General features: G+C 36.7%; 6 protein-coding genes, 1 long non-coding RNA gene and 1 pseudogene across 8 annotated transcripts; 3 read left to right on the plus strand and 5 right to left on the minus strand.

Moving 5' to 3' along the window:
• Nucleotides 1-15,120: 15,120 nt before the first annotated feature.
• On the minus strand, nucleotides 15,121-24,222 carry LOC114535536 (ADP-ribosylation factor-like protein 13B). Its single transcript, XM_028556836.1, has 11 exons — nucleotides 24,025-24,222; nucleotides 23,528-23,598; nucleotides 22,814-22,947; nucleotides 22,576-22,691; nucleotides 21,555-21,660; nucleotides 19,825-19,882; nucleotides 17,897-17,976; nucleotides 16,865-16,938; nucleotides 15,781-15,862; nucleotides 15,543-15,665; nucleotides 15,121-15,459 (listed from the first exon to the last, which is right to left on the minus strand). Exons 1-11 carry the CDS (start codon nucleotides 24,075-24,077, stop codon nucleotides 15,121-15,123), a joined length of 1,236 nt encoding a protein of 411 aa, XP_028412637.1. The 5' UTR covers nucleotides 24,078-24,222.
• Nucleotides 24,223-30,234: 6,012 nt separating this feature from the next.
• Nucleotides 30,235-34,794, minus strand: LOC114535516. Of its 2 annotated transcripts, XM_028556817.1 has the most exons (6): nucleotides 34,667-34,794; nucleotides 34,317-34,453; nucleotides 33,265-33,393; nucleotides 31,766-31,889; nucleotides 31,376-31,605; nucleotides 30,235-30,842 (listed from the first exon to the last, which is right to left on the minus strand). In XM_028556817.1, exons 3-6 carry the CDS (start codon nucleotides 33,337-33,339, stop codon nucleotides 30,471-30,473), a joined length of 801 nt encoding a protein of 266 aa, XP_028412618.1. In that variant the 5' UTR covers nucleotides 33,340-33,393; nucleotides 34,317-34,453; nucleotides 34,667-34,794; the 3' UTR covers nucleotides 30,235-30,470. The 2 variants fall into 2 exon arrangements, with proteins under 2 accessions (XP_028412618.1, XP_028412617.1); XM_028556816.1 differs by lacking the exon at nucleotides 34,317-34,453.
• Nucleotides 34,795-40,342: 5,548 nt separating this feature from the next.
• On the minus strand, nucleotides 40,343-42,091 carry LOC114535537. The gene is made up of 4 exons (XM_028556837.1): nucleotides 42,085-42,091; nucleotides 41,677-41,781; nucleotides 41,299-41,528; nucleotides 40,343-40,714 (listed from the first exon to the last, which is right to left on the minus strand). The coding sequence occupies exons 1-4, from the start codon at nucleotides 42,089-42,091 to the stop codon at nucleotides 40,343-40,345; spliced, it is 714 nt and encodes a 237-aa protein (XP_028412638.1).
• Nucleotides 42,092-49,620: 7,529 nt separating this feature from the next.
• LOC114535554 lies at nucleotides 49,621-55,320 on the plus strand (annotated as a pseudogene).
• A 14,145-nt stretch (nucleotides 55,321-69,465) lies between these two features.
• LOC114535521 (probable caffeoyl-CoA O-methyltransferase 2) lies at nucleotides 69,466-77,034 on the minus strand. Its single transcript, XM_028556821.1, is given in 7 exon segments — nucleotides 69,466-69,908; nucleotides 70,793-70,926; nucleotides 71,480-71,534; nucleotides 72,471-72,562; nucleotides 72,565-72,588; nucleotides 74,758-74,866; nucleotides 76,795-77,034. Coding segments are annotated over 7 exon segments (726 nt in total). The 5' UTR covers nucleotides 76,957-77,034; the 3' UTR covers nucleotides 69,466-69,758.
• Nucleotides 77,035-79,795: 2,761 nt separating this feature from the next.
• LOC114535515 (ADP-ribosylation factor-like protein 1) lies at nucleotides 79,796-86,968 on the plus strand. The gene is made up of 10 exons (XM_028556815.1): nucleotides 79,796-79,884; nucleotides 80,104-80,206; nucleotides 80,623-80,657; nucleotides 80,843-80,893; nucleotides 81,142-81,156; nucleotides 81,541-81,556; nucleotides 82,209-82,320; nucleotides 83,580-83,627; nucleotides 84,232-84,362; nucleotides 85,616-86,968. Exons 1-10 carry the CDS (start codon nucleotides 79,881-79,883, stop codon nucleotides 85,644-85,646), a joined length of 546 nt encoding a protein of 181 aa, XP_028412616.1. The 5' UTR covers nucleotides 79,796-79,880; the 3' UTR covers nucleotides 85,647-86,968.
• A 4,789-nt stretch (nucleotides 86,969-91,757) lies between these two features.
• Nucleotides 91,758-93,272, minus strand: LOC114535553. The gene is made up of 3 exons (XR_003688315.1): nucleotides 93,217-93,272; nucleotides 92,958-93,064; nucleotides 91,758-92,769 (listed from the first exon to the last, which is right to left on the minus strand). It is a non-coding gene; the product is annotated as an uncharacterized LOC114535553 (long non-coding RNA).
• A 15,297-nt stretch (nucleotides 93,273-108,569) lies between these two features.
• Nucleotides 108,570-110,720, plus strand: LOC114535538. Its single transcript, XM_028556838.1, has 3 exons — nucleotides 108,570-108,699; nucleotides 110,152-110,184; nucleotides 110,557-110,720. The coding sequence occupies exons 1-3, from the start codon at nucleotides 108,570-108,572 to the stop codon at nucleotides 110,718-110,720; spliced, it is 327 nt and encodes a 108-aa protein (XP_028412639.1).
• The last annotated feature ends 33,459 nt before the right edge of the window (nucleotides 110,721-144,179 follow it).

The following is a 144,179-nucleotide window of genomic DNA, read 5'->3' on the forward strand; positions in this document are numbered from 1 at the left end:
TTTTCGCGCGAAGCGACTTTATTCCTTTGTATTTGAGCAATTTGTTCCAGATGGTTGCAATTGAGAGCTCAGAAACAATAGTAAAATGTCGCTTCGGGCGAAAAATATCACTAGTAGAAAACCGGCATAAAATAACCGAACTATTTTGTCGTTGGCAGCAGAATAGAAAACTTAGTAACGTTAAACCGATTTTCCACTGGCGATAATTTTCGCGCGAAGCGATATTTTATTTTTGTTCCAGAGCTCTCATCTGCAATCACCCGGAAAAAATTGCTCAAATACAAAGAAATAAAGTCGCTTCGCGCGAAAAATAGGGATTTAATCATCTAGGCCAGACGGGAACACGACGACGGCAGCTATCAATACAATGCGTCATTGAAAGGAAATTAATTATTAAATACCTATGGGAGTTTTAGACGTGATTTACGTTCTGTTTACAACGGCAAAACGTTGTTTATTACGTTCTTTGTGGAACGCCTGCATTTCAGGACCCAGTGAGCGCTACCTCGAATTAGGCTCTATAGAATTGTCCCTAAACGTAAACACAATGTTTTCAACGTCTTCTATCCCATTAAATTGGTACAGTTGATAATATACAGCAACGTTTTACCATAACGTTTATTTAAAGGAGTATTCCAACCACGTCATCGTCATGTTGCCGTCCTACATGCTTAAGGTCCCTAATACCTCCAGGGGAAAACCGGCTTTATTAACGCAACTGACTACGCCGTTCACGTTAGTTGTGGAGAATTGTTTTGGTAGGAAACGATGAAATCGTAAAGGATTGAAACTTACAAAACACAAGGTGACCTGGTGTAATATCACCCGGAGTGATGCTGCTGCTGATAATTTGCTGTGTTTTCTTCCACGTTTTTAAGCTTTTACGTGCGTGTTCGTACGTGGAAAAACGCGACACTGGAAAGCAGACGTTTAGACCTCTTCTTTTCACAATTTCTCTCCTATAAGAAAACGTTGATTGTGTCTGATGTTTTAAAAAGTCGAGCACAATTGCTCTTTATTGCCGTTAAGCCAATTAATAGCCTGGAAGTATGCTGTTACGCGTTACACAATCAAATAACTTGAGGCTTACACGGTTTATTTGAAATTTTAAGATTTGCGTTTACGAAACGTTCACGAATTATGCAAGCAAGCGACAAACCGCTGACGAACCGCTGTGTTTGTATTACACACTCTCATAAAGCCTGGTTTCTAAATTACCCCGACTTCGGCAAAGTATCAATGTCGCTGATTATTGAAGAGTAAAATCTTTTGTCTTTCTGAAATCATTTTTCGTTCGTGAGCCTTTATGAGATAGCTTTCAGACTGATCTGTGTGTGTTTGTTGTGGGACCTTTTGGGCAGCGTAGTAAACATATGTGTTGTGAGCCTAAAATCTGAGCCGTAAGACTGGAACACGACAGAAAGTTTTACAAATTCTCCGTTTTTACAATATCGTAAAGGCAGTTTCCCATTTGAGATAAATCTTTTAACATCAATCTGCTCTTTTGTTGCCAGAAACAATCAACAACGTTGGTTTGGAAAGAGCTCTTACTGTGAGGACAAAGAAAATTTTAACAATGTCGCAAAATTCTAAAATCAAACTCGGTGAATCGACAAGCCTTCTTGCAGGTTTTAAGACGGATATCTATTCCGTACCCTTCACCACCTCAAGCAAACCCGCCCTTTTCGAGAAGGAAGCGGTGATTAAGAATCCTGATAACGCAAAATGGTCGTATCCAGTCATCACCCTGCACGAGAACGCTGAAGATCTTCTTTCTGCCGTACTTCAAGTGAAACTACGACCAATGAGGAACGAAGATCAACCGAGCGAAGGAGGGTCACCATCTTCCTGGCCATCTGGGGCTTTAATGCTTGCAGGATTGGACAATACCACTCGTCAGAAAGCCCTTAAACGTCTGTCTATCCAACTCGGTGTCGACCTTTCCACAGAAGGTTGGTCCTACGCTTTGGCTCGATGTACTCGCAAGGTTGGCATGGCAACTCACCTGTGCTACGAGAGAGGAATCTTTGGGAATCCAGATCCTGACAACACGATCAGACCAGACACAATCGAAGCTCTCAAAAAACTGGAGAAATTGCAAAAGACGTCGACGGATGTCACTATGGACGGCGCCAAACGATACTTGAATTTCTACGAAACCTATGGTACACACTTTGTGTCAAGCATCACTGCTGGTGATCCATCTTTCAGGTGTTCGCTTATGGTGCCTCCGCTTTCCAGGAAGTTCAGATAGCATACAAAAAAGATCCAGCATCCTTCAGTGGCTCACTTTCCTACTCCTTCACAATCTTCACCGTTCCACGAAGTGATGATGGAAAGTTTGGTTACGTTGCTGCAGCTGGGAAAATTTGTATCGCAAGTGAAGATGAAGAAATGGCAAAATCTCTGCGGGATGGACTTTGGCGCGACGAAAGTTATTCTGGAACGAACTGTATCTTGGCTCCGTACTTTTATTCTCGTTCAAATGACTTGAACAAAACTTTCAAGAAAGTTGTTTCAATCTCAATGGAGATGTCTTCCCTCAGCATTTTCGCCGAGTATTATCGGATGTTGATTTGGCATCGAGTCTTCAAAGGAGTCATGTTTACAAAATATGCCAATGGCTCTTGCGTAGCGCCGTACTTCAGTAACAACTGCCCGTATGATCTAAAAACGATTTTCAAAGATTCAGACCCGATCGATGGTGATGGCCTTCTCTCAACGCTTTCAACACCTTCTGTTAACATGATGAAAGAGAAGATTGATCTCGACGCCTTCGTTGTCAGGTTTCCTGAAGTGGTCAGAGAATTCGCAGTTTTTGCAAATGCAATTCAGGTGAGGGCCTTCAGAATATCTTCGGTCATTATGGAATTGTGCATATTTATGTATTTTCCTTCGGTCTGAATAATAGTTCTGGTTTACGACTACCATTGTCGCTTTAAAATAACTACCACAAATCCCGATAACAAGAAAATATTGGAAAATTGACTACGCAGATATGTACCAACACAATTGTACAACCCATAAAGTTATAATCCTTAGTATAACACATCATTGGAACTAGACAGCCTGATTTCTTTAATAAATTTTGCATTCTATCATTTTGAAGACAAAGCAATCAAACTACAAAACAGTCCACATGAGTCCAAATGGTTTACCGACCAATCAAAAAAGCAGAAATGACCACCCGATTCTGTGAGATTTTTTGCGTTTTACCGTTGCTCTGGATAAAAGAATATTATTTCTCTGAAACTGAACCCTTTAAACTGGATTGTGATTGTAATTCTTATTATAATCTTGAAGGAGGTTGATTATTCATAATTAAAGATAAATTTGAATATTTAATTGTCATTTCACTGCCAAAAAAACTTAAGTCGCGTGACTGACTGGACTTACCCTAGATCTGCCCCTGATCTCACTCTAGATCTGCCGGTCCAGTTCATAATGTAACAAAAGCCTTATTTACCCATACGAATTTGAGCACACACGTAAGTTTACCATCAAATTCTTTTTGAATGCAATATATATATAACAATTTAATCTCTATAGATACGAGGCTCACACGACAAGAGGCAAAAGACATCCATCAATGTTCCTGGTTCCTCTCACGTCACTTTCCTTGGTCACGTCATTTCCTGCGGTAGAAACAGCCCTTTACCAGGAAATATCCAAATCACAGCTTCAGCTTTTGAAGAAATCGAGAGTCGCCTCTTTTGTGGTGAGTTTTATGGTGGTCTTCGTATTAGTAATTCAGATAATAGCAAGTTTTGTGTTGTTATGAATGGTTTGATGATGAAATATAATGATGGAAAAGTGACCATAGTTCGTGATGTCAGAGAATCTCCATCGTCAACGGTTGTGATGGAAAGACTCACCGATATTCAGTTTTCCCTGGTTGTCGCTGAAGCTCGCCTCAACTTTCTCTTCGCCAACCCCACGAATCACGAGAAGAGTATCGAGTTAATGAAGCGTTTCCTCGTGTGGCTTGCTGACGTAACAGGAAGTGAAGACCAACTGCTGGATTTGAAAGCCAGAGCAATGTACCTTGCAAAGGTCGCTGCAAGCCCTCAACAATCTGGAATCCCTGTTCCATTACTCCGCTACGAGGCTTACAAAGATGTCGTGAAGAATGTCCAGGATGTCATCAAGACAGCTTCAGATAAGTTGACGAACTTTCAGAGCCAAATCAGAGCAAGAATAGCAGAGGAACGAGAGATCAAACGAGAACAAGCCCTGAACGAAAATATCTTCAAGTCTGGTAAATTGTTACAGGAATACATTTCCTTCCAAGCAGATTACCAAGAAAGCTTGGAAAGTATGTTTCAGAGCGTCTTCAAAGATAAAGAAGACGAAATGAACAATGTTGTTAAAGAAACAAAGAAGTTGGAATCAGGTTTAAACAAACAAAGGACAGTCGTAGATCAAACGGTCAAGGATTACCAAGGCGCTGTCGCAGACTGGAAGCAGCACGAAACGTTAAAAGCAGCCATGGACATCGCCTCTAGTCTCTTCTCCCTCGGTTTCGCCTTCGTGACTCCATCATCGTCCTTCACAGAACTCCAGTCACTTTGTAAAGCGGTGCAGAAAATTCAAAAGATGGCTGAAGTCTTCGATGCTGTCATTAACGTTTATAAGAGCTTCAAAAATCTGCCCAAAGATCCCCAAAAAGTTGTCAAAGCCTTGAAAGACTTGGGACCGGAAGGTTTGGTGACGTTATCCAAACTTGAATGGGATGAGATGCACGTTAACTTCAAAGCTGTTCTTTCCACCGGACCAGATATTTCAGCAAAGACAAAGCTTTCTGCTGCTTTTGAGATCCTCGTCCTTCGTGGCAAAGCGTTGTTGGAATCACAGAGTTCAATTCAGAAAATCGCAGCATATTTGTCTGCAGTTCAGCAACGAATAAAGCTTCATCAAGATCAGAAGAAGCGCCTGGACGAGTTGAAAATTAATCTTGATAAAAAACCTCAGAATCTTGATCTTGAAAAGATTGATTTGATTGGTCTCTCCGGTCAGTTGTTGTTCTTTCAACGTCAGATGCTGATGATATTGGCCTCCACTGTCGTCATACAAGACAGAGCTTTGCAATACAAGTATCTTCGTCAACCCACTCCGATCGGGTCCTTCACGATGATGGGTTTACAGTTGGCCATCTTGAGACAGTCGCAAAGCATCAACCAGGGTCTGACAGTTCAACCACTCCCTCAGAAACAAAAATACCCGATCATCTACGAGATTAATGGTGTTCGACCAGAAACCATCACAAACAACCATCGCTTCGCTTTTAACATCGATATCAACAAACGCGAGTTTGCATCATTCAACTACGTTCGTGTGGAAAGCGTGGTGGTCGAGATTGATGGCATAGCCTTCACCGATAGTGGAAAGTATTACACAGAGCTCGTGTTTGATGGTGATCCATTTTATGATCGAGGCTTCGATGGCGAAATGTTGACATTTCGAACGACATCTCGAATATTTACCGGGCTCCAAAAAGTCAACTCCTCAAGTCAGGATCACGAGTCAAGTGTACTCAAGGATTTCCAAGCGTACGAGTCGACAACCGGTCAAGATCCTTTTGATGGAAAGATTTCCAAAATCACTCCGTTCTCCAAGTGGTACGTCTCTTTGCCTCAAGTTCAATCTAATCAGAGAATAAAGTTTGGAGATCGTGTCAACGTACGCCTGATCTTCCATATTTACGCTCAATTGAAGGAAACTGAGAAGTCGGAGACATGCGTCGACGGGCCAGCACCGTCAGGTCCAACAGAATTTGTATCCAAAGACACAGTTCTCGCTATGATGAAGGACAAATCCATTTGTGAAGGATGGGATGTTGTTTTTTCTATGACAGCTGAACAAGTCAACGAGCAGTTGAAAGCCCAGTACAAAGACAGAAAAGGAAATCCTAAGTTTCTACGAGAAACGGGGAAACATGAAGAGGAGGGGACCACAGACACCGGGGTGAAATACAAACAAACCTTTGAATTTGATTTCAATGCTCCTGAGCTGCAGTTTCTCTTGAACAATAAAAACAGCGCTGAAATCACTTTGCCCATTATTTCTGGTTATTGGACGTATAGCCTTCTGATAAATGGAAAGTGGGTGCCAGTTAACGACTACAAAGTCAAAGAAAGTGACGGTGCATCTGTCCTTGGAAATGTAGACCTTGCAATATTGTCTGGTTGTGTGTCCAGTTATCATAACGTGGTCGTGAAGCTGAAAGGTGGTAGTTTTCAACCGCAAGGTTTTAAGGTTAGTGGTGTGCAGACTGTTGTTGCCATGGCCTTGAGTGAATATTTTTCCAAATTGAAAGATGGTTATGATGTATACAAATTTGGAACTCTCGATTTCAATGGAATATCCGTCCTAAAATCTCTAAAACCATCCAACTTCCTCTTCAGTGTTTACCAAACCCCGAGCAACCGAAATCTGCTTCAGTTATTCATCGCAACAACAGGAAAACTGCAAAGTTCCGCCCACTGCAGTTTGCAGGAGCCAATTCCGTCAGATTATCAGTGTTCATTGATCGTCAACACGAAGATTTTCTTCCAGGATGTCTTGCCTGCAAGTCTTGGAAACACAAAAGGCCTAATCCTGAAAAGCGATCCTCCGGCTTCCGATCCTAACAAAGACAAAACGTGGTCTTCTAAAGTGACAGCTGGGTCAGTGTCCTGTTCATTCCAGCAAACACTGGTGGCCAGCAACACCCTGGTGACACCAGTCCACAATGTCATCAAAAAAGAAGAATACGTGACTGTCGAAGGTGACAAAGTTGTTGTAGACCTCAAAGGTATGACGTTCAAACCTGGCGACGAAACATCAAGTTGGGATGTCAAGATGGCTTACAACATCACTAGGAGCTATCCTTTTCAATATGGAACCCGTTCTTGCACGTTGTCAAAGTCTAACCAAGGCGATTGGACTGACAATCAGTCAGGTTTGGATGTCAAGATCGCTTATGACATCAACAAGAACTGCTGTTTTCAATATGGAACCCGTTCCTCAAGTTTTGGTGGCCAATGGACTCCATTACACTGCAAAAACTACTCATTGCCAGTGACGGTCAACTTGAATACAAGCTTGCCACTTGATGTTACTGGTTCTGGACAGAATCAGATGGTTAGGATTCACACGACTTCAACAAAGGTCCAACTCGACGGTCACATTTCACCACCTGCTGGACTATGCAAAACCAGTGATCGAGAACTCCAAGATAAATACTTTAGCCAAATGAAGCAAGACGTTCCTCCGCAGTTGGTTCAGATTTTCAACAAAGACTTCACGTCAGTGTCCCTCTTCGCCTTGAAGAACCTGTTGTTCCCGGCCAAAAACCTGTTCGATATGAAGGAAGCGTGTGTACCTGGTGATATGGTGGTGTTTGGCAACTTTACAAAACCTGATATTCCAGGTTAGGCTCCAGAACAAGAATTCCACAACGTATTTCAGGACTTTTTACAATTTTGAAAAGTTCATTTTAAGCTGAAATTGACAATTTTGGTAATTATTTTGATCTTAGACATGGACGCCGGAACTTACGCAGGGCAGCCACGCCTTTATAATTTACCAGAAGGGGCAAGAGGGGGGAGCCCTTTGGCAATTACGAAACTTTTATGCTTATTACACGCCATGTACGTTTCTTACACTAACATTTTTGAAGACTCAATTTTGCACTAAATTACATCTCCTAAAGGTAGGATTGCATTGCAAGTTGCAAGAAAAATTGCACCGTTATAACATGGCCTTAAGTTCGACTGCTAATGTTTTTTAAACCCACTTTAGTATCCGTCATTTCCAAAGCAACTTTTCACAAATGCTGTATTTGCGTTTTCATTGTTTCGGCGTTCTTCGAAATAAATAGCATAAGAATTCACTTGAGAATATCACAGAGATTGCTTAGAATATATTAAAACTTATTTTTAAATCAAGTCAACGTACCACGTTTAATAGATTTTTTAGAAGTTATTATAGATTAATGTACTTCGATATTTTCGAACTTTAGTGAATTGTTTGGAACATTTCGAACATTTTTGATAATTTTGAACATTAATTCTAGAAGGACATATCCTATAGCTAGATTTTGTAGAACATTATATAGACGTATCACTTTATACTTTTTCATTATGGATTCATGTAGGATATATTATTTAGGCTTATTATAGTAGATTCCCAACATCGTTTAAAATTATACGTTTAAAACGTTCAGTAGAAGTAGATTGTTTTTTGATATGGAACTATATAATGAGCATTATAAGAAAATATGTCGAACTAATAAAACTCATTGTTTCATTTCAGCATTGCAAAACATTAATTTTTTCATTACAAGCGAGAAATTTTAACTCTCTACGCCGATATATCAGTATTATGAAAAGCTTTTTAAAAGTAAATGCAAATATCTTGAAGGACTGTTTTTAAAAACAACGTTGCTGAATTCTGCGGTATTTTGCAGCAAACATCGTTTTAGATAAATTGTTGTACAGTTGTGAAGAAAATTGATTACGACTGTAAGAAATGTTTTGCTCATAACAGCTTCAAAGCATAATCTTAGACTTAGTAATTATACTAAAAGTCTAAAACAACTATACCCGTATGAGATCAGGGATTATTTATCATTTATAGACCCGAGTACGAGGGGGATTCGGCAAAATATTACCCGAAGTGATGATATTGTCAGTAATATAACATTCAGTACAAACATCTATTTTTTACAAATTAGCAGTGGGCGGAATCGTAGCCTTTCCTGCAATCTGATTGGCTGTAGTAGCGGGCGGAATTTTACGATATCTGACCACGGTCCAGAATCCTATATTTTATGCTCGAACGAATTAAAGGGTATTTGTTTTGTTTTTCTAATGATTTATTCGCAAATTTTGCCCATTTTATTTTAAAATATATGGTCCGAATGATCACCACGATAAATTGAAGTGAATTTTACTAAATTAAACAAATGAGGTTTTGATTGTTTATGTTTTGTCGCCATTGCTGAGTCTGACTACACATGCAATGGTAATACGACCAAACGCCAGTTTTTGTAAAAATATAAATACGTTATTTACCGTTTTGGCCGGTCCGGATAGAAACATTTCCCTTCAATCTCAGAAACATTTTTGAAACCTCGGGAAAATATTTTTCTATTCGGACCTCGCACCCGTAAATAAGATATATTTATCATGGCAAACGTCACTTCGGGTGAAGTGGAGCTCGGTGATTAGCTGAGAAGAATTTTCAGCGGTCCATTACTTTTCCGTAATGGACTTTCCCCTAATGGACCGCGTTACCGGCGATCCATTAAAAAAAATGAAAAACAGAGGAATTCTCTATGAAAAAGGCACAAATAAATGCTCAAGAGAAAATATAATCGCTTTTGAAATTAATAAGACGTCTCTAGGCAGTATGGGTAAACTGAATAATTCAATTTTTTTTTATCAAATGCGTACCAGGCTACTAATACGAATTCATGCATCTCTTGTTTGTTTTAAGTGCAAATACATGCCTTATGCCATATAATAAACTTTTTATTAACCTTGCTTGCTCGGTCTTTACCGAGAAATAACCAACCTCGATCTTTTTCTACAAACCTCGCTCTTCGAGCTCGGTCTGTACAAAAAGACCTCGGTCCGATATTTCTCGGTAAAGACCTCGCGTTCGGTTAACAAGAAGTTAGTATCACATATATAAAGTAACTATATACGTTATAACCTTGGTAAAAATATAATTGCAAGTATGAGTCGGTAAATACTGGAACCAAGCGTGAATAAATCGTATTTAAACATTGTTTCAACTTTTTGTGTTTTCTTTGTGTCTTTGTGTCTTCAACTTTTTGTTGGGAATACGGATCATTTCCTCATCAAAACTGACCATTTCTTGATTTCAAACAAACAACAATGTTCCCGCCATTTTTTAGCCTCGCGTGTGGTCTCGCGCGATGTTTGCGAATCATCTTTTACACATTAACAAATTACCGTTGCATCAAATACGGACATCTTATTGGATAATTTAAAACTGAACTCTAATACCTCTGTATAGCGATATTGCCTTGCTATTTAGAAAATAAGTTTAAAAATATGACGGTTGCACATTTTAAACAACTTTTGCCTGCATGCATTCTGTGCCAAACATGTTTTTTAAACTTACTCGAAAAAATCTTACTTGCGTTTGGACCCTGTATTTGTTCGCCAGGCTTGAGTAGAATTTACTTGAAAATCGGCAACTGATTGGTTCAGATTTTCAACAAAAACTTCACGTCAGTTTCCCTCTTCGCCCTGAAGAACCTGCTGTTCCTGGCCAAAAACCTGTTTGACATGAAAGAAGCGTTTGTACCTGGTGATGTTGGCAACTTTACAAAACCCGATACCCAACCGGCAGGAATCTGGAAAAGTTGGGGGAAATTTTATCCAAGTGGCTTTTACACGTGTCCAGTTAGCCGAGATTCAATTTCCCGGTTTTTTGCCGGTTGGTAATTGTTTTTGGAAATTGGAAATTTCTACACCAAATATAACTTTTCAATAGCTTTAATTTGACACACAACCCAACGTCTAGCGTCAAGTATTCCGTCTCAAACTCAGAAAAACTACTTTGCCTTCAAGCTGAATAGGAATGTTTGTCAGGAGTTATCGTTCCAGTTGTATAGAGTTCACTGGTACCGACGGACGCCGCGTTTAAGCGACCAATATGCCAAAACTGGGGCGTGTAACAACACCAAAAAGTACACCCCTGTTAACATTCGCAACACGCCTAATCGCCTACAATGACAATGTTGCTTAACTTGTTAACTGTAAAAACCATGACCAGCCGACAATTTAAGAAAGTAAAGTAAAAAGCAAATTCCGAACCAACATATATATATATATATATATTTGTTATATATTGATGATAGTCAAATCAAAATCATCAAATCTTTCATGTCTTGGAATGGTTATCCTAATAATGTTATATACTCTATACCCTAAATAAACTCAAAACTAAGTATTTTCCAAATTCCACTCCTGTTGTCAATACGGTTATTCATGAAGCGGATGATAATCTATTGCCCAAAATTTGGATCCGTATACCTTATCTCGGAAATCGGGGCGAATTTCTGCTTAAATCATGTCTCAATAAAATACAAAGATTTCTTTCCAAACCGGTGAAATTCGTCACTATTTACGACACTAAAAGGTTTATTAAAGGTCTATTATATTATGTGTATTAAAGGTCTTATTTTGTTTCCAACAAAGACAAACTTCCTTCTTTATCTTGTAGCAATTTAGTATACGAAGTCGCTTGCCCTGGCTGCGGGAAAACCTATATTGGCATGACGCAAAGGTGCCTTTCTGTACGTTTGAAAGAGCATTCTACTAGGCTCTCTTCTAGTGCAGTAGGCCAACATTTCTCTGAGTGTGAGCATGCTCAATTCTTAGCCACACTACAAAACCAGTTCTCACTGCTCAACGATATACCATTATCTTTGAATAACCCTTCTCCTATTGAGAACTTAGTTTTCAATAACTATAGAATTCTACACATAACTAAATCGAATAACTATCATATTCTCGCCTTTCTTGAAGCACTTTTAATCAAACACAACAAACCTTTCCTTAACACTGGACTTTATAATAAAGCCAGCAAAGAACTACAACTGTTCACTTAATCTCTCTATATTTTAATTGTCGGGTCTTTCTTTCCTTAAATTAATCTATCTAACATATTGTTGTAGATATAGCATACATATTTAGTTTTATTCACAACCTTATCATGTTTCGCTCTGCTTGGTTTACCGGCCTTCCGCCTACATGCTGGATTGACACGTGCGCTCTCTCTCTGTGTTGTATATATATGCGTTGTAAAGTATTGTATTTCATTCTGTCTGAAGATGACTTTGTAATAAAGTCGAAAATTTACAGTCTCAATCTGTGTCTTGTTTGAATTATATTTTGATTCTCAAGATGTCTTGTTTGTTAACTGTTATAAGCAGAAGATATGCGCAGCATGACTTTACATAATCTTAAGGTCTGATTTACTTCTGAGGCCGGGAATGTAGTCTGGTATTGATAAAGCGCTGCCCTGGCTTTTGGTAAACGCTGCACATATACGTAAGTCAACAAACTATAAAACATCCATCAAAAGTCGAATTGGGGAGAACAAAATTGGGTCGTACCACTCGTATGAATAGGCGCTCCTTAAATACTTCTATTGATTCGGCAGCAAATAAATAGAAAAAATAATAAATATTATTGAGTATCAACATTTCTATGATCATTTCCACTTAGAATTTCTATTTTTAAATTTGAATGATAAAATGGCGACGAAATATTGGCGAAATGTTTATCAAACTTTGGCAAATTTAAGACACACTCATACGAACTTCATTGCCAACAATATATTTAGAACAAGACGCCCATTCTGGCGGTTACTGCGTCGCGCCAATCGTTGCATGCAACTGTGCCCCATTTCCTGTCAATATTTATTCCTTTAGAAAAATGTTTCTTTCTTAGGTTTTCTAGTAAATAGAGCACTTCGTACAGAATATAGGGGTAAAACTGCATTATTGGTGCTAGGCATATGTAGCTAACGATACGTGAATAAGGCTGAGTTTGGAATCATGTACTCTGGGAATCAGTTTGTACTGAAATTCAATAGGATTGGTCTGGCCGTTTTTACCCTTGAAAAGAAAGTGCAGTTTGATTGAAAAATGGCATAGAATGGCATACAAGGCTTTCATAGCATACAAGGCTTTCATGACATACAAGGCTTTCTTGATTCATGTGATCGTTGTCTGTAAACCCGTTTTAGTGTAGGTTTACCATGATCAGTGTGTGCTGGTGTATGCAGAGTGAGCATATTAAACAAGACAAGTCAAGAATCCAGCATTATGATTACCTGTACGTATTTTCTCGAACGACAAACGTCTAGATTTCCTGCGCTATCGGCCATGCACAGCGACTCGTGTACGTGTTATTTTATATGACGTGTATCGTGCATGCAGTTTCCTGCTTTTGGTTCGCACGACCCGAGTTCGAATCCCGGCGACAACAAACTTTTTCAATTTTTTTTATTTTTTCAGTAAAATATTTCTTTTGTGGGGGTTACTAGGCTTAGATTACTATTTGAAGTGTGTTTAGCACGAAAATATTTCGATACGAAATCAAACGAGTTCAAAATACGAGTATCTTAGTTGGCGTGCGCGGCCAGGTAGACCGGGTCGAAAACGTAAAAAACACACAAAAAAAACAAACAAAAAAAACACCGACGGCAATTTAAGACTGCGTTCGCGCAGTGCGCGACGCAGTAATAACATGATAGACGACCAGTTAATATTAAACTACAAACTAAATAATAAAGTGTTCCTAAGAACTCACCACAAAATAAAACGATTTCTTGGGCAGCAAGCGCTGGAATCTTGCGTGTTGCAACATTTTAGAACTGTTGTGATGCAAACATACTTTAATACCAAGGTATTTCTGAATATTTCTGCCATAATCCCAGGTAAATGTCGCTAAATAAGAAGAAATCAGCCTTTGACTGAAGGTTTTGTTAAAACAAGAAACATGATACTAGGTCAAAATATTAAACGATTTCTGTTGTATCATAAATATATGTCCGCTCAATGGCAATGGAATAACATGTGGGTGAACATTTGCAAATAATAATAAATTTGCATAAAATTTACCATGATATAATGATATTTACCATTCGCCAAAAGGCTTTCCTTCGTCAAACATTAAGGCCCGTTTACACTTGCAATTTTTGCAGCGATTTATTTTATGTGCGATTTTCTTCTTTTGATAGATGTGAATGAGTAATTTAGTTACCGAGTTTAAATAAGAGCTTTTATACATGCATCAGAGCATTCGTAGCTAATTACTCGTTTACATCCATGAAAAGAAGAAAATCGCATATAAAATCGCAGCAAAAATTGCAAATGCGAAGATATGTGTTGTTAGAAACAAGACACAATATTCAAGATGATACTTTGACTCTATTTCAAAGTTATAATAAAGCCTGAAGTTCCCAATGTTCACAGCATTTAACAGAATATTTCTTTTCTAAAATTGTCGCTTGGTTCAGCAATGTCATTTTATTTACTAAAAGTGCATGCTTTTAAATTGAATAAATAAAATACCATTTGACTGTCATGTGAATATAAATCACATGAAAACATTATTTATTCATTGCGTATTTCATAAAACAGAGTTAAGGCTGCCTACATGATGCAATTTAAATACAATATATTCACATATTGTATATAACCCAATTACATGCAAATATATATTATATACATTTTATATCTACAAATAATTAGATAAAGAATTGCCCTAATAAATATCATTGATTCTAACTATAAAATTCCCATTTGAAATTGCTGTGATTTTCCACTGCTCTAAGATGTCACTAAATTCGACATAAAAGCTCGCCTTGCTATGGAAACTTCCTCATAGTGGCGTCACCATGACGTAACCGAAGCCGCCCCAAGTCGTGAAGACATCAAGTGTTGAGAAAGGATTATTTTAATAATTTATGATGATGACGTCATCGTGATATTGACAACGATGACGTCATAACATGACGTCACAATCTTCTTCATTCGGTCGTGGTCGAAACGAACGACTATGACCATTACAGAACTATAAGCAATAGAGAAGGTATATTATGAATGGTGGAGCAAAACACTATATCCTAAAATTCCTGTTCTGGCAACGCCTTCACCATACACCACTTCACATTCACAAAACGGTTTAATATATATCAATCACCTGTTCCAATTGATTATCTTTATCAAAAACTGGACTTGTTGTAGGCGATGGCGAACAAAGATCTATAACAAAATTAACTCAATCTTCAGACAAACATGGAAGATTATCCCCCATTGATTTGGTGTTACTACAGGAGGAAACATAAACTAAAGTAACTTTATTGATAATGAAGAGCTCAATCAGTTCTAAACTGTTCTTCCTTGAGGTCCAGTAAGGATTATCTCTTATTGATCCAGTGTTACTACAGAAGGAAACCTAAACTAAACTCACTTTATTTATACTGGATAGCTCTATCAGTTCTAAACTGTTCTTCCTAGAGGTCCAGTAAGGATCATTTCTTATTGATCCAGTGTTACTACAGGAGGAAACCTAAACGTAACTAGGATGATCACAAAGGATCATCACTTTTTGATCCAGTGTTAAAGCACACAATCAAAGAATTTTCAAACTCACTGTTGTGTAGCGGAGCCCTGATTGGCTCCAATTTCCTGCCATTGCCAGGGAAACCGTTTAATGGGGTCGATGAACCTCTCCAAGCAATCGGTTTCAAAACGATTCCAGCGTCGCTATTCTCTCCATCGTCACTCGGAACAGTTTGATTACGTTTCGCTTTCTTCTTCTTTTTTCGTTTCTTCTTAGTTACTGCTTGGTTTTCACTCTCGTTTAGTTGATGAATATTTTCTGACAGAGGTTCTTCGGTTATATCTTCGGTATTCCATTCATTAACCTAATTACCAGACATATTATTAGTTTAGAACTGATAGAGCTATCCAATATAACTAAAGATAGTTTAGTTAAAGCACAACTCACCACGTTTTGTGACTCAGGTTGTTCCACGTTTTCGTCAACATTTTCCACATTCTCTTCCTCAAATTCTATTTTTTTTGTTCTGTTTCCCTTCGTTTTCGAGAGATCCTTTACCCTTGGTAACACCTAAACAACAAGTTGTTTTCAAAAGTGTTACTTTTTTGGTAATCGACGAGTGTTTGAAATCGTATTTCAAGAAAAAAGCTTCAATTTTCTGAATCATTGTAAAAATTGAACTTACATTTCCAAAAACAACGGCTTCGTCATCAGAATCGACAGTCTCTTTATTTTTAGCGGCTTCCTTTTCTCGTTCGGCGCGTTCTCTGAAATATGAAATGAAAGCGTGAAATAGCCGAAAGTCAACAGAATACATAGGCAGGGTAGTTATGGACATAGATATAGAAGAAAGGTGGAAAGGTGATGTAAAATCGGTATGATGTAGGGACATATGTACAAAATTTGATTGCGCGGGGATGGATATTTGGATACAACTAAAGGTGTATATATATATATATATATATAATTATTATTCCAAATCGTCCAGCTTTTTCTAGTTCATAAACACAGTTTAATAATTGAGCGGTGTTGTTTTTTTTATCAAGAAGCCCGAGTTTCATGCATTATATAAATATGTATTAAATTGAAATTTGTCTATTAAAAACACTTAGTGATGCATCGGAAATGACGCGTGATATATTCGACTCATATTGAATTTGACACTGTCAGAATAAAAACGAATGTAGCTTGAAATATATATGTATATAGGTCAATAATAATAATATAATTTAATCATTTAACACTTGTATAGCCCTATTTACGATGACAGATCAATAGCGCTTAACACGTTATGTTCAATACGAAATCTTACAACTAGTACATGCAACATAAATTACAAATCTAAGATAAGAACAGAGTAGGTCTATACATTACTTCTATGTTCACTTCACTTCACTTCACTTCACTTCACTTCACTTCACTTCACTTCACTTTAGTGTTAATGTGTATTTTAAGGCGGTAATGCCGAGTATAGGTGAGCTAGGGTAATCAATTACGATTTTTTGGCAGTTCACTCGATGTAGGTAAATTTTAAAGGTTTTAATTTCGAGTGGAATCATACACAACATTAAAACAACGCATTCTGTTATTCAATGAATAAACTTTCTCCTTCGCAAAACGCCACAAAGGAAACTCCTAATTTCCACAGCGAAACACAAGCAATATCGTTTTGCGATAGTTTTTCAGTCGTATGAAATAGATGAGAGGGTTTATGGCGAAATTCAGACACAACAGTTTGTTTACAATGCATATATCCGTAGATGACAAACTTTTCACTAACCTTTCTTCGATTTTTTCTAACCCTTTCCAAGCGCTCAGCCCTCGTCTTCTTCTCAGCCTCTTTCTAAATTAAAAACAAGCAATGTTCTATGAAAAACACATTCTTTCTGCCCATAACAATTTACAGAAAACATAGTCTTAATCAAAGCAAAATTTTTATTTTGCGCCGAATTGTTAGACACTGATCTCTACTAAACACAGCAAAGATCAACTGGACCTGTCACTCACTAATGTCAAGTAGTATTTTTGCCCAAATGAATATAACAAATCTTACATTCTGATTGGTCAAATTTGACGTATTATGCTGTTATATTCACCTTCAGGTATATATAACAAAACCGAAATTTTAAAATGGCGGCTAGCCGTTTTGTGGACGTTTTTCACAAAGAGATAAGCGAACAAATGCAGTTCTTCTGTCAATTCACTTGTCCAAAAATACTAAATACACTGAATAACAACTCGCTGATCTCAAACCAAACGATATGTGGACAGCTCACTGATCTCACTGGCACGGAATAGGGTGGACTGATCTCAAAATCAGAACTGGATGAGTGATGAACAAACTGTTGCGAGAAAACGCTGACACAAAATCGATCACAAATACACCTGAATAGATAACTGACTGATCTCAAATGTATGTTTGTAGGGTCACACGCTGATTTTGAAAGGATAGCTCGCTCACTGATCTCAAATGCAAACACTGATTGGCAACTGGCAATGAACAGGGTGAAACTGAACTAAAAATCCAATCTGGATGGATCAAATCAAAGATGGCGGATACTGAAGCCTTTCTTGTAGGTATGATCCAGGCCTCCACGCGGAAATTTGGTAGGTAAAATGGCGGCAATTATAATTTTACCTTTGAAATTTCCGCGCCAGTGGCCTGGATCATACCTACAAGAAAGACTTCATGTTCCGCCATCTTGGCTTCACTCTGAGGGAAAGTCAGAGAGTGAGCGTTCACTCACAAAAAGGCTGACACACACAAAATCAATTGCGATGGCAACTTCAGACCAACATACCTGAATCTCAACATCTTTCTCAACTCGCTCCTTCAAAGATGCAAAATCCTCATTCATAGTTTGTAACAACCACCGTAAACCTTAAAATTAGATATTAAAGCTTTCAAACATAACAGTTGCATGTGTATCATGTGTATCAAAATCCAACAACCGTATGTAAAGAAACAAGCCTTGGCCAGCCTCGTACCCAGGCGCTTTAATAGTAAAATCATGGTGAAAAATATAACATTGCATTCAGTTATTATATAGAGGTCAGTTGAAAGAAGGCGAGCGCGCGGTGGTGCTTGGGCTTGGCTATAACCATTCAAATAAATAGGATATATGTTGAAGGCCTGTATTGAAGGAATGTACTCTGTATCTGTTTTGGATCTTTTTTCAAGTATTTTGTCAATTGCTTTGGCTATCCGATATCACCAAGAAGGAAGACAGTGTGAACCTGGCACATATTACCTAGACTTGTCCTAAACCTGGTCCAGGTCAAGCCTAGGCCTGAAGTATAAACGCGGCTTTAGAGCGTAAATTGTTGTAAATCACAGAGTGTGCAATTTTGGACCAGCGTAGCGGAAAATCACACTTGTTTCAAGATTTTCAACATCCCCCACCTAACGATTTCCACTGTGCGCTGTCGTTCAGCCTCTTGCAGACGAGCAAGTTTTCTATGACAAGGTTGGGTGTACAGAAGAACAATTAAAATTTGTCATATAAAAACTTGTCATAGAAAACTTGCTCGTCTCATACAAAACTTGCTCGTCTGTAAGAGGCTTAAGTCGCCTACGGTAGTCAGTGAAACAATTTTCAGTTTTGGAATTAACCAGACAATTGTGGTGCAAAGGCCGGCGCACACTAGAGCCATATGCCAGTTTCTCTTGTGTGCAGGCGACTTTTCCGGCGACTTTGGCCATTCGTGACACTTACGGCAAACAATCTAGCATTTAAAGGGTCTTAATTTCGAGTGGAATTATACACACTTCAAATTCAAGCCAGGAACAGTTGACGGAAAAATGAGTCAACTATAAGTCCTTCGGCAGGAATCAAACCTACGACCCTTTAAACCTCTAGGGTTTACCTGCATCGAGTGAAGTGCCAAATATCATAACTGATTTACCTTCACCTATATTTGCGGCATTACCATCATATACACATTAACCACGCTTGCTCTTGTCAGCTACCTCTGTAGCTCAGTGGCAAGAGCATTGCACAGGCATCGCAAAAGCGTACAGTAGGTTCGATTCCTGCAGGAGGACCTATAGTTGACTCATTTTTCCATCAACTGTTCCTGGCTTGAATTTGAAGTGTGTATAATTCCACTGGAAATTAAGACCATTTAAACCTCTAAAATTTACCTGAATCGAGTGAAGTGCCAAAAATCATAACTGATTTACCCTCAAATATCTAGCATATTTGATAATTTCTGCCTCGTGTGCCAAAATCTTTCCGTGCGCGGCTAAATGAAAGCTATCTGCTTACGGATTGTCTTAACAGCGCATGCGTAGTATATGGTCTCAGCCACCAATTCATTTTGCACCGCCATCTTGAATGTTTACTTTTTTATACTACGCATGCGCTGTTAAGACAATCCGTAAGCAGATAGCTTTCATTTTAAAATAGCCGCACACAGAAGGATTTCGGCACGCAAGGCAGAAATTATCAAACATGCTAGATATTTGTCGTAAAGGTTCCGAATGACCAAAGTCGCCCGCACACGAGAGAAACTGGCTTGCACGACAATGGCCACGAATGACTTTTTGCTAAGCACATAGCCCTAGTGTGCGGCGACCTTAAGGTCTACCGTTTAACCATTTACAATGACGTAACCAGCCTGACAATTTCGTCACGATATCCAAATTTCAAGTTTTTATATTCATATATATTTCACATTTATATATCATGGTCTGCAGTGTTTTGTTCTACAAATTCTAAAAACAAACCTTTCTTTAGCTGACTGTCAATTTTTCGACCCTCATTGAGTAAAGCTGTGCACTGGAACTGAAAAAATATTTCAGTTAATTCATTTTACAATTAAGATTTAGATATTAAGGCAGGAGACAGTTTCATAGAGTTATATTTCAGCATAAATTAATATCAATAAGAGATTACCCTTACTGGACCTCTAGGAAGAATAGTTTAGAACTGGTAGATCTATCCAGTATAAATAAAGTGAGTTTAGTTTAGGTTTCCTCCTGTAGCAACACTGGGTCCAATAAGAGATGATCCTTACTAGACCTCTAGGAAGAACAGTTTAGAACTGATAGAGCTATCCAGTATAAATAAAGTTAGTTTAGTTTAGGTTTCCTCCTGTAGTAACACTGGATCAATAAGAGATGATCCTTACTGGACCTCTAGGAAGAACAGTTTAGAACTGATAGAGCTATCCAGTATAAATAAAGTTAGTTTAGTTTAGGTTTCCTCCTGTAGTAACACTGGATCAATAAGAGATGATCCTTACTGGACCTCTAGGAAGAACAGTTTAGAACTGATAAATCTATGCAGTATAAATAAAGTTAGTTTAGTTTAGGTTTCCTCTTGAAGTGACACGCACTGGATCAATAAGAGATGAGCATTACTGGACCTAGCTAGCTCTACTAAAGGCCGGCGCACACTAGAGCTATGTGTTTAGCAAAAAGTCATTCGTGGCCATTGGCGTAAGGCAATTGCTCTCGTGTGCGGGCGACTTTTTTGACGACTTTGGTCATTCGTGCCACTTACGGCAAATATCTAACATGTTTGATAATTTCTGGCTCGCGCGCCAAAATTTTTCCGTGTGCGGCAAAATAAAAGCTATCTGCTTATGGATTGTCTTAGCAGCGCATGCGTAATATAAGAAAGTAAACATCCAAGATGGCGAACAGATTGCAAAAACAAAATTATGGCTGAAAGTGAAGACGAAGAGGTGTTGTTATTTTTGTTGCTGTTGCGTCGGACTAGCCTAGAATTCCGCTTTATTAAACACCGTTGTCCAAGGGTTATTAATTATATTACCTGTTTGAGAAAGCTTACTATAGCTATTTCTGCAATAGCGCATTCCCGTTTCTCTAAAATCTGTAGAAATCACATCGTATAAACACCTGTATTCTGGCCAAAGATCAACCAGTTTTGTCTTTCAATATGGTCTCAGCCACCAAATTCGTTTTGCTTTGTTTGCACCGCTATCTTGGATGTTTACTTTGGTATATTACGCATCCGTGTTAAGACAATTCATAAGCAGATAGCTTTCAGTTTGCCGCACACGGAAAGATTTTGGCGCGCGAGGCAGAAATTATCAAACATGTTAGATATTTGCCGTAAGTGGCACGAATGACCAAAGTCGTCGGAAAAGTCGCCCGCACACGAGAGCAACTGGCTTACGCCAATGGCCACGAATGACTTTTTGCTAAGCACATAGCTCTAGTGTGCGCCGGCCTTAAGGAAGAACAGTTTAGAACTGATCAGTTCTATCCAGTATAAATAAAGCTATCCAGTATAAATAAGGTTAGTTTAGTTTAGGTTTCCTTCTGTATAGTAACACTGCATGGGTCAATAAAAGATGTTCCTCACTGGACCTCTAGGAAGAACAGTTTAGAACTGACAGAGCTATCCAGTATAAATAAAGTTAGTTTAGTTTAGGTTTCTGCATGTAATCAATAGGACATGAACAGTAGAATTTAGTTACTTTACTTACAACTTTATAACGACTTTCACATTTCTTTGCCAACTGCTCTAACTCAAATTCCATATCAATATCTTGTTCAGACATTGCTCCATCAATGTCTTGTTTATTTGCAAACCTGTATATTAAAACATAAAGGTATGTTTATATATATTATACTAACTCAGTATCGGATCAGGAAGGTATGTTTATATATATTATACTAACTCAGTATCGGATCAGGAATAGATTTACTGAGGGCCATGGGGCAGGCCTCCTGCCAGGGGCATACCTCTATATCCTAGCCTGGAGGGATGAACTTTGAGTGTAAATTTGAGTATGAAGTAATTATTAGGGAATTATGAAAGGCAATTAATCAGCATCAAATTATATTTATTTCAGTCGGTAACTTAAGAGTTGGGAATTTTTAATGCATGTCTCTGATAATCCAAGCAGCACCATCTCATTATCAAAATATTTTCAAACAAACATACCAAAAACAAACTATTAATACAGTAGGTACTCATACCCAAGTGGGGGCTAGCTCTGCACACCCCTTGGCCTCACAGGGGATGGTCCACACCCCTGACAAAACCACCCCAGGTTTCTGACCGTGCTGGACAAACCACAGTTAATAGAATATACATGGTTTGGAGACCACATAAAACTACAGTACAACTCATTAACTATGTTGAGGTAGATTTAGGCGAAAAATTGTTCCTTTCTCATCACATGTCTATTGTATTTTGCACAGATAAACCAATAGCAATCTTATAATAAACATCTTTTTCAAGTCAAGGTTCACAAGCTTTACAGCAAGACGAATGCCATTGGTAATTTTGGCTAAAATACAATAAATATATGTGACGAGAAGGAACCATTTTTTGTATATAAACCAGGGCAATATAACATGTTAATGAGTTGTATTGTGCTTTTATTTAATCTCCAAACATGTATTATCTATTAACTGTGGACAAACCGACTATCATAGCCAAAGATTGCAAACTTCAGGTAAGGAACTAAGTCATTCAAAATGGATAACTTCTATACTCACACAACAAAAGGTTTCCCAGAGAGTCTTGAGTCTGATAATGCTTCACTTAAAACTGTTCTGGAATCTGCTATTCTCTCACGGTCACTTGCGTCTACAACATAAACAACGCCAAATATCTGAAAAAGAACACAATGCCATTTATTCAGCAATTGTTGACCAAATTGAAATGACCTAGAATTGGACCGGAAAGAATACTAAAGCACTAAGAACCTCTGTGCTTGTATATGTGTATATGTACCTCCGCATAATAATCTTTCCATATTCCTCGGATACGAGGTCCACCACCAACATCATAAGCTGTCACTTTAAAACTCAATAACTTGAACTCCGCACTGGAAAAACCAATTGTTGGAACTGTTGACTCTTTGGGTTCTAAAGGCCAAAATGAATATATTTTGTTAACAACTATCTTGCATTAGACAGAGTAGCAAGCTAATGGGTTAAATAAGGACACTGACAGATAGTTTTGTAAACTTATATTAACTGACAGCTAGTATACTCTCCCACTGATGAGTAAAATCATCTGGTATTAGACAGTGGAATAAAATACTATTTAAAGTAGGCCACATCTGGGTGCATTGCAAACTAATGGGTTAAGAAGAAACACTAAAAGATAGTTTTGTTAATGCATTAACTGACAGTACTCTTCCACTGATGAGTAAAATCATCTGGCATTAGACAGAGTAAAATACTAAAATTGGCCATACCTGGGTGCAATTTGCTAGCTAATGGATTAACAAGAGACACTGACAGATAGTTGCATTAACTGACAGTACTCTTCCACTGATGAGTAAAATAATTTGACATTAGACAGAGTAAAATACTAATATACTGGTATCAATATCTGCCTATATTTTAAAACATGTCAAACTTTTCATCATACTATGATTCAAACTCTCATCAGTAAGAAGATATTAAATTCGTAAAAAGGCTCTAAATAATAATTTAATACCTCCTTTCAAATCATTGATAATAGTTGATTTACCAGCGTTATCAATTCCTAACATAAGAAGTTTGACATCTCTACAAAACAAAAATTTTAAAAAATAACTGTCACAATTAAATACCACCTAAAACTAGATAGATCGTTGTTAAAGAAGGTAAATCGTATTCAATCGGCTTTGATCGCCGAAAGAAAAAAATTTAATTCTCTAAACAAATAAACAAAACAAAACGAAGCAGTTTTGTATCAAAATTTGTCGCAAATCTATACACAATTGAAATTCGATTCTTTCATAAAATGATTTTCTGTCCTTTTAAGTCGAGTGTAACCGATCTGAATTATTCAGCAATCTACTGTGCCATGAAGCTGTTTTCACGCACAGCAAAATGAGTGAACAAGACCGGAAAGATATCCGAGATTTTGGCTTAAATCAGGGGCGAAGCTTTGACAAATGTTGCTCAAATACAATGTACAATGTATTATAAAATATAACACAATATACAAACCTCGAATCCCGCTTGGATATGCTAGAAAAACATTTGGAAATGTAATTGAACATACTTCGGTGTCTAGCACGGTATAAAGTAGCCTTTCTTTAGTAAAATCATCGTCGATTTAACGCACTCTTGCTCGATAAACCAGGGTGAAAACACAAGAGATTTGCTTCAGTTCTCGACATTGTGCTTGCAGCGTTGAATGTTCCCCCACCGGCCACCGGGTTCTTTTTGAATTTTGATTAGCTGCCATGGCAACCACTGAGCTTGGGGAAAAACTGGAGTAAGGCACGGCAGGTCACGTGCACTCTGCTATATAGAAATCTTGGATGGCTCATTTGTATATCATTTTCTCTATTTCTCTATTGTTGAACTATAAATAAAGTTAGTTCAGTAACTTTAGTTTAAGTTTTCACCTGTAGTAACACTGGATTAATAAGAGATGTTCCTTACTGGACCTCTAGGAAGAACAGTTTAGAACTGATAGTGCTACCAGTATAAATAAAGTTAGTTTAGTTTAAGTTTCCTCCTGTAGTGACGTTGGATCAATAAGAGATTACCCTTACTGGATTTTTAGGAAGAACAGTTTAGAACTGATAAAGCTATCCAGTATAAATAAAGTTAGTTTAGTTTAGGTTTCCTCCTGTAGTAACACTGGATCAACAAGAGATGATCCTTACTGAACCTCTAGGAAGAACAGTTTAGAACTGATAGAGCTATCCAGTGTAAATAAAGATTAGTTTAGTTTAACTTTCCTCCTGTAGTGACACTGGATTAATAAGAGATTACCCTTACTGGACCTCTAGGAAGAACAGTTTAGAACTGATAGATCTATCCAGTGTAAATAAAGTGAGTTTAGTTTAGGTTTCCTCCTGTAGCAACACTGGGTCCAATAAGAGATGATCCTTACTAGACCTCTAGGAAGAACAGTTTAGAACTGATAGAGCTATCCAGTATAAATAAAGTTAGTTTAGTTTAGGTTTCCTCCTGTAGTAACACTGGATCAATAAGAGATGATCCTTACTGGACCTCTAGGAAGAACAGTTTAGAACTGATAGAGCTATCCAGTATAAATAAAGTTAGTTTAGTTTAGGTTTCCTCCTGTAGTAACGCTGGATCAATAAGAGATGATCCTTACTGGACCTCTAGAAAGAACAGTTTAGAACTGATAGAGCTATCCAGTATAAATAAAGTTAGTTTAGTTTAGGTTTCCTCCTGTAGTAACACTGGATCAATAAGAGATGATCCTTACTGGACCTCTAGGAAGAACACTTTAGAACTGATAGAGCTATCCAGTATATATAAAGTTAATTTAGTAACTTTAATTTAAGTTTTCACCTGTAGTAACACTGGATCAATAAGAGATTAGGAGAGAAGGATCTAGGACTCTGGATCGCGAGTGATCTAACCTGGTCGAAACATGTTTCAGAACGATGTGCCCGAGCTAACAAAATTCTCGGACTTGTAGAGCGATATTCTGGAAAAATAAGCAACGTGAGGATCGCCGGAATCTGTATCTGTCCTTGGTCCGCTCAGTTTTTGGCTACTCAAGCCAGTTTTGGTCGCCTCAAACCGTTGCCCTCATCCAACGTGTGGAGTGGGTCCAAAAGAGGGCGACGAAGTACATTTTAAATCTTCCGTACATGTGCAGGGAGAACTATCAGGGACGACCAGCCAGTTTGGACCTCTTACCACTATCTCACTGGCATGAATACTTGGAGTCATATGAAGTATTGAAGTCATATCTCAAACCAAACGACCAGATCTCGCAGACTTCCTGCGGCAACCAAATCTCCTTTCGGCCAGCCAAATGGAAAACCACTACCTCTAACGCTCCTTCTTTATTCGTGTAACTAGAACCTGGAATTCCTTACCAACCACAATAAAATCTCCTGGTAATAATATTAAGCAATTCAAATCCGCTTTACTAAATTATTACCTGAGATCCCTGATTGAATGCTTCAATGAAGAAGATCCGAGGACATGGCAGACTATTTGTCTGAAGTGCAACACTATAGCCGTCTCTTACATTCTAAATTAACTTGTTGTTTTTTGACTCCTGTCATATTGTATATGTTAATTGTGTGTATTTTTGTTCAAAGGGCCCACAGTAATTGGTTTTCACTGTTGTGGTGTCCCTGCAATTCTTGTCCTTGTTTTGTTCAGACGCCTGTTCGACGTCCTGTCATTTCTATTGGCAAAGTTAAATAAATAAAGGGATAAATAATAAAATACTGGACCTATAAGAAGAACAGTTTAGAACTGATAGTGCTATCCAGTATAAATAAGGATAGTTTAGCTTAGGCTCCATCCATACGTACCCGGTTGTTTTTAAAAACGGAGGGTTTTTTATCCGTTTTGTCCTTGCGTCCAAACGTAACCGGCGTTTTCGGCAACAAAAGACGGAGGTCAGTTTCAAAAACGCTCTCCAGAGTGGAGATTTTCAAAAACGCCGGTTAGTTGTTTACGTGTGGACGGACGAAAACGGAGGATTTCGAATTCGATGACGTTTATAATCGGATCCAGTCTATAACAGGCCATTAACCGCGCGTTTTTTGTACCTCTTCAAGATGGTGAACTAAAATTGCTTGGCTGTTTTACTTTGGCCAATTTCATAATTTCAAGTCTAATAACATGTATTCAGCTTCATGCTACTCTGCTAAACCTCCACGGAGAGTGTTTAAAAAAGCGAAAGAATATGATGAAATTGCTTCCCGTCTCGATCAAAACTCTCTCCCGTCTCGATCTGAGGTAAAATGAACGTGCCCTTTTCTAAAACTCTGCTCCCGCGCCCTAAACTGCTTCCGGCGCCCTGTTCGTCCCATGCTTGATTTCTTGCAATTGTTTCTGTGAGATTTCAGCAGCGTGTACAATGACAATGCATTTTTGTTTAGTCAGATCTGGCTCTCGAAGTAGCCTACTTCGCACTAATTTGTCGTCTCGAATTCCTACTACTAATTTGTTGCGAATTAGGTCATCTTGAAGGCTACCATAAGCACATTTCTTAGCTTCTCATTTTTTTGAAAACTGATCGGCGTTCATATTAATCCCACCGCTGCCACAATGTAGTTTGACTTGTAGTTTATTAAGTAAAGGATAATGACCTCCAAATACATGAGAACTAATATAGTGTCCCAAAAAAATCCCCCCCCCCTATAGCATAGTTATTAGGTTGAGGCATTCAAATAAAACGTCTTGCTTTCAATTGGGTTTATCATAATATTAAGGCAATCAGATTCTAGATTGCGAGGCATTTTTTTGGGACACCCTGTATATGCATATACCTATCATAAGCTCATTAATCATATGAAATGTCAAAAATATGTTCAATAAACTTGAATATTTCAACACAAAAGATTTGTTCAGCTAAACGGCTTTTGAGCAACCGACCCCCGAAGTGAAAATATGCTATTCTTACTAACAATTTGTTTCAGCCTCGTATTTGCTAATTTTATGTCCGTTTCGTATTGAAGATGTTACGCAAGGCTTTATTGTGTTTAGATATATATAGGCAAAAGACATATAAAGACATTGTCATTCAATAGAAACCTGATCTCTCATAATGTGTAAAAATTTCACCTACAATATCCTGTTGAAGTTGGATTACGTTTTTTTTATACACCCTGGGTATAGGTAAAAATCTATTCAATTTATTCATAACAATTCTTATCTCATTTGACATAAAATTCAGAACATGGCGTGCGCCTGGTTCGCGTATTAATATTGCTATGACTAATTGTCGACACAGATCGGACGCGATTTGGCAACGCAACGCTAATTTTCAGTTTTCACAAGCACATAAATTATTTCTCGAGGCAAAAGTTGGAATCTATGGACGCCAGAGTAGTCAAAATGTATTCTCGTTAAGTAATCTACAAGTATATAATAATAGTTTAAATTTTATTAGCTTTTGGAAAATGAAAAACTTTTAAAAATCGCAGGGTTGCCAAATCGCGTCCGGTATGTTTGGACCTTAAAACGAGATAAATGTGATATTTTACTTTGAAATTTGGTTATTACAGCGCAGATTAGGCTTTCTATAGCAAACTCCTAAAATATTCATTTCGGCCGTTAATCAGGTCCATTATTATCTGATATTCATAAGCATTATAGTTCAACTGGACATTACGTTATAAATCCCATATCTCTCACATGCAGGCTCAATCCAAATATATTTAGCACTGTTAAATCATCAGCTACAAATTTGTTGTAGCAGACGCTTTCAATTTTCCCGCAAATCATTTTAATCGAAACTTTGAAACAGTCAGAGCTCTTGTGTTGAATATTAAGGGGTGTTTGTAAAAAAATTTTTAGTAGCTTTTAATAAGATGGTTAGATGCCGTTTAGTGAAATAGTTATATAAACTGACATTTTAGACAGGGGAATTAGGCGTCACCTAAATTGCATGTATCTATCAGGCAACAAATCTAGAGTTAAAACCTTTTCAGAACTCGTGTCTAGCAGTGTTCCTTTGGCAACAGGGATTGATTACCAACTGTAATTGGCGGTAAAAAAGACCAAAAACAAGGAAAGACTTTGATGGATGCTTGATCGATGATTAGAATTTCATGCCATAAACAAAACAGTTTGACATGCATACGATCTTCGATCAAATTATCAATCTTTTGAAATTCCCGAACTAAGGCCAGTTTCAGACATCGAACGTTTCATGTGCTAAATCGAATGCAAATGAACTTCAACAAAGCCTTTAGTTCATTTGCATTAGGTTCGGTGCATGAAAAGTTCGACGTCTGCCGAAAACTGGCCTAATGCATTATAGTCAATTTATATTGATTATTGTAGTATAGCCTCAGTTTATATTACCAATTAAAACCCCGTTGTGGGTTTTTATTTACAATTGTATTCGTTGACTACATATGGAATATAAGCTTATTGATTAAAGAAAATGAGGCGCCGCTTCCATGCAGAAGAGGAATAATTGTTGTTATTATACGACAGGTGAAAACTGCTCGTAAGTTTCTTTCTAAACTTGTTGTTAATATCTTTAATTTATCATTTTTGTTTTGCCCGTTTAGTTAGTAGCCCAAAAGTTCTCCATTAGTGAAACGTGAGGATAGCTAGGGTGCCATTCAGGGGGCCCACCGTTATACAATAGCCCACTCTGAGTAATATCAAGCATGCAACCAGATTAATGGACTTATATTAATTTTCTGTTTTGCAATTTAAATACTCCACTTGTACACAGGACACTTCGCAAGGCCAGAATGCGTATCATCTGCATAGGGCTAAAATAACAAATACTATAAACCTGTGTTACCTGAGTTTGATAATATTTATAAAATCTAAAAGCACGTCTTTTCCTCTCATCGCAAAATCCAGCAACGCGCAAGCTCGCTGCGAGTGTTTGCATCTAATTGAAATAAACTGTCAAGCATTGTGATTGGACGAAATTACACACAGCGAGCTTGCGAGTTGGTTTTTGCAATGAGTGGGTGAGATGATGTACGTGATCCCTTTTCGTTTTTGCAAAAAGCCCGTTTTTACTGCGTGAATTTGTAAATGATTTTTATATAATATATTAGAGTGAACATTCGTAAAAAGTAATAAGCGATCGCACTTTCTAGCGAGAAATTACTTTGCTTACCTATCACATCATTGCCTTCACCAAATTTAAGTTTCTCCCTTCTCTTCGCGCGAATAAATTTGCCTAGTGGAGAACGGCCTTCAACTCACATAAGATAAACTTTTATTCTCATTATTTAAATTAAAATTGCACTAAAAAATTGTCGTTGAAGGCAACAAGATTTCAGTTATTTCAAAGTAAATGGAATTAATGAGATGCATAATTCATGTAACAGTCAATTTCATCACAGTAACGATGGCTTTGTTGACAAATTTTCAATGTTTTAGTGCATTTTTATCCCAAATAAATTATTCGCCATTGGGCTGTCTATGGACAGATCATTCAAGATTAGTTGTGAAAACAGCTCAAAACGCGGATAAAGGAATGGATATCAAGGAGGTTCATGAAAAACGTTTAACCAGAAAATCGTTGCAGACTTTGGCGTATATAGTTAACACGGCTAAGGTGACGGTATATAGTTAACACACTAAAGTGATAAATAAAGTGATGATGATGATGACACAACAATTCATTAGCAGTTTGGCGTTTAAAGTAACTGCCAATCTCATACGGTCTCTATTAATGCCAAGCGCTGCATGTGCTCAACTCATGTAAAGCAAAATTGTTTTCACGTGATGTATATTGTAATATTTATTCGAGAAAAACCTAACAAAAATGACATTTATTAACGTTAGTATACCGATTTCAATTATACAAAGACAAAAGTAAAAATGTTGAAAACACAAAACATTAAGTCAACCGAGTTTCTTAAAATAACTCAGTTCACAAATTTACACTACAAATTGCATCAGGTAATTAAGCTTATTAAATTCAAATTTAATTCGGTTTCAATTTGTTCGGTCGAATTATCATGTTAACGAATGCCTGCACTGATGAGGCGGTTTGGCAGCGGTTTGTGACCATTCTGGTTGAAAGCAACACCTTTGTAAGCTTTGTTTGAGACAGCCGATGTGCGGAAGTAGGCAGAGGTTGTGTCACCACACCAGTGATTGCACTTTTTGTAACAGTTTTTGGTGAACCCGGAGACGTGCAGTCCCTTGTAGAACGTTGTGTCACATATCAACAATTGGAATTTGTACTGCGTTGTGGCTACACCTTGCGCCGTCCACAAGCCATAAGCATTTGCCTGCTTATCGTAATTTCCAGTGAATGTCACAGGTGGACCACTCTTTTTAAAGGCTGCTTTTTGCTTGGATTTCTCATCAACAAATATCGCTTCAGTGAACTGAAAATAGAAAGAAATTACTTTTACATTAACTATTTTATTAATTATTATTTAAATTCAAATATATTAATTACTTATGAAATTTTCATATCTGTTATACTTCCGCAGACCGCAGAACAGTATCACGTGCGCAAGTGTGCGCGAGGATGAATTTTGAAAACAAAGTTTTTGTGTAAAGAATATTACGTTTGGCAGTAAAATGCAGAGGAATTGACGAATTGTATGCAGAAGCGTAAACATTATCCGAAAAGAAGTTGGTAATCATGCGATGGCGAGTACAATTCGTGATTAATACGACCGGTGATTAATGGAACAACTTTACTCCTCTCGACCAATCAGCAACCAGAATTTTTAGTACGCTAATAATGAATTTTTACCGCAAAATGAGGAGGTATTTGAGCTTCGAAAAAGTGCCATTGGAGCAATAATTTACAAATACTTCTCATTTGACCACATTTTATTTCAAAGGTATGTCATAGGACAATTTCGACATGATACAATTCGACCGTTTTATTGGAGTAAAGTCAATTTACCGGTATGTTATTACAATCTGCACGATAGCCAAGGGCAGGTGTGGTGACAAGTTCAGTTTTGATATTAACATGACTGTCCGTCGTGTAACACATTGTCCATCCTCCACCAAACGAGGTCATATCACAGTATACTTGAAATGGTTTACCAGCGCCATCTCCGTCTGGATCAATCAAATATTCTCCATCTCCGACACTCAACCCTCTCTTTTTTATATCAAGACAACTCGTACCTTGAAAAATTGGTAAAAATTATTTTCTATAGTCTTAATTTTCTATGATCTATAGCCTTTATGGCATGACAGAATTATATATTAATTAGTGAATAGCGAGAAAAAATCGCCATGCTGCGATAGGTCTATATGCATGGCATACTTAATTTGGAAGTGATACCTGATTGAGGAGAGCAATTTCGTTTCTTAGAACGCCAGTACTTGCCATCGCAAAACTGCAGAGCAACTCGGTACGTTCCTTCTTGATTTTCTGAACATTTCTGGACTAAGGAAGATTGAAGAGTCTGCAAATACAAGAGAGACAGAGATATAGACACAGATATATATTAATGTAAGAATTGGAACTGCAAAATCTCTGTGAATACAAAATGGGGACACAAATAATTATATCAAACTTTCATATAATAATTATTCATTTTGAGCCTGATTTCTGTTCAGCAGCGCCTTCCTCTTGTAAGAAGCTTTCAATGAAAGATTATAGTTCTGATTTTAGTCCAATAAGTATCCAAATATTACTATATAGAAGTCACCGAAACAACAATATAGCAACATGTATCAGTTTTGCTAGTCATATAATTATAAACAATTTATACAATTGGTATATATAGTTACTTCATAGTTATTTAGTTTATTTATACAACACAATTCCAAATTTTCTGCCATGTTTCATCTTTATCTCCAGTTTCTACGGATATTTCCAATTTTGACCATAATATAAGACTATAATATTCACTACATTCTTTTCGAGCAACACTGGTGATTTAACAATTATACTCCTTCCTGCCAATTGAAGCGCATTTAACATGACTTTCATTGTATCACGTTGTATTGACATTATATTCTGTCTCATTTAATTCATACTTTTCAAATGTCATATAATGTGGACTATAAAGGATAATCGTATCAGCAATGCATGGTATTCAGATGGTGGATCCAGCAATAGTGCACTAATTTGCATGAAACAAGAAAACTGCTAAAAATAACAACTTTGTTTTGTAATGCAAATTAGTGCACTAGCGCTGGATCCACCCCTGATGGTATTGGTATGGATTACCTCGTTTGGTGCTATAAATCTTACTAATAACATTCTAAAAATGTTACTAATAACATTCATGTTACTAATAACATTCACTTGTTATATATTGTTGGCACTAATTATATGTAAAAGGTCGTCACATGAATGTGTACGTTAATGTGTAAGTAAAGCCAGTTTTCCACTAGCGATATTTTTCACGCGAAGCGAATTTATTTGCGCTTTGTATTTGAACAATAGACCTAATCAGCTTCCATGCAAATTAGCCCATTTCAGATGTTGTGACCATGGAACAGCCAATAAAACTTAACCATTTCAGACCATGTGAGCTCTTTGCTTAAAGTCCCTAACCTGCTTGCCCCAAGCAATACAAGTACGCTTAGCGTACCTATTTTTATTCAGTGATATTCCACTCGTCTTGGTGAATAATTGTTAAATAATAATTATTTGGCTAGTATAAAGAACGGTAAAAAGTTCATTGCCATGCATGAGAAACTTATATCCAGCTTTCGCGAATAGAAATATGAGAAACGAATTTCATCACGGGACAGATGGGTTCTCTTTATCGAAATTTGAATATAAAGGTCACACTTGAGCGGTGATTAACAGACCCGCGGTTTACTTACTTTAGATCTACCCTCAGCCCCATTTAAAGAAACCAGAGTTATACAAGCAAAGACACCAATCTTCAAGCAAATCATCTTTGTATAATATACAATATTGCCAACTCAAGGAGACTCTTCAGTTACCTAAAGCTGAAGTGGAAAAGTTTAAGTGTATGTTAATCTGCCCCATTATTTATAATCAGGGCCATAAATAGATGCTGCAATTGACCTTTCGCACAATAGACCAACTTTTGATTTAGGCAACGAAAAGAGAATTTCCCAAACCTGCATGCTAAACTTAGGGGCTGTTTACATGAGCCCTATATAGGGAGGGGTCCTACCAAGCGAGATGGTGCGTGCTACTATGAATCCATAGGGCTGAACTTTACAATACATTTCTGTTTCAACCAATAGCATAGCTTCGTTCTTTAGAAAGCATTATCCAATTGGGCGAAAGCTATCGAGCACTGCGACATGTCCCTCAGCAATTACACCATTTGACGGTTCCTTCGTTAATTTTCCAAAGCAATAACAGAGTACATTGTTGAAAAAACATTAGGAAAAGTTAAGATACTTTAAATGAAATTGTGAAAATAACAGTTTTGTGTTTTTTGCCAGCCATTTTTTTGGCGCCTATACGGGTTGCCCAGACTCGGCCCTAAACCTGGTGCTAGAATTTTACATGTAAACATGGAAGGGAAAACAGCGCTACAGGTTAATTGGGGTTATGTTATGATGTAAAGCCTTAAATAGTTGGGTACGTCTTCGCAAAACGACATACCAAGCCCGTTTCAGCCGTCGAACTTTTCATGTGGCGAATCAAGTGCAAAATGTAAACTGTTTCTGCTTCGGTGTATTCAGTATTGTTTAAATTACGAATAAATTTGAAAGTTGTTTTTATCCAGCGCTTGTGTATGTTAAAAAAGTTATTTTGCTCAATCTCATCGTATAGTGACTAATATAGCTAACTCGGCGCTGGACGCCTCGTCGATTATCAGCAAAATAACTGTTAAACATATAAATCTCAATTAATATACAAATATATAAATATCCCTTGCAAATATCACTCTTACTGAAGGAGGTTTGAACCAAATGATGTTGCGTAGCCTGTTCCTGCCAGAGTCCAGCGGATTTGTAGCGGTAAACATGCACCACATGCAGCACCCCAGCGCGTTCACGTTTTCCTTTGTCGTCAATCTCTATATAGTAGCTGAATGCAACCAGTATATATAACATTTGTTTTCCAAACTTAAAGCGCCGTGGTACGATTCTGGCCTAGCGAGCTCGCGTGTTAATTTCGCGTTTAATTATTGCGGTGAGCTTTCTTAAAACGCCAAGACGAATGATACGCGCTGAATCTTCGTCGCTAGTGCATTAGCTTTGCTTTAATATTTATTGGTGATGTATTTTTTAGAATTTATACCTGCTTTTATCACGTTAGGAATAGAATAATTGTGATCCACCAAAGAGACGGTTTACATCAGCCCGGTTACCCGAGATTCAGCAAAGTGTGAGAAGACTCTGAGGTGTTGACTCAACAAACAAGCACATGCTATTGACAGCCAAATCATTAGTGCATGCTACCTATATATCAAGAAAACAAAGAAAACAAAAGTCCAAGGCAAAAAAAGGGAAAAAACACAAGTTGAAAACAAACAAAACAAAGAGAACAAAAGTCCAATACAAGTAAAACAAAGAAAACAAAGAACTAGTGTGATGTTTCTTGGTCTCGCATATATGCAGCTATCTACCAGCCCTATGTCTGGTGATTACACGACTGCCAAGATCATGTTCTATGCTCATTTCAATACTTAAAGTCATATCCAGCTTCGTTCTCGGTTAAAACACCTAAATCACCAGTAACCTCCCTGCATTAAAATTCAGTAGATCGTGTTTGACCGTTCAGGTAATGTAAAAGATATTAAGTGTCTATATTTTAGTCATTTCATTTTTTAAAGTAGAATTATTTCTAATATAACATTTATAGTACGCGGCTACGCGCGTCAATGTACGCGTAATTTCCTAATTGATCAATCTGTTTATTTTTCATACAAAAATGGATCAAACTTTGAGCTTCTGAGTAAAATACTTTCGTGCTGTATGAAAAGAAAATAGAAAAAACTATTTCCTTCAAACTTATGGTGAAAATTGCGTATACTTAGTTCAGCTTATAAAACAATTAATCATGATTTCGAACTGTGTCTATCACATCTGACGTAAATGGGAGGAGCTAAACTGACACCTTGCGAAATTTCTTTATGATCCACGGGGTGTCCGAATATGAGATAAAGGTTTCATTTCGGTTTCCCGAAACCGAGTAACTCATAATATGCATGGGCATGCTAAAGTAAATATATATGTACAATTTTCTATTAATCCGCTCTGCAGTCTAATGTGTAGTAATTTAATTATTTGTCATTTACAAACCCCTTGAATACAGTTTGATGTATATATTGCTAAATATAAATATATTGAGAACTAAACTCTTTTACGCTTTACGGAACCTCGTAATATCGCTCTTCCTGTTTACTTCAATTTTAATTTCGAACAGCACGTAGTAGAGCAGGAAAGGCGCTAGAGCTAGTTATTCTGCATTCGACGGCTGAAAACTCTTTAAACTGACCCAGGCGTCGTACTTCTGCCTTGTAAATTCCGTCAATATAATAATTTGAATAGTTTTTCATATTACATCAAGAAAACAAAGAAAATAAAAGGCTAAAACGCAGAAAACAAAGAGCCATTGTGACAGAGTTTGGAGTGGCCTCCGAAGTTCACAAATCTGGCAACCCTGCATTAAACAAAGATTTATTATATTTGGTCATGAAATTGGGAACAAATAGTCAACCTAGACCGGAAAAATATCGCCCACAAATACTCTTTCACTTGTTTGTTTTTTCGTTGTGCATAATTATACAGGGGTTGGACAAAAAAAGTAGCCCTCGACGAAATGTTGCACACTTATACCATTTCACTATAAATGAAGGTAGAGCCAATAAACTGATGTTTTGTGTTTGTGCGTATTTCTTTTCTTTCACAAACCAGTTCAAATAAATTGTGATAATTAAACTCCACATGAAGAGAATAAAATTCATTTGTACCACTGATATGGATGGTATGAAATTGTTTGTCAAATAAGTGTCTGCCTTATGACCCTAAAAGACACAATACAGCCCCTCTGAATTACCGATGTTTGTATGCTCATGGAAATGTACCAAAAAACACCCCTCTCTAAAAACTTATACGCTTTACTTATACCTTAAATCTACGACATACGTACAATTAATTACATTTTAAACCTATACACCTGTGGGCTATGCATGTTTGAACGCAAATGTTGTGTCCCAGACCGACAGTGTTTGTATATCAAGCATTGTTTTCGGCGACCGGCCATGTTATAAAAAATTACTACCACGAATCTCCGGATCAGACAAAATCCCAATTTTTGGGGAATTATATTGGTATGTTGTACAATTTAATGGTGCATGAAACAGCTTGGTAATGATTAGTACTTAATCAATGAACAGAAACCTCAAGAAAGACGTATTGTAATGATGTAAAACGCAAGTGAAAGTAAATTGAAAGACAACGATAGAAGAATAAAACTTCTGCGTGAGGAAGAGGAACTTAGCACGGTACCTAGCTTCCATACCAATTGGTGTCTAACAGAGATTTGTGTATAATGGCATGCATGCCCACAATGTTCTTGAACAGTCTATTACATAATTATGCGGTCAATCGTGCGTTTGATAAGATGGGAGAATACACAATATAATTTCATGTATTTTCATATCTAAGCACACTATATCAGTATAACATTTGTTTCCCAAACCTAAAGCGCCGGGGTACGATGCTGGTCTAGCGAGCTCGCGTGTTAATTTCGCGTTTAATTATTGTGGTATAAGCTTTCTTAAAACGCCAAGACGAATGATTCGCGCTGAATCTTAGTCGCAAGTGCATTAGCTTTGCTTTAAATTTTATTGGTGATCTATCTTTTTTAGAATTAATTATATATTATATATATAATATATATATATATATATATATATATATATATATATATATATATATATACACCCGTTTGCAAAAACGTTGGCCGCAGATAGATAGATAGATAGATACCCGAAATCTAATTAGAATTGCATATGTTGTGTAATATTATAGAAAGCCCATGCAAATGTATTCATATATGTATTTTTGCAAATGGGTGTATATATATATATATATATATATATATATATATATATATATGCAAATGTATTCATATGCAATTCTAATTAGACTTCGAGTATCTATCTATCTATCTATCTGCGGCCAACATTTTTGCAAATGGGTGTGTATATAATATAATATATTATATATATATATATATATATATATTATATATATTATATATATATATAATATATATAATATATATATATATATATATACACACCCCATTTGCAAAAACGTTGGCCGCAGATAGATAGATAGATAGATACTCGAAGTCTAATTAGAATTGCATATGAATACATTTGCATGGGATTTCAATCATATTACACAACATATGCAATTCTAATTAGATTTCGGGTATCTATCTATATATCTATCTGCGGCCAACGTTTTTGCCAACGGGTGTATATATATATATATATATATATATATATATATATATATATATATATATATATATATACAGGGTGTCTCAAAAAAAACGAAAACTATTGAAATCATCCATAACAATGTAATTGTTAGTGTTTGAATGCCAAAGCACTCTGTTGGGACCCATTTATTTAGCATTTTTATGCATTATGTAGTAAAATTTGTTTGTACGCAAAAATATTTATTAACAATATTTACAATTAGTCATTTGTCGACCTTTGTCGAAAAGCGTTTCGCACTTCCGTTGTACTTTGGGTACGCGTATAATTTATCGCAATAAACACTCGTTGTTCAGTGGTCAGCTGTACCATTTTCTTTCGAAGCAATAACAAGGCTAATTTAAATTTAATCATATTCAAAATTTTTCTTATTTACCCTTTAATAAGTTGCATTACATCCCCACAGGCTGAAATTCGTTCAAATTTTAACAATGAGTGAATTTTAACAAGAATTTCAATAGTTTTCGTTTTTTGAGACACCCTGTATACCTTGAGGACTAAATTCTTTCACGCTTTACGGAACTTCATATTTACATTCAATTTTATTTACTTCCTATTTACTTCAATTTTAATGACGAACGGCTCGTAGTAAAGCAGGAAAGGCGCTATAGCTGGATATACTGCACTCGACGGCTCGAGTGCACTGACCCAGGCGTTGTACTTCTGTTATAATTTGAATAGTTTTTCATTTCACAACAAGAAAACAAAGAAAACAAAAGGCCAAAACAAAGAAAACAAAGAAAACAAAGAGCCATTGTGATAGAGTTTAGCCTCCAAAGCGCACAAATCTGGAAAACCGACAATGAAATAAAGACTTACTATAAAATTATTTGATCATGTAATTGGGAAAAATATCAACTTAGGCCGGAAAAATATCGATCACAAAATACTCGTTTGTTTCTTCGTTATGTATAATTACACAGTAGGTGGATAAAAAAAAGTAGCTCTCGACGAAATGTGACACACTTATATCGTTTCACAATATAATATTATGCATTAAGGTAGAGCGAATTAATGTTTTGTGTTTGCGCGCGTATTTCTTTTGTTTAATTCGGAACCGGGTCATAAAAATGAATTTTCTGTTTTGCAATTTGAATACTCTGCTTGTACGTAGTACACTTCACAAGGGTAGAATACGTACCATCTGCACATAGGGCTATAACTAATGCTATAAACCAGTGTTACCTGAGTTTTACGTATATATACTAAAACTTATAGAATCAAAAAGCGTCTTTTTCTCTCATCAAAGACTCTTCTCCTCTAATCGCAAAATCAACTGACTCGCAAGCTCGCTGCAGCGAGTGTTTGCTTCTAATACGAAATAAACTGTCAAGCATTGTGATTGGACGAAATTACTCGCAGTGAGCCTGCGAATTGGTTTTTGCGATGAGTGGGTGAGATGATGTACGTGATCCCTTTTCGTGAAGCCCATTTTTACTGGGTGAATTTATAAATATACAATATATTAGAGTGAACTGACTTTCATAAAGAGTAGGAAGCGATCACACTTTCTAGCGAGGAATTGCTTCGCCTACCAGGCTACCAATCAGATCATTGCCCTCACCAAATTTAAGTATTTCGCTTCACTTCCCGCGAATAAAATTAATTTGCCTAGTGGAGAACGGTCTTTAAAGAAAAGAAATCGCATAAGATAAATTTTTATTTTCATTATTTAAATTAAAAATGCACTAAAAATTGTCGTCGAAGGCAACAAGATTTCAGTTATTTAAAAGTAAATAAATGACATGCATATGTCTCAATTTCATCAGAGTAACGATGTCTTAATTGTTAACAAATTTTAAATGTTTTAGTGCATTTCTATCTTAAATAAACTATTCGCCATTTCGTGTAGTCTATGGACTGATCATGCAAGATTAGTTGTTGTGAAACAGCTCAAAACGCGGATAACTGCATTGATACCACGAGATAAATGCATGAATATCACGAGGTAAATGCATGGATATCACGACATAAATACATAGATATCACGAGATAAATGCATGGATATCACGACATAAATGCATAGATATCACGAGATAAATGCATGGATATCACGAGGTGAATGCATGGATATCACGAGGTTCATGAAAAACGTTTAACTTGAAAATCATTGCAGACTTTAGTGTATAATTATAGTTAAAACACAACAATTCGTTAGCAGTTTGGCGTTTAAAGTAACCGCCAATCTAATAAGGTCTCTAGTTATCCCAAGCGCTGTGCACAACTATTGTAAAACAAAATTGTTTTCACGTGATGTTCTTCGAGAAAAACGGTCAGTTACTATACCGCATTTAATACAAAGACAAAAGTACAAAAAATGTTCAAAACACAAAACAAGTCAACCGATCGAGGTTATTCAAATAACTCAGTTCACAAATTTACACTACAAATTACATCACGTAATTAACTTATTAAATTCAAATTTAATTCGGTTTCAAATAGTCCGTCGAATTTTCATGTTAACGAATTCCTGCACTGATGAGGCGATTTGGCAACGGTTTGTGACCATTCTCGTTGAATGCAGCACCGTTGCAACCTTGGCTTGAGAAACAACTGGTGCGGAAGTAGACAGGGGTATTGTCACCACACCAGTAATTGCACCGTTTGTAGCAGTTTTTGGTGAACCCGGAGAAGTGCAGCCCCTTGTAGAACGCTGAGTCACATATCAACATTTGGTATTTGTACTGCGTTGTGGCCACACCTTGCGCCGTCCACAAGCCATAAGCATTTGCCTGCTTATTGTAATTTCCATTGAATGTCACAGGTGAACCACTTTTTTTAAAGGCTGCTTTTTGTTTGGATTTTTCATCAACAAATATCACTTCAGTGAACTGAAAACAGAAAGAAATTGCTTTACATTAACTATATTTGAATTAATAAAATTAATTACCATTTAAATTTATATAATTATATTACCTATAAATTTGATATGAAATTTTCATATTTGTTATACTCCCGCAGACCGCAGAACAGTATCACGTGCGCAAGTGTGCGCGAGGATGAATTTTAAAAACAAAATTTCTGCGCAAAGAATATTACGTTTGGCAGTAAAATGCAGAGGAATTGACGAATTGTATGCAGAAGTGTAAACATTATCCAAACAGAAGTTGTGCTACTAGTATAGCTATTGGTAACCATGCGATGGCGAGTACAATTCGTGATTGTACGAGTGATGTTCGATTAATGAAAAAACTGTAATCCTTTCGACCAATAAGCAACCAGAATTATTAGCCCGCTAATAATGTTTTTGTTACCGCCAAATAGGAGGTATTTGAACTTCGAAAAATTGCTATTGGAGCAATAATGTATAAACACTCCTCATTTGTCCACATTTTACTTTAAAGGTATGTCCTAGGACAATTTCAACATGCATTATATACAATTCGACCGATTTACTCGAGAAAAGTCAATTTACCGGTATGTTATTACAATCTGCACGATAGCCAAGAGAAGGTGTGGTGACAAGTTCAGTTTTGATATTAACATGACTGTCTGTCGTGTAACACATTGTCCATCCTCCACCAAACGAGGTCATATCACAGTATACTTGAAATGGTTTACCAGCGCCATCTCCGTCCGGGTCAATCAAATATTCTCCATCTCCGCGACTCAACCCTTTCTTTTTTATATCAACACAACTCGTACCTTGAAAAACAATTGGTGGAAATTATTTTTATAGTCTTAATTTTTCATAATCTGTAGCCTTAATTGCATGTCAGAAATTATTAAAATAGTGAGTAGCGGGAAAAATTGGAAGGCTGCGTTAGGCCTATATGACATATGCAAGAAATACCTGTTTGAGCTGTGTCATTTGGTTTCTTAGAAATCCAGTACTTGCCATCGCAAAACTGCAGAGCAACTCGGTATGTTCTTTCTTGATTTGCTGAACATTTTTCGACTAAGGATTGAAGTATCTGCAAATACAATAGAGACACAGATATAGACACAGATGTATATATCAATGTAAGAATTGAATGATCTGCAAAAATCTCTGTGAATACAAAATCGAGAGACAAATAGTTATATTAAACTTTCATATAATATTCATTTTGAGCCTGATTTCAACAGAGCTGCGCTTTCATTTTGTATACGGAAATTTTTTTGGAAATCATCTCTCGTTTTCGGTGTCTACAAATTTGTTACATCTCTTTTAGTTAAAAACAATGCCATGCATACTTGGAAAAGTTCTTTGCTTTTGTACGATCCATTGTTTTACATGTGGTTATATGTAGCTTATAAACGGAACCATATTATATGAATTTCTTTCACCCGAAGTAAGACTCTATTCTAACGTCTGCCCTGTTAACTTATCATTACTTTAAAAAATAATTTACTTTGCCGTCATTTCATTTGCATGAGCTGCAATAAAAATCTCATGCATGCACCTGCGGCCTGTTGTGCAAAACTAGATTTTGAGTAGTTAAATCGTAGTTAATCCAAAATACATGACTTCTGACTGGCCAATTCTCCCAATAACTATTGTAAAAAGTCATAAATATACCTTTCTATATGCAACCGCTCTTGCACTTAATATTTTTGTTCTAAATACTGCAGTACAAGTTGCTGGCAACTACAGCTGTACACGCACAAAGACTCAAATAATTACATATGAATCACTGATTATATTATAATAATTATTATTTAGCAAATATACAAAATGGTTCATTGAAAGTTCATATGGCCATGCATGAGATGCATAATTATATGCAACTTCGTTGATAGAAATATGAGAAACAAATTTCATCACGGGACCGATGGCTTTGCCATATTGCATGAAATTGAGTATTATGAAAGCCAACAAACTCGCGGCGGTTTACTTACTTCACATCCACCTTCAGCCTCATTTAACAAAACCTGAATCAGTATACAAGCAAAGACACCAATCTTCAAACAATTCATGTTTGTACTGAATAAACAATGTAGCCAATGCAAGTAAGATTCTTCAGTCACCAAAAGCTGAAGTGGAAAAGTTATTTAAGTGCATGTTAATCTGCCTCGCTCAGTATGGCTATGCGCTAGTGGTCCGTAGCTCACAAGTCACAAAGTGAATATATTTGAATGTTAAAATTAGTATTGCCTTTTTAAGACACCCTCAAGAATTGTTCGCTCTGATAAGTTGTGTATTCTTTTCTCTAAAATTCTTACGTTATCTTTCATCATATTATGCCCCGTGTGCTTTCTGCATGATCTTTACTTACAGATTGGATTTTCGGTATAACACCTGGTTTTGTGTTCTGTCCGACGGGATTTTCTTGATCCTTTGCTCTCCACAACATATTTAAATGCACATGCAGTCCGGGCATTTGAACTTATAAACAATACCTTTTATTTCTTCAGACTTTTGACACTGTTCTATATAGCACCGGCTGACCGGCGTAGAAGAGTCGTTCGATGTAGTATCTCCATATCTAAACCTGCTTGTGTTTACCACATTTGGTTTTTATACCACCTGTCCCACTATGTTGGTGGAATAGGGTATGTTTATGATTCAGGCTCTTGCATACGTAAGTGTGCCATAGAGCAATTTCATGCCCATTTGAACTCGATTCATATAAAATTTAATATGTTATGTTATATTATAAAATGGCTTAAGTACAATAGGTTTCCAAAGAAATCAGTCGGGAATAAGAGGAATATACTAGAAGTACATGCATACAAAATTAATTTTAATTGTATGAAGCTGTTCATAAAACGATCAGTCCGACATTTATAAGTTTATATGTTATTTAATCATGCAATAAAATAATAGCTATGTTCGTTCAAACGGTTCAATCTGAATTGGATTATACAGGTCAACAGAAGTAATGGTTATACTGGCATATTTGAGCTGAAACTAGCTTGATTTCTGGAGAAATTATATTAAAGTAAACATACATTGCAACAACAATTTTCAGACGGAACATCATAAAGAGTCTAGGATCACTGACGACAACCAGTGTGAACAATTTAGCTCAGTATATTCGTAAACACATTACACACTCTTGAACTTCTATAGTTTTTAAAGTACGATGTGTTGTCTGAATCTCGAACAACATTTGGGTTCGCCACACTTCTAAATTGATATGAACTATAGTGTTTATGCACGCATGTTCAGAAGCTTTATAACTTGAAAAGACTGGCACACGCGCCGGAGTTAACGCCGAGGCAGCTAGGCGTCTTAACCCGCGGTCTATGGATAAATCTGCCCTATGCATGCATGCATGTCTCTTGACGCTATTACACTGACATATCAAATTATGAAACCATGCAACCCAAAGTTTTAGTGAAACAGATCTAAACTTATTTTTTACCTCATCCTACCAGTAAACTTCTAAGGCTTATATAAGAGGGACAATTTGGGGCGGCACAAATATAGTTAAGCCAATATAAAAGTAGTTCATAGAACTTTGACTTTGCAGAGATATTCTCCAGAAGACTCTAGAAGGAACTGTTTAAAGTTATTTGTACAATGTAAAAACTTACCCTTTTATAACTTCAGATTTTGTCAAATATTCTTTCTATCAATACACGCCAGTACAAAATGAGGAACTCTGTTGATCAGGCCTCACTATATAATATCTATACCTACACTTGTGCATGACGCAATTTCCTGTCGTGACCTCTATCGATTCAGTATATTTCCAGGTATTGTTTTCACTCACTTCCTTCAGTTGCTAGCTTAACTGGAATTTTTCTGAATATTATATATCCCTTGTGGTATTTTAACCCAAATAGCTAAGTCCTTTTAAAGCAAATACATCAAGAGTAAAAAAACGAACTTTGAGCAAGAGCATAACTTCGCTATTTTAATAATCATGAACCAACCATTTGATTTTGCGATAAAAATTTTTATCGACTATCGGCTTCAGCTTTAAACCCGGTAATGTGTTCAGTTGTAAGTTGTAACTGTAGTTATATGTTTCCCATAAGCAGATACTTTGAATTTCCAATCTTTTATAGCTATTTATGTTCGTGCTGTTAGACTCGTAAACTCTGAAACATGATTATCAATTATCCATACAACTGTATTTTTTTTGCCATATAAGATCAATACGTTGTCTCACTTTCAAAGTTCCAGTAGCGAACAATGTATAGTTGAAACAAACCTTCGAGAAGCTATGCTGTCAGCTGATTTCACCATGTTGGTCGTTAGATATTATCAATATTTATACAGAACATGGCTACCGACACATCACCATAGGAGGCCAACTCGCTTGCTAGATCAGATGCTTGCATAATTATTTCATCAGAACTTCAAGCAATTTATCAAGTGTCAAAATGATCATTTGAGAGACAGCTTCTTATGATTGCTTATGTAGTGAATGGAGAGACCTAATTCTCAGGTGAACAAATCAAACAATATTATCTCCTCATAACTGTCTCCACCGTCAGACATATGTGTTAATTGGAACGTGTGTTGACAGCAAATGACACCACCAGCGTTTTAACTGGTTTATATTATACACATTTTTTCCGTACTTCAAAGACATAGCTAGTACAGTTCTACTATTGAAATTAGGGAGGTTAAGATCTACTTCAACTATACCAGTACCGATAAGAAAATACATGACGTATTACAGTTTAGCAGCGCGGAAATTTTAAAGCGTTAAGATTGTGACTTTCGTAAGAAGTAAATAAACATGGCGGAGTATAGCGGCTATATTCACATCAAAAACTCTAATCACAATCCCTAAGTCTCACCAAACAATGCAGAAACATTATACAACTAAAACCTAAATAATATTATTAGAAAACTACTGCAGAAAATGACAATAATACAGTAAATATAATTCGGTACTTCGCCTACCTATACACTTCCATTTTCAGTCCTAAAACCGTACTCGCGACTTCAAGTGTTGTCACATTTTGGACGATTGTTACGTCTGCGTATGCGCGTGACTGATTATTGGTATCGGTACTCGTAGCGGAAGTCGATCTTAACCTCCCTATTAGGAATAGTCCTGCACAACCGCATTGTTCAACACAAATGATGTGGATAGAACCACAAGTTGGAAGTTGGAATTATGTTATTGACATTGTTTTATGTATAAATGATATACATTTTAGGCGTATACATAAAAATTATTATAATTTATTCTCTTCTACCAAATATTTCCATTCACACGTGTCTTCCAATATCATCCTGGCAAAAAGTATATCTGCGTACAAGACTTTTGTTGTGAAAGAAACCCGACACTTGGCCCGCCTCTTACCTATCATGACCCTCAATTGTGCACTTTGGTATCAAAATAATTATATTTATAATACTGACATATTTGAGCTGAAACTAGCTTGATTTGTGCATAAATTATATTAAAGTAAACATTCATTAGAACAATAATTATCAGACAGATCAAATATCACAAAGAGTGTAGATATTACTGACGCCTGCGAGAACCTTTTGAACCTAATTTTATCTAATAATATAACCATATTTTTAAATGAAATTTGGTCAGTAATTGTTGACTGTTATGCCACAGGCAAACGGAACATGTCTCACAAATCAACGTTACGCGCATTGAAAACGTCTATCTATTAAATCTGCTACAAATCACTCTATATATATATATATATATATATATATATATATATATATATATATATATATATATATATATATATATATATATATATATATATAATATATATATAATATATAAATATATATATATACCAAACCTATAGCTTTTCAGAATTGGAAACAACAGTCTCCGCATTAAGAAATACCAACCCTTATAATTTAGGGAAATGCATGGTTGTTGCAGGCTGTTATTAATATTTTTCTGGATAGTCCTCAACCTTTTGTTCAACACCAAAAATACGAATAGAACAACAAGAGCGGTTATATCACAGAAACTGCTTGTGAAAGTGATTGAAAAAATTGTTGTTTCGGGAGTTGTAATTGATTATTAGCATCGTTTTATTTGTACATCAAAATCCAGCATGCATAAAACGGATAATCAAGCTTTCAACAACTCATTTGCATATGACTGTCTTCATGGGGGGATAATAATGACTAAAGAGAGAGAAAAAACACTTTTGAAAACAATCTATAATAAAAATTATACCCCTTATATATTGACCCTCCTCTCCTTTGTGGTTGTTGTTTTGAAGGAAACTTCCTTCAATTATGGAAACCTAAAAAAAGTGCCGTGCAATAATATCATGATTCCTACGATCTGTCGCCAGGTAACCAGAAACCACGTGATTGATTTTGACCAATTGCGTGAGTAGATTATTCAAAAGTGATAGCCTGCAACGAAGCTTGGATCTTCAATGCAGCAATCAATGAACTCAGATTGTATAGTAAAAGTGTTAGAGACTTTATGTTCGTGTTTTGTTTACAAATAAACGCATGCGCGCTGACCATACTCGACCTACGGCCTCGTGCAATAATGAAATTTCTCGTTCATTATATGGCCAGCGCGTGCGTTTATTTGTCAACAAAACATTGACAACAGTCTCTAACCCTTAAATACTCAATCTTTTGAGTTCGACTATAGAAAGCGACTAAAGTGAATATTCCTGAATATTAAGTGGTTGCAGTTTTTTATACACCCTGTATGTCTTCGAGGTGAGAACAAACTAGTTAAAACTATAGCGGTGTCCTTACACTGAGAACTACAGTATCCAGTCAATATCGCACCACTTTTAAGTGTTGTTATCCATGGCAACCATGCATTTTCCTAAATAATTAAGGGAGGTATTTATTTCTACTCACAAGAGTGCTGAGACTCAATAGTCTTACGAATTGGTGGCTGGTGCAAAAACAGTTTAAAGAAAACTCCTCACGAAAAAAACCCTAACAATTAATGTCTGCGTTTAGTAAGTATTTAAAGTACTAGTTTATCGTAACTTATAATATAAGAATAAAATACACCAGATGCACCAGACCATTGTTTATATTTCTTAAGGTACATTGATTTTGAACTGAAATTATTCTTATAACCAAATTTAGGCGAAATTGATTAGTGGCACAAAAATCTACATGTATTTCACGGTGCTCTGCAAAAAGAAGTCGACCAGTGATCACAACTTTTAATTTCTTTCATTATTTTAAAATTAACTTGGGTTAATAATTATTGACTGTTATGCACCAGGAAAGGAGAACACGCGCGTGTCTTAAATCAATCGTCGAAAATTACAAAATTTTCAAAGATTGGAAACAAACACGATTTATAAAACAAAACCCTACATAGCTGTAAACATATTTTAGGCCATAGTTCAGAGCGAGATTGTGAATTCTCAAATACTGGAAGTGTTCAAGCTATATATAGTTATATTATGTAGAATAATTTATTTAAACAATTGAGGCACAAATCAGTGCAATCATGTTTTCGCTGGCAGTAAGTGACAGTAATATCGAGCTCTTTCTAATGTTGTAACTTTTATCTGAAAATTATTGTCGTAATCCATAATTCCTTTGATATAATGTATAATGTATGCACAAATCAAGCTAGTTTCAGCCCAAATGTGCATGTCAGTATTTTGAAAAGTGAGGCGCACAATCACTCGCAACAATTCCTGTCCCCCCCCCCCTTTGGTACGGAAGCGATTTTAGTTCTATTTTATAAACAAATTTTACGTCGTTCAAGGGGAACTCTTAATACCAGGGTGGGGAAAAGATGCGAACTAGATATTTATTTCACATCGAATATTTCGATCGTAGAGTAAGAATTTTTTTTTAAAATATGGTAAACTTTGGGACGCAATTAATCATTCGTCGACGTCGTCTATTCGTAGGAGACGTGTTCCAACATTCACCCTAGACTCGCATATATATAATAGGTACCTCAGGTACGTATGTATGTGTTCATATTCATATATATTCTGCTATATATATCGACAGCCTAAACTTAAAAGATAATTAACAAATTAACAAACCCCTATGGTGGGATATTCGCAGAATTTGTTGTATAATAATATTAAGATTACTGATTACAGGCCTGTTTTATGTAGATGTCAGTGTGTTTATACTAAACTTAATATGGTTATTTTTATAATATTTTTCGTCAGATATTTATATCAACCCAGGACGCTTTTGTCCTGTCGTGCATGGGCCAGACTTCGCTTTTGAGAAATTGGGATGACTTTGGGGAGGTTTTTTTTCATATAAAACTCCATCCCACTTGAAATGGGACAATAATACGCTGACGTTGTATGATTTGATCAAAATTAGGCGTCATCATTTGATCTGTTCTTGATCACATTTCTGCCCCTTATGATAAACATCCGAGGTATTTCCTAGTGTAAACATGCCGTAGCAAACAATAATAAGGACCTTAAGCTTGTACGACGGGAACACGACGACGTCGGTTACTAAATGCTATCTAAATAATTAAAGACCAGGGGTCAGTTGTATAAAAGTCTAGTTAATTTTTATCCTGCTCTTGTTAATTTTTAGCCCGGAAATTTCCCCCGTTTAATTTCCGGCAACCTATATTTCAGTCTAGGAGGAGGCTATAGTTAACTTTTAACTGTAAACTATAGTCAAGGACAGAATTGGTAAATCAGAGTCCTGTATTCCAGAGTTGACTACGATTTAAAATTTAGAACTTAGTTGAAAAGTTTCATTGCTACAACCGGCCTAAATCTCAGGCTTTCAAGCGCTGTACACATCGTCTGCATTTTAGGACGCATGCAGCGAAAGCCACAATAAAAATAGGCTCCATTGAATTATCCCCAAACATAAATCCAATGTTTTAAACGTCCTATACTTTATTACTACGATTGATAACATTATTGTACCATGCACAAGTCTTTATCCAAGCATTCATTTGAAGGAGTGATCCCTACAATCATGTGAACGAGAATGAGAAAACATCCCATCCTTTCCAAACGTTCCATCTCTCCTGCCACAGAAACCAGGCCTTACAACTTCCTAAAGTAGCTCGTGTTATGATTTGTGCTCAACCAATTGCAACGGCTAAATAATTGGCCGTTTAGGATATTTTAATGTTGAGAACTGAGTCTACTAGTTAGACAAATGCTCTTAACTGCATGGCTGCCTGATGCTTTACTCCATAAACATCATTGTCTAGAATATGCAACTGTCGTGTTCTTGCTATGCGGCTGGAGCTCCTGCGCACGCAGGTTTGATACGTGGACGCGATTTTGGTGGTGGAAGGCTGGTACCAAGTGGCCTACGTCAGTTAACGACGTATTGGAAGATCAATTCGGCTCGTGCAATGCTTCGGACTACTGCTTTCAACGGTTACCAGCGTGGACCATAGAGAATGAAACTGAAATTCTCGCTGTGGATTCCATTGGGACGATATATCAATGGAAGTTTGAGCCTTCAAACCCAACAGCGCATGCGGTTTGGCGAGCACTTCATGACCACCAGGAAACCCCTGCCAACAAGGTAAAAAACTTTAAAGTTTTTAAAAATCCTCTGATGTAATTCGGAAAAATTTGGGTGATGGGCATAATTTTACTGAATGTGAGAATGAACTATTTCATTCAGGAAGAGAGTACTATTAATGAATCTTAATAAACGTGGTTTGTACGCTGTAGAATATCGCTCCCTACAGAGATTTGAAGTGAACCATCACATCGGAATCTCGTATTACATGCATCCAGTTATTCTTACATAACATTGATTCATATAGATCTTTAACAACAAACCATGGAATCCTGAGACGAGAGAAGGTTTGCCTCCAAAAGCCGCACAGGATTCATTCATGTACAGGAAACAAAATGGAGTTAAATCTCTTCTGCTTGACGACGACAACTGCGATTGTTTTTCCACTCTTAGTTTTGGACATGGAATGTGTAATCAAGGTAATAAATGCATGTTTGGTTCAGGTAGCAATACGTAAATATTGAAAAATTTATTACATCAACATCTGTTGGCAACTAATATTAAGCAGTGCATAATATCAAATCAATGATTGTAATAAATGGAGAATTGCATGGGGGAACTAAATAAATCATTTCATTCATGATCCTTTACATGCCATATACAATATTTACCAGCATAAAGAAGGTATCGTATAATATAAACGTTGGATTTCACTACATAATTTTAGTACGTACCCACTCCATATAGAAATTATTATGCCACTCAACAATCATATAAAGTCGGAGCATCGTTCCACGTCTTTCAGGTCCCAATTTTTTTTTGTTTCATTCATTGCTTATTAGTTATTTTCTATTTATTTATCCTTACAAAGTTTCTTGTAATACTTACCTCACAGCTCACAGTAAGAAATATAGCAATCATGGCGAGTTTGGAGCAGATGCCTTGTATGATTCAGGATGCCATGGACCTCGACAGTCCGTTGGTTTAGCCTTGTACTTCAGACAGCAAAAGCAACTTCATTTATCAAAGTTTGGTGGAAATTGGAAAGCATTTTGGTGGTGGACTCCAGGTGCTGACTGGCCGACACGCGAAAAGGATGTACTACAACATAAATATGGAACATGCTCGAAGTACGACCACTACTGCTTTCAACGTTTGCCAAAATGGACGCATGAAGATGTCACTGAGCTTTTGGCCATTGATTCAAAAGGAACAGTCTATCTGTGGAAGTTTGATTCATCTAATCCTACAGCTCATGCAGCTTGGATGGCGTTACATGATCATGTAACTACACCACAAAATCAGGTAATGTATGTGTTCTGTCCTGACATGATCCAAGACCAGTTGAAACAAGATATGATTCCAATCCACCCGAAGTTGTTTTTGCACTTTAAACTGTCACTCAAATGCTAATTTAGTACAGTGATTATCATAAGAAGATTTATTTCCTGACTATTAAAAGCCGGTAACCTAGCATGATCTTTATTCCAGGTTAAGAATTCGAAACCATGGAACCCAAAAGCGTTGGTCGGGAACTTACCAAACGAAGACCAAGACTCCTTTATGTATCGAGAAGTAAAGGAGCTAAGGTCATTTCTTTTAGACGACAACAATGATGATTACAATTCCAGCCTCAGCATGGGTCATGGCATAAATCAAGATGCTCGTATTGAAGGACTTGGTGTTGATTACCTCTACGATACTACAGGCGTACCAGACGTAAGAAAAGGTTTAACGCTGTACTTCAGAGCAAATCACAATGAAATTGATGAGAGATACGGTTCAGGATGGCGGCTATTTTGGTGGTTTTCCGCCGGTGCTACATGGCCAAAATGTAAACCACCTGAAGTAACTGACGTTTTAAGAGATCCTTATGGAACCTGCAAACCCAGGTAAATAATGCACCTTAAATTTATTCTTCCTACATCTGTTTTTTTTCAGCAGTTCATGAAAACAATTTTTATCTCCTTTTTAAAGTGATGCGTATTGTTTTCAACGACTACCTGCATGGGCCTATGAAGACAAGACTGAATTATTGGCTTCAGACAGCCTTGGAAATGTGTACAAATGGAATTTCAGTTCAGATAGTCCGACCTCTCATGCCGCTTGGCAGGCGTTTCACAGTCACATTGAAACAGCCGCCGGAACAATCAAAGATAAATTACCTTGGAATCCAGTTGTTTTAAAAGGACACTCCGTGAATATAAACCAGGACTCGTTCATGTATCGTACTCAGGGACAAACGAAATCATTACTTCTTGATGATGATAATTGCGACTGTTTGTCGACGCTAAATATTGGCGGGTCTATGTGTGGTGGAACGAGTGGAAAAGGGCGCGAAAACGGTGTCGATAATCTATATGATCCCACGTGTGGTGTACCTAGATCTGAAAATGGACTTTACTTGTATTTTCGGACTGAAAACTAAATCTCTTTTACGGACTACGGCTTGGAATGGAAAGCGTTTTGGTGGTGGACTAAAGATGCACCATGGCCAAAGAAAGAAAAAGATGTCTTAGGATACGAATACGGACATTGCAAGGAAGATGACATTTATTGTTTTCAGCGGTTACCAAAATGGACGGTGGAAGATTCCACACTTCTTTTAGCGCGGGATACCTCTGGTAATACCTACCTGTGGAAATTCAACTTCAACAATCCAACAGCCCACGCAGCATGGTTGGCACTTCATGATCACCGCGTTACTTTGGCAAATAAAATAAAAAATAATAAACCATGGAATCCTCAAGTGAAGAAAGGGACAAAACCGAAGCAAGTCAGTACTCTTTTACCATTTCAGTAAAAAGGGCGGGTGAAAAACAAAAATCAAACTTTTAAGCTTGATTTTTCGATGAAAACTAAACTTACTCCTATGTATTCTTAAAGCAATTTTTTATTCATTTCATTTTTTGTCATTCTATCCTTTTTCTTTCCTGCGAGGGGTAAGTTGTGTGTTTTAGGACAAATTAATACAGTATGCACCGAACTGAAAAAAAATTTCCGTCGTGACGGTCGATATTAAAAACAGGCGAATTACCACTTTTTACCGCAAGGCCAAATGAATGGTCCCTCCTAAATTACAAGCTCTCGGTCGATTTCTCGGATTACACATGACATCATAAACGGCTATATTTTTAGCACGGGGCTTGCGTTCACATTCCCATTTCTATACAAAGCTAGATGTATTTCAATATAAAGAACTGGCCAAGGATTTCGTTCAATTTTTCAAGCATAGCAACCTCACCATCACCAGGGGCCGGTTGTACGAAGGCTGGATAGCGCTATCCACCGGATAGTGATTTTTTTAACCGTTCTAAAATGCTTGAAAAGCAATAAAATTTTAGCTTTGGAAGCAACAATTATTAAAGAGGATCCTCATTTTAGGAACACTAAGGTTTAATCAAAGTTTCAGCCAACAACGGGGCGATTTTAGAGCGATGGAAAAATCACTATCCGGTGGATAGCGCTATCCGGCTTTCATACAACCGGCCCCAGTCCTTTAATTGCAACTATACTTATGTGAACTTCGTGTAAAGATTGACTTGGAATCTCTTTACCACTGTTATTTGACTTCTATTTTAGAACCAGGACTCGTTTATGTACCGTGAGCAAGAAGGTGTAAAGTCAGTTATACTTGACGACGACAACTGCGATTGTCTGTCTACATTAAGCATGGGCCACGGAATGTGAGGTACGGGATTTAGTACGTCATACGGACCTGTGAAAAGGTTTGTTCATTTTCTAAATGTCTATATTATACGCTTAATGTATGCTATGAGGGAAATAGTGAGTTGTGTTTTCCAAAGAGTCTGAATGTTGAGACTCGAGGGAAAACAAAACTTAATATTTCCAGAGGGAGTGTACCGAGGGAGAGGAAGTGTTTTGTTTAATATATAACAACAAAAACATACATGTTACACAACAATTGCATTTCATAAAAACAATCTGTACAATCAACAAAGACTTCCGGAGAACGGTAGCTAGCGTTCAAGAGCGAGCATCGTAAAAGTGAACTTGAATATCAACGTCGAGATTCCACTCGAAATTAAGGCCAATTACACTCCAGAAATGGAACTTTCAAGGCTCACCACACTAAAGGCAATGTTGCACTATGCGACTTTCCTGTCTTTTCCTTGCAACTTGCAATGCAATTCTACGCCCGAGATCGCATCTAAAGTTGTCAAATAAGAACATTTCTTACGATCTGCTGACCTTATCTGTTTTCTTAGTATTTTGAACACTCTTTCCCTCTATATCATCCCTCAAAACTATAATTCCATTGCAAGTTGCAAGGAAAATTGCTGAGCGTAGCAACGCCTTACTTCAAATATTTCAGGTATGGTGTTGATGCCTTGTATGACCGTTATTGCAACACTCCTCGAACTTCGGTTGGCTTGACACTCTATTTCGCGACATCTCGTTCCATGACCCTCTGCAAGCATGGTGGAAATTGGCTTGCATTCTGGTGGTGGTCAGCAAATGCCAAATGGCCGGCTGTTTTGATTGAGAATGACGTAATTGGACATGCGTACGGCTAATGTAGTCCACGTGATTTGTACTGCTTCGGCAGATTGCCGCCATGGGTACAAGAGAACACCACGAGGATGCTAGGAGTTGATTCGGCCGGAAATACGTACAAGTGGAGATTTGACTCAACAAATCCAACCGCCCACGCCGCTTGGCAAGCTTTCCACGATCATGTTGTGACCCCTGCTGGAAAGGTAAAAAACGGCAAGCCATGGAAAGTCGACGTTTTATCCGGAACCGGTCCAAAAGCAAGTCAGAATTCTTTTATGTACCGTGAACAGAACGGAGTGAAGTCTATCCTTCTTGATGATGATAATTGTGATTGTTTGACGAGCTTGAGTATTGGTCATGGTATGTGTGGAGCGTCACACTCCACTGGCAATGGCCCTGCAAATCAATACGGCGTCGATACTCTGTTTGACGGCGGATGTCAAGTGCCTCGACCGAATGTTTGCTTGACACTATATTTTCGCACTTATTAACTATGTATGATCAAAACAATATCAGTATATCCTTCTGAAGTTGACATATATGTAGCTTAGAGAACAACAGCATAGAATAACCTGGTTTCATTTGGATTAAGCTCTGTAAAAATTGGCACTTCGGTGCTGATACTCATAAAAATAAAGGGAATGTATGTTGTAAATTTGTGTAGACATTTGTCACAATAAGAAAACCATTGCAAGAAAATTAGTTTGCTTTTTCATCTATCGAACATCAAGTATTCCTTTTCTCTGAGATTACGATCTCATTCCTCAATAGTATTACACAGTGGATGTTTTTAGTTTCTTCACCTTTCACCAAACCACAATTGTGTCGTCGAATTGGGAAATGAACTGCAGCGATGCTGAGTATTTGCACACTGATAGAAACCGAAATTATCCTCACCCTTTCCATCACAAGGCTGACCTTGAAAAGACGTCCCGCAATTAGTATCTGAATGATATGAATTAACGTGAAATGAAACAACGTCGTTCTGTGTCACAAAAACATCGCAACGGGAACACGATATTCCATCTATATCAACACGTTTAACTCCGTGACATGTGTTATAAACACTTCCATTCGCGTATAGTATGGGTGTCCTAGTGTGAGTTGTTGAAAAATAATCGCGAAAGGAAACACCTCTTTTATCAAAGTCACACGTGAAGCGCCATCTTAGATTTTTGTCTTGTCTTATTGTATGCATCATTGACCATGGAAGTCTATAATCATCCCAGGAGGCATTAGCTTCGTTTCGCGGATGATCTTTGTAAAATGGCCATGATTTGTGGTGGCCAACGTTTTCTAGTTTATAGGACTGAACAAGTGTCCACGCCCGTATCCTAAAATAACATATAACAATATGTGGACGGTCATTGTAATCGAAGATCGTATATTTTCCATCTGGCCTATTTTTGTAACTTCGACATGATCTTGCTTTGGTTTGACACCGATCTCCAACGAAACCATCGGTACATCGACAGACAGCGCGTTGATTGCTCGTTGGTGATGAAGAAATCTCACACTTTCCGTCGTTCAAGCAATGATTTGACGTCTGGCAACAGTTAAATGGAATCGTCCCTTGACAATCTTCAGGTTGGACCTGGCATAAATTTAACACGGAAATATTCAATATAGAATTGACACATCAATGAACCAAGTAGTAAAACCTTGGGCAACCTTGGGCAACCTTGGGCAACCTTGGGCAACCTTGGGCAACCTTGGGCAACCTTGGGCAACCTTGGGCAACCTTGGGCAACCTTGGGCAACCTTGGGCAACCTTGGGCAACCTTGGGCAACCTTGGGCAACCTTCGAAGGTTTTTGGTGAATTAAACATAAAACAGGTTTTTATAGGATGTGTAGCGGCTTTCAGCTCGAATGAACAATAACAGGAACTCGATAGTTATAATTAGTGGTTTGTTATGACGCAGTAACTATTTCCGATTTGGGACAGGTAAAGTGTTGCACAAACATTAATTATTTTCGCTCAGTTGGTTATGCGCATCGCAGCCTATCCAGCTGTTTGAACATTTTGGTTTGTGCATCTTTCGCCTCGACTATTATGTAAGTTTATCCATTACAATTGTTCTTTAGTTATTAGGAAATAGTAGTTTTGCGTAAGGTTATCCTCTTTGTAATTTTCATGTGCTACAAAACCTATTTGTTATATGAATAGCTGTAGAGCCTCGTTGGAAATTAAAGAAGTCTTTCTTTCCATGAATTGTCAAAAATTATCTTTCCTGCTTAAGGAAAGTGACAGGGGCGTAGCCAGGGCCGTGACTTTGGGGGTGGGCAAGTGCAATTTAAAGGGGTATCAGCTAAATATAGAACTCTAGGACTTCTGAAATTGTGAAATATACGGCCTCCCCCAAGCTGGAGATTGGGTAAGATTAATTTACGAGATCAATTAAGTTGGTGAATGTTTCAATAATTTTTTAACTTCTTACAAAAATGTTGTAAATCAGTTGTAAACTGGTCTTTTTCAACAACAATTTTCCTCCGCGATTTCAACCTTTTTGGGAAAATGGTTTCTCGACCGCCACCTACCCCACCTTGAGCCCTTGAAAGTAAAGCATGCGGGTCAATAGCAAAGCCAGTCGGAAATTTTTCTGGATCTTCGACTTACGTGTATCCTTGTGTGAGCTTTGAAAACGAAATTTGTGCATGTCTCATTCTGTCGTATTCCTGAATGCGGAATTTGAGGTCTTGCAGTTCCAGAAAGTTGACAAAGATCTCCACACATTTGGAATCCCAAACATAAACAGTCAGACAGACAGTGCTGCACGCATTCTCCCAGTGTTGACCGGTTAATATTTCGGTAGATAAATTCTGATGACATCTCTTCTTGGAAAGTGTGAAAATCAATTTGACCGCCAATTAGCAGAATTATAGAAAACAAAACATGAGCCAGCAATATAACAACAGATTGTGGTACCCTAAAAAGTAAAAGGTAAATCTTTATTCACTCTCAACCAGAAATGCCAACTTTTTACGTCCATGGTACAGCGTTTAAAATTGACATTGCTTTTTCTTGAAAAGGGAAGTACGAATAGGCATCGAAACAGAACAAGAAACTGTGTAGGTTTTAGAATAACGATCCTTAATCTTAACTACACTTTAAGTTACATCCATTAACAGATCATATCACAGTTCTCCCACAGTTAGTGAAGGTAAACTGAGCAACTTATCGTCTTTTGATAGATGGAAACATGCGAAGAGTTTTGAATGTTTTAATGTATATGTGTCCCTTATTTAAACATCTAAAGCATTTCCACATTTTAGCCTTTATTAAAGAAAGAAAATCACACAAAATGTTTATACTGAGCATTTTAAATCTATTTGTTCGAGGCCCCCAAATTTCCAATTTCTTACAAGTTGTTCAATTTAACCCGAAGTCAATAAAGTTAAATTTATATTTTGGTTAGAAATAGGATGCCGAAGTACTATAAAGTGCGGCAAAGTTTTCGATTAAGTATTGGATTTTAAGTATCCTTGTTATTAAAATTATTATCAGTCGCAATAGTACCAAAATTACGGAGCGTATGAGACTATGAGACTATGAGACTATGAGACTATGAGACTATGAGACTATGAGACGACCCATTGTGTTTGAAATCAATTATAAATATCCTCTTACCTTGTAACTTTCGTCATAGTCGTGAAGATAGCTTTAAATTCAAGAAGAATATACAATTCAATGAGATTCCTCAATAAGATGATGCGATTCTAAGCTTTTCTTCCGATGTTTCATCTATCTACATTTATTGAGTCGGTAGAATTCTTACAAATATCACACCATCTTTAAAAAATCTACAGAAACTAGAAATTTATTTAGAAATATTAAAAACGAGTAGTTACGAGGAATCTGGAACAAACCCAGTGTTGTGCTACGAAACAAACAAATTCGTTGGTTCCAATTATTAAAATTTTAAAAAATTATAGCAGGTGTAAATGATTAAGCTCTTTACAATTCAAATCATCCATAATTAATGATACAATGATTGTTCATAATTATTAGGATTAAGGAAATTTTATCAGTCCAATACAATAAGGAGCTAAGATGAATAGAATCTTCTCAAAAAATTTCTTTCAGATCCGATGTAAAAAGTTAACTATGCACGTAGACTACCGTAAGGAGCTATTCTCCCGTGTAGTCTTTGAGATATTCAGAGATTTTTAAGATGTTCGATTTAGTTTTTACATTGTTTCAAATGTCATCGTAACCCGCAAAATTACGCGCGCATGCAAAAAAGTAAATGGGAAATCATGATGCTGCATGAAGTGGGAAAATAGACCGTCATTAAACATGAATAGATGCAAATACACTTCACAGCGTGGCCCAGTTTTAATTCCTCTTATAAAAATATTGATGTATGCTCGTTTTCGGACACCAACAGTCCACACTTCCTGGCCTGGTAAAACCATTGAACTTTTATCGAGTCACGCAACTAGAACGTACGTCGACTCATACGAATTAGAGTTCACTGGGTATACCTCGATAACATGCAATTTTGAACTGTCTATATATTCAATTCATACGGTTATGTGCACAATGCAGTACTGCGCAGGACAAAGCTGGGAAAATAAAACCAAAATCAAGCAGAATGGAAACCGTTATGGTTGAAACTGGAACACAATGCTACACTGTATGAAGGCTAAACTTGAGAATGAGTTTTAATCATTGCTCCAGAAATAAAATTTGAAGTAAAAGATTCAGATAAAAACAGCGAGAGTAAATAAATGAATATGAAATTCAAGTATGTTATTTCACTGGCTGCTGTATTGAGATTAAAAGATTCAATTTTGTATAAATGGAGATATCAGACAAAAATTATAAATGACATTAACTGGCTACTATTTCCGAACAATTATTGTCCACAATGATGCAATTTCCTCTAAATTTAATTTTCACAACAGTCTCGGTGCTTTTATGAATTTTTAATTAAATTTATATGACAAGGCGTTCATCTACATACTAATTATTGCTCAGTATTACGGCAAAAGTTATTATTTGAGAAAATTAATTCCCGTCGGAGAAAATTTTCGACTTGGGACAAAGTTTTACTAGACATGCAATTGCACGAGAATTTGAATAAAACAATTTCCGTAAGAAATCATGTTAGTAAGAAAATATTTGGCACAAAACCCATTCACCCCCAAATTTTCACCTTGATCCACGGATTTGATGAAGATGATTATCGCCTTGTAATAGGTAACGCAAATAATATATGTTTTATTAAATAATATACGAATATTGAATTATATCGGACCGCCGAAAAAGAAGGTGGACAGGCGTTCGGAAACTCTATATGAAGTACGTGCTTACCATATCGCAGGCTCAAGAAAACAACGTGGTTGTAACGTTTTACTTCGAAAATTGAGTCGTGGTAAAAGAATTTGGACATTTTGAACGTTTTCTGACAGGGCCGTAACTAGAACGATAATTGGGGGGGGGTGTTTATTCATATATTCAGTTCTGCCCGACGGATTTCCATTGTGAGCTATTGCACTTACAAAAGAAATCCGTCGGGCAGAACTGAATATATGAATAAACACCCTCCCAATTATCGTTCTAGTTACGGCCCTGTTTTCTGATGGACATTCTTTGTTATTAGACTGTTTTCTGTATCGTTCTGTTAGTTGGCTTGAACTGAAGAAGATTTGACTGTGTTTGAACGGTAAAATAAGTATGATTTCACTGATTTATTTACGTCGTGAAAAGTGCCAAGTGACAGTCATAGTATTTTAATTTGTATTGTCTTATTTTCCTTGTTTATGTTCTTTGTAAGGTTAATATGTTTGTTTAGATATTTATGTCCTATTTTACTTTGTAATTTTATGAATATTTGTCCTTTTTAGCGTGAAAATAAAACCGTTCGTTATTCTGGGTGTACTTCATGTAACATTGCACATAATTGCAAAATATCGAAGGCGCTTGGGTTGGTCGTCAACTAAACATTAGGGAGGTTAAGATCTACTTCCACTACCAGTACCGATACGAAAATACATGACGTTTACAGTTTGGCAGCGCGGAAATTTTAAAGCGTTAAGATTGTGACTTCCGTAAGAAGTAAATAAACATGGCGGAGTATAGCGGCTGTATTCACATCAAAAACTCTAATCACAATCCTTAAGTCACACCAAACAAAGCAGAAACATTATACAACTAAAACCTAAATAATATTATTAGAAAACTACTGCAGGAAATGACAATAATACAGTAAATATATTTCGGTACTTCGCCTACCTATCCACTTCCATTTTCAGCCCCAGAACGGTACTCGCGACTTCCAGTGTTGTCACATTTTGGACGATTGTTACATCTGCGCATACGCGTGACTGATTATTGGTATCGGCACTCGTAGCGGAAGCCGATCTTAACCTCCCTATTGAAACGAGGCCTAACGCGTGAACAGAAGGAATTGCATCTGTTGTACCCTTCATTCCAGATCTTCTTCGGGAATTAAAATCCATGCACCGCCAGTTATTTCATAAATAACATGCAAGTGTAAGAATCCAACGACATACTTCTCTTGACTGCAGTAGCTGCATTTTTAAAGGCCCGTTTACACTTGCGATTTTTACTGCGACTCTCGTGTATGATTTTCTTCTTTTAATAGATGTGAACGAGTGAATTATTTACCGACGTTTAAATATGACGACCTTTTATTCATCAGAGCATTCGTAACTAACTACTCTTTCACACCAAAAGAAGATAATCGCACATGAAAGAGATGTCTACTGAAGCAAAACTACTTATACAAACTATTCTATACCTTTGCAACGTCAATAACACTCGTGGATAAAGCTGAATTTGAAGATAGGGATGATGACCGTAAGCGGCGGACACGAAAACGAAAGCTAAAATTTAACTCCATATAATTCGCAGGATGATTGTTTAATTAGAGTACCCAAGATTAGCTGGGAATGATATGTTTCAAGTCTTAAGTCTAGTTGCTCGCAGGAGCATCTTAGCCTTAAAATAGATAAGTTAGATAAGATAAGTTATAGTTTTTCAACTGTGGTTTTTTCAATCGCTTTAAAATCGCTTAACTTTGATTAAAGTGCCTATATCACTTGTGGGATCTTTACGGATTTGAATAGAGCTTGAAAAATTAGTTTATAAGTTCACCAACCCTTTTTGATATAGTTAAATAGTTTCGGAGATATTTACATCTAAACATGACGATTTGACTAAATTTCCGTCGTGCTCGGGGGCCTGGGACTCAGGAACCGAGTTCTTGTCAAACATAATATAATCAATTGTAATTTTACTTCGATCTTCCAATAACGTAAAATATTTTGAGAAAAACTCGCCCAGTTGCTCAGCCATACACAACGCATCATTCCTGCATTTTTTTCTTAAAAAGCGCAAACTATATCGCCAGTGAAACTTTTTATGTTTACATTATAAAAGACGGCGTGTTTGCAAATCATTCCTGAGTCCCAGTCCCCCCAACCGACGTATTTTCGAAACTATTTAATTATATAAAAAAAGGTTGTAGAACTTATAAAACTAATTTTTTAAGCTCTATTCAAATCTGTAAAGATCCCACAAGTGATATAGGCACTTTAAATCTTAGCATTGCTAAAGGCCATGTTACACAGTGCCATTTTTCTTGCGACTTGCAATGCAATTCTACTTCTAAGAGATGTAAATTAGTGAAGAGTCTTGCAGACGAAAAGTGGATGAAGCGTAGTAAAAACACAAAAGTTTCGTTGTTCCCAAATTTTTAATTGTTCACAAAACAGCACAAATGTTAATTTTATTGCTTTTCGAGAATTTTTAGAACGTTTTAAAAAATCATTATCCGATAGCGCTATCCAGCCTTTGTACGTCTGTAATTGACTATAGTTGTTGCTTATTTCCCCCAAATTAATACATACTTATAGATAGTTAACGTCACTTTATTCTCCCAGAATGAATTAATAAAATAATTCATAAATTTTCGTGGCTTATCGCAGAGTTCAAAAATTATCCTGACCTGGCTCCGTCAGCGTTATCTGCTTCAGCTTCGCTTTGCTTGTAAACAATAATTCTGGATTATTTAGCACATATGGGATATCTTTTTGCCGTTTGCAAGGCCAAGGGAGTATAATAAAGCTAAGAAATCGAAGATATCAAATTCTACACAAAATTGACTGTATATTTTAATGAAATAAAACGACTTAAGCAATTAATGTACTAAGACAATTTCACAAAATATTATTAGGTCTAAAACAATTTCTCACAATATTGACAAGATATTATGATCAATCACTGTTTCATGCAGTCCTACTTTTGGCCCTTCCTCCATTCTTGATTCCAGAGAAAGAGTCTACTTTCTTACACGTAATACTAAAGGCAATTTTCCACAAGTGGAAATTTTTCGATCGAACAAAAATTTTCGCTCGATTTTCTTCTCAATTATGACCGGTTAAGCGAATCCGCTGCGGTCGACTTCGAAAAATTCGTTCGATCGAAAAATTCTGCCTATTGGAAAACCGGCTTAATAGTTCTAAAAAGTCATCCTATAAAATGTTTCAAATGTTACTCGTATTGGTTAATTTATAAAAACAAAGGTCATACATAATTAAGGTTGAGATTAAAGGTAAAGTCAATGATATACACAATTATTACTTTAAACAATCACATAATTGTTTAAATGCTCGCTTGTAACATTCAGCTTCCAATACTGTGTTGCGACAATCACGGTACGCGACACAGACGGCAATACAACAGGCAAAGTCTTTCTTATCGTGACAAGTCTTGATTGGCTGACCCCGTTTGACAAATAATTTGCGATAAGATAACTTTTTGCAGTCGAACGGGCATTGCTAGAAAAAAAATTGTTTAGCTGTAAGGGGACTGATAAAAGTTATAATAATAGAAATAATAGCTATATAATTATAATAAATGAAACTTTGAGTAAATTAACTGGTAGCCAGGTACACCACGCAAGTATATATTTAATACTGCAAACCTTTCGGCCCGTTAATCCGGTGGGCCATCATGGGTAGAATTGCCTACAATTATTTTTATGCAAAACAAAAATTAACCAAGAGAATACGTGGAATAATAACAGTATCAAATAGTTTGCCCAAATTCTTAATATGTGACGCTTTAAGGTTACGAAAGGCGTTTTGAAACACAGAATCGCTGGGAGCACCACCTGGGGCGGGTTGTATGAAAGCCGGATAGCGCTATCTACAGGACAGTGATTTTTCAACCGTTCTAAAAATGCTTGAAAAGCAATAAAATTTCATCCTTGAATGGAACCAAAAATTATTAAAAAGGACACTTGATTTGGTGATTTATTCAAAGTTACGCCGAAGAACGGACTGAAGCGATTGAAAAAGCCCTTATCCGGTGGAAAACACTATCCGGCTTTCATACAACCGGCCCCTGAGCTGGCGATGATGAAATTATGGCATTAATGTGGTTCAAAATTACACAAACTGACTACGCTATTTCTCGGACGTCTCTTTGTCGGGGGATTAGAGACCTATAATGACCAGCGTTTTCTGCTTTTAATTAATCATCAGGGATAAAACTGTACAACATAGATTTACGGATTAATGTGGCCCTCGCCTTCATTGTGAAAACACACACCCTACCCCTGTGGAGGATTTTGCCTCTACAGAATCACACCAAATCCATGAAGGACTTTGATTTATACAGCAAGATATATCCTGAATTATTTGTCAATGAAGAGTAGCGCACATAATTAATTTTATGAAGCTCAACTTACAATTCCTTCAATAGAGAGAGCATTGCACTCGTTCTTTAGCAAATATCGTTTGAGTCCAAAGATCATCAATAAACGCTTCTTTTCAAGACGGTCCTCTTCATAAGTACAGTTCTTTTCATTTTTAATTGTGATCTCAGTGGAACTATCTTGTGAAGTTTCATTCGTTGGAGGAATGATGTTACATTTGGGTCCATACTCCACCGAGTATTCTTCAGTTTCTCCATTGCTTAAAGCAGCCAGCACAAAAAACACGCACAACAGTAGTTGTACGGAGTTGATAAACATGTTTGACATTATTCGCTCAAATTCTTTCTTGGATGGAGAGGAATATTGCAGGCAAGGTTTTTTTGAGGTGACTCCTCCAGAACACCTTTATATATACTAGCTGTTCAACGGGAATTACCACATGCAAACAGGAAAATTTGTCCATTCTGTTAAACGTCGACAAAGAAACGGCATAGAAACGGCCGCCATATAAAGAAATATTTAGTTTTTACCTGAAAGATCCTTTCAGAATGTTTTCGCAATTTTGTTTATTAAAATTGACGTGATTTAGATCATACTCGATGTCAATTATCGTCATCCGACAAGGAATTGGTTGTGAAACAGGCAACGGCATCTTTGAAATGTTTATATTCGTTTCGTGGCATCTTGGCAACGGGTTGGTATTGAATAGAAATAAAGAACACCTTTGAAACGGCATACTGTTTGCTTATTTTCGTGGGTGTCTTGTTTTTCCAGGTTCAAAGCGCATGCTATGATCACAACAATTATATTTCTCTCGAAAGACCACTTAACGGATATAAGCACATTCTGGAGAGATTTGAAAAAGAAACGATATCGTCTGATTAGCTGTTTTAATCTTCACAGACAGGTCGTCTATCGGAGCAAAATTTGGCAAAGTTCACAGACTTCATTTAATTAACGAACGAATTTAATTGACTGAGCTATATAGCCTAATCAGTTGATCAGAACCACCCATAGTTTTTAAAAAAGTTCAAGTTTAACTATATAACAACTCTTGAGCAACTATCTGTAAATTGAACGTCACTCATTCTATGCAGGCGCACTGTTCATAGAGAGTTAAGCTCCACGTTTGACGTGAAACGGCAAAGGGCAGGTAAACAAAAATTGCCCTGCAAGTTCACCTTCGAATGCACCCCTGGCTCTGGGCCGGTTGTTCAAAAGCACGTTAAATTTAACCCTGCATGGTCTAGTGCTAAACCAGCATGGGTTAAAATCCTTAACCATAGGTTGGCTAAACCTAGGTTAAAACTGTGTTGTTCAAAGCAGGGTTAGCGGAAGGGTTAGTTAACCCAGGGTTAAAATATTTAACCTATATAAGATTAAATGTATTTTGAGCACTAGTTGGATATAAGAACGCCTCCGATTGGTCAATAAACGAGCGTCAAAACTGTAAATTGTGATGAGGAAATACTGTCAATTGAAAAATCATATGCCGTGAGGGAGGGACGTTGTGTTGAACAGCAATTTCCGTGCATGGAATTTTGGAAAGATTTGAAATGAAAGGCCATTTTGTATGATAAACAATGTCAATAAAATTAGGCAAATGATAAACAACCGATTTTAAATTTCAAATGTGTTTAACTCATGAGAAATTATACTTGTTTACGTGTTACCGTGTTTCCGCTCCTTATGCATCCATCTTGAATCGAAGTTAACCCAGGATTAAAAAGTCAACCCACCTAGCTAGCAGGGTTAATTTTTTTATAAACTTAACCCAGAGTTAACGCTAACCGGGCTTTGTACAACGCAAATCAACCGAGGTTTAAAATTTAACCCTGGGTTAGCGTTAACCGGCTTTTGAACAACCGGCCCCTATGGGAATGATCCGTCTCTCAAATAAATCACGCTACTGTGGTAGCGCTTTGCTTCTGCGGCGTGGTTGCAACATGTCTTTACATTCTACCTTCCGATCTATCGCAAAGTACATCTCTTTCGTAATATGTCTTAATGTCTACTTTAAATAATATTTTAAAAACTTGCATGTTCAATTTATTGTCGTGTCGTGTCGTGGGAGTCTCGAAACTAATTATCCAATTGCATGCGGTGAAATACCAGACTTCAATTGGTCAAGACTTCCGTCTCTCTTCTTTTTCATACACAAAGAATTCTTTTTTCAACTGTGGGTGTTCTTGCTAATAGACTTTTTTTAACACAAATATATAATAGCATTTTGTAGACATATTATTGTGCAGTGCAAATAAAGTCTTTGGAGCAATCTTTATAATTTATAGCTAGCTGTTTGTTTGGTAATTTTGAGATCGTATAGGAGTTATTGGTTATTCTGAGAGACTTTCTCCTCTTATCTCTTGCAGACTTGTATTTTATCATATCTCATACTTCGTGTAATATTATTATTATTGGTAGAATCGTGCTAGTATTCTATTGCAATTGCTGCTCGGCTGCTCTATACCCGTTATCTACCCCTTGATAGACAGCGAGAAGCAAAACCTACAATATTTTTGCTGGCCCGAATTTTAAAATGGCGTCCGGCTCTTCATTTTTTGCTAAAGACTCAGGTAACTCCTAAAAAGAACAAAACTTCCACGAAATTAAATTCGGCATCAAGATATTTAACCCTTTAAATAAAAAAGTTAAATTTGTAAATTATCCGGCGAAACACGGGAAGGCTCTTGAGATTTTCGTTCCCTATAACACCGATAAATTATCATACTTATCAGCATATTGTATTGTAAATAGTTACACAAGGGTTGCAAGTATTCTAGTATGCTTTGCGACTCTTGACAAGCTCGCTATTTCCATCGAGGAAAAGTCAAAAGCCGAGCTAAGTAAACTGATGACTGCGCTTCTTCACGCATGCACACGCTGGTTAAAACGGTTTTTTCCCGGTACAGCAGTTTTCAGCGGTTTCGAGACGAAGAATTGAAAGATTTGCTTGTTACCTACTGATTTTACTGCCTTAATTCTTCATAGAACACCCGCTGACATTATGAGCCTGCACTAATGAGACTTCGCTAGTTTGTTCCAGCGTGTAACAGTTCGAATGCGAATGAATAATTTTCACCGATGAGAAATAGTCCGGATGTAAACTTTTTTGTATGCAAATTGTGATTGACTGCGTACACATAGAAATATACAATACTTAATGGTTTCCGTGCATGGAAGGCCTGATCCAAACACTTGGGAATGTTGCTCGAGTTAAGAAAAGCGCGCGAAACACGAGCCGAAGGCGAGATAAAATAACAACAAGGCCTGAATTTAAATTTAAATTCTTTAAAACTTTTCGTTTCCGTGTTTGGATGGCCTGATTCAAACACGGGCTTCGACCAATCAGAACACGGTTTATATATATGTTATTCATAATATTCTTTCACATCAGCCATATTGACATGTTACGTTCACGACATGCACTCACGACTAAATGGAAACCCGCTAGACGTTAGTATTTAGTGCTGTCTCTGGAAGCCTAATTGGGGAGGGTCAATACTCATAATTCATAAATTTTGAACTCATGCTCGTACAACCGAATTTAAATAGAATCGCTATCAAATGAAATCATTCGGGCGTTAAACGAATATACGAGTATTCTTTGCTACCTAATTTAGGGACTTAAGCATGTAGGACGGCAACACGACGACGACGTGGTTGGAATACTCCTTTAAATTAATGATATGGTGAAGGGTTCCTCTATATTATCAACTGCACCAATTTAATGAGATATAAGACGTTGAAAACATTGTTTTCACGTTTAAGGACAATTTTATAGAGCCTACTTCGAGGTAGCGCTCGCTCGGTCCTGAGATGCAGAAGTTAAATGACGTTTTGCCGTTCTAAACAGAACGTAGATCACCTCTAAATCTCCCATAGGTATTTAATAATGCATTTCTTTTCAATGAAGCATTGTATTGATAACTGATATCCCTATTATAAGCTTCTAGCGACGGTACTGTTTATATTTTGTCAAATCAGGGCACTCGCCAAACTTAGTTTAAATTTAAGCCGAGGTTTGTTAGAAACAGGTAGTAAATTAATGAATATGACTGAGGAGATAGGGCAGAAAAAAGGTTTACAACATAAATGTATATGTATTTCTACCTGAGTAAATATTTTCACACTTTTTGTCCAAGTGGAAGAGAAAAACCCGCTCGATTGGCTCGAAGATTGTTGGGCAGTTCCGTACTGCGCAATTCCTAGTCAGGTTTTCCTTGACAGCCGTACTCAGGAGTATTTTTCCTTGTTGAAAAGCTGGCATGTCTTTGAAGGCTCTTTGTCAAGGAAAACTTGTCAAATTTTTCGCGTACACACGAGCAAATAAAACTTGGCAAGGAAAACTCGCCCGTCTGTACGGGCTTTATACTTCTCTTGAATGAGTCAACTTGAATAAGATGCATTGAATATGTAGTTGTAAACATGCAGTATCTTAGAATTAAGGTTGAAAACATTTAGTTCGCTTTCTATTTTGAACTTAACCACTGGCACCGTTTTAGCTAGACGGGCTTGATACAACCGGCCCCTGTTCAGTGAATAAATCTTCCTTATTTGAATACGGCACGGATGACAGAATAAAGATTTAGCTTAGCGTTTACGACAAACAAATTTCGAAATGCCAGGTAAAGCCGTGAAAATTGGTGCATTATGTTTAAACTTGTTTATCAGGTAATTACGATACAGATTGCGGCTGAGAAAGGGCTAAGAAACTACCAGTCCTTCAAACATGACTTAAAATATGCCGTTTACCTGGCCGAAACTGGATGTGATAATTACGACGTGTTTACACGATCCAACTTTGTCGGATCTAATTCATTCCTGGCGTATTGAATGTAGACGTTTGTTATTGGTAAAGCAGTGTCTATTGGCTAGCTGTAGATGATTTTTTGTTTGTAAGTCAACAGACTATAAAACATGCATCAATCAGATGTGAATTGAATCCGACAAAAAGAGGTCTTTATAGGCTATACGTTCACGCGGAACCGGATCAATTTGAGATTCTTAAATTCACTGTGATTTTTAATCATTTTTATCATTCTTCAACCCGTGTGTATATACTAAAAATTTAGGACGAGAAACTTATCTGTGACCGAATTCACATCAGACGAGTTTCCAGGAGACAGTCACTTTAACATGCCGTAATAAATTTAAATATTGAGTCCAACGATTGAATTTTGACATAACAAAAAAGAGGAGATAGCTATTTAGCTTTCTAAATATGTCATTCCATGTCATAATGACGAGAAATAACCGAATAATTGCGTGTTAATTAATAATAATTTGGCTAGCTGTTAATTTCGATTTTTTTAGACACCCTGTATCTTACCCATGCAGCCTAATTTATCTAAGTGCGATGCAGATCAAGATTAGCACTGTTTTTAAATCTTCATTGCCAGGTTTAATCCATCACCAATCGGTAGAAGACTGTTATCAACTCGCGGATCCTTATGCATCTTTTGATTCAGATTATGGATTACGGTTGTCTCTTCATCCTTCTCATCCTTTACCACACGACCATTCCATAAAACCTGCATAAAAAATATTTCTATTTAAACAAACCTTTATAAGACATAGAAAGATAACTTTCTCGAGTGACAGAAATAAATATGGAGAGGATCTTATAGCTAATAGAAGAAATATAATATTGTCAACTTTTTATTTCGGTAACGTTACCAATGTCAGTTAGACTGCGTCCATCACATCGACTAATGACATTATACTTTGTCTGAGTGGAACTCGAACATTAGCGAGTCTAGTTAAGTTGTTTTTGTAAATAGTATACTGCAAAAAATCCATGAGTAAATCTTACTCAATTATTGAGTATTTGCTAATATTACGCAAATATTTGAGTTAAATATATTCACTGCTTGAGTAAGATGAATTTTACTCCTTTATTTGAGTAAGAATAACTCAAAAATTCGACTTATCTTGTTTGAGTAATTTCTACTCATTATAAGAAGTAGCGGCGAAACTTTTGTTTACTCAAAGTTTAAGTAAAATATCTTTACTCAATATTGCGCGTAAAAAGGATTTTTTACTTTTCTAATGAGTAAGAAAGATTGATGTGGCCCAATTTTCGTGTAATTTGTACGCGAGAAATTTTTCGGCAATTTGTCAACATGACCTTGAATCTGAACACGTGGTATTGTTATTCAAAGATGGCGAATAAATCAGAGGTGAGTTCATGAATTATTAATCTTTTCTCTTATATTGGCGTCCATTATAGTCTTTTGTTCATTATAGAACTGTTATACTTAGTTTTAATGCATGATGGATTATTGTCATTTTCCCTAGTTCTAATAAACGTATACGACATGTTTTCGAAATAGATAAAACCCCAAAATTAATATTAACAGCTATACTTAAAACCTTAAATATTAAAATGTAGGTAAATAAAGGGATTCTCACTTACATTATCAATGGCAATGAGCCCTCCTGATCGGAGTAACTGCAAGCCTTTCTCATAATAATTATCATAGTTCACTTTATCAGCGTCGATATAAATGAAATCAAAAGTACCACCTTCACCTGCTGCTAATAGTTCGTCTAAAAAAAGGACATAAATAATTCTGGTTTTGTTAACAAGGATTTCTGTCAATGTGTGAATATGCAACACTAATAAATATATATATAACATTATATCCACTTAACGCCTTTTCATTTTTTCAAACGTTAAATTGGTGTGTTTTCGAACACACGAAGGTGTGTTTCCATACACACCAAGATGTGTTTCCATACACACCAAGGTGTGTTTCCATACACACCAAGGTGTGTTTTCTAAAAGTGCGTATAAAGGTGTGCACAAATTACACACCATGGCGTGATTGAGCACACATTGGTGTGTAGTCAAACACACATTGGTGTGTAGACAAACACACCTTGGTGTGCAATTCTACACACCTGTTTTTTGTATGTAGTACCTCAGATGGAGTGTTTGAATTGGCTCGAAGTACCAAAGTATAAAAATATATGGATATATATGACATATCTTGGTAATCCCAAAAGATGCACAATCTAGGCTTATTCATGTGGTCATAAAACAATATTGAAATTTAAATTCCAATTCAGATTTCATTCTATAAAATAATTATTACCCAACCTAGTGTTTGTAAAGCTGGTTGAATTCTTAAATCAATCTTGTCCATGACCCCGGCCTAAAAATATCAGTGAAAAATAAATATACCAGAAACGAAATGGAGCAACTTCTAATTTATTATGTGTGATGTGTGATATGGCGCGATCTTGGTTGATTCAACAAAGTTTGCTTCACGTTTTCAAGAGCGCAAACTGGATTTGATTTACTTCTTTTCTGTTGAACTCAACGACAACATAGATGCATGGATAAGATAATAGTATAAGATTCAGACAAGATTCAAACAAAGACTTTATATGCAGGGTGTCCCAAAAAAAACGCAACCACTTAAATATGCAAGAATATTAATATTGTTCGGGTTTGCACCATAGTTCAGCTATGTCTGACTTTTAGCATTGTAAATGAAGGATTAAGAGCCATTTTCAATTCCCAGAGGTGCTTATCTACTGCGCTTTAGAGCTGTATTAATGTTTTGCATATTTAACTGGTTGCTTTTTTTTTGGGACACCCTGTATAGTCTTTAATTTGAAGTTGTTTGTGTTTTTGTTCTTCTCTATGACACAAAATTTTTTAACAAGAAAGTAAAGATGCACCATAAATATTCGTAAAAATTATGTATTATTATAATTATTCGTGTGTGTTTGTGTTTTTGTTTACGTTTTCTTTAGGAGAAACGTAAATCCTAAAAATGCTGAATCCTAAATGACGATATATAAACACAACTCGGAATGTGACGCAAACACGTGGGGTTTAGTGACGTATTTTCATATAAATAATAAAAAAAAATTATTTGTTTCGAGAGTCACTGTTTTACTTAGCTGCAAAAATAGTTAATTTCAAAACATTTGAAGTATATGTTCTAGTTTCAATACCAATGAAAACATTCGCGAGTGAAAAGACTGGAACTGGTTTCATTTTTAAGAGATGTCCCTCCATTTATCCCACCAAGATTACCCCATCGAACTGAGCTGAAATTAGAACTAAAATTCTCACATACTTCTTCTATCAAAGGTCTTCCAACATCAAAGTATTCTCTCGAAACATCGCAGCCAATGACTTTACCATCTTTTGGAATTGTCATACGACACTAAGAAGATTATAGCCAGTAAATACACCTAGATGGTAAAAAAAAATGCTTTAGTCGTTCGTTATACCATAGGCAACCCAGAAATGTTTTCGTTCTCGTGGCGCTCCCGGGTGCACGCGAGTATACTCGAACTATTATTTATTATTGTGATATAATAATAGACCGAGTAGACTCGCGTACACGCGCGAGCGCCACGAGAACAAAAACATTTCTGGGTTGCCTAAAGGCTCTGTTACACTGTGCAATTTTTCTTTTGAGAGATGTAAATTTGGCTACTACCGAATTTTTATCTTTATTACACACTCCATGACGTTTCATGCACTTATATTTTGAGAACTCTTCACTAATTTACATCTCTTAAAAGTAGAATTACATCGCAAGTTGCAAGAAAAATTGCACCGTGTAATGCCCAGAAATGTTTTCGTTCTCGTGGCGTACGCGACTTTAAGGTTATACATATTCGCCATATCATGGCGAACCATTATTCAAAACGATGTTGAAAGCTCCGATATTTTAAAAGTTACATGAAATTTAGAAAACAACTGATAATACAATTATAACGCTCCTGAAAATTGGGAAAACTAGTAGAATAACTAGTGATGGATGAACTTACTCGAATGTTGAAGTCTTTAAATCTTATGATCACAGTTATTGCATGAAGCCAGTACAGTAGCGTAGCCAGAACGATAATTGGGGTGGCCCATATTCATATATTCGTGATACGCAGGATTAATTTCTTTTCAAATCAATTGTCTTTGAAGTCTGTTAACATAAATATATGAATATGGGCCCCACAATTATCGCAACTACGCAACTGACTGCCAGTATGAATCTGATTTTAGTACTATTTGATTGCTCATGAAGTGGAAAAGACTTTCACATGGTGCAATAAAAATATATTTTCCGCCTGATGGCATCAATTTTAAAGCATATATGTAGTCTATCTTAAAGTAGTTGCCCGTTTTTTATGTTTGTTTAATTAAGGCGAAAGCGTTGCGCGTCAGTACCATATCGTAAGTGAAAACACGCGAACAAAATTCGAAAAATGTTTTGTGTACTAAATGAGTAAAGCGAGCCTGAATGACACAGATCCAAGATAACTATTGTCCAGGTAAAACATAATTCATTTAAACAAGACGCCTGCTCTGGCGTCAACTCCGGTGTGCCGCGCACTTGTTCAAAATCAAACATAATTCATTTTGGACAAGTGTACTTGTCATGGAAAAAATGGTCAAAATACAAATTTCGCTCGTGTGTATGAGTCAACAAAGAAAACTTGTCAAAGTAATGTGAGGACTTGTATGAGTTTGACCAACGGACCTATTTTGCAGTGGAAGCTAGCATTAGCGCCGTACGTTTCACTGCCTTGGCGATAAAAAACTGCTCAGGAAGAAAGACAGTTTATTGAATTTTGATTCGGAATCATATAGAAAAAGAAATAAGAGAAATACTGAATTACGTTATGATTACATTACAATCCTTACGAAAAAGAAATAAGAGAAATACTGAATTACGTTATGATTACATTACAATCCTTACGTTATTACATTATGCAGAAAGGCGCCTGTTAGCGCGCTTACGTTTTCCACTGTACGATTACATCGCTAACTGCAAACTAAATTGCCAAAGTAAACTTGTTGGCACGTTCCCACGACTGAGCAAATAAAACTTGTCTAGGAAAAAGTTGTCATCGAAAATTTGTTGTACATACACACTGCATTTGCCAATAAAAACTTGTCATATAAAAAATCGTCATATAAAACTTTTTTTTAGGATTCCAGCATTCGCTAGCTTTTAAATATTTTTGGAGGAACCCCGGCTTGCCAATTGCGATGTTTATGTTAATAAAAATGTAGCTTCAATGCAGCTTGCATTACAAATATGAAATACAGACACTAACTAAATTCTTTTTTTAACACAAGACAAGAATTGCGCTGTTTGGCAACTGAAAATGAATTAACTTTAGGGTGCTCTTTTTCTATGAAGAAGTGCCCCTGAAAGCATGTGCCCCCCCCAACTTTAACTTGCTTCCTACGCCACTGGTCGGTAGGGAGGGGAGGTTCCGCAAGCCCTTTTTTCTAAATGGTCGTGGGCCTACGTTGCAGCTCTCCTTATCCAAAACAGTTTCCCAAGGCCTGCATTACGTTAACCTCGGAGGACAGATTGCGTATAAAGCTATTGCGTATACAGTACCAACCTATTTCTATGGCTTTCTTTGCATTTGTCAATTTAAGCAATAACCGCAAAAATTGGCACTGCTCCGCATCGGAGATCATCCTTATCCTGGGCGTTTCAGCAGATGTTTTCTATAAATAAAGAGATAAAAAAGATCAATTGCACAATGGAATCCCTTTACACCACTGTAATCGCGATACACGTACGGTACGAAAGCGGGCAACGAAGAGACAACCAACAAATGAGTGTCATTTCAAATTCGAAAATCAAGAAAAACACAATACACTTGCTTGCATACATATGTCATAATATCAATAATTTCTGGCCTGGTATGGACAAACGTAAATGATTGCCTATGGACCTTAGATTTATATAGCAACTTAAGGCCCTGTTACACGGTGCAATTTTTCTTGCAACTTGCAATGCAGTACGTTCTCCTTTTGTGAGATGTAAATTTGGTGATTACGAAACTTTTATCTTTATTACACTCCTTGTACGTTTCTTACCCTTACTTTTTGAATACTTTGTACTAAATTACATCTATTAAAAGTAGGATTGCATTGCAAGTTGCAAGAAAAATTGCACCGTGTAAAAGCGCCTTTAGACTTATAAAGACTGCAGAGACCTAGACCATATGACCTAGACTTAATACAGTCAGTGTTATGACGTAGTTTGCCAATGCAGCCAGTTGATAAATCAGGGACTGGCAATCTTTTCCACAAATGTGCAATTAACTTCCAATTAGTTAAAATTCCAATAGTTGGAAAAAGTATATTAACTTTACCATGCACAGACATAGAAAAAATGAAAGAACAGAATGAAGACTTTTGCCAATTTCTTAAGACAATCTTTCTTTTAATTTTTGGCGATTCAGTCTGGACAATCTCCAATAAGATTTACTGTTTTAGGGCTGTGCGGATTGACATTCCATTAATTCCCTAATTAATGTTGTACGTGTGTTCATAAGGTTTTCCTCCACAATTTATTGACTATCATGGCCCAAGTTTATTTGATCAAAACAGAGGAACATAAATAATGTCATGGAAATTGTACTTCAAAGATTCACAAGTTTGTAGCATTGAGCGGGAGACATTTGAGCATTTTTTACACAAAGTTAAAGAATATTTCAAATACTGCACTGCATGAAGAAATCATGAACTTCGATCAGCTTAATTAAATTGTATTATTCCTTGCCTTTATACAAATATATACCCTAACAAACAAAACACAATATACATAATATATTTAAGTAGTGGCAGCACAAGAGAAAAGTTGAGAAGGAAAAATTGATATTCTAGATAATTGCTTTAGGCATGTTTCAGAAATAATTTTGTAAATTTAAATCTGTGTAAATTAAGGACTAACATGTAATAACATTCAAACTAATGACTGAGCAAAGAGACTTTCCTCTTTGGGCAAGCAAGAGGAAACATTTACTTGCCTCATGTACCAATTAATTAACAGGCAAGTGTCAAGTTATTCCAATGGCTGGAAGAAAACTGCTGCCAACATTTTTGTAATTTGCTCTATAAAAATAGCTATTTATATTTTTACTGAAATAAGGATGCAAGGTTTTCCTAAAATTGGCACCCCTCAGGCACGTACTTGTTTTCAGGGATGGATACACCCTACATCCCCAGGATGCTTTGCTATGTGACCTGCTTATAATATGCTTACATTTAAAGCGAACCTACACTTTTGTGCAACTTTTTTCCAGTGCAATGCTCTTGCTACTATGGCATAATGCCACTGCTGTGGCTGGAGACGATATATAGCTGGGCTTGGGGGAGGGCAGTGTGTGGGGATGTGGTACCTCCCCCCCAAACATTAAAAATGCAGTCACTGTAAAATGTTTTTTATTGTAAATTTGGACAATATCACATGACAGTGATGACACCCACTTGTTTCTCAATGAAAACCATCCAACAATTTCAATTCAACGAGTAAAATTTAAGCCAAGTTTTAGGAAATTATGTTCTGACATGTCATAAACCTAGATCGAGCTGAAGAGTAGTGAATATTAGGCGTCTCCACTTAATATTCAGACTGCAAACCATACCTCGTATAGTCTCCGTAGTATGTCTGGTTCTGTCAAGGAATTTTTCATAACGTATGCCGCAATTGGATTCGTAAACCCGTCCACATTTTTCCTCGATTTAAAAAGAAATTTTGATACATCGTCCAACTTATCATTGTACGACGACGACGTTGTGGTAGCCATCACAATCAGCAATTTATAGCTCGTTGATTCTGGGGAAAATCGTTATGGTTATGGTGCCAAATACCCAAATTTTCTGCTTCTCCCCCTGCTCTAAATCTGGTAATTATTAAAATCAGGTGGGGCTAAGGTGGGGCTTATTTCCGTCAGATCACACCGAATCGAATCACCAATGAACAATGAACACTGCCACGATGAGCTAATTGGCTCTATTTTCACATTCCTGGCTCCACATTCAGATTCGAATGTAGCGCCAGACAGGGGATTTTTGCAATGAAACCGCGATAACTTCGGAGCGGTTTGAGCTATCGAAAAAAAATTAAATGCCATTCTTTATAAACATTTAATGAATGAAATAAAGCAACTTAGAGCTTTTTAGCTTATCGCATTTATGCTGGAGGCCGAGCAAAACATATGGTAATTTTCCTTCGCCTCGCGATCGAATGTAGAGTCAGATTTAAAACTCTGCACAAAAATGATTATATCTCAAAAACCATTTCGTATACAACAAAAATATTCAATGCCATTCTGCATCAGCCTTAAATGTTCAAACTAAAAGTTTCTAGGACTTTGTAGCTTGTAAGCCTCTCTGCGTAGAACGAGCAAAACGAGTGTTTTGACGCAGCGTCCAAATGCCGTGTGACGGCCGCAGATGCTGAAATAGAAAATTAAATGTTATATTTTCGAAACCCGCGCATATATCGAAATATGCTTAAATGCCATTCTGCGTCAGCATTGGAAAAATCCAATTTATCAATCCGAAACTTTTTAACTTGTGTCGTATGGTCTGTAGACCGAGCAAAACGTATGTGCCATCATGCGCCACCATATGTTAATTTGAAACACCAAACTACATGTCGCGAACATATCGCCGTATTTCTCCAAAACGAAAAAGCGTGGCACAAAACGCTTCAATGCCATTCTTCGTAAATATAAAAGCAACAATATCTATGAGTTTTGGCCTTCGAGGTCATTCCGTCTGATAGGAATTGCGAGCATAACAAGTCTTGCTGAAACCCCTAATCTTGTCGGAAACGCAAAAGAGTGGGCACAATTTTGAGGCGAAATCAAAATATCTCCTCAATGCAAGGTTGTTTGGCTAAAATCTCTTACTCCATTCTTCGTTGGCATTAGAGGCACCAATCTAACTAAAATTCATTTGTTTCTGTAGTTTAGTTTTTAACGTAGAGCGAAAAGAAGCAAACAATATTGAAGTAGGCACCCCCTGATTCACCGGTCAAAACGAATGCATTAATTTGTTATCATTTCTGGGGGTTTTCCCTGTGTGAGAACCATTATATTAACCATGGTGTGATTGATCTCCTCTACAAACTTGATGTTGCTATTATCTTGCTTATAACTTATCGCAACGGATACAGCCTGCTTACCGCAATTTGCGCATTATTTGCTAAAATGCGCTGTTAACCAACTTACGGATGGTTAACCAACTTAAGCATTTGCGGAAACAGTTAGCTAGCAGCGGTTTCGCATTTAGAAAAATACAGAAAAACATCCTGTTACGTTTTACAGACTTTCCGTTTGGAAACCAACAAATGTAACTATAGTTTATAAGCAGGGTTTAGCTTATAGTTATAAGCAAGATAATAGCAACATCAAGTTTGTAGAGGAGATCAATCACACCATGGTTAATATAATGGTTCTCACACAGGGAAAACCCCCAGAAATGATAACAAATCAATGCATTCGTTTTGACCGGTGAATCAGGGGGTGCCTACTTCAATATTGTTTGCTTCTTTTCGCTCTACGTTAAAAACTAAACTACGGAAACAAATGAATTTTAGTTAGATTGGTGCCTCTAATGCCAACGAAGAATGGAGTAAGAGATTTTAGCCAAACAACCTTGCATTGAGGAGATATTTTGATTTCGCCTCAAAATTGTGCCCACTCTTTTGCGTTTCCGACAAGATAAGGGGTTATAGCAAGACTTGTTATGCTCGCAATTCCTATCAGACGGAATGACCTCGAAGGCCAAAACTCATAGATATTGTTGCTTTTATATCTACGAAGAATGGCATTGAAGCGTTTTGTGCCACGCTTTTTCGTTTTGGAGAAATACGGCGATATGTTCGCGACATGTAGTTTGGTGTTTCAAATTAACATATGGTGGCGCATGATGGCACATACGTTTTGCTCGGTCTACAGACCATACGACACAAGTTAAAAAGTTTCGGATTGATAAATTGGATTTTTCCAATGCTGACGCAGAATGGCATTTAAGCATATTTCGATATATGTGCGGGTTTCGAAAATATAACATTTTAATTTTCTATTTCAGCATCTGCGGCCGTCACACGGCATTTGGACGCCGCGTCAAAACACTCGTTTTGCTCGTTCTACGCAAAGAGGCTTACAAGCTACAAAGTCCTAGAAACTTTTAGTTTGAACATTTAAGGCTGATGCAGAATGGCATTGAATATTTTTGTTGTATACGAAATGGTTTTTGAGATATAATCATTTTCGTGCAGAGTTTTAAATCTGACTCTACATTCGATCGCGAGGCGAAGAAAAATTACCATATGTTTTGCTCGGCCTCCAGCATAAATGCGATAAGGTAAAAAGCTCTAAGTTGCTTTATTTCATTCATTAAATGTTTATAAAGAATGGCATTTAATTTTTTTTCGATAGCTCAAACCGCTCCGAAGTTATCGCGGTTTCATTGCAAAAATCCCCTGTCTGGCGCTACATTCGAATCTGAATGTGGAGCCAGGAATGTGAAAATAGAGCCAATTAGCTCATCGTAACACTGCCAATGAATCGTGCTCCATATATAGAGATCAGTGTTTCACTTGGCCTGTCATGATGGCCAGCGGAGGTATTTTGAGCCGCCACGAATGCAAAGTCACGTTTTGTTCTATTGAGCTTTGATCAAAACATTTATAGAAGTTTGTAATATTAGGGTTTGTAACATGGGTAAGTTTTATTTTTATATGCAAAAAGTGCGATTTTATATGTGATTTAGGAATAGATTTTTCCTGACCCAAACTGACAATGGTACCTATACATTGATTATAAAGTTCATATTAAAATCATAAAGCTAACAATTCATGCTATTATATGTACTCTCTTTATGACAAGAATATCCTATATTAATCTCTATTATTATTAATATACCAATTTCTTTTACTATAGGTGGGTTTTTTTCCAATTTATTTTCATCCTTATTTGGTTCAAAAGAAATGAGGATTCTCATTCTTGGTTTGGATGGTGCTGGAAAGACTACAATATTATACAGGTAAATACCTGGGCATCTTTGGACTCTGATCATGCAAATTCAACCCCACATATGCCGGAACTTTATCCAAATGCCCAACAACTTCAACCATTAGTTATCTTTATTTGAACATGTTTATCAGGATGATATATGTACAGTGTTTTGTGAAAGTTTGGAGCTTGTAATGACTAGCAATATGTCACAACTATTTGAAGTTTACAATGGTCTTGTGCTTATTTATAGGTTTAGATAAAGTCAATTTTAGTGGGTTACTGTCTGTGAGTTAGTACATATCAGGGTTAGAATTTAAGAATTAAATCTGACCTGAACTATTAGGGCTATACTGCAGGGATAAATTAATTAAAAATTTACCTGGGTACTGCGATGTTGAAGTCAAAAGAAAGAAAATTAAAAATTTTCAAAACTCTCTCAAATAGGCTTCAAGTTGGTGAAGTTGTAACCACAATTCCAAGTATGTGTTTAAATTTTCAACTCGCATTATCATCAGAAGGTTGTATGTGTCTGTCTATTTGATACATACAGTGTATATACAGCACAGTATTAGTATGATAACAGATACATTCTAACATTAAATACTACCATTATTCACACAACATTTCCATATGTACTGTACATGTGTGTGATTGTATTTTTTAGCAATTGGCTTCAATGTTGAAACAGTTACTTACAAGAATCTGAAGTTTCAAGGTAGGGCTATTGCTTTACAATAGGCTGTGAGTCAGAAATACATGTGCATGTTCCTAATAAATGCTGGAAATTAATATCATGATATTATATATATTATCGGATATCACCAATATCCAAGATAGATTTTCACCTCGAAAGGCTACTAATGAAGTATACATTTTCTCCTTTCTTATAACAACATGTTTTATGTCCATCCCTTGAACTGAGTTTGCCAATAATCTAACATTACTTGTTTTATTTCTAAACAGTGTGGGACTTAGGAGGTAAGTGTTATTATACACTATCTTTCAGTTTTGTTTTTACTGATGAGTTTAGAAGAGTAAATTTCAAGTTCACTGTAGCTAGATTAGTTTCTCCTTTCACTTATAAATCGATTATTGTATGATTGTGGATTTCTTTCATTCTTGTCCAACAAATTATATGTAGATTTACATATTAGCTATTAGCTGGTTAAGAGATCCAACCATCAGCAGATAGCATTTCTAGATCAGGTGAAGGGGGACTTCTAGATATATTATGAATTTAAGTTGCTGCTGCTGAGTACATTAGATATTCTGATATAGGCTGACAGGCTGTTGTGTTTCCATGATGGGATTTATGTGTTTCTAACCACATTTGCATTAATTGGATAATGTGTCTTTTTTTAGGTCAAACAAGTATCAGGTAAGAGACCTTACAGACATGTTTGGATTACCAGTTTCTCTAAATAAACGTGATTAATAGATGTCCTTCACAACATCTACAATACTTACGTACATAAAAGAATACAATAGCGATCTCTTAAATCAAGAAAAACAATTTCACATTTCCCTCAAGTGCACGTACAGTACCAGTGTACCATGGTCAGATAGGTTAAAGATTCCCATACCCGAATAACTCAACTACACTGTAGTAACACTATCCTACCCTGAAACATTCTTACCCTAGCTAGCTTGTGCCTTAGTCCCTGAGTCCATACCAAGGAAGAGTAAGCTCATACTTTACCGTGGTATGACTCGGCCACAGGCTAGCTATTCTTGTGCCAACATGTGCGTGAATAAACCAGTGAGATATTTTCCATAGTGAGATATCCTCATGCAAGCCTCCCAGATCGTCAATACAGCTTTCTCATTATGCGAATGCGCGGAAAGCCTGATATTGCGCGAAGTGTGATTGGCTTGTTAGTTTTGCGGAGCCAATCAATCACGTCATCATGAGAAAGGTCTGTTGCATGGGGTCCTGGCTGATACTGAAGAACAAGCTTTTCAACAGATTCACCGATGATGGAAAATACCGTGAACTAGCTAGCTGTATCTTGTTCTTTTTTCTTCCCTAGACCCTACTGGCGCTGTTACTATGCCAATACAGATGCAGTTATATATGTGGTAGATAGTGCTGATAGGGACAGGATTGGTATCTCAAAACAAGAACTCCTATCCATGCTTGAGGTAAATGTAAAGCCCTGTTTATGCCTGCTTTCCATTGAGTCGTAATTGTCGTGAACAAGTTATTTCCACCGATGACGAATGAGAAAAAATTGTCCGTTTTATTTCTGGCATATGTATAGAAATATTCTGTCATTGAATATCTACAACTTTTATAAAGATATAGAGCAGTTTTTGTAGTTAAATTATCAGGTTAAGGCCCAAACAGACCGGACGCGAATTGGCAACGCGGCGCGAATTTTCAACGTTTTTAATTTTTCAAAATCAAATAAATTTTAAACTATCATAATATTCTTATAGATTACATAACAATAAAACATTTTGACTGTTCTAGCGTCCATAGTTTCCAAATTTTGCTTCCACAATTTAATTTATATCCTTCTGAAAACTCAAAATTCGCGTCGCGTTGCGTCCGGTCTGTGTCGACCTTTATTTATACGTGTATATACGTCGTAAGATCTGGCCTAAAGATAAGCAACTATATACTGTATTGTCCTCTGTCAGAAATCAGAATAGCGGAAAATACACCATAAAAAGCAAAACTCCAGTAAAAACAAGAGATACGTGGAGTGGCAACAACACTTCATACGGAATTAGGGAGCGAAGAAATGATCGAACTATTTATACCAGCTCGCGTCTTATTTACGTTGCGTCTTATTTTGCCTCGTATAAATTACCCTATTATGCCTGTTTGTTCTAAACCAACTGCTTACAACCAGAAAAGATCGTAAGCCCCGTTTACACTACACTGAATTTATCGGCACGGCACGGCTAAAATTGGTACCCGTACCCAATTTTTTAAGTGTTCAAGGCACCAAAACAAAGGCCGAGAACAGATGAAATGAGCACGGGTACCCATTTTATCCGTGCCGTGCCAATAAATCGAGTGTAGTGTAAACGAGACTGTAGTCGTACAAGATTTTGTGATTCTCTTTGTAACTAACTGTACGGTAGTCAACTTAGCATCAAATGTGATATAACAACTGCCTAAAATAAACTTCAATGCCTAAAATAGGCAAAAACACTTCTCGACGTTTCGACCTGAGGGCATTCGTCAGGAGAGTTAGTAGGATTCTGTACTCAGTCTCTTCACGATTCAAATTCCACATTCCTTTAACCTTTCTATTCTTCTACAAATATTGACGCTTTGGGGTAAAAGTCTATGACTTAATAGGCTTAGCCTTCGTTTTGGGATTAATGTAGCTACCAGTATAGATTGTAAAAATCAATATTTAAACCTGTCTCAAAAATCTTCTTCACAGGAAGATGAGCTAAAAAGGGCAATTCTTATGGTCTTCGCCAATAAGCAGGTGAGGGTGAAGTGTTTCATTTTTACTATTCAGAAAATCATGAAAAAACACGTGTAATAAATTTTAATTATTTTAGTTCCTCAAATCGTCTTCTCTCATCTCCATACCCCTTAGGGTGCATTTCCACTTGCAGAGAAAGAGTTTGCTAGCGAAATATTTGCATGCATGTTTTCTTTTGAATTTTGACGGAATAAATAGATTAGTTCAGCTTAACTCTTCTCATTTAAGGGCGACTTTCCACCTGGCGGAATTTTGCGCCAATTTTGCCCGAATTTTCGTTGTCTGCGCTCTTCATGCAGAACTAATGTGAAAAACCAGGCGCTATAAAACACCGAACAAACACGTGTTTTATAGTGCCCTGGAAAAGCAAAAAGAAATTCCGCTTCGCGCGCAAAATTCCGTCTAGTGGAAAACAGGCTTAAAAGAAAATACGCAAATATTTCGCTAGCGAACCATTTCTCTCCTAGTGGAAATCCAGCCTTGATTGCATCACTAGTTGAAACACTCCCTCCAGTATCTCAAAATATATACAAATCTACTGCAAAAACGTACGAAAGTGTGTTTAGCATCTCCATCGTTAAAATGATATCAACTGGTCATGTAGGATATGGAAGGTTCAATGTCAGCGACAGAAGTCTCGACAGCTCTGGGTTTAGCAGCGTTAAAGAGTAGAACGTGGTCAATATTTAAGACATCAGCGTTGAAAGGCGAAGGATTAGAAGAAGCCATGGAATGGTTAGTTCAATTATGTTTTTATGTTATCTTAATTGCTAAACGATCTAAACGAGGCGTTCTGTCATTTTTCACAGTAACCTTTTATAGAAACTCGATTTTCACAGAATGGGCCGGAACGGATACCTGTATACTATAGTTAATAATGAGTTAATAATGAACTACCCTACGTGCTGTGCGGAAGCCGGATAGTGCTTTCCGCCAGATTCGATTATCTGAATCAAATTGACGTAATCTAATAACACGCTATCCGACCAACCTCCTCCGCAGGCCCTTTTCGGGCAAATATGGCGGGCGGTGATATTTTGCGGGTAGAAATTTAAACCGCATTTTCCAAAATCGCCCGAAATGCTCCCTAGCGCCTGCGGAGGAGGTAGCTATCCGACTATCGTTACATACGTCAATTTACGCATTCTCTCATGCACAATTAACGTTCTCTGTAGCCTGGCGGTTACAGCACTCCTCCGGAATCGCGTATGCCGTAGCTTCGATTCCCAAGGGAGGACCAGAGTTGCATTTTTTGCGTTTGAATGCCTGAGCACTCTGTTGGGACCCACAAGTTTTTAAATGTTTGACATGAGCATTTTTATGCATGATGACAGTGAAATTTGTTTGTACGCACAAATGATTTATTAACAATTTTGCCACTTTGCAAATATGGATAACAATTCTAGAGGTTTAAAGGGTCTTAATTTCGAGTGGAATTAAACACATTTCAAATTCAAGCCAGAAAAAGTTGAGTTTTATATGATGGTAATGCCGGGAATACACATTAACCACGCTTGCTCTTGTCAGCTACCTCTGTAGCTCAGTGGCAAGAGAATTGCACCGGCATCGCAAAAGCGTAGGTTCGATTCCTGCCAGAGGACCTATAGTTGGCTCATTTTTCCATCAACTGTTCCAGGCTTGAATTTGAAGTGTGTATAATTCCACTCGAAATTAAGACCCTTTAAACCTCTAGAATTTACCTGCATCGAGTAAAGTGCCAAAAATCATATGGATAACAATATTTGAATTTGCAACTCAAACACAATGACCTCGACACGTTCCTCTTCTCTAGCAAATTTTAAGTCTTGTGTTTAGCATTTTATTAAGTTGAAATTTGCGTTAATGATACACACATGCAAGAATTCGCGAACAAGTCAAAAGACATTCAAGTTTTAACAAATTTTGCTTTTGGGGACACCCTGTAAAAAATATAATGATGCGTTTCCTGTTCAAATTTATAGAAATCTTTTTATTAATTTAATTTTTAGGTTGGCAACAGCGTTGAAGACGAAGCAATAGAATTTTTGGAGACAAAGGATTTTGAAAAGAATGAATTTTTATACTGTACATCGTACGAAAATGGACGTAGTTATTATTTGAGTAAAGAACGTAACACGGGTCTAGATGTTAGGGGAGCTATCTTCTTACTGTAGTTTACAATCGCAGGCTTTCAATGCCCCCTTGTTAGCGAAACAAAAGACTTTCTACGCGTTGATCAGCCCTGTTTTGTTAAAAATTGACTCTGTCTGATCTGATCATCTGAAAGGACCTTTTCACTAGGCGCCGTGCAAACACGACACATGCATGGATGTAAATTATTGTTTAATTTTACCGCGATATTTAAAGTTTACCCCCTATTTTCATCAAACATGACGTAATATGACGTAATAAGTCACGTGACCTCTATAGCCAAGTCGCAGACCATTTCAGCTTGCATGCAAATTAACCCATATCAGATGTTGTGATCATGGAATAGTCGATAAAACTTAACCATTTCATACCACGTGATTTAAATGGGTTAATTTGCATAGAAGCTGAAAAGGTCTATTGTGTTCTAGGGCTGCTTTCCACTAACCCCTTTTTCATACGCACGTTCACGCACGTAAAACTGGTAATTCTTAAAAATTCTTATGCATGTCATGCATAGGAGTGTATTTGAAAAAAAAACTGAAAGATCTGTATATTTTAGTATGCATTTGTTCTATTATAAAATTTAGAAACATTCACAGTTTTTTGCGTGTAAAAAAACGCGTATTGAAGCTAGTCGAAAGCAGCCTTAAATTTTATGCAGATTCGTGTCCAGGTCAGTCCTAAGCGCAACATGCAAAAATTTAATTGGGTCTTGATCCGTTTGAACTGGATGATTGATGTGCCTCTATAATAATTTGCAGTTTAAACTGCCGCTGTTTTTATTACGATTTTTGTGAAACCTCACATGCAAAAGTTTTTATTGAATCTTTTCAGTATCGCTAAACCACACTGAATCATCCACAGAAAGGGACCCTATATAGTCCCCTTTTTTTCTAGACGAATTTATTCGCGCGACACGAAGTAATATTTGAAATTCGGTGATGTGATTGGTTTGCAAAAAAATTCGCCGCGAAAAAGTAGAAACGCTTTCTACGCACGAATAAATTCGCCTAGTAGAAAACGGGCCTACGCATGCATGTTATTGCGGTTATCCTGCTTGTACATCGTTCAAATGTTGTAAACTTATACGTGTGTTACACAGTTACCTAAAAAGATATGACAGTACAAATGACCGCCTTGACAAAGACGAGTCAAAATTTGAACTAATTCAAAGCTTTAAAATGGGAATGTAGATTAAAGTTTATTTGACGGAAACCCGTGTTTCAATTCCGATTGTCTGTAACAATAATCAAATGAAATGTACAATGTTAGCGCTGAAACATTGATGGGAATAATCATAGTTTTAACACAAAGTAATTAATTGATTCAGAGCATAGGCGCCCAAAAATTGCGCGAGAAATTTTTCGGTAATTTGTCAATATAATGAAATAATGTATAATTACATAAGATAGGGAGCTCTTTTTTTTTACGTTTCGAACCTTACCACTTAGACTATGACAAACTACCTCAATTATATTGTCCAAAACTAATAAAAAAATGTATAACGAATTACGAATGAAATATAGTATTGCGAATTACGATTTAAAACTGCTTTTAACATGACAAAATACGGTAATATTTATATAGTTTTTGATCAAAAGCTTTTCGTACGATGCGGGGTGACAGTGGTCCCTGTACTCGTCATTGTTTTTAAATATTTTACATGATCCTATTGGCTGAGGTTTGTTGGTCTGTTTTTTCAACCAATAGGATCATGTAAAATATTCATAATCCTCAAACCAACTGTCAATGTTTTGGAAACTCTCTAATATGCAACAATGCAGGAGTTCCCTTTCAGGGGAATCTGCCCTCTTGCCTCCGATAGGCTTGAAAATTGTATGAAGGGATCTTTATTTCCAATCCCGTTTGATACTCGGGATGAAGTCAGAACGTGGTAAGAACAAAAACTGACGACCACTCGCCTACGGTTTAGTTTGTACCAACCACTGAACCGTGTGTCTATTATACCGCTGTGTTTACAGTCGTGGCAATAGAAGCGTTACGAAAAATATCGAGTAATTAATTTGCTCAAATTTATCAGTTAGCTCACGGAGTTCATCAAATATTTGAAAAACTCCTAACTTCCGGTCTCGAATTGACCACTATCTATTCCTATTGGTTAATGAAATAAGTAGATGCATATGATTGGACAGTTCGAAACCGGAAGTTAAGAGTGTTTTAAATAGTTGAATAATTTGATGAACCACTGAGTGGATTCCTTCATATTTTTCGGAACGCTTTTATTGCCGCCGCTGTAAGTTATATTAGTTGAGTTTTGTGTTGCGCGATGTTATGTGAAAGCAAAGAATAAACTTTTTTCTATCTTTCTACTCGTATTAGAATCGCGATTCCTAAGATAACACATTGTATTACTATCAATAGTGTTACCGTGAATATTTTGTTTTTTACGCTTTTCAATTCCACATTTATTTTTTCCGTTGTCAACTCACACACATTATTTATCCCTACTTTGATTGTCCTGTCCATGTTTTCCATCTTCCTCTCCATGTTTTCCATCTTCTTTTCTAGATTTCCTAGATTTCTTCTTATGTCGGTTAATTTCGTATTCGCATCTTCTGTTGTCGTCCCCATGTTCCCCACGTCCCTTCTTATATATCTAACATTCGTCCCCGTCTCATGTATCGTCTTCCCCAAACTTTTAATCTTAGCGTCAATGTTTGTCATTTCTTTAGCCATGTTCGCAATTTTTGTATCTACGTTCGCCGTCGTCGACGTAATTCTTTCAATTTCAGTCTCTACGATAACAAACGCCAAATTTATGCGTTCACAGCTGTGGCATTTCGATCGTCTAAACTGGCAAACTTCATGCTGGTGATAATTAAAATCTCGTTTATTGACTACCTCATGGCAACCTTCATTTCCGCAAAACACGGGTTGAAAACCGCACACTTCGACGTGTTGCTGCAGGTTTTGTAGCTGTATACGGTCCTGACAACCCCTGCTGTAATGATCACAACGAATCATTAACTCGTTTAAAACATTTTTCACAACTCTCGGGATTTCGCTCAATGATTCGACAGTCATCAACCCGGTGCACGTTGGGCACGCTTGGCAGTTTTTATGAATATGCTTCGTGATACAATCGCGACAAAAATAATGTTCGTTTCGACACATCACAGGATCTTTTAACACATTGTAGCATATCAAACAGTGAAGGAATTCGTCCACATTCGATTCAAATCTTTCCTCTTCGTACCCCGACTCCATTATTTTGTGCTTTTCTATCGCGTTATTGCTGAACAAAACGTTCCTTATCAACAGGACACGGTTTAATAAACGTGAGAAGACTGTGTTAACACGACGCCATTACCCAAAACAACAACTTTAATATGTCACGTGGTACCTGAATACAACAGGTACCCGAAGAACATATTGTAACATCTTCCCCTTTAACAGTTATGTCGCTCGGAACATCTGTAGCACTGAGCTATATAATAATTCCTTTTTTTCCTTGAGTTATGGGCTGATATGCATAAGCATGATGTTCTAAGGAAAACATCACATAACAACATATTTTCTGCCGGTAACCTTTAGTCGGCGATTGATATCCGAAAGATAATCCAAATTTCTGACAAGACTCGAAAAATATTCAAGTATTTTCAAAAATTTTATACAGAAATGTATGAATAATGAAAATAAATAAATAAATAAAATAACCTGTCAGCTAATCGTATATAAAAATCCTTCGTCCACAATTTTTTTTTACGTTTTAATATTAATATTTTCTCTGGCATTCGCAAAACAGCGTCCACGATTGTATAGAACTGAAATAAACGCCTTATTGCAACGCTTTGTAGCACAAAAATAAATCGAAAAATACAAAACAGCAAGGTTTCCAATTCATGTTTCACGGCAAAAAAAATATTCATAAAAAACCAGGGGGGAAATACTGTTGTTTAGATAAACCAGGGGGGAGCATCTCTCGTAGCGGGCTCAGATTTGAGCCTGGTCAGTGGTAATTACCCTGGGCAAAGGGGACCATATGGCGTCAGCAAAACTTCTGCGCAGTGCGCAGAAGGCAAAATCCGCCATGTTTTTTTGTGCAAAAAGATGGCGGCGAAGTTACCGAAAAATGACGAACCGGTCCTCCAGGAATTATTATATAGCTCAGTGATCTGTAGTTACCGTACGTATTCCATATATGGCAGTGATTGCACAATATGCAAGAGCAAATACATGACGCTGAACAACAAATACATGACGCTGAAAAGCAAATACATGACGCGTGCTTGGTCTTGGGTCCAAGCTTCCCACTTCGCGGATGTACAAGATGGCGGCTAAAGGCATGGAGTTTTGTTTAGTTTGGTGACTAAAACCTTTGTTTGTTTGTGTATATTCAATATATATGACAAGATATTTATAATCTTAAAGGTAGGAACGGCTTAGAACCAAATCTGTATTATATTTATTGTACTGATTGAAAAATAAATATTGCATTACTAATTTTTATTAGGCTAGTCAACTTCAGCAAATGCAATAGCAAAATATTTGGTTTCAAACACAAAAGCTTTTTAGTAGTTTATTACTGAGTAATCTACAGTGTGAAGCTGTCAATAAGATTTAATATCCTTTGATATTTCTTACTGCAAATCCATCCTGGACTAAAATCCATTAAATAGAAGAGACGTATTTTATTATACAGTGCCATATGAAATAGTTGGGCTATTACCTTATCTGCACAGCTGGTATACTACTCTAACGAAATTCAAGAACCCCGTTATTAAGATAGAGCTAGAGGAATATTAGTTTAAAAGAATGTCTCAATAGAGACATCCCTGCACTATTTGATTAACATGGCAACTTGATATATCAGAGTTTATATCATATGCCACTCATGGTGAAATAATTATCAATGATCTTTTCTTATATGCGTGTAGTTCAGCTGTACTGGCTGTGGAATAGCGGCATCTTAAAATTAACGATTGAGATTCCTTGACATGCATGCTTGTGATATCTGTCTCACTGAGATGCTGGAACTAGCCACACTTGTTAATACTATTGTAACATCCAAAGACAATAACAAATATGAATGATATTTTACACAGCTGTGTCTACTCACACAGAAACCTTAAAAGAAGCTTTATTTGCTTGCTGAAGCCATTGTGTATAAATATATACATAGAGCCAATATCAAATTTGGTACTTACAATCAGTGTTGGTAGATAGCTGCATATTTGAGGCCAAACAACATCACACTAGTTCTTTGTTTCCTTTGTCTTTGCCTTTTATTTTCTTTGTTTTCTTGATAGCACTAATGACAATTTGGCCTCAAATATTTGCATATCTACCAACTCTGCTTACAATATGGTTTTTTAGCAACACAGAAATTGTGTATAAGATTGATTACAATTCAATACTGTACAACACCATAATAATGTCTTCTTGAAATTGTAATTATTATACTTGATAGCATCTCCTATCTGCCTTCTGAAAATAGTAGGTTGACTTGTTGATTGTTATTCAAAGTATTTACTGGAAATTACCCATTGTTGCTAGATGACAGGCTGTAAAGTTGCAGTCATGTTACATGTAAGCTGAAATGTAAACAATTAACCCAAGAAAAACCAGTTCGGTGATCAGTTTATTGGTGACATTTCACAGCAATTTTAAACAAAATAGTTTTGTTATACTTTTAGAATATAATATATCTGTACTGTTACAGTAACACTCCCCTTGCTACTTAAATATATATATATATATTAATATATATATAATATATATATATATATATATATTATATATGAATTATGGAAATATTTATGACACAACCCTCAAGACATGCAGGTATGTAAATAGTACACTAGGTAAGAGGCTGAATATTGCATAGATTGTAAATATGCTGAGTTATACATGTATTGCTACTAACTGAAGATCAAAAGTAGGGTTAGCCTCAGAGCAATGCATCTTTTATTTTTTTACCTTGTCGAACACCAGACAATTTTTTCTGCGATGGGCTAATCACATGTATGTGTTGCCACTTTTATTAGCTAATAAACGGTAGCCTCTATAATACATCAGACTAAATATTTGTTTTCTATTGATCTCTATCGGTCAAAGTTCACAGTCTTATAACTTCAGAATAACTTCGGAGGTTAACAATGCCTTCTGTATTTATGTGTTAAATAAGCACTAAATACACCCAAAAATTGCCCCATTCTATAATATTTTATGGTAATACTATTTGCAACTTGTGGGAACTATAGAACACTGTGGCCTAAATAATTGAGTTGATGCAACAAATTCTTTATTCGTATTTTATATAAGCCAGCATTACCAAGGGCAACCACAAAAATATTGTAAAAAATATTCTTGCCGTTCAAAGGAGCATAATGGTTTTCTTTTCTAAGTATATGGGTTCGATTCCCATAATGCTCTACTCTAGACTACCGGCTGCAAGAATTTAGAACGAATAATTTTTGGAACTCAAGAAGGTTTCGTAACTTCGTTTGTACATTGCACGTTTTGCTGTAAATGACAACAAAAGGGACGTAATGTATCTCCGAAATGGAAAGTAGGGCTGAGAGTTTTCCTATAAAAATACTGCTTTGTCGGAAAATACCCGGCGCAAATTCTCTCGGTGCCTAAATGCTACAGACAACACGCTGATCGATCAAATCAACGCACAATAAATCAAATCTGATAAAGATTTACAGAGGCCGAAAACTTGATTCTCACAAGACTTCTTGATTTTTTGTATTTTTACTATGTGTATTTTACCGAGTAAAGTCGCTTTAACAAACTCTAATAAAATCACACCCCTTGCTGCGTTTTGTCATTTGGAACATGACGCGTAAGCCTAAATCCAGACATGTACGCATATACATGTAACCTGACCAAACTTGCATCGATACCTGAAGATGTTTTCGTAACATGTCGCATAACCCCAAGCTTAGAATCCAGTTATCGTTAAAATTATGCACACCATCACTGAACTCTTGGTATCTGTACGGAAGCTTACATTCATCGCAGAACTTTACGTATACAGAAACCCCTGAAAAAATTAGGTGAACATTACTGCAGTGCTACAGGATTGAAAAATCAAAGTTTCTTGATCGCTCAACATACTGTGACCGAAGTGTATATGAGATGCTAGAACATGTCACCACAAATCAGAACTGTATCACTTAACTATAGAGTACCATACAGTAGTGTAATAGCATGTTCTAAAAAATACCCTACCTTCAATAATTCCTTTTAATGTCACAATTTTGGCATTCCTCGTAATACAAACAGGCTCACTTAAAGGCAGGTTACAATACAAGCAAGATGTCTCCACTGGGCAAAGGCTGAAGTTATAAAACAAACATTTAATGATACGCAGCAAGATGAATGTATTATTTTGTTATGTTGCGTTATGTTGTGTTATCATGCCAGACAACTATATTACCACATAAAGGCCAAGACACAATGATAAAGAAAGCATTAATGTATTTAGTACCTTGTAATAAAGTCGTCTTTTTGCACTGTCAAGGAGAGTGGCAGCTTTGCTGGGATTTTCTTCTCGGGAAAAAGATACCTCACAAGTTTAACTGCATTGTCTCCAATCGGGGGATAGAATTTTCCAGATTGATTTGGGAGAAGAACTTCTTGCATATCACCACCGATATCTCTCTCAAGCTCAGGAAGAGCATTACCATCTTCCATATGACCTTCCTCTTCTTCGTTTGAAGTGATTCGAACAAGACCAAGAGCCTCACGATGCCACTGAGACAGCGCCCATTTCACAAGAGATTTATGAACACAAGAACGGCGAGAACGGCAACATTTACAATGAAAAGAAGAGCCCTCTTTGTCAAAAGAGACTACTACACGATTACAGAAGGACCAGTAATGATCTCTTTTTACGTTGGCGAAAACAGAAAAGTGAAGAAAGCGAGGTGAATCCGTCGAGACAGGCATTTGCACAACTAATGGTACACCAAGGATAGAAGACTGCCTTTGCCACTCTAAGCATTCTACTTTCCGTTCCGGCTTTAACCACTTTAGAGTGTCTACAATATAGCTTAATGACTCTTCTTTGAGATGACATGAGGGAGCAACACGTGGACAGGACAAGAACTGAGAAGATCTTAGGTGGTCACATAAAAAATTAGTTTGTCCACTTCTTGATGCTGTGGCACTTAATTCACAACAAATTTCTGCACTACAAACAATGGACGTTGGGTGATTGATCTTATATTGGCAATGGATTGGATGGTCAGTTCCTCGCATTTGTTGCCGAATCAAGTAAATCCCATTTGATGAATCAACACAAACACCTCTCAAATGCCTCGATGAAGTAATACCTTTCCTATGATCACCACCATGTTTTGTTTTAATATGGTTGCTGATGGAGTTTGGATGGAACTCTCTGCAACATTCTGGAAAAGGGCACTTCACTCGAGCAGATGGTTGTCGCACTGATCTTGGTTCTGATGGTCTGTAGCAAAACACTGACTGAAACTCGTTAAACTGCTGCTGCATTTCTGGTTGTTGTTGCTGTTGTTGTTGTTGCTGTTGTTGATGTTGCTTCTGTTGTTGTTGCTGTTGTTGTGGCTGCTCTTCTTCCTGTTGTTGTTGCTGTTGTTGTGGCTGCTCTTCTTGCTGTTGTTGTTGTTGTTGCTGTTGTTGTTGATGTTGTTGCTGCTGCTGCTCGTGCTGTTGTTGTTGCTGTTGTTGTTGTTGTTGCTGTTGTTGTTGCTGTAGTTGTTGCTGTTGTTGATGCTGTTGTTGTTGTTGTTGCTGTTGTTGTTGCTGCTGTTGTTGTTGTTGTTGTTGTTGTTGTTGCTGTTGTTGTTGTTGCTGTTGTTGTTGCTGTTGTTGTTGTTGCTGTTGTTGTTGCTGTTGTTGTTGTTGTTGCTGTTGTTGTTGCTGCTGTTTTTGCTGTGAAGGCAAAAAAATGTGTGTTTTCTCAATATGTTTAAGAGCATCAGCTTTACGTTTAAAGCCACTATTACATCCAAAGCAATGGTAGTGAGTGGATTCGCGCAGCTTATCATTTGAACCATTTCGGCTAGATTGAAAAGTGCATGCCAGTTTACACCTCAAAATGGTGAAACCTAGAAATAATAAATCATATTCTTAAATTGATTATATCTTAAGTTTACCTATACAAGCATTACGTTGCAATACAATTAACCCATTAAAAATGACAGCACTCCCTGGGTAAAATGTAACACCATATGGGAGTACAAAAATAAACTTCTTACAGAAATTGAGGAGCAAGACCTCTTTACCTCAAGACCGTTTATACTCTGTGTTGATTACATATGATTAAGTCTGCAACTTGTCTGTTTAGGGCAGATTAAAGCTACCCTGACAAGTGCAAGTAAAATAGTGGGAGTTATCATCACAGCTCCAGCATAAATATTCAAAGCAGTCATTTAGGAAGTGTACAGTTTAACCCATTCGGCACCAGCACTCTCTCCTTGACAAGTAAATCATCTGGCATTGGACAGAGTAAATACTAAAGTAGGGCACATCAGGGTGCAATGCAACTCAATGGGTTAAGTATCAGTGTGCATGCAATTTATATATGCCACAAGCCAATAATCATGCTCCCTATCACCTGGTTATTTCCTGTCTAAAGCCAGGCAATTTTTGTTTGTCAAAGGGAGACCTGTTATTTCCAATCTAAAACCAGGCAAATTTGATTGTCAAGGAAAGACCTAGCTTTGCCCACAATATATTACTGTCTCTTAACCAAAATTATTACATAGATAAATTTCCACTGCCTGCAATATGGTAGTCTACCCTACTATTTCACTCATCAGGCAGGCGGTGAATAAAGTGAAGTTACATGAAGGCATAAATGATAACTAAAATGCCCTATCATAATTAGACAGAAAAAAATAGCAAAGTAGGGTGCACCTAACTAGGGTAGATTTGCCCCTAATCAGTGGCGTACAGGAGACAATAATTGGGGGGTGGAAACATATTCATATATTCATTTTAACAGACTTGTAAAGATAGTGGATTTGAAAAGAAATTAATCTTGCACAACATGACTATATGAATATGTGCCTCCCCCCCATTATCATCTCTCATACGCCACTGCCTCTAATAAAAATAGGTTAATTACCATGAGATATTAGCACATTGCCGTAATGGTCTTCCCTTAATGACTAAAATAGCCTGGCTTTAGAAAGGTTATAACAAACTAGTAGGGTGCACCATCATGACATTCATATATTGCACATTACCAAATACCAATTACCAATGGTCAATGGAATGAATGGATAGTACAAACCATGTTTTGTTAACCCAATAAGGCAGTAAGGGTGTATAACGGTCCTAAAATTATTTCCTGAATTTTTGCAAACAAGCCAATACAAAGGATGGCAATTCTATGATTGTATCCAGTGTGGCTGCAGCACACTTAATTTTAATGAACAAATAATACAAGACAAAATGATATTACACCCGTCCTTTACATCTGCTTTATGACGCTTTGTAACCCGTATTCAGTGAAGCATAAATTGTGAAAAAAAATGCTATTTACATAAATGAATAATTATACCTTGGATACTAATTCGGTTTTCCACATGGACCTTTTCAAAATGTTGTCTCACTCTGCAAGGTATATCTTTTGCAAACTTGTTCTGTGGACAAAGCTGGCAATGGTAAAGCCGTCCTTGGCAAATATCATTTCCACAGGCTTGTTGATTGCACTGCGTGATATGGAAATCTCGGGGTTCACTTTCATGATAGACTGAGAGATGCAAACCCGTGCGCTCTTCGCTACTTTGCGCCATCTTGTTTATTTGGCGCGATTGTAATACGTCGCGCAATTCAAGGCGAACCGGGAACGTCATGTATTTGCTCTTCAGCGTCGTGTATAAGTTGTTCAGCGTCATGTATTTGCTCTCGCATATTGTGCAATCAGTTACCTTATATGGAATACGTACTATAAGTGCCTATCGCTCGGAAGAAGTCCAAGCAAGATTTTAAGTACAACAAAATTTAAATGTGTTTTAAATTTCAAGTAGCATCACTGCTAGAGTTCTAAACATAACCTGGACGATTTTATCTGTTCTCAGTTTCACTATTTATAGAGTTCATAGATATATTTTTTACAGATTCCTTGTAGGCGTTCATTTGCAATCATAGTCCTATGGGTGCTGTCTCTTCCTGGGTTCCATCATCATCCAATGCTGGGTCACCCAGAGGTTCATAATCCTCGCGCGCTGCTGCTGAACGGCTCATCAGATCTTCTTAAGTGTACTCTATTCCGCCGATATGTTCCGCCCACATCATGTTTGGACTTTGGATGTGACAACTGCTTTTCGCCATTTGTTTTCGCCAAGGCGAGTGGGCTTCATACACACCACGTCTCCTATTTTGAGCTTGCTCAGGTCTTTCGCTATCGCCGGATTATGTACATCACTTGTGTAGTTTGTTTCTTCCTCAGCTTATTCTGTTGCGTTTGCAATGACGGGTCCGAGGGCTGCAGTAGGTTCGTCGTCATGGGTAGTAGCGTTCTAGTGCGTCTATTCATGAACCGTTGTATCGGGCTAAGGTCCATGCCCTGGGATGGGATGTTGCGGTAACTCAACAAGGTCATTTGGAAGTCAGACCAGGCTAGGGTAGCCTTAAATGCCTTTTGAATGAGACGTTTCGCTTTTTTGACAGCTAATTCTGCCATGCCATTTGACTGGTGGTGCTCGGGGCTCGAGGTGTTCAAAGTCCCACTTCGTGGAGGATGTGGCGAATTCAGCATAATTTTCCTAACTTCTTACAAGCGATTTACGATTTAAAACTTCTTTTAACATGACAAAATACGGTAATATTTATACAGTTTTTGATCAAAAGCTTTTCGTACGATGCGGGATAACAGTGGTCCCTGTACTCATTTTTTAAAATATTTTACATGATCCTATTGGCTGAGGTTCGTTGGTCTGTTTTTTTTCAACCAATAGGATCGTGTAAAATATATATAATCGTCAAACCAACTGTCAATGTTTTGAAAACACTCTCTAATATGCAACAATGCAGGAGTTCCCTTTCAGGGGAATCTGCCCTCTTGCCTCTGATAGGCTTGAAAATTGTATGAAGGGATCTTTATTTCCAATCCCGTTTGATACACGGGATGAAGTCAGAACGTGGTAAGAACAAAAACTGACGACCACTCGCCTACGGTTCAGTTTCTACCAAGCACTAAACCGTTTGTCTATTATACCGCTGTGTTTACAGTCGTGGCAATAGAAGCGTTCCGAAAAATATCGAGTAATTAATTTGCTCAAATTTATCAGTTAGCTCACGGAGTTCATCAAATATTTGACAAACTCCTAACTTCCAGTCTCGAATTGAGCACTATCAAATCCTATTGGTTAATGAAATAAGTAGATGCATATGATTGGACAGTTCGAAACCGGAAGTTAAGAGTGTTTCAAATAGTTGAATAATTTGATGAACCACTGAGTGGATTCCTTCATATTTTTCGGGACGCTTTTATTGCCGCCGCTGTAAGTTATATTAGTTGAGTTTTGTGTTGCGCGATGTTATGTGAAAGCAAAGAATAAACTTTTTTCTATCTTTCTACTCGTATTAGAATCGCGATTCCTAAGATAACACACTGTATTACTATCAATAGTGTTACCGTGAATATTTTGTTTTTTACGCTTTTCAATTCCACATTTATTTTTTCCGTTGTCAACTCACACACATTATTTATCCCTACTTTGATTGTCCTGTCCATGTTTTCCATCTTCCTCTCCATGTTTTCCATCTTCTTTTCTAGATTTCCTAGATTTCTTCTTATGTCGGTTAATTTCGTATTCGCATCTTCTGTTGTCGTCCCCATGTTCCCCACGTCCCTTCTTATATATCTCACATTCGTCTTCGTCTCATGTATCGTCTTCCCCAAACTTTTAATCTTAGCGTCAATGTTTGTCATTTCTTTAGCCATGTTCTCAATTTTTGCATCTACGTTCGCCGTCGTCGACGTAATTCTTTCAATTTCAGTCTCGACGATAACAAACCCCGACTTTATTTGTTCACAGCTGTGGCATTTTGATCGTCTAAACTCGCAAACTTCATGCTGGTGATAATTCAAATCTCGTTTATTGACTACATCATGGCAACCTTCATTTCCGCAAAACACGGGTTGAAAACCGCACTCTTCGACGTGTTGCTTCAGGTTTTGTAGCTGTATACGGTCCTGACAACCCCTGCTGTAATAATCACAACGAATCATTAGCTCGTTTAAAACATTTTTCACAACTCTCGGGATTTCGCTCAATGATTCGACAGTCATCTCCTCGGTGCACGTTGGGCATGCTTGGCAGTTTTTATGAATATGCTTCGTGATACAACCGCGACAAAAATAATGTTCGTTTTGACACATCACGGGATCTTTCAACACATTGTAGCATATCAAACAGTGAAGGAATTCGTCCACATTCGATTCAAATCTTTCCTCTTCGTACCCGAGCTCCATTATTTTGTGCTTAATTTCTATCGCGTTATTGCTGAACAAAACGTTTGTTATCAACAGCAAACTGTTAAATGTGAGAAGACCACGATTAATCTTATACTGAAATGTAGAATTTTCAATTTCACGCAACAGACAAGACGCCGCTTCTGGTAAGATGATATCACTGATGTGTGGAGATTTCGCAATCATTTGACAGTCAACGGAAACTCGTATTTATTTAAGCGGTAATTCCCGCTGAGTTCTTGGAAAATCATTTAATCAAAATATTAGGACGAACATGCACTTGTACAAAACAGGGGCCAGTTGCATCAAGTCCGGTTAGCTTAAACGGTGGATTAGTTTAAAACAGAAAGCAAGTCTATCGTTTTATTTAACAAGCAAAATAAAATTTTTTGTCACCCTAATACAAAGATACTGTTTACAACTACATATACAGTACATAATATTCAAGTTCATGCCCATCGGTACCTGTATGGTGGCCCTGCCCCTAGGCTGCCATATCGATTTAATTTATTTTTTCGATATATTTTTATAAATATAAATAATACATTTAAAGTAGATTAAATTCACTTAAAAGAGAAATGAAATAAATTTCTCTTAAATTGAAAAATTTTGCACGTGACCCAGGGGTGCTTACCATTTACCCGGAAAAACCAGAATATTTGTCATGATATTTAAATTATTATTACTACTTGCACGAAGGTAATTAAGACTTATGATTCTGAGAATACTATGTGTTACTGATTCCTCATTTTTTTAGTTAAATTTTGTTCACTGATCTTTTCTAATGTATTTCGTCTTCATTAATATCATGATGCTGCCTGCAAGAACATTTCAGAATTTTCCCCAAAAAATTTAAAAACGAAATGAAATTCACTTTGACATTTTGGAATTAAAAAATCAGAAGTGAAGAACTTCTTTTCTCAATTTCGTTTTCTCACGTACCAGTGCTTTCCAACCCCCCCCCCCCCTTCAAAAAAATTTACAACTATCTTGTTAACATGATCCCTATGCTTATAATTAACTAATTAAACTATGAATCAACATCTATTGCCTCAGGTGCAAGTCCAAGATGGATGCAAAATACATTACACTCATGATCTGAGAAAAAAAAGCCCGGGCTGAATACAAATTTGGTAACTTCGCTTTGTAATAATTATTTTCGGTACTTTACAATATTTTGCAGCAAAACCTGGCAATTTGACTTAGTTTAGTATTCACTTTTCGGATATTCCCTTTTTGTTACCTAAATCCTAAATCAAAAATTGGTCTAAAATTGAAATAAATAACGCGTTAAAACTCGAGTGAGCCGGAAACCAACCAACCAGAGTTTATACCAGACAGAACCAGATTTAAAGTGCCCATACCATTGTTGCGGATTTTGAATATTTAACGGAAAAGTTTATGATGTTAAAGATGAATGACAGAGAAGCACCCACAACTAGATACAAAGATTGAAGGGAATTATATTTTGCGTCCAGGGCGGTTGCATTGCAGTGTCACTAGAAGTTTGATTGGGAGGGTTCATATTCATATATCCGTTTAATGCCCGACTGAGAAAACTTTTGAAATCAGCCATAACAATGTAATTGTTAGAGTTTGAATGCTTGAATGCCTAAGCACTCTGTTGGGATAATATCACAATAAACACTCGTTGTTCCGCGGTCAGCTGTACCATTTTCTTTCATCATATTCGCAATTTCAAATTTTTCGGGTTTTTTCGTATTTATAAGTTGCATTAAATCCCCACGGGCTAAAATTCGTGAACATGGCATTCAAATTTTAACAATGAGTGATTTCAATAGTGTTCGTTTTTTCTGAGACACCCTGTATATTGTATGAGATGCGCATGCGTGCATCGCCAATCAGTGCTAACCTCTTTGCCAAAAAGTACACAAGGTAAAATAAATTTTGTATTTTAGATCCACCGTAATCCTCTATGTATTTTCACATTTCAGTTCTATCCTTTTCAGGAATGCTAAGTTTTTTAAGTTAATGTAGTTTGCTGGTTTTAAGCAAGTTTCAACGAATGAAATTATGGAAATTTCAACAATAAATGAAGGCGTTGACGAACATACCGTCAGGTCACCGACCCGTGAAACTGACAATGCGGGTATTAAAACTGATATTCTCTTGAATATCCAAGAAAGTACGGGACGAGTAGCGAGTCTACTTTCCACCTTGTGTAAAAATATGCCTCCGCGCATCTTAAACGACGAGCACCCACTGGGCGAGAGCTCATCTCAAACGGGAAGCACGCAAGACCATGTTTTTGAACAGGACGACGTACGCGTTGACGAGTTTGCAAGTCAAGCTGATGCCGACGATAGACCACCCAAACGGCGTCATCAAATTGATGACCCCAGTCTTCACCCAAGTGAGGATGAGAAAGATCTAGAACTACTTACTGGCACGGCCACAGTAGAAAAAAGTCCACCGGAAGAAATTGAACACGAACTTTTCACTGAGCTAGCTGATATGCTTAAAAAGAATGAGGCTACTGGACCACCGGTCACAAAACAGTTAGCATGCAGACATGACTGATAATCGATGGGGAAAACATTTGCCTCTTGAGAAAATAAAAGTGTTCACAGAGCGTAATTATGAGACACCAGAGAATTGTTCAGAACTACTCCAAATTCGTGTAAATCCCGAAATTTGGGACCAATTGAATTCCTTTCGAAGAAAAACTGATTTACAGTTGTCCAAAATATTCAACAATCAACTCGGAAAGTGGCTGTGGTGATATTGCAAATTGTGAATGATTTGTTGCCCAAACAAAGGACGAGGCCAGTGAGAAACCGGCATCTCGTTTTGTTGATTCCATTGCATTGCTGGGTCGTATGTGTTAGTGATCTATCACGTCTCAGACGGGAACAAATAAGACTTGCTTTAAAGAGAGAGTTTGCCACAATTTGTACCAAGGAAATATACAATGCCCCCCTTCTATTTGGCTCAGAACTTCCAAAACAGTTGAAGGAGGCCGATCGCGAGGCGTGCTGAAAGCTATTTGTAGGTAGGCAAGCATCACAATATTGGTCTGAACAGGCCAAACTAACTAATGACAAACACATGATAGCTGATCTCTCACCCAGAAATGTAATTATATCCCTTCCCAAACTTTTACCATTTGGGGATTTCGGTTCTAAATTCCAAAATGATGACTATAACATTGACTGATCAACAAATTTGAAACGATTATCGGTCAAGATCTTCTAAACAGAAAATCTTGCACAATACGAGAGATTGCTCGGGTGATTGGTAAGCTGGCGTCTAGCTTTCCTGGTAGAATGCATGACCCCCTCTACTACAGGAAATTAGATAGGGATAAAACCCTTGCGTTACAACAACAAAAGGGTTATTTTGATGCAGTAATGACCATATCACAAGCAGCCAAGTCAAAATTGACTTGGTGGGTGCACAACATTACATCTACATTTAACATAGCCTCCCATGGACCACCAGTAAGGCAGGTCACAACTGATGCTTTCCAGCCTTCCCTACAAGGTTGGCTTTATCATCTATACTATCAGTACAAGAAAGATTTAAATTCGGAGATCATCCACTCGTTTCTCGTTTCCTCAAAGGGATATTCGAACTAAAACCTTCACTACTAAGATATATACCGAGGTCTGGAATGTTAATATGGTTCTGGCTCACTTGAGATCATATAAACACTCAGAGGAATTATCATTAAAAGAGCTTACCCTAAAAATTACTATGCTGCTATGCCTACTTACCGTTCAACGATATCAGACAATTCATGCCCACTTGATGGATATCAATTATATACCGAATTGTTTTTAATAGAAAACTTAAGCAGACAAAGCGTGGACATCATTTGGAACCTATGGAACTTTTAGAGTTCCCACTCGACAGAAAACTGTGTGTTGTGGAACATCTTTGTGTGTATTTACGCAAGACCAAAGTTATCGGAGGTTCAGATTCACAATTATTATTAAGTTTTGCTAAGCCGCATGCACCAGTTTCCAAAGAGACTATAGCCAGATGGATTAAAACAGTTCTTCAACTAGCTGGTATTGATGTATCGAAGTACAGTGCCCACAGTAACCGGGAAGCCTCAACATCACATGCAAAGTCTAAAGGATTTTCTGTAAAAGAGATCATGAAATGTGCTGGCTGGTCTTCGGACCTGATTTTCTCAAGATACTACAACAAACAAGTACAAACTTCATCAAATTTTAGTTCGCGTGTTCTCGGTAATTGAGATGGACTGTACATAGCCAACGTTTTTTTATTTCAATGTTAGCATTTATTAGATCAAAGATCTAGTGGTTATTTGTCATGTGTTGATATCCTTCGTCCGAGCAGGACTTTGATATCCCATGCGACTCCGTAGTGACGTAAGCTGCATCGGCCAAGATAGAATTGTAAATTAAACGAGACTTACCTGTAAGTTGAAATTTGATTGTAATTCTGTCTTGTTATCAGGCAGGAACGAAGAAGTCACATGCCCATATTTTCTCTCCCTTCCCAGTTGAACTCCCTCGTTCTATGAATTCCTGCATGTACTTGCTTTGAAAAACTGATTGGCGATGCACGCATGCGCATCTCATGTGACTCCTTCGTTCCTGGCTGATGACAAGACAGAATTACAATCAAACTTCAACTTACAGGCAAGTCTCGTTTAATTTTCAATTTTGCACTAATGCTGCCGATATTTCATATTTCTGGACGAATTTATGCTGAGAGAACATTAACAGGTAATTAAAATCCATGTTATGTCTACAACAAAAGTGTTTTAGTCGTTAGTCTACCATATGGTGCTACGGTTAGGTATTAGCGCGAAGTCAAAAACTTCAAACTGAGTTCAAAGCAATAATCTGCCATCCTTTTCGCTATTTCGCGCTCACAGTGTAGCTTGCTCATGGGCAAAATGCGAATGTGGACAAAAATATTTAAGTTCCTGACAATATGTTCATTTTGGCCGATGTGGCATTTGCTTGTTGTGTAATTATCCCTGCATGGTCATTCAAGATTGACAGGCCAACTGATCTCTGCGACATTCATCGTTGAATGGCCCGATTTATACTAGAAACTAGAGTCTAGAGACTGTTCATCCGTCTGGACAAACTTGGGCAAGCGAGATGCGCAAACACGGGCAAACATGCAGACGGATCATCCGTCAACACAAATTATCTGCACACACTTAAGAAGTTTAATTATCATATTCGTTTTGTAAACTTTTGCCTTTGGTCATGTAATTTTGTGCTGTGACATATTGTGTATACGGTTATAAATATTATCATGCATTTAACAGGGTGACAATGATTGTTTAACTGTAAATGGTAGTTCAACTTGACGCATCTCTCGTCAGTTTAAATACAACGGTTCATAAAAAGGCTTTTGTGCACTACGTAAATCATTTCGCAATTCTCGTGCACGTTCCGTAAACGCACGAACGATTTTGCTTCGTCTGACATATTCGTCTACATACAGGGTGTCTCAAAAAAACCGGAACCACTTAAATATGCAAGAACATTAATACAGCATGATGGATAAGCACCTCTGGGAATTGAAAATGGCTCTTAGGGGCTGTTTACATGAGCCCTGTTACCGGAGATTCAGCGAAGCGTGAGATGATTTTGAGGTATTGAAACGAGCAGATAACATGATCCTGGCAGTCGTATAATCACCACAACAATAGGATGTGCTTGTTTGGTATCATAAAGACTTATTTCAGTACCTCAAAGTCCTCTCATGCTTCGTTGAATCTCGGGTGACCGGGCTCATGTAAACAGCCCCTAAAAGTTAAAAATGCTAAAAGTCATTACACTTTATTTTATTAACAAATTATACTTAAATAAATCTCAATTTGCCGTTAGCTTACACAAACGTTAAATTTATTTAGGCAACTGTTCCATGAGAACACGATTAGAAGCATTTTCAATTCCCAGAGGTGCTTATTATTGCCTTTTATAATATAACATTTATAGTACGCGCGTGCTGATTGGTCAAGAAGCGTGTTTCTATAACTGTATAGAAACACGGGAATTTTCCCGCCGAACTTGTCAAGCGAAGTAATGTAATGAGAACTTGTAATTGAATCGAATTATAATATTTGTACAAAATCTTTTTATTGAGTTATATTATAAAAGAAATAGAAAACATTTTTTCCTGTGTTTCTATACAGTTATAGAAACACTTGTGGGAGTTTGGGAGAACTCGAAATAACGTGGAAAAACTCGCCCTACGGGCTCGTTTTCCCACTGATTATTTCTCGTTCTCCCAAACTCCCACGCGTGTTTCTATAACTGTATAGAAACACGGAAAATGTTTTCTATTTCTTAATTAGAACAATATTAATATTTTTGCATATTTTTGCGTTTTTTTTGAGACACCCTGTAGTTCGTCGATCTAGATAGTGTGTCGTATTTACTCAGAAGAATGATCCATCCGTCTGTGGTCTGCCGACGGACTATTCGTCCGGACGAAACATCCGTCTATAAAAGTCTTATATAAATCGTGCCAATGTCAATATAAGAACACTGAAAGAAAAGTGCATGTGCATGTGTTTCTAGTAAGCTCTAATGCGTGCACAATTAAGAAATTAGCACAAAATTACATAAATTATGTACGCAATAACTACGACGTGATATTCGTAAGATCTAATAATTTGAAGGATCACGAAGTTTAAATGTCACCCAAGCAAATTTGCCCAAAATATCTTAAGCTTCGGCATAAATTTTCCAATTTGTGCAATAACAATTGAATTCATACATACGTTGAAAAATTGCACTTTGCACTTTTATTTCTGAAGTACGTCTCTTTATCTAATTTTCATTCCACGAATACTCGCTGCTTTGTTTAGCGTGTCAAATATATTGTTATGATAACTAGGTTATATCATTTATACCACTCATTGGTAGAAATGCTGCCTGAAAGCGTGATGTCAGGTTCCTAGTGAGTGAATGTTTAAATATTTCATTCCAGTGTTTTCTATTTTGGCCGCTATTTATTCTGTGCTAAGCGACTTTGGATTTTAGATATTGTTGATTATATACTTTCTAATAGGCAGTAATAACCAATAGTGCGGGGGATCTACATATTGAAGATTTTACAGTGCGATTAAGATCTGGAACTGCATGTTTTTAAGACATTTTCATCCTGCCTCCTTATCATAAGAAATAAACGCACAAAGTTCCGTTGACAACATTTGGGTAACCAGCATCATAATAGAATATGCAATGAATAAATTTTAATATTGGTTTAACACCTTGTACTTCGGCCACTACATAATATACACTTAATGAATGCTCCCGAGGGAAATAGTGAGTTTTGTTTTCCCAAGAGTCTAAATGTTTCCCAGCGAAAACAAAACTCACTATTTCCCGAGGTAGTGTACATTAAGTGTTTTCTTATATAAAACAAAAATGGTGGATAAGTTCAAAATGGAAAACAAAATATCTATTTATTGAACAATTAACTGAGCTGAAATATTTCGACGTAAATAGTTTAATTGTCAAGGGAAGAACATATTTAATGCATAAGGTGCAGGTTCATGCATCCACAAGATCTATGAGAGAATTTTTAAACTTTGGCTTATCTACCGTTAAGCTAAACGCCTTTCGAACAACCGGCCCCTGATAGGTTTTCTGTGGTGCAGTCATGCATCGTCTTAATTAATATTCCTAATTTGCATTTTAATAATGTTATATGTTAAAGATGGATGAAACAGAAGCACCCACAACTACATACAAAGGAATTATAATTTGCGTTTGTTCCTTTTTAATTTCTTCATTTTCACTGGGAACAACATCAAATTATGCCATAATGCTGCCGACATTCTTGGACGAATTTAATGCTGGAAGAACATTAACAGGTAATTAAAATTTTAAATGCAATCCTACGTTTAAGATTTATTTTAATTTAGTACAGAGTATTCAAAATGTAAGTGTAAGAAACGAATAAACATAGAAATTTCGTAGTCACCAAATTTACATCTCTCAAAAGTAGTATTGCATTGCAAGTTGCAAGAAAAATTGCATGGTGTAACAGGGCTTTAACAAACAGTTCTGAGTGTACCATATTGTCAAACGGCTCCCAGGTCCAGGTTTACAAGTCAAAAGATCAAAGCGATAATCTATCATCCCTCTCCCCGTTTCGAGCTCACAGTTCATGGCTCATGAGCGAATGTGGACCAAAGTATTCAAGTTACCGACAATATAAAATATTTTCTCTTGCTTGTTGCGTATGTTTTGTCTCTGCATTCATTTGGGGCAGACATTGCAACTGATTTCTGTGACATTCATCAGTGAATGTCAATATAAAGCTGCCCGCAGACAAAAGCTATCTGCTGAGTTAAAGTCACTTGTAAACGATAGAGTAAGCAAATGAGCTGCTTCCCCCATGCAGTGTGCGGCGAGCTTTTATTCACTTGTGCAATTTGGCACGAACGAACAAATTAGAGCTTGCCATGGTTTCAACAACTTCGTACAAATCTGCAAGTCAAAAAGTTGTAACAAGCTTGTTGGCCACAAGCTTGCCACAACTTTACAACATCCCAACAAGCTTGCTACAAGCTTGCTGAGTCAGCAAGATGTGAAAATTCTTGTTGCCTGGTGACAGAGATGAAGCCAAGCTTGGATCTTCAATGCAGCAATCAATGGACTCAGATTGCAAATTAAAAGATTGCTATTGTTAATTATAGAAAAATATGTTAATTAAAAGATTGCTATTGGTTTATCTGTGCAAAATAATATATAGATGTGATGAGAAAGGAACAATTTTGTGGATAAATCAACCTCAACATTGTCAATGAGTTGTATTGTAGTTTTATGTGGTCTCCAAACCATATATATTCTATTAGCTGTGGTTAAATAAATAGCTTTTGGGACACCGTCCATGCATGTAGTTGGCCCCTTAAACTAAACTGTGTTTATGAAATTAACGCTTGAAAACGATGGATGAGTTAGAAATAAAAATTGCCCCCCCCCCGCCACTTTAAAATACACTTGTTAAAAGATATCTCGGATCAAACAAAATACTGATTTTCTTTATAATACGAGCCCAGGCTAGAGTATATTAAAAATACAACCCACTTAATATTTATAAATATTCGCCCCTTTTCAATAACAAAAGTTTGCAGGCGTCTGAGAATTATTATAAGGCTGCATTTTTATATACAAGCACCATGTAGATTGTGCACTTTTTTGACTAATATTTAACGAAGCCTGATGGGTAATTGCAAACCACCTTTATAGCTATATACGCCGCTGAACGAGCGTTGATCAATTCATATTCATATTCATGCATATTCATGATTGCTAATAAGAAGTTTTTTTAAAAATGCACATCTTTATTAAAAAGACCTTATATTTGTTTTTCTAGCACTAATTGGATCAAGTCAGTATGCAATGATCTTTATGTTTAGCCCATTAGCGGGATCTCTAATCGACTTATTTGGAATGCGTAAAGTTTCATTTGCAGGAGGATTTCTTTATTCTGTTGGATTAATCTCAGCTTCTTACGTTAATTCAATATATGGTTTATTCCCGACATTTTCTGTGATGGTATCTTTGGGAATTGCTTTACTTTATTCCTCGACTCAGATAGCGCCTGTTAAGTGCATTTCATCAAAATACCAAGGAATTGCATGCTCTTTTGTTTCTGGTGGCTGGTACACAGGATGGCTAAGCCTTTCCTTGTTGATCACATTTTTATTAGAGCAATTTCACTGGAAGGTTATGTTTCGTATACTCTCATCTCTTGGAGTCGTTATTTGTTTGCTAAGTTTAACCTATGGTTGGATCAAACAGAATGGAGATATCCCCAACAGAAATCGAACACCGTTTTGCAACTGGTCCTTATGTAAACGTCCACGATATTTTGTTTTGGTTTTTGGTTCAGCAGTATCAATGTTGGGATTTCCTGTTGCACAATTCTTTTTGGTATGTACATCAACTCACTACACAATACAGTAGAAATTGTGAGGTGACTATTTTGAGCAATTCTATTTTCTCCCAATGTAAAGTTATACAATCTCATAATTTGTCATTAGAATGACGCCATCTTTCAATGATTTTACAAAGTTTAACTTTTTTGTTTTGTGCAAGAAGAAAAGGGTTCATTTTGCTTTGTAAATGCTTAATATGTGACTTTTGTGAGAGTTTTGAAATTGAACTTACATCACAGCAGATGGAAACGAACTGCAGTATATATTTGAGTTTAAAATAGGGCATGTATTCAACCCCGAACCCACGTGGACTTTCTGTGTATACATTTCTTTCTGCGCGGTGACCCTGTACCGGCTGTACATGGTTTTACCCGAAGGCAAGGATTGAAATAAACTATAAGAGAGGAAATGAGCATTATACAGTGCATGCAGTGTCGGGCTTTTGTACGAGCATATATCATTTTAAGATTAAATCATAAGCTGTTCACTTTTCGTTCAAACATTGGCCAATAGAAAAAAGTTTCCATTTATCTGGCTTCTCGCACAGCTTTCAGGGGCGACTTTCTAGAACGGACATTATCTAGAAATAGAATGGACTAGAATGGACTATTATCTAGAAACTAATTAAGTACGTTTTTGTGGTATCACGTGATATTCTACCATTCAATTAAGGTAACAAAAACTTAACTCTGTCGTTCTCTTTTAGGCAGATCGTGCTAAAGCGTACGGCATTCACGAGAACCAATCAAAATGGTTTTACGTTGTGTTTGGAATTTTTGGCATTACATTCGGACTTATAGCTGGAAAGATTGGGGATATGATAATAAGATATCACGTTATTTTGAATATATCAAGTCTCCTTTTTCATGGTATAAATACACTTTTCAGTTACCTATGTACAACTTACATAACGTTATTAATATACTCGGCCATCTCTGGGATATTTTTTGGTATTTACAATTCTACACTTTGTCTCTCTATATTGAATTGTGTTGGAGCGGCAAATATAGCACAAGGCTTTGGGTTTCTTGTTTTCGTTCAAGGATTTTCTTTATTTCTTGGACCACCCCTTGCAGGTGAGTATATTTTAAATGGAACCTTGACTGAACATAAAAAATGGCAAAAATCATTCGGTATAAGCGCATTGAAAAAGAACTATGTCCACTACATGTCATCATGGAGGATAGAGTACTGTCCAGAAATAACCTAACAAAAACCACGGTTGAATCGCGGTTGAATCAGGGTGAGATCGCTGTCGAACCGAGGTAACACGGAGGTTAAACCTCGGACCACTGGAAAGGTACTTTTTTCCATGCGGGCATTTGCGATTTCTATCGGTCGACCGCGTCCGAACCGGAACCTAACCGAGCCGCAACCGCAGTGTTAGGTTATTTCTGTATTCTATAGTACTGTATTCTATATTCAGTTATTATCCTTTCTGTTTCTAGGTTTTCTGAGAGACGCAACTGGTACATTCAAACTTCCTTTAATTATTGCTGGATGTTTGGAAATCGTCGGAGCGTTAATATCGTTTCCAGTTGCCAGAGTAAAAATTGGTCATGAACCAGGCCAGGACAACCATGAGAATAGTGAAAACAACAACAATATTTAGCAAGAGACGAAGTCGAAGTCATTAATTTTAATTAGCTATTAACGTGTTACTAATGGAATTTTAGTATAACTAGCGCTCAGTGGGCTTCCCTCAGCGGCGAGTAAAAACAACATAAGAGCCCTGGGTACGAGGTTGTTCATCGGTTTTAAGAAATTTTGAAATTATGAATTTAGGAAAATTTTGCCTACCCCTCTCCCCTCTTTAGATTGCATTTAGGAGCTCTTAATTGATATTACATAAAGTATACGCTCTAGAAGTTTAAGAGAATTTTGCACTGAATTTTGGCTGTTATATACACCACTGAGCTATATAATAACTCCTGGAGAACTTGCTCTTGATTAGAAAGTAAAGCAAAAAACATGGCGGGTTTTGAGCATTGTGACGTCACCTAGTCCCCATTTGCTCATCGTAATTACCGCTGACATAGCGCGATACAAAGTCAAAAATGTGTCCGTCACCCTCCCGATTTTCGACTGATATCAGTTTTTGAATATTTTTTTCGGAAAATTTTCTCCGAGAATTTTCTCCCTCGAAAAAAAAAATTATAACTATCATGTTGACATGTTACCATCCAAATGCTTATTATTAACTAAATTTTAACAATGGATCAACATCTATTGCCAGAGGTGCACGTCCAAGAAACAAGAGGGAATATCGTTTTAGACCAATGAGCGAGTTTGTTTACATTTTCAGTAAGCCAAGCAGAATGCATAAATTTTAATAAAAAGTACAATATATACCATTTTACATGAAGTGTTAAAAATTTAGGCATTTTGATTGGCTTTGCTGAAAAATGTAAACAAATATGGCGATTAGTTTAAAACGAAATTCTCCCTTGTTAGTCCAAGAAGGTTGCAAAATACATTACACTCATGAGCTGAGAAGAAAAAAACCCGGCCGTCCGGCCGTAATACAAATATGGTAACTTCACTTGGCTATAATTATTTTCGGTACTTTACAATATTTTGCAGCAAAACCTGGCAATTTGACTTAGTTTAGTATTCACTTTTCGGATATTCCCTTTTTGTTACTAATTCCTAAATCAAAAGTTGGTCGAAAATTGAAATAAATAACGCGTTAAAACTCGAGTGAGCCAGAGACCAACCAACCAGAGTTTATGGCCAGACAGAACCAGATTTAAAGGCCCATACCATTGTTGCGGATTTTGAATATTTAACTGAAAAGTTTATGATGTTAAAGATGAGTGACAGAGAAGCACCCACAACTAGATACAAAGATTGAAGGGAATTATATTTTGCGTCCAGGGCGGTTGCAGTATCACTAGAAGTTTGATTGGGAGGGTGCATATTCATATATCCGTTTAATGCCCGACTGATTTCTTTCCTTCGACAGGGTGTCTTCAAAAAAACAAAAACTTTTGAAATCAGCCATAACAATGTAATTGTTAGAGTTTGAATGCCTAAGCACTCTATTGGGATAATATCACAATAAACACTCGTTGTTCCGCGGTCAGCTGTACCATTTTCTTTCATCATATTCACAATTTCAAATTTTTCGTATTTTTTCGTATTTATAAGTTGCATTAAATCCCCACGGGCTAAAATTCGTGAACTTCGCATTCAAATTTTAACAATGAGTGATTTCAATAGTGTTCGTTTTTTCTGAGACACCCTGTATATTGTATGAGATGCGCATGCGTGCATCGCCAATCAGTGCTAACCTCTTTGCCAAAAAGTACACAAGGTAAAATGAATTTTCTATTTTAGATCCACCGTAATCCTCCATATATTTTCACATTTCAGTTCTATCCTTTTCAGGAATGCTAAGTTTTTTAAGTTAATGTAGTTTGCTGGTTTTGGGTAAGTTTCAACGAATGAAATTATGGAAATTTCAACAATAATAATAATTACTAATTCCTAAATCAAAAGTTGGTCGAAAATTGAAATGAATAACGCGTTAAAACTCGAGTGAGCCGAAGACCAACCAACCAGTGTCCTCTATTCCGGACCCTAAATAACTTTAACTGTCTATAATAAGAATTTCCCACAGGAACAATATAATTTATATAGAATTCTATCTTGTATCAGCTTACGTCACTATGGAGTCACATGGGATGCGCATGCGCATCGCCAATCAGTGCTAGCGTCTTTGCCAAGAAGTACACAAGGTAAAATGAATTTTTTATTTTATATCCCCCGTAATACTCCGTATATTTTCACATTTCACTTCTATCCTTTTCAGGAATGGTAAGTTTTTTAATTTCCTAATATAGTTTGTTGGTTTTAGACAAGTTTCAACGAATGAAATTATGGAAATTTCAACAATAAATGAAGGCGTTGACGAACATGCCGTCGGGTCATCGACCCGTTAAACTGACAATGCGGGTATTAAAACTGATTTACTCTGGAATATCCAAGAAAATACGGGACGAGTAGCAAGTCTACTTTCCACCTTGTGTAAAAATATGCTCCGCGCATCTTAAACGACGAGCGCCCACTATAGGCAAGAGCTCATCTCAAACGGGAAGCACGCAAGACCATGTTTTCAAACAGGACGACGTTGACGAGTTTGCAAGTCAATTTGATGCTGACGATAGACCACCCCAAACGGCGTCGTCAAATGGATGAGCCCAGTCTTCACCGAAGTGAGGATGAGAAAGATCTAGAACTACTTACTGGCACGGCCACAGTAGAAAAAAGCCCACCGGATGAAATTGAATACGAATTCCTCACTGAGCTAACTGATATGCTTGAAAAGAATGGGACTGGCTACTGGACCACTGGTCACAAAACAGTTAGCAGACATGACTGATAAACGATGGGGAAAACATTTGCCTCCTGAGAAAATAAAACTGCTCACAGAGCGTTATGAGACACCAGAGAATTGTTCAGAACTACTCCCAGTTCGTGTAAATCCGAAATTTGGGACCAATTGAATTCTTCTCGAAGAAAAACTGATTTACAGTTGTCAAATATTCAACAATCAGCTCGGAAAGTGGTTGTGGTGATATTGCAAATTGTGAATGATTTGTTGCCCCAAACAAAAGACGAGGCCAGTAAGAAACCGGCATCTCGTTTTGTTGATTCCATTGCATTGCTGGGTCATATGAGTCATCTATCACGTCTCAGACGGGAACAAATCAGACCTGTTTTAAAGAGAGAGTTTGCTAAAATTTGTACCAAAAAATATCAAATGGCCTCCTTCTATTTGGCTCAGATCTTCCAAAACAGTGAAGGAGGCCAAGGAGACTGATACCATATTGGTAATTCCATTGCAATTCGAACCAGAAAGCGTTTTGCTAACTATAGAACAAAACCATATGAGTATAAAAAGACAACTCGCCAAATCAGAACACCTGTAATTACAGGGGGAAACCTCTTTTGTCCAAGGGCTACCCCAACAACAAAAAGAAAAGACCGCCACCGGCATCCGGAATGAGATCATAAGAGGTCTTCAAGAATTTAAGTAAAAAATAATGTACGTTCATTTTCTTTGTTTATTAATATATTGCGGGCGTGGTGAGAGCTATTTGTAGGTGGGCAAGCTGCAAGCATCACATTATTGGTCTGAATAGGTCAAACTAACTAATGACAAACACATGATAGCTGATATTAAAGGGATTGGGATTGAATGCTCATAAAGGGATAACATCCTCAATGAATTGTCAGGCCAAGAAATAATTTCTTTACTAAATAAAACCTTAATTGAGCCTGCTGAGCCAAAGTTAGGTCAGATTATATCTGGAGTATTTTTACATTCCAAAAAGGATGGCTCCAATCAACCTATTTTCAACTTTTTGTTCAAATTGTTTAAAAGCAATTTAATAAGGTGGTTGAGTATCACCATTTCAAAATGGATTCTCTTTATACAGTTATAAGTCTCATGGAACAAGACTGTTTCATGGCTTCTATCGACATTAAGGATGCATATTATTCGTTTGCTATTAATTAATCCCACAAATCGAAAATATTTATGTTTCATGCAGATTGGCCAACAATTTTGTTATACATGCCTTCCTAATGGCCTCTTTTCGGCCTCAAGGCAGTTAACAAAAAATTTAAATGTGCCATTATCATATTTGCATGAGGAAGGCCACATTTCTCTTGGCCACTTGGATGATTTTTATTTACAAGGGAAGACATACTATCAGTGTGTGCTAAATATAGTGGATACTGTTCAAATGTTTGCCAAATTGGGCTTGATCTCTCACCCAGAAATGTAATTTCATCCCTTCTCAAACTTTAACGATAAATTCCAAAATGATGACTATAACATTGACTGATGAAATTTGAAACGATTATGTCAAGATCTTCTAAACAGAAAATCGTGCACAATACGAGAGATTTTTTGCTCTTTTTTTGCTTTTTTTTGATTTTTTTGATGCAGTAATGACTATATCACAAGCAGCTAAGTGAAAATTGACTTGGTGGGTGCACAACATTACATCTACATTTAACATAGTCTCCCATGGACGACCACCAGTAAGGCAGGTCACAACTGATGCTTCCCTACATAATTCGGGAGCTGAATGCAACAACATCTCTACAGTTAGGCCATGGACGACCAGGGAAGCTCAACACATTAATTACTTGGAAATGCTGGCTGTATTCATCGGATTACAAACGTTTGTTAAAGATGAGCAGAATATACATGTTCGGGTTAGGTTAGACAACACAACAGGAGTAAATATCCTGAACCACATGGGTTCAAGTTATTAAGTAGATTGCAATAATATTTGCAAAACCATTTGGGGTTGATGTATTGCCAGAGGTATCTGGATGAGTGCTGCTTACTTGCCGGGAAAGAGCAATACAATAGCAAATAGAACTAACGAGAACATAACAATTCTTTGAATGGATGTTAAAGAGGCAAATTCTACATGATTCATTACATCAGTGAGATTTCAACCTGACATTGATTTGCCGGTTTGCTTCTCGTATGAATAACCAATTTGATAGATACGCGGCTTACAGGCCTGACCCAAATGCAATAGCTCTCAATGCATTCACAATGCTCTGGACAAAATTAAAATTTTATGCTTTTCTTCCATTTAGTGTGGTATCAAAAGTATTGAGCAAAATTTGTCAGGAGAAAGCAGCAGGCATTGTAGTTTTGCCAAACTGGCGCACACAAAGCTGGTTTGCGGAAGCAATGCAAATGTTAGTACAACCACCTGTTCATTTGAAATCGGGCAAAATCCTGCTCACTTTACCATCGAAATCGATGGATTTACATCCACTACATACCAAGTTGTTACTCGTGCATGGTGTGCCATTTATCAGTTGGTGTTCCATTTATCATTTATCTTTCGGATGCAGCTCAACATATCCTGATGTCCTCAGGGAGATCGGGAACACTAAAACAGTACCAAACACATTTCACAAAATGGAACCAGTATTGTATTGAAAATCAAATCGATCAATTCAACCCTTCAGTAGAGAATGCCATTGAAATTTTTACGAAATTATTTGATTTGGGTTTAGGCTACAGTTCGATAAATACAGCACGATCGGCTATCATTTATACTTCCAGTACAAGAAGGATTTAAATTCGGAGATCGTCCTCTCGTTTCGCGTTACCTCAAAGCCCAAAGGGATATTCGAACTAAACTCTGCTTTACTAAGATATACCGAGGTCTGGGATGTTAATATGGTTCTGGATCACTTGAGATCATATAAACCTTCAGATAAATTATCATTAAAAGAGCTTACCCTAAAAATTACTATGCTCCTATGCCTACTTACCGCTCAACGATGTCAGACAATTCACTTGATGGATGTCAATTATATGCAAGAGATGGAGGCCAGATACCGAATTGTTTTTAATAGCAAACTTAAGCAGACAAAGCCTGGACATCATTTGGAACCTATGGAACTTTTAGAGTCCCCCCCCCGAGAGAAAACTATGTGCTGTGGAACATCTTCGTGTGTATTTATAAATGACCAAAGCAGAGCCGTAGCTAGAAGCTTAATCAGAGGGGGGGGGTGTATATTCATATATTCGTCTTATGCCCAACCGATTTCTTTTGTACGCCATTGTTTCTACGGTATATAAACATGAATGTATGAATATACACCCCTCCAATTAAGCGGTCTAGCTACGGCCCTGGACCAAAGTTATCAGAGGTTCTGATTCACAATTGTAATTAAGTTTTGTTAAGCCCCATGCACCAGTTTCCAAAGAGACTGTATAGCCAGATGGATTAAAACTGTTCTTCAACTAGCTAGTATTGATGTATCGAAGTACAGTGCACTGTGCACACAGTAGCTGGGAAGCCTCAACATCACATGCAAAGTCTGAAGGACTTTCTGTACAAGAGATCATGAAGTGTGCTGGCTGGTCTTCGGACGCAATTTTCTCAAGATCTAGAAAAAACCAGTACAAATTTCATCAAATTTTAGTTCGTGTGTTCTCAGTAATTGAGATTGACTGTACATAGCCAGCGTTTTGTGATTGCAATGTTAGCATTTGTTAGCATTTATTAGCAAAGATCTAGTGGTTATTTGTCATGTGTTCAGTGATATCCTTCAGCCGAGCAGGACTTTGAAATCTCATGTGACTCCGTAGTGACGTAGGCTGATGACAAGATAGAATTGAAAATTAAACGAGACTCACCTGTAAGTTGAAGTTTAATTGTAATTCTGTCTTGTTATCAGGCAGGAACGAAGAAGTCACATGCCCATATTATCTCTCCCTTCCCAGTTGTACTCCCTCGTTCTATAAATTCCTGCACGTACTTGCTTTGAAAAACTGATTGGCGATGCACGCATGCGCATCTCATGTGACTCCTTCGTTCCTGGCTGATGACAAGACAGAATTACAATCAAACTTCAACTTACAGGCAAGTCTCGTTTAATTTTCAATTTTGCACTAATGCTGCCGATATTTCATATTTCTGGACGAATTTATGCTGAGAGAACATTAACAGGTAATTAAAATCCATGTTATGTCTACAACAAAAGTGTTTCAGTCGTTAGTTCACCATATGGTGCTACGGTTAGGTATTAGCGCGAAGTCAAAAACTTCAAACTGAGTTCAAAGCAATAATCTGCTATCCTTTTCGCTATTTCGCGCTCACAGTGTAGCTTGCTCATGGGCAAAATGCGAATGTGGACAAAAGTATCTAAGTTCCTGACAACATGTTTATTTTGTCGATGTGGCATTTGCTTGTTGTGTAATTATCCCTGCGTGGTCATTCAGGATTGACACTTGACAGCCAACTGATTTCTGCGACACTCATCGTTGAATGGCCCGATTTATACTAGAAACTAGAGTCTAGAGACTGTTCATCCGTCTGGACGAACTTGGGCAAGCGAGATGAGCAAACACGGGCAAACAGACGGATCATCTGTCAACACAAATTATCTGCACACACTTAAGAAGTTTAATTTCATATTCGTCTGTAAACTTTTGCCTTTGGTCATGTAATTATGTGCTGTGACATATCGTGTATACGATTATAAATATTATCTTGCATTTAACAGGGTGACAATGATTGTTTAACTGTAAATGGTAGTTCAACTTGACGCATCTCTCGTCAGTTTAAATACAACGGTTCATAAAAAGGCTTTTGTGCACTACGTAAATCATTTCGCAATTCTCGTGCACGTTCCGTAAACGCACGAACGATTTTGCTTCGTCTGACATATTCGTGTACATACAGGGTCTCAAAAAAACCGGAACCACTTAAATATGCAAGAACATTAATACAGCATGATGGATAAGCACCTCTGGGAATTGAAAATGGCTCTTAGGGCTGTTTGCATGAGCCCTGTTACCGGAGATTCAGCGAAGCGTGAGATGATTTTGAGGTATTGAAACGAGCAGATAACATGATCCTGGCATTCGTATAATCACCACAACAATAGCATGTGCTTGTTTGGTGTCATAAAGACTTATTTCAGTACCTCAATTCCCAGAGGTGCTTATTATTGCCTTTTAGAACAATATTAATATTATTTTTTGCATATTAATTTTAAGAGGTTGCGTTGTTTTTGAAAATCCGTTTACATTACACTCAATTTATCGGCACGGCACGGCTACACGCCTAAAAACGCTCAGGTTGATGCAAGTTGATATAAACAGGATGGAGCAATGGTGTGCTGCCCACATTGTTCAGAGTTGTTATCAATATTGAACAATATTGTTGAAACTGAATCGGGTGTAACAATATTGTTCAATATTGATAACAACCCTGAACAATGTGGGCAGCACAACATTGCTCCATCCTGTTTATATCAACTTGTATCAACCTGGGCATTTTTACGCGTGTAGCTAAAATGGGTACACGTGCCCAATTTTATCGGTGTTCAGCCTACTAAAACAAAGGCCGAGAAGGGATAAAATGGGCACGGGTACCCATTTTAGCCGTGCCCTGCACATAAATTGAGTGTAGTGGGGCTTTGTAATTGTAGTGTAACGGGGCTTTAGACATCCTGTAGTTCGTCGATCTAGATAGTGTGTCGTATTTACTCGGACGAATGATCCATCCGTGTGTGGTCTGCCGACGGACTATTCGTCCGGACGGAGCATCCGTCTATATAGATCGTGCCAATGTCAATATAAGAACACTGAAAGAAAAGTGCATGTGCATGTGTTTCTAGGAAGCTCTAATGAGTGCACAATTAAGAAATTAGCACAAGATTACATAAATTATGTACGCAATAACTAAGGATTATTACGAAGTGATGTTCGTAAGATCTAATATTTGAGGGATCGCGAAGTTAAATGTCACCCAAGCAAATTTACCCAAAATATCTTAAGCTTTGGCATAATATTCCAATTTGTGCAATAACAATAAAATCCATACATACCTTGAAAAATTGCACTTTTATTTCTGAAGTCTCTTTATCTAATTTTCATTCCACGAATACTCGCTGCTTTGTCTAGCGTGTCAAATATATTGTTATGACTAAAAATACATGCATGCAGCAACCCCTGCCATTTTAAACGAAGCAAAATATTTCGTGCGCTACCCAGACCTAACTTTCTACGCTAATATTATGAAATAACTCGTGCAAATTTTTCGGAACCAAAGACAGTCGTAAAGGTGAACAGAAATCACCTGTTTGCCTGTTGCATTACGTTGCAGTTTAAGTGAGTGTTAAACTTTTCTATAGCAAAACCTTCAAAACATCAAAACAGCACAAATAATTATAATAACCATACAAGCACTAAACGTCGAATGTTGTTTTCCAATTATTTATTTTATTCAATGATTTTAGCGACTATATAAGCTGCAAAGTTTTATCAAAACTCTGAAGTACACTTTTGAGAACTCTTTTTAAAGTTTAAGCGATAATGTGAACGGTCGGTTAGTTCCTTGTATAAAACGACATACCAAGCTCGTACTTGGCAAAATAACAATGCATTCTTACAGCAAACACTGAATAAGCAAAATATAGACACCTACCGCTTCAAAGATTATAAACTACGAGTGGTTCCTATTTCACCAACTGTTTCTGTGCTGTGATGATCTTTAAATATTTTATTATTGTCTTAATATTTGACTCCATGATTTCATTTCATATTTTTAAAAAATAGTTTGCAAAATGACGGTTAAAATGCTGACGCTCTCATGCATGCTCTTTTTTTGTCTTAGCCAATCAGCAAGTTGTAGACGACCGTTCTTTCTTCGTTCAAATTTAGCGCATGCGCACAACTACCATGACCATTGAACGTCCATGACATTTGGGCAACTTTGGATTCGCCTATGTTCTGTCAGAATACCCGGGTGTAATTCCTACTCTCCGGGCGGGATTAGTACCCTTGCACGGCGCTCGGGGATATATCGGTTAAGTGGCACGAATTACCAAAGTCGCCTGAAAAGTCGCCTGCACAAGAGAGCAAATGGCTTACGCCAATGGCCACGAATGACTTTTTGCTAAGCACATAGCGCCGGCCTTAAATTATTAGTTGTCGACAACTAAGCAGTTTCCCTTTTTGAAAAGTGAAACATGCGTAGTTGTCGACAACTAATAGTGCATTAGTTTGCTGATGCATTAACTAATTATGCATTAGTTTTCTTGTATATAAAAAAGTCATTATTGGTCACTAACGGTCTTATAATAAATTTAATATTGTTAAACTTTCTCTCAACTGACGGCAGGAAAGAGCGTTCCGGATTAAAAGATTTTTGCCGCGTTATGCGGGTTTTAATATGGGGGTTCAAAATGGGGTTGTTGGCAGGGGGGTGATGGTATCTATCTACCGTTCTTGCCGAGTGACGAATCTACTTCGTAAAAAACAAAGGAGTTGTCCTTCTGGGACCGGTTGTTCGAAAGGCGTTTAGCTTAAATGGTGAATAAGTTCAAAATGGAAAACAAAATTATCTATTTATTCAACAACTGAGCATGAAATATTCCGACGTAAATAGTTTTATCAATGGAAGAACATATTTAATGCATAATTAAGATGCAGGTTCATGCATCCACAAGATCTATGAGATTTTTTTTAAACTTTGGCATATCCACCGTTCAAGCTAAACGCCTTTCGAAAAACCGGCCCCTGATAGGTATTCTGTGGTGCAGTCATCGTCTTAATTAATATTCTTAATTTGCATTTTAATGATGTCATATGTTAAAGATGGATGAAACAGAAGCAACTACAACTAGATACAAAGGAATTATGATTTGCGTTTGTTCCTTTTTAATTTCTTCACTTTCACTGGGAACAATATCAAATTATGCCATAATGCTGCCGACATTCTTGGACGAATTTAATGCTGGAAGAACATTAACAGGTAATTAATTTTTCTTGCAACTTACAATGCAATCTTAAGCCCTGGTCAAACGAGAATGATAGTTGATGATAGTTGATGAGAGTTGCAACTCTCGCTTGCGTTTGACCGCGAACTCTCATACACTCTCGTGCACTCTCATCAACTCTCATCGACTTTGAACTGGTTCAAATTTTGATGAGAGTTGATGAGAGTTTGGGCGCGTTTGATCGGTCATGAGAGTTGATGAGAGTTGCAAAATCGCCAGCGGTTTGCATTTTTTTTGCAAAAAAAAAGAAATCTTCTGAAAACAACGGGCAAAAACAAAAAAAATAGCAAAACGAAGTGGAGTAATGACGAAATTAATGCGCGCGGTAATCAACTCTCGTTCTAAACTCTCATCAACTCTCATTCTCGTTTGACCAGGTCTTTACGTTTAAGAGATGTAATTTAGTACAGAGTATTTAAAATGTAAGTGTAAGAAACGAATAAACATAGAAATTTCGTAGTTATCAAATTTACGTCTCTCGAAAGTAGTATTGCATTGCAAGTTGCAAGAAAAATTGCACCGTAACAAAGAGTCTCTGAGTGTACCATATTGTCCTACGGCTCCCAGGCCCAGGTTTACAAATCATAAGTTCAAAGCAATAATCTATCATCCGTCTCCCCGTTTCGAGCTCACAGCTCCTGGCTCATGAGCAAATGTGGACCAAAGTATTCAAGTTACCGACAATATAAAATATTTTCTCTTGCTTGTTGCGTATGTTTTGTCTCTGCATTCATTCAGGGCAGACATTGCAACTGATTTCTGTGACATTCATCAATGAATGTCAATATAAAGCTGCCCGCAGACAAGAGTTATCTGCTGAGTTAAAAGTCACTTGTAAACAATAGAGTAAGCAAATAAGCTGTGCGGCGAACTTTTATTCACTGATGCAATTTAATTTGCCAAGGCATTGCCATTTGGCACGGAACGAATAAAATTAGAGCTTGCCATGGTTTCAACAACTTCCTACAAATGTGCAAGTCAAAAAGTTGTAACAAGCTTGTTGGCCACAAGCTTGCCACAACTTTACAACATCCCAACAAGCTTGCTACAAGCTTGCTGAGTCAGCAAGATGTGAACATTCTTGTTGCCTGGCGACAGAGCTGAAGCAAAGCTTGGATCTTCAATGCAGCAATCAATGAACTCAGATTGTATATTAAAAGATTGCTATTGTTAATTATTGAAAAATATGTTAGTTAAAAAATTGCTATTGGTTTATCTGTGCAAAAAAAATATATACATGTGATGAGAAGGAACAATTTTTTGCATAAATCTACCTCAACATTGTCAGTGAGTTAGCTTTCGGGTCACCGTCTATGCATGTAGTTGGCCTCTTAAACTAAATTGTGTTGATGAAATTAACGCTTGAAAACAATGGAATAGTTAGAAATAAAAATTGACCCCCCCCCCGCCACTTTAAGATACAATTGTTAAAAGATATCTCGGATCAACAAAATACTGATTTTCTTCGTAATACAAGCCCAGGCTAGAGTATATTAAAAATGGAACTCACTTAATATTATACACTTAATGTATGCTCCCGAGGGAAATATTGAGTCTTGTTTTCCCAAGAGTCTGAATGTTTTCCCGAGGTGTAGCGAACATGAAGTGTTTTGTTATATAGGAACAAAAACATACATGTTACAAGACAATTTCGTTTCAAAAAACTTTGTTATGTAAATATACGGGCAACAATTTTTCACTTGTTTCCCTGGTCGGAAACATTGCATTTATTTAAAGTCATGTGACTACGAATGAACTAATCACATTTAAAATACACAGCACCTATATAACAATTATAAATATTCTCTCCTTTTCAATAACAAAAGTTCGCAGACCTCTGAGAATTATTTTTAGGCTGCGTTTTTATATACATGCACCCTGTAGATTGTGCACTTTTTTGACCAATGCATGGGTAATTGCAAACCACCTTTTATAGCTATATACGCGACTGAACGAACGTTGATCAATTCATATTCATATTCATGACTGCTAATAAGAGTTTTTTTTTTAAATGCACCTCTTTATTAAAAAGACTTTATATTTGTTTTTCTAGCACTAGTTGGATCAAGTCAGCATGCAATGGTCTTTATGTTTGGCCCATTAGCGGGATCTCTAATCGACTTGTTTGGAATGCGTAAAGTTTCATTTGCAGGAGGATTTCTTTATTCTGTTGGATTAATCTCAGCTTCTTACGTTAATTCAATATATGGTTTATTCCCGACATTTTCTGTGATGGTATCTTTGGGAATTGCATTACTTTATTCCTCGACTCAGATAGCGCCTGTTAAGTGCATTTCATCAAAATACCAAGGAATTGCATGCTCTTTTGTTTCTGGCGGCTGGTACACAGGAACGCTAAGCCTTTCCTTGTTGATCACATTTTTATTAGAGCAATTTCACTGGAAGGTTATGTTTCGTTTACTCTCATCTCTTGGAGTCGTTATTTGTTTGCTAAGTTTAACCTATGGTTGGATCAAACAGAATGGAGATATCTCCAACAGAAATCGAACACCGTTTTGCAACTGGTCCTTATGTAAACGTCCACGATATTTTGTTTTGGTTTTTGGTTCAGCAGTATCAATGTTGGGATGGCTTGTTTCACATTTCTTTTTGGTATGTACATCAACTCACTACACAATACAGTAGAAATTGTGAGGTGCATGACTATTTTGAGCAATTCTATTTTCTCCAAATGTAAAGTTATATAATCTCATAATTTGTCATTTGAGGTCATCTTGATTGTACAGAGTTTAACTTTTTTGTTTTGTTCAAGAAGAAAAGAGTTCATTTTGCTTTGTAAATGCTTAATATGTGACTTTTGTGAGAGTTTTGAAATTGAACTTATATGACAGCAGATGGATTAGGAAATGAACTACAGTACATATTTGCGTTTGAACTAAGGCATGTGTTCAACCCCGAACCCAAGTAGACTTCCTGTGTATTCATTTCCTTCTGCGCGGTGACCCTGTATATGGTTTTACCCGAAAGCAAGGATTGAAATGAGCTTTATATAATACATGCAGTGTCGGGGTTTTCTACGAGTATATAGATCATTTTAAGATTAAATGATAAGCTGATAACTTTGTGTTCAAACATTGGTCAGTAGAAAAAAGTTTCCACTCATCTGGCTTCTCGCACAGCTTTCAGGGGCGACTAGATTATATAAAGAGTACTTTTTTGTGGTATTACGTGATATTCTACCATTGAATTAAGATAACAACTCTATCAATCTCTTTTAGGCAGATCGTGCTAAAACGTACGGCATTCACGAAAGCCAATCAAAATGGTTTTACGTCGTTTTTGGAATTTTTGGCGTCACATTCGGACTTATAGCTGGAAAGATTGGGGACATGATAATAAGATATCGCGTTATTTTGAATTTATCATGCCTCCTTTTTCATGGTATAAATACGCTTTTTAGTTACCTATGTACAACTTACATAACGTTATTAATACACTCGGCCATATCTGGGATATTTTTTGGTATTTACAATGCTACACTTTGTCTCTCTGTATTGGAGTGTGTTGGAGCGGCAAATATAGCACAAGGCTTTGGGTTTCTGGTTTTCGTTCAAGGATTTTCTTTATTTCTTGGACCACCCCTTGCAGGTGAGTATATTTTAAATGGAACCTTGAATGAACATAAGAAATGGCAAAAATCATTCGGTCAGCACATTGAAAAAGAACTATGTCCACTACATGTCATTATGGAGGATAGAGTACAAACCACGGTTGAATCGCCGTTGAACCGGGATGAGATCGCGGTCGAACCGCGGTTAGACGGAGGTTAAACCTCGGTCTAACTCAGTCTGACATTTCTTAAGATTTTATATATTTGGTTATTGTGTTATCTTTCTCATCTGTTCATAACATTTCGTTCGGATGCGAACTACCATGCACTGGAAAGGCACTTTTTCCCTTGGGGTCGTCTGCGGTTTCGACAGCAACCGAACCGCGACCGAACCGGAACCTAACCGAATCGCAACCGCAGTGTTAGGTTATTTCTGTATCCTATAGTACTGGGGTCGGTTGTATAAAAACGTAGTTAACTTTAACTATGATTAGCGCTAATCACTGTAGTTAAATCCTTAACTATGATTAGTTAACTACACGACTTAACTGCGTTGCATAAAACGTAGTCGGATGATTAACTAATCAAGTAGTTAACTTGCGTGGAGCTTGCGTGGGGTTGTTAAACAGAGAAATAGCATGAAGTATTCCGAAATTATTGACCGCTATTGATTTTGAACAAGACTGTGGACTTGTATTTACAAAAATTGACAGTATTTTCACAGAATACCTATCAGAAGTAGAACTCCTGTACTTTTTTCGTAAGTGTGATGCGTCATGATTCGTCACTTAGCAGGTGCATTTTTTTGAGGTAGTCACCCCCCTGCCAATACTAAAAATGCGCTGATTTTAGACATTGGCAGAGGGGTTACAGCTTCAAAAAAATGCACTTGCTAAGTGACGAATCATGACGAATAACACTTACGAAAAAATAGTATAGAGTTATTCTTCTGATAGGTATTCTGTGGTATTTTGATCTAAAATATTGGAAAAAATGCAATAAAACAAGGAAAAAAGTCAAAATAATTCAACGAGAAAGGCGCTCGTAATATAAAAAGAAAATGGAGATGGCTAATGTTGGCTGGGATCGCAAGTTGGCATCGACACGTCTCCCGAAGCAAGAATATTTTCCATTGCTGCCCAAATTAAAAAAAATTAAAGCATATTGAAAGTTTACAAGCTTCGACGGGGGCTTATCTGAGTGGATAACAGTTCACAACCTTGGTATGTGTTGATTTTAATGTTTTCTCACTCCAAAAGCTTAAGACGCCATTTTTAACTACGATTTGGAAAGTTAACGATGCCCTTGAGGATGATTAACTTTAACTACGTTTTAACTACGATTAACGCTAAACGCCTTAAAGTTGACGACGTTTTAACTACATAAAAGTGATTAAAAAGTGATTAAGAGTTTTATACAACCGGCCCCTGTATTCTATATTCAGTTATTATCGTTTTTGTTTCTAGGTTTTCTGAGAGACGCAACTGGCACATTCAAACTTCCTTTAATTATTGCTGGATGTTTGGAAATCGTCGGAGCGTTAATATCGTTTCCAGTTGCCAGAGTAAAAATTGGTGATGAACCAGGACAGGACAACCATGAGAATAGTGAAAACAACAACAATATTTAGCAATTATTCGCCGAAGGCCAGGTGAATATCGCTGAATAAAAACCGAGACGAAGTCGAAGTCATTAATTTTAATTATTAACATGTTACAATTGGAATTTTAGTATAACTAGCGCTCAGTAGGCTTCCCTCAGCGGCGAGTAAAAACAACATAAGAGCCCTGGATACGAAGTTGTTCATCGGTTTTAAGAAATTTTTAAATTAGGAAATTAAGAAAATTTTGCCTACCTCCCCCCTCTGTAGATTGCGTTTAGGTGCTTTTAATTGATATTACATAAAGTATATGCTCTTGAAGTGCAAGAGAATTTTGCACTGAATTTTGGCTGCCATATACACCACTGAGCTATATAATAATTCCTCGAGGACTTGCTCTTGATCAGAAAGTAAAGCAAAAAACATGGCGGATTTTGAGCTTTGTGACGTCCCCTAGTCCCCTTTGCCCATCGTAATTACCGCTGACATAGCGCGATACGAAGTCAAAAATGTGTCCGTCACCCTCCCGATTTTTGACTGATATCAGTTTTTGAATATTTTTACCGCTATGTTGTTAAAAAAGTGTCTGTTGTCTGTGGGTATACGTATGTCTGTTGATCTTCGGGGATCGTCGGATAAACGAAAGGTGACAAACATACTGTTCGTGCGTTATTATTATTATTAGAATTTCTTTAACAACGGTAGCTTTTCAGTCTAGGCTGATTTTCAAGAGGCCGTTGGTATTTAATCTATGTACAAATAATTGATTACAAATGACTTAAAACTAAACACTCTATTAAAACTATTACATAATTTAGGAAAAAAAAAGCCGGAAAGAAAGTAAAAAAATGGAATAAGATATCTCACAAACCCCATGCTTCAAGATAATGTACTTCTATTATATTTACGTCAATGTTCTAAAATAGTTGTTTAATTTAGTTTTAAACCCAGTGATAGAAAGGCTATTGCAAATTTTAACGATTTCGTCAGGAAGGTCATTCCAGGAAGAAGCTCCCCTGTACGAAAAAGATTTTTCATAAATTCAGTGTTAGGTTTGTTTAGATAAAGTTTACAGTCATTACTTCTGAGCGAGTACGTGCTATTACGGGTAAATTTGAACATGTTTGACATATATCCTGGCAGATAGCCTTGTATGGCTTTAAATGTCATGATCAATTCACACTTTTTAAGTAGTTTTTCTATTGTTTCCCAGTTTAAATGACTAAAAATCTCATGCGAAGGTACTTCATAATTGGATCCCGTAATTATTCTCGCTGATCTTTTTTGCAATTTAAACAGCTTATCTATATGTGTGCGGTTATCGTCATTCCATGCGTTTGAACAATACGTAAAGTGAGGTAGTACTAAAGAATTGTACATTTCAATCAATGCATTTTGGGTTACATAAGGTTTAGCTCTTTTCAATAATGCAATTGATTGAGTTATTTTTTGCATTGGTTGTCACTGTTTTCATTCCACTTGAGTTCTTGGTCAATAGTAAGACCCAAAACAATTTTACTTGTAACCTGTTTTATAGAGTGGGTGCCAATTAATCTCCTGAGATTTGTTTTAGTTTACGTTTGGATGCAATCATCATAAATTCTGTTTTCTTAACATTTAGGGTTAATTTGTTTGCTTCAAGCCATTTATTGATACTCTGAAGGTCGTTGTTAATTTTACCAACACATGATATGTTTGTATCATTTGCAAACGTGGAGGCTTGCGTTTGAGTAAGGCAACTAGGAAGATCATTGATATATAATAAAAATAGTAGGGGACCCAAGTTAGATCCTTGGGGGACGCCACATATTATCTTATTGTATCGAGAATTTGAGCCTTCAACTGTGCATGACTGTTTTCTGTTTGTTAAGTAGGTTTGGAATAATTTTAGTTCCACTCCATTGATACCATGAAGTTTTAATTTTCCCAATAGGATATTGCGGTTCATTGTATCAAATGCTTTTTTCAGATCAAGGAACAAGACCCCATTTATTAACCCGTTCGTCAATACGGAAAATTTCGTCTGTTTTTTTGGGCTATCTTTAAAATAGGGAATGGGGGAATGGGGGAATGGGGGGAATGCGGGAATGGGAAAATGCGAGCATGAGGGAATGGGGGAATGCGGGAATGGGGGAATGCGGGAATGGGGGAGTGCGGGAATACGGGAATGCGGGAATGGGGGAATGCCGGAATGCGGGAATGGGATGTTGAGATATGCTCTAAATATAAATAAGGTTAATTGACATGACTGAATCGCAATGTTATGTATGTAAGAATGTAATCTCTGGCTACCAGGAATACCAACATAAAAATGGTTGTTGCATGTACCAAAATTGTAAACCTTGTATGGTAATGAAATGTACGTAATAAACTATAGTTAACATAGATATAATTCTGTATATATATGAGTGATTTGTATGATTAAAATATATTCCTTTGTAAAACTCCTAAGTTGTATGTTGTGCTTCGTATTCAAGAAAGAGCAATGGCCACGGTACAAGCCCTAACACCACGTAATTTTCAACTACCAACCGTACCAGCCGTAATACAAAAGTGTACAAAATTTGGTAACTTCGCTTGGTAATGATTATTTTCGGTACTTTACAGTATTTTGCAGCAAAACCTGGCAATTTGACTTAGTTTAGTATGCACTTCTCGGGTATTCCTTTTTTGTTACCTAATTCCTAAACCATAAATTGGTCTAAAATTGAAATAAATAACGCGTTAAAACTCGAGTGAGCCCGAGACTAACAAACCGGAGTTTATACCAGACAGAACCAGATTTAAAGTGCCCATACCATTGTTGCGGATTTTGAATATTTTAAAAGTATTGTTGGTTTCGAAACGGAAGGTCGTTCAAATTGTTATTTTGTAAAAGACCTTCTGGCAAAAACAAGTTGTTATTTTCTGTTTCAGCGCAAAGATTTACATCAAATGCGTAAATTTGGTTTGCAAATGCGCAATGCAGTTGCCTTGCCTAGCCACGCTATGTCCGTCACAAACACACTGCGTTTCTATGTTTTGAAATCCGGTTCATGCTACACAAAAACAGCCTACCTAACTTAGGTTACTCATTCTACGCTGAGTCTCGAATGTGGACGCTTGTTAAAAAGCAAAGGTTTATGCTACAATTCTATTCGCATTGCGAGACAAAAAATTCTATCTTTATTCTACCTCGATAAAGCTATATCTACGCGCATGATAGTTAAAGTTGGTGCGTCTGCAAACCAAAGTAAGTAAATAGATAATACGTTGTTTCAGTTAGCAATTGTCGCGCTAAGTGTTTCGATAAGCGCTGCTAAGATCGGTTTAGTTGTTATATTGTATTGCATGCTAATTTTTAGTTTAAAATAAGTATATCTCATTTATGTCAATTATCAAGTATACTCGTATTAATTTCATGTGATAGGTTACTATAACGTCAAATGGGAAATTGCAAGTCAGTTTTATTTTGTTGAAGTTGCACGAAATTCACGATTTGACGTTATGTCCGGTAACTTTAAAAGCTAATAAATGCATCAATTAAGGTAAAATTTTTGAATAAAAGTTGTATTGCAAAGTTTTTACATATATAAGTTTTTAATAAGATTTTGATATATTCAAAATCTGCAACCATGGTATGAGCTCTTTAAGTCACTGGATAGTATCGCGATGCAAACGTTGTTCTGTGCATGGTTAGTGATTCGTACCCGCCTATCTTTCCTAATTTGTATTTTTTATGTTGTATACTGTATACAATGTATATAATGTATATAATGTAGATGTTAAAGATGAATGACAGAGAAGCACCCACAACTAGACACAAAGATTGAAAGAAATCAGTATTTTGCGTTCAGGGCAGTCGCAGTGTCACTAGAAGATTCATATAATTATCCGCTTAATGCCCGACTGATTTCTTTCGTTAGCTATGTATTGTTTCTGCGGTTTTCCGAACGTGAATATATGAATACGCACCACCAATAAGCTTCAAGCGACGGCCCTTTTTGCGTTTGTTCCTTTCTCATTTCATTTTCACTGGGAATGTCGTAAATTGCCTCCAATGTATCTCACAAGTCTCAAAAAGGTTTTATTTTAGTTATAAACCCAAGTAATCACAAACGTCAATCCCCTACGTTGCTTTTTCGTTCTTTCTCACGTGTTCAATACCGCTAGTGTTCTCTACTTCCGGTCCCTAAATAACTTAAATTATAATTTCCCACAGGGACAACTTAGAATTTTGCATACTTCCTCCACAGGCGTTTCATAATACTGCGAGATTTAGCACTAATGCTGCCGATATTTCTGGACGGCTTTATGCTGAGAGAACATTAACAGGTAATTAAAATCCATATAGATATCCAACAAAGTGTTCAGTCGTTAGTCTACCATATAGTTCCCAGTCTACGGTTAGGTATCAGTGCGAAGTCAAAAACTTCAAACTGAGTTCAAAGCAATTATCTGCCATCCCTTTCGCTATTTCGCGCTCACAGTGTAGCTTGCTCATGGGCAAAATGCGAATCTGGACAAAAGTATTTAAGTTCCTGACAACATGTTTTTTTTTTGCGGTTGCGGCATTTGCTTGTTGTGTAAATACCCGGCATGATCATTCAGGTTTGACAGGCAACTGATTTCTGCGAATTCATCGTTCAATGGCCCGATTTATACTAGAAACTAGAGGCTAGAGACTGTTCATCCGTCTGGACATACCTGGGCAAGCGAGGTGAGCAAACACGGGCACTGAAACAGACGGATCATCCATCAACACGAATTATCTGCACAGTTCGTCAAACACCGTAGAGCGAGAACGAACGAGTAGTGTCATTAACTGAACTGACAAAAGTATAGTTCACAATCGTTCATATATATAGACGGTTTCTAGTCTCATTAACTGAACAAAAGTATGGTTCACAATCGTTCATATATAGACGGTTTCTATATTGACTAAAACAAGTTTAATTATCATATTCGTTTGTATACTTTATGCCATAACATGCATATTTTACCACTGTGAAGTTAGCCGCGGATTCGGCCTCAGATTCGGCCTCAGATTGGGCCTCAGATTGGGCCTCACATTCAACTGTGTTCAATCATTCAAAAGTAGAATTTGGTCATTTAATAATAACCGGTTTTTTAGCCATTTTTTCGTTTAAACTTTATAAATACGAAGATGTATAGCCTATTTATGCATTGCTAGACTGTAATTAGAACAAAGCAGTCGATTTTATACAGATTTACAGAGTAAATTGATTATTATTTTTGGGCACTGTGTGAGAAGTGATTGACCCTCATAGATATGGCATACACTATAATGTTTTATTTCAATTCCTGTGTATACGTCTATATTTTACAGAAAAATACGGCCTTACAAATGGCGTGCATCGTTAAGCTGCACAGTCACAACATACTCGGGATTATTTGCTTCGTTTCTCAAATTAAAAATGTCCTTATGATATAAATACAAAAGACGTAACTAGTATATGATCCTCTCACCGACGCTATCAATGTTACAATTTGCCAAAGTCAGTTGCTGCAACAGGAATTAGCGTAGATGTGCATACAAATCAAACGCACTAATGCCATATGACAAACAATGGTCCAACGAGGTTAGGATTACAAGTTAAACTCGGCGCAACTTTCACACGCATATATAAGGCGCTATTATACGAATCAAGATCAGGTTACAATTGAGAAAAGTACTTAATATTTAGAGGTTGGTTTCTTATTAACTGTGCATACTAATGTTCTCAAATTTTAGCATTCAGTACATTACTGTACGATCTTTCTAATGACACCTACATTTTTGCGGTAAAAAGAAAAAAAACGAGCGTTTTTGCGATACATTCGGCTTCCATTTTTGACGTATTATTGCGTAATAATAAGAGCGCAGAAAAACTAAACTATTGTAATTCTGAAACATAAGTTGTAAAATTAAATATACTTTCCAATGGGTAAATGAATGTCAAGACAGAATGAAGCGAAAAAATCCATGTAAGACATATATAAGGCGCTATTATACGAAAATCAAGATCAGGTTACAATTGAGAAAAGTACTTAATATTTAGAGGATGGTTTCTTATTAACTGTCCATACAAATGTTCTCAAATTTTAGCATTCAGTACATTACTGTACGATCTTTCTAATGACACCTACGTTTTTGCGGTAAAAAGAAAAAAACGAGCGTTTTTGCGATACATTCGGCTTCCATTTTTGACGTATTATTGCGTAATAATAAGAGCGCAGAAAAACTATAAACTATTGTAATTCTGAAACATAAGTTGTAATATGAAATATAATTTCCGATGGATAAATGAATGTCAAGACAGAATGAAGCAAAAAAATCTATGTAAGAGATATATAAGGGGCTATTATACGAAAATCAAGATCAGGTTACAATTGAGAAAAGTACTTAATATTTAGAGGATGGTTTCTTATTAACTGTCCATACAAATGTTCTCAAATTTTAGCATTCAGTACATTACTGTACGATCTTTCTAATGACATATACGTTTTTGCGGTAAAAAGAAAAAAAACGAGCGTTTTTGCGATACATTCGGCTTGCATTTTTGACGTATTATTGCGTAATAATAAGAGCGCAGAAAAACTAAACTATTGTAATTCTGAAACATAAGTTGTAAATTAAATATACTTTCCAATGGGTAAATGAATATCAAGACAGAATGAAGCGAAAAAATCCATGTAAGACATATATAAGACGGTATTATACGAATCAAGATCAGGTTACAATTGAGAAAAGTACTTGATATTTAGAGGATGATTTCTTATTAACTGTGCATACAAATGCTCTCAAATTTTAGCATTCAGTACACTACTGTACGATCTTTCTAATGACACCTACGTTTTTGCGGTAAAAAGAAAAAAAACGAGCGTTTTTGCGATACATTCGGCTTCCATTTTTGACGTATTATTGCGTAATAATAAGAGCGCAGAAAAACTAAACTATTGTAATTCTGAAACATAAGTTGTAATATTAAATATACTTTCCAATGGGTAAATGAATGTCAAGACAGAATGAAGCGAAAAAATCCATGTAAGACATATATAAGACGGTATTATACGAATCAAGATCAGGTTACAATTGAGAAAAGTACTTGATATTTAGAGGATGATTTCTTATTAACTGTGCATACAAATGTTCTCAAATTTTAGCATTCAGTACATTACTGTACGATCTTTCTAATGACACCTACGTTTTTGCGGTAAAAAGAAAAAAAACGAGCGTTTTTGCGATACATTCGGCTTCCATTTTTGACGTATTATTGCGTAATAATAAGAGCGCAGAAAAACTATAAACTATTGTAATTCTGAAACATAAGTTGTAATATGAAATATAATTTCCGATGGATAAATGAATGTCAAGACAGAATGAAGCAAAAAAATCTATGTAAGAGATATATAAGGGGTTATTATACGAAAATCAAGATCAGGTTACAATTGAGAAAAGTACTTAATATTTAGAGGATGGTTTCTTATTAACTGTCCATACAAATGTTCTCAAATTTTAGTATTCAGTACATTACTGTACGATCTTTCTAATGACACCTACGTTTTTGCGGTAAAAAGAAAAAAAACGAGCGTTTTTCCGATACATTCGGCTTGCATTTTTGACGTATTATTGCGTAATAATAAGAGCGCAGAAAAACTAAACTATTGTAATTCTGAAACATAAGTTGTAATATTAAATATACTTTCCAATGGGTAATGAATGTCAAGACAGAATGAAGCGAAAAAATTCATGTAAGACATATATAAGACGGTATTATACGAATCAAGATCAGGTTACAATTGAGAAAAGTACTTAATATTTAGAGGATGGTTTCTTATTAACTGTCCATACAAATGTTCTCAAATTTTAGCATTCCGTACATTACTGTACGATCTTTGAAGCCGAATGTATCGCAAAAACGCTCGTTTTTTTTCTTTTTACCGCAAAAACGTAGGTGTCATTAGAAAGATCGTACAGTAATGTACTGAATGCTAAAATTTGAGAACATTTGTATGGACAGTTAATAAGAAACCATCCTCTAAATATTAAGTACTTTTCTCAATTGTAACCTGATCTTGATTTTCGTATAATAGCGCCTTATATATCTCTTACATAGATTTTTTTGCTTCATTCTGTCTTGACATTCATTTATCCATCGGAAATTATATTTCATTTTACAACTTATGTTTCAGAATTACAATAATTGAGTTTTTCTGTCATCTGGTTATTACGCAATAATACGTCATAAATCGAAGTGGAATGTATCGCAAAAACGCCCGTTTTTTTTCTTTTTACCGCAAAAACGTATGTGTCATTAGAAAGATCGTACAGTAATGTACTGAATGCTAAAATTTGAGAACATTTGTATGCACAGTTAATAAGAAATCATCCTCTAAATATTAAGTACTTTTCTCAATTGTAACCTGATCTTGATTCGTATAATATCACCTTATATATGTCTTACATGGATTTTTTCGCTTCATTCTGTCTTGAAATTCATTTATCCATCGGAAATTATATTTCATTTTACAACTTATGTTTCAGAATTACAATAATTGAGTTTTTCTGTCATCTGGTTATTACGCAATAATACGTCATAAATCGAAGTGGAATGTATCGCAAAAACGCCCGTTTTTTTTCTTTTTACCGCAAAAACGTTGGTGTCATTAGAAAGATCGTACAGTAATGTACTGAATACTAAAATTTGAGAACATTTGTATGGACAGTTAATAAGAAACCATCCTCTATGATTGTAACTTGTTCTTGATTAGCATAATGGCATCTTATATATCTTTTACGTAGATTTTTTGCTTCATTAAACCTTTCAGTTAAATTTTGAGCATCTTTGGCTATATATTCAGTTTGATACCATAACTAATATTATAATTGTCTAATCTCTAATGTGTCTAATCCTCTTAAATAAATGTGTCTTTTAATTAAGCAGGCATAATGAGATCATCTTTCTTTCGCATTTTGTCCGCTTAAGTGCGTCTATTTTACATGTCATCACTGTTTTAATTGCTTTACTTTAATAGCAGGTCAACCTTCTGTCTTCTGAGTAATCCCTTAATGCCTAAGCGCAGGTTCCATCGTCTGCGCTACAAACTGCATCAAAACACGGCACAGCACATTGTATTATTTTGTTAGAACAATGAAATCATACCTTCATATAAACAGAAGTTTTAACTTCAATGCAGTGGATGGAATAGGCATGCATTTTGTATGAAATGCATAAATTTAAATTGCACAATTAGGATGATAACGTGGGTATATATGTCAACACCATGTAATATTGTAAGATGTTTTTGCAATGAGTCGTTGCTGTTGCCCTCAAACATTCAGCGTGTAACGTCTGCGCCTTCAACTGATGTGTACTTTTGGATAGATGGGAAAATACTGTTCTAAATAACGTTTGAAACGATCTATATATGCGTGTGAAAGTTGCGCCGAGTTTAACTTGTAATCCTAACCTCGTTGGACCATTGTTTGTCATATGGCAATAGTACGTTTGATTTGTATGCACATCTACGCTAATTCTTGTTGTAGCAAATGGCTTTGGCAAATTGTAACATTGATAGCGTCGGTGAGAGGATCATATACTAGTTACGTCTTTTGTATTTATATCATAAGGACATTTTTAATTTGAGAAAGGAAGCAAATAATCCCGAGTATGTTGTGACTGTGCAGCCCAACGATGCACGCCATTTGTAAGGCCGTATTATTCTGTAAAATATAGACGTATACACAGGAATTGCAATAAAACATTTTAGTTTATGCCATATCTATGCGGGTCAACAACTTCTCACACAGTGCCCAAAAATAATAACCAATTTACTCTGTAAATCTGTATAAAATCGACTGCTTTGTTCTAATTACAGTCTAGCAATGCATAAATAAGCTATACATCTTCGTATTTATAAAGTTAAAACGAAAAAATGGCTAAAAAACCGGTTATTATTAAATGACCAAATTCTACTTTTGAATGATTGAACACAGTTGAATGTGAGGCCCAATCTGAGGCCCAATCTGAGGCCGAATCTGAGGCCGAATCCGCGGCTAACTTCACAGTGGTGCATATTTTGGTCATGTAATTTTGTGCTGTGACATCGTGCATACGGTTATAAACATTATCATGCATTTAACCACAGTTATTTAACGGGGTGACGAATATGAATGGTAATTCATCTTGACGCATCTCTCGTCTGTTAGTATAAATATTAGTGAACATGCACAATTCAACGAGAACAAACGAGTAACCGCATTAAATGAGCCACTCTCAGTTGTCTGCACTCGTTTAAACTCGCCAAGACGCCAGCTTTCCTTCATGTCTTTAATTATGCATGGCATTGCTATTCAATTTATTTGTATAGGTCATAAAAAAAGTGTTTGCGAAACTTTTTGATAACAGAAACACTGAGATACCCTTCTTCCGTTATATGGGTATAGGTAGCGTTATTTTGTTCAATGAATTTCCATCGATATGTTTGAATGATATATTTACTTTGACATTCGAATGATACAGTCGAGCATAGCTTTTGAGGCAAACAAAAATTGCATGATTAAACATGTGAATAATTACAGGGAAACTTGGGTAAAATATGGCCACCCGTAAACGTATAAACCAAAATCCTAGATTCAAATGTGTAATGGTTGAACGTCATTTCGACATTTCATTACTCAATAATTAAGATCTTTGTAATTATGTATTTTAGTATTTATAAATGTGTACAAGCAGTTTGGTATAAATGTGTTTTGCCTTTTCATTATGTTATAATGCAGCTACAATAATTATGTCGACATAACTCTTATTAACATAACTGCATAGTCGTTCGTTCTCGTTGAATAGTGCATGTTCAACATTAATACAACGGCTCATAAAACGGCTCTTGTGCATTCTTATTACCATATAAATCATTTCGCAATTCTCGTGCACTTTCCGTAAACGCACGAACGATTCTTTTTCGTCTGACATATTCGTCTACATGGTTCGTCGATCTAGATAGTGTGGTGTGTTTATACTCAGACAAATGATCCATCCTCTGTAATCTGCCGACGGAATATTCGCCCAGACGAGCATCCGTCTATAAAAGTGTAATATAACCCGTGCACAATTAAGAAATTAACACAAGGTTCACATAAATTATGTACGCAATAACTGAGGATTATTACGACGTGGTATTCGTAAGAATTAGATCTAATAATTTCAGGAATCACGAAGTTTGAATTTCACCGAAGCAAATTTTCCCAAAATATCTTAACTCATGGTTAGCTCATTTTAACTTGCGATTTCTGTGTGAATACTTGACCGATTTGATAAAAATAGAACCAATTTAAAGCGCAGATTGTCCTCAGACCTCAGTAGATACATGCTTTTTTTTAGATCGATATGTTGCCAATTTGCTATCAAATTCACTTTAAAATGCATGCGATTGATTTATTAATCAATGACAATATTACAAAAGCGGCCTAATCTTTAAAATATTGCCCAAAATGCAAACCGAAACGGGTTACAGTGATTTAGTTCACATTTTCAGGATTATTTTGATCCCTTTAGCGTCAAAATCGAGCTTTAGAGGATTTTTGCAGGGTTTTTTTTTATATAAACATGCATGATGTATTGATGATAAGGAAATTATGAATTATCGCATCACCGGCAATAATACTTCACAATAATAAAAATATCGAAAAAAATTTCCGGCAAAAAATGGCGAAAAACGTACCCCATGGTCCAATTTTATTACGTCAGGAGCACTGGTCAGGAATCGATTTTTGGGGTCAAATTTACCCTAGGGGGAGGGCATCGTGGAGTTTTGTCACATTTTGCAACCGCATGACAACATTCCGAGCACGCAGTAAGCACGCACCAGTGACTGGCGATTATTGCTTAGAACTTAAAAAACGCTATTTCTCCGATTCGCTTGCACATCCTACCCCCAAAATTGCTCGGAATTATAACAGAATGATAATATATGTAAAATTCAAACATTTTAAAGACAACAGAGAACAAAAAAGCAAGTTTCTGAACTGCATTGTATTACAACAATAGAGAGGACAATGTATTTCTAATCGTTTGCGTATGCTTATATATAGGCTGAATATTAATGATATACAGGCTGAATATTAATGATGTGTATATATTATTTGCTGCACATATAGTCAAGAATTGCTTGAAACTTGCTTCAACGGTCAAAAGTAAAAATTCGAACTCCGTCAATCGATGCGGAATATTGCTTAGAATAATTGTGCCAAGTTTCATTTCGATCAAACAAGTAATGATAGAGCCTTAAGGGTTTTTTAAAGAGCGTCGCCCCCTAACAACAACAACAACAACAACAACAACAACAACAACAACAACAACAACAACAACAACAACAAGATTAGCAGCGGTTAAGGACCAGCTCCTGGTCCAACAATTAAAACATATCTTGCACTTTGAAAAATTGCGCTTTTTACTTTTATTTCTGAAGCTTCTTTACTAATTTTCTTTCCAGGAATACTCGCTGCTTTGTTATCGAGTCAAATATGAAATAATTAAGAAATGGAAAACATTTTCCGTGATGTTTCTATAACTGTATAATGACACATGAAAAAATGTTTTGTAATTTCCGTTATAATATAACACAATAAAAAGATTTTGTATTGTACAAATATTATAATTCGATTCAATTACAAATTCTCATTGCATCGCTTCGATTGTCAAGTTCGGCTAGAAAATTCCCGCCACGGAAGTTATCCTTCTGATAGGTGCAGTCATCGTCTTAGTTAATATTCCTAATTTGCATTTTAATAATGTTATATGTTAAAGATGGATGAAACAGAATCACCCACAACTATATACAAAGGAATGATAATTTGCGTTTGTGCATGCCTTTTTAATTTCTTCACTTTCACTGGGAACAATATCAAATTATGCCATAATGCTGCCGACATTCTTGGACGAATTTAATGCAGGAAGAACATTAACAGGTAATTAAATTTTTCTTGCAACTTACAATGCAATTCTACTTTAAAGAGATGTAATTTAGTACAGAGTATTCAAAATATAAGTGTCAGAAACGAATAAACATAAAAGTTTCGTAGTTACCAAATTTACATCTCTCAAATTAAAGTAGTATTCCATTGCCAAGTTGGAAGAAAAATTGCACCGTGTAACAGGGCTTTAACAGAGAGTTTCTGAGTGTACCATATTGTCCAACGGTTCCCATGCAGGCCCTAGTTTACAAGTCAAAAGTTCAAAGCAATAATCTACCGTCCCTTTCGCCGTTTCGAGCTCACAGTTCATTGTTCATTGGCGAATGTGGACGAAAGTATTGAAGTTACCGACACTATATTATTTATATGTTTCGTCTCTGCATTCACTCGTGGCATTCGTCTTGCTAAGCTCCTCAACCTTGACTTGAAAAATATGTTGATTAAAAGATTCCTATTCGGTTATCTGTGCAAAATAAAATATACATGCATGTGATGAGAAAGGAACAATTTTTTGCATAAATCTACCTCAACATTGTCAATGCGTTGTATTGTAGTTTTATATGTGGACTCCAAACCATGCATGTATAATTTTATTCTATTTGACGTGGTTAAATTAGTGAAATAGCTTTCGAGACACCGTCTATGTAGCTGGCCCCTTAAAAAGCTAAACAGACAACATTGTTTATGAAATTAACGCTTGATAACGATCGGTGAGTTAGAAGTTACTTTGTCTAAGAATCGTTAAACTTTTTGCCGCTGTAAACTTGTTAAAAGATATCTCGGATCAACAAAATGCTGATTTTCTTTATAATACTGGAGCATATTAAATATCTCCTTTTCAATAACAAAAGTTCGTAGGCTGCCTTTTTATATACCGTCAGGAACCCTGTAGATTGTGCAATTTTTTGACCAATATTTAACGAAGCCGGATAGGTGATTGCAAACCACCTTTATAGCTATATATACGCGACTGAACGAACGTTGATCAATTCATATTCATATTCATGACTGCTAATAAGACGTTTTTTTGAGAAAGCACCTCTTTACTAAAAAGACGTTATATTTGTTTTTCTAGCACTAGTTGGATCAAGTCAGCATGCAATGGTCTTTATGTTTTGCCCATTAGCGGGATCTCTAATCGACTTGTTTGGAATGCGTAAAGTTTCATTTGCAGGAGGATTACTTTATTCAGTCGGATTAATCTCAGCTTCTTACGTTAATTCAATATATGGTTTATTCCCGACATTTTCTGTGATGGTATCTTTTGGAAGTGCTTTACTTTATTCCTCGACTCAGATAGCGCCTGTTAAGTGCATTTCATCAAAATACCAAGGAATTGCATGCTCTTTTGTTACTGGCGGCTGGTACACAGGAACGCTAAGCCTTTCCTTGTTGATCACATTTTTATTGGAGCAATTTCACTGGAAGGTTATGTTTCGTATACTCTCATCTCTTGGAGTCGTTATTTGTTTGCTAAGTTTAACTTATGGTTGGATCAAACAGAATGGAGATATCCCCAACAGAAATCGAACACCGTTTTGCAACTGGTCCTTATGTAAACGTCCACGATACTTTGTCTTTGTGTTTGGTTCAGCAGTATCAATGTTGGGATTTCCTGTTGCAAATTTCTTTTTGGTATGTACGTCAACTCACTACACAATATAGTAGAAATTGTGAGGTGAATATTTTGAGCAATTCTTTTTTCTCCCAATGTAAAGTTATACAATCTCATAATTTGTCATTACAATGACGCCATCTTGCAATTATTTTACAAAGTTTAACTTTTTTTGTTTTTTGCAAGAAGAAAAGGGTTCATTTTATTTTGTAAATGCATAATATGTGACTTTTATGAGCAGGTCTTTTCAGGGGCGACGGAACATAAATATTTTGGGGGGGCTAATCTCTGAGGCGCCACCATGGTTGGCGCCGAGCGAAAATTTTTTGGAATTTCAATGCCCTAGATCTTCAGAAATGGCCATCTCCGAGTCTTACTTGCCGCTTTCATCGTAGTTTTTCACATCTCTCAAATTCTCAAAAGAGTTTCCAAACAAAATGGCAGTCCGAAAATAATAACAATATACAACCACGAATATTCTGCTGTTAAATACAACTAAGAAAGATCAAAGAAAGTCAATTTACATTCGCTTGATCCGTATCACAATATGGGATATCTTATTAGAATTTAAGACGCCGGCGAGCATTAATTTGACGACTTCGTGGTAACATAATTTGTATATTTAATCTCCCATTCTGGCATTCTTCATGAATCTTAGCTCCCCCACTTTTACTTCTGGGGGGGCTAAAGCCCCCCTAGCCCCCCCTGTTCCGCCGCCCTTGGCCGTCTTTTTATTTTGATCACCTCTGGTGGATCGGATGTTTTATAGTCCGTTGTCTTGTTATGTATATCAGCAGCAAATCCACTGAAGCCAATGCACTACAGCTTCATCAATAGCCGACTATATTTCATACGTCAAATGTTAATTTGATCCAACAAAATTGGACCGTTTGAACAGACCTTATATATCATTTTAAGATGAAATCATAAGCTGTTCACTTTTTGTTCAAACATTGGTCAATAGAAAAAAGCTTCCATTTATCTGGCTTCTTGCCCAGCTCTCAGGGGCGACTAGATTATATAAAAAGTACTTTTTTGTGGTATCACGTTTTATTCCACCATTAAATTAAGATAACAACTCTATCGATCCCTTTTAGGCAGATCGTGCTAAAGCGTACGGCATTCACGAAAACCAATCAAAATGGTTTTACGTCGTTTTTGGAATTTTTGGCATCACATTCGGACTTATAGCTGGAAAGATTGGGGACATGATAATAAGATATCGGGTTATTTTGAATTTATCATGTCTCCTTTTACATGGTATAATTACACTTCTCAGTTACCTATGTACAACTTACATAACGTTATTAATATACTCGGCCATCTCTGGGATATTTTATGGTATTTACAATTCTACACTTTGTCTCTGTGTATTGGAGTGTGTTGGAGCGGCAAATATAGCACAAGGCTTTGGGTTTCTACTTTTATTTCAAGGATTTTTTATATTCCTTGGACCACCCCTTGCAGGTGAGCATATTTTAAATGAAACCTTGAATGAACATAAGAAATGGCAAAAATCATTCGGTCAGCGCATTTACAAAGAACTACGTCCACTCAGTACATGTCATCATGGAGGATAGAGTGCTGTCCAGAAATAACCTAACAAAACCACGCCGGGTTGAATCGCGGTTGAATCGAAGGATCGCGGTCGAACAGCGGGGGTTAGACGGAGGTTAAACCTCGGTCTAACTCGGTCTGAAAAATTTCTTAAGATTTTTCGATTTGGTTATTCTGCTCTCTTTCTCATCTGTTCATAACATTTCGTTCGGATACGAACTACCACTGGAAAGGTACTTTTTCACTTGCGGGCATTTGCAATTTCTGTATTCTTTAGTACTGTATTCTATATTCAGTTAGTATCCTTTCTGTTTCTAGGTTTTCTGAGAGACGCAACTGGCACATTTAAACTTCCTTTAATTATTGCTGGATGTTTGGAAATCGTCGGAGCGTTAATATCGTTTCCAGTTGCCAGAGTAAAAATTGGTGATGAACCAGGCCAGGACAACCATGAGAATAGTGAAAACAACAACAATATTTAGCAATTATTCGCCGAAGGCCAGGTGAATATCGCTGAATAAAAACCGAGACGAATTCGAAGTCATTAATTTCAATTATTAACATGTTACAATTGGAATTTTAGTATAACTAGCGCTCAGTGGGCTTCCCTCAGCCGCGAGTAAAAACAACATAAGAGCCCTGGGTATAAGTTTGTTCATTTTTAACTCTCTCTAACATTTACTGTTAATTGTAATCATTTTTGGCGTACCACCCGCTAATATTGCGCAATAAAATGGGCGTTGCCGGGTAATCATGGACACAACATTTGTGCAAGTGAATGATTCAGTGTCAGGAACTTATCTTTTACAATTTAAAACCCAAATATAGTATAATAGTCGAAATGAGAGAAAAAAAAAACTGGTATACGACCACCTTAACGACCTGAATTGCATCTCAGTTTCGCAACGCCCATGCAGCGACCGGTTGTATCAAGCCAGTTAGCTTAAGCGGTGATAAGTCCAAATTAAATAACACTCTTACAATTCTCTTGAACGACTCAACTTGAAGATTATGCACTGAATATGTAGTTGTAAACAGTATTTTTGCATTAAGGTCAAAAACATCTAGTTCGCTTGCTGAATAAAACGATAGACTTGTTTTCTATTAATAAATTAACCACCGTTTAAGCTAAACGGACTTGATACAACCGGCCACAGTTTTTTATGACATTTATTATTCATATATTTGAATTCAAAGGATTTATTTAGTCATTAATTAATAGAAGATCAGTCCATGATATAGCATATGACGCGAAATCACTATCAATAACCAAACATTTCAAAAAGAGTACTAGTTTTATTATGATGAAAGTCATCACAAGTCACAAGACGAAATGTTGTTAAGTATTCATGCAATATTTGTTATCTCTTTTCCATTCTTGTGCAAAAGAAAGTGCTTAATCCATAACATGGAGTATGTAACTATATTATGCTT

This window comes from Dendronephthya gigantea, unplaced genomic scaffold (assembly GCF_004324835.1).
Source record: "Dendronephthya gigantea isolate DGI-Jeju-01 unplaced genomic scaffold, DenGig_1.0 000120F, whole genome shotgun sequence".
Taxonomy (NCBI): Eukaryota; Metazoa; Cnidaria; class Anthozoa; order Malacalcyonacea; family Nephtheidae; genus Dendronephthya; species Dendronephthya gigantea.

What these genes read in the sequence shown, in the direction of transcription:
- LOC114535536 (XM_028556836.1), bottom strand. Translation starts at nt 24,077, where the DNA reads ATGTTCAATTACATTTCCAAATGTTTTTCTAGCATATCCAAGCGGGAT. An exon ending in ATATCCAAGCGGGATTCGAG is followed by an intron (nt 23,599 to 24,024) that starts GTTTGTATATTG and finishes TTTGTTTTGTAG; the next exon opens with AGATGTCAAACTTCTTATGT. An exon ending in AACCTGAGTCACAAAACGTG is followed by an intron (nt 15,460 to 15,542) that starts GTGAGTTGTGCT and finishes TCTGGTAATTAG; the next exon opens with GTTAATGAATGGAATACCGA.
- LOC114535516 (XM_028556816.1), bottom strand. Translation starts at nt 33,339, where the DNA reads ATGATTTGCTTGAAGATTGGTGTCTTTGCTTGTATAACTCTGGTTTCT. An exon ending in GGGCTGAGGGTAGATCTAAA is followed by an intron (nt 31,890 to 33,264) that starts GTAAGTAAACCG and finishes TTGTATTTGCAG; the next exon opens with ACTCTTCAATCTTCCTTAGT. An exon ending in AAATTGCTCTCCTCAATCAG is followed by an intron (nt 31,606 to 31,765) that starts GTATCACTTCCA and finishes CAATTTTTCAAG; the next exon opens with GTACGAGTTGTCTTGATATA.
- LOC114535537 (XM_028556837.1), bottom strand. An exon ending in AAATGACACAGCTCAAACAG is followed by an intron (nt 41,529 to 41,676) that starts GTATTTCTTGCA and finishes TTGTTTTTCAAG; the next exon opens with GTACGAGTTGTGTTGATATA. An exon ending in CAGATTGTAATAACATACCG is followed by an intron (nt 40,715 to 41,298) that starts GTAAATTGACTT and finishes TTCTGTTTTCAG; the next exon opens with TTCACTGAAGTGATATTTGT.
- LOC114535515 (XM_028556815.1), top strand. An exon ending in AAGACTACAATATTATACAG is followed by an intron (nt 80,207 to 80,622) that starts GTAAATACCTGG and finishes TCTCTCAAATAG; the next exon opens with GCTTCAAGTTGGTGAAGTTG. An exon ending in AGTTGTAACCACAATTCCAA is followed by an intron (nt 80,658 to 80,842) that starts GTATGTGTTTAA and finishes TGTATTTTTTAG; the next exon opens with CAATTGGCTTCAATGTTGAA.
- LOC114535538 (XM_028556838.1), top strand. Translation starts at nt 108,570, where the DNA reads ATGATCTTTATGTTTAGCCCATTAGCGGGATCTCTAATCGACTTATTT. An exon ending in TTACGTTAATTCAATATATG is followed by an intron (nt 108,700 to 110,151) that starts GTTTATTCCCGA and finishes TTTTCGTTCAAG; the next exon opens with GATTTTCTTTATTTCTTGGA. An exon ending in TCTTGGACCACCCCTTGCAG is followed by an intron (nt 110,185 to 110,556) that starts GTGAGTATATTT and finishes TTCTGTTTCTAG; the next exon opens with GTTTTCTGAGAGACGCAACT.